Below are 118,523 nucleotides of genomic sequence, written 5' to 3'. Positions count from 1 at the left end.
TACAAGTTATGGGAAAAAAGTACAATATATATTAATTTCCTTTTTAAAAAAAATCAATTTAATATATGGATTATCAATTTCTTATCATTTATTAAGGTTATGTTTGGTTTTCGGAAAGTATCAAGAAAATAAAAAAAAATGTAAAGGAAAACGGTTTTCTCATGTTTGGTTTCACTATAAAATTGTATTTTTTTTTAATTCCTATATGATATTTCCATAAAATCTAATTTTCCAATGTTTTCACCATTGATTGCATATCAAATTAGAGATCACTCTATGGTGCCAATCTGCATTTGTACAAATCAAATTAAGATTATGCTTGGTGATGATTCTAGAAAGTTAGCCTTCTCTAAAACCTCTCATCCCCCACAATCCTATTCTCGTCACAATTTATAAAAGTCACCCAAAGAGAGACGCAAGTATGTAGTGGATGGCTCCCCCACCCCCACAACTTAGCACATAACTTCACCTTCAGGACCCCGGAGGAACCAAATTGCTCTTTTCTAAATGGGTTAATTGGTTAAAGGGGTCAAAATAACCCTCATATTTGCAAATATAACCCACCAGTCAAAAAGCAAAAACCTTGACCTGGTTGAGACAAAACTGCCCTTCTTTTTTTTTTCTTTCCAACACATACAACGTCTCCTCTTCTGCTTCATTTATAGAACAACTCCTCATATTTTCCAAAAAAAATCTCCCATCATCTTCTTCTACTTGTGGACAGCTTTATCTGATCAAGGGTCGGGGCACAAGGGCCCTGGTACCCGGGGGATAGAGTTTTTAGCCAATTTGAATATTAATTCAAGGATGTGGTTCCCTCCCTCAAAACAATGCTCCTCGCCAGATTGGGGCAACAGAGCAATGAGTAGTTTGCTTCAGGACCCCACCCCCTCGAGAGCTGGATGCCGACATTATCTTCCTTTGGTGCACAAAACGGAAAGGTCGTCTCCTATTCCGCTTCATTTACAGAACGATTCCTCATCTTTCATCATCTTCTTCTATTTCATTATCTTCCTTTGATGCACAAAACAAAAATCTCATATTTCCTTTAAAAACCTTAGAAAATTTCTCGTCTATCCTCTCATCCTCTGTTTCATTCCGAATCCTTGGAAAAATTGTTATTCTATTTTTTTCAAGTTATCTCATATTATATCTTCAAGCACAAAGGAAACAATTAGTTCATTGAAGAGTGATAGGACAAAAAGATTTTAAAAAGTAGTGAAAAAGCAAAAATGGCAATTGCGAACAAAAGAAAAAAGTGAAGCAAAGAAAAATGAAGCTACTAAGCAAAAATCCCAATTACCAATAGAAGAGGCAAGTGATTCTGCTAAACTGGTGAGTGTAGTCTTCACATTTGATAAATTATTGAAATTTTTAAAGATGTTATACAATAATATTTGAGTATGGTCAAGTTTATTAGTTAAATGCACGAAGAAAAATTTAGGATTTATTGAATTGTATTCAAAGTATAAAATTGTTATATTTATAATTTTTTTTAGTTCTCCATTATTATCAGTTATGTATTTTGAGTGAATAAATTTAAGTTTGTTAGCTGATGTTTGAAAATATTTGGGAACTATTACAGTGTGTTGAAAAATAATAAATTACGTATTAATATTGTTTTAGTTTTCTGTATTATTATCAATCATGTGTTTAGAGTGAATTAGATATATTCAATGTAATAGCATCTAATTAGTGATAAGTTTGCAGATAATTTATGAAATTTTAGGGATTTTTGAAAATTTTAGGGGTATTATACAATGGTGTTTGAGTAGGTCTATGTTCTTTGCTTGATACTTTTAAAATTTTGGGAACTATTGAATTGATTTCAAAATAACATATGGTATATTTATAATTTTGGTAGTTACATATTGTTGTCAATTATGTACGTAGAGTGAATAAAAAATATACAATGATTTCATGCAATGACATGTGATTAAGGATAAGTTTTTAAAGAATTTATGAAATTTTAGGATTTTTGAACTTTTTAGGGATGTTATGTAATGACATTTGAGTAGTGTTAAATTTGTTAGTTAAAAATGTTTTTAAAATTTTGGGAACTACTAGAGTGTGTTAATCAGTTATTATATAATATTTATAATTTTGTATTAAATCTTTACTAACGTAATTTTATTTAATCTATAGACTACTACTCCCTCGACATGTTTTAAAGTTAAAATACCTTTAGAAGAGCACTTCCCATCAAAGGCTACATGTCTATCACTCCTGAGTGTAATAGAAAATATTAAAAAGAAGCTCAATAAGGAACAATTGGAGAGGTTCAAGGATTCTTACTTTGAACATTTTTTGCTTATGCCAGAACTTAAATTTTCAATTCAAATTGTGCACCACATGTTATTACGTCAATGTCTTATAAAGAAGGATGATGAAATGTGGTTTTTAGTAAATTCAAAGGGATTAAGATTTGGTGAAGATGAGTTTAGATTAATCACTGGTTTAAGTTTTGGTCCTATTCCTCAGCATAATGAAACATCAATGAGAATAAGAGATTTTACTTTAATAGTGAAAACAAAATGCGTAATGATCATTTGGAGAAAGTTTTTCTTTCTTTTGGTGAAGTGAAAACAAAAAAAAAAAAAAAAAGCAAAAGAAAAATGTTGATAATCTTAAAAATAAAGACATGGTGAAATTAGTCTTATACTTTCTTGAGCATGTTCTACTTGGGAAAGAAGGGAAAAATTTAATAGACATGCAATAGGTTGGTCCTGTTGATTGTTTGGAAGTTTTTAATAAGTATCCATGGGGTAGGATTTGTTATGAAAGAACAATTTCTAGGATGCAACGAGCCTTGGAGAACCGGGTGACAAAATACCAAGGTAAAAAGGAACAAATGGGTAATATAGCACATAAGGCATACAGTCTAGTTGGATTTCCATATGTCTTCCAAGTTTGGGTGTATGAGACTATTCCAATTATCGGAATGAAATATGCTAATCATGTTGTTAAGAGTTGCCCACGAATTTTAAATTGGAGAGCTACTTCCACACCGAGGTTCACCGAGCTCCAACAAATCTTTTTGGACTGCAATGTGAGTAATTTTTTTTACCATATATTTTGATAGTGTTGTCACTTACATATTTGTATATGTCTATGTTTGTTAATTAAATTACTTAACTTGAATTCAATAGTTATCTTTGTGTTCGCTGCTTAAACCTACTTTGGAGGAATGTCAACAAGATTATTATAAGTATTTGAATAAGTTAAGGGTCAGTGAATGGTGTTCCTCCATAAATTTTAAGCCAACCAACAACCCCAGAACATGATACTATGGGTTACCTAAAAGATGAAGATCACCCGGTTGAAGCTACATCATATGCTGCTGTTGTTGCTACAATGGAAAATAAGAACAAAAAGGATTATTCTATCCCACCTTCAATTGAGGTAACTCCACTATCATACATTCACCTATAAATGTCATTTTTAATGTTTCATTTGTAATAAAAAGTTCAAACAAAAATTCAAATTGAAAACTTAACCTCGGTTAAGTTAATCATCAATGAAACTTAACCATAGTCAAGTGAAAGTTACTTTGATAAACATAACATAACTATCATAAGTACACATCAATTTTTTTTTTAAATTATGACTATAATTTTGGTGTACAATGATGTATGAAGAATTAATGTTTCATTTGTTTATAACATGTGAAGAATCTATGGATAAAGTTCATGAAGCATATAGAAAAGTCTGAATCAAATTTAAATTATTTGAAGAAAGAATTGAAGAAAGTGAACAGAAGATTGACAACTTAAGACAACTTTTATTGGATGTTAGTGATATATTTATTGAATTTTATATTTTATTCAATCAAATTATGTATTTTATTTCTATATTTTTGCTATCTTATTGTATGGTGCATATCTTATTTTAGGTGAAATGGCAAAATGAGTCATGTGCTACAGATAATACAAAATTTTCAAAATCTGGTACAAAAGGAAAATATATTAGTATGAATTTTAATTCATTGAATGACAAGTTTGAGACTGTGATGGAAGATAAGGAGGATGAGAACCATGGTCATATAGATGTGAAGACCAATACAGAAGAAATAACAGATATTATAGCTGCAGAAAAACACATAATAAGATGGAGAAAGACAGAGATGTGATTTTTTATCAAATTGTTGATATTGCCAAATTATTTGATACCCCTACCGTATTAGGCAACTTTTCGGTTTATGTATTTCCAAAGCAACTGTCTCCCACTATATTTAAGCAAAGACGTGAGTTGAAAAAGTCCTATTTTTTGCAGCCTCCTTTAACAGACCCTACAAAGAAAAGAAAAAATAGAAATGAAGGGGAAACAACATCTGACTTTAATCCTTTGCAATCTATTTCTAAGGAAGCAAGAGAAGTCTTTCATAAGTGGTTGAGTCTTCAACAAGGGTAATTATCTTTACTTTAAACTTGTAATAGTTTCTTTTTGGCAACTTCTTTGCTTGACCATGGTTTTTTGATATATTATTACAATAAAGTTTAAGGTTGATATTGATTACTTGCATGCGGACAAAGAATGGTTTGAGTCACTAGTTTAGCATGGTTCATGGCTCAAAGACACGGTTTGTAAATGTTCTTATTGTGTTTGCTTTTACTTATTAGCATATTGTTATTATAATGAAATAGTATAACTAATGTTTTTCTTTGTATATGTTGTCTAGCATATTGATGTTGTTTTCTACTTTTTCCGTAAGTAGAGAATAGAAAAGCCCCATGCCTTTTCTCAAAATTTTACCACCACGTATACAATGTTTTGGGTATGTATAGTTTCTTTTTACTATTGACCCTCATAATACTAGTTAAATTATGGTAGTTTAACTATTCTTTTTTACCTTTTCTTATATAGAAAAATGTGAAAGCAAAGTGGGAGAAGCATGCTAAAAAGTGGAATCAATTCCAAATGCAAGCAAATGATATTCTTGTTGACTATGTTAATGGGTTTCACCCAATTCCTTCCATGAAATGGTTTGAGGTGGACATCGTCTATGTTCCTATTAATGTCCGAAGTATACACTGGGTGTTGGGAGTAGTTCACCTTGCTTAGAAGAGAATATTTGTGTATGACTCATTGATAGGCATTAATAGTGATAATCGACTAAAAGGTGCCATAATACCTTTAGCTAAAGTGTTACCGCGTATTTTGCATGCCACATCATATTATGGGAAGAGTGGTGATCCTAAAAGTGAAGAATAGTGGGACATTGAACGGTTGCATGATGTTCCTCAACAAGAGTATGAGTAGGTAAACAAATACCCAAACTTCATTTTATCATTTCACCTTTATGACTTATACGGTAAATTTTTTTTTAGCCATCTTAATTTTGATTACTTTTGTTTCATGCAGTGGTGATTGTGGGATGTTCTTGATTAAATATACAGAATGTTTAATGCATGATCATCCATTCAGCTCACTGACTGATGTCCGCATTGATTGGTTTAGAGAGAAAATGGCAATTGAATTGTTCTACTTCAAAAATTTACCCATGTAGTGGGTTTCATTTTGATTATGTAAAAGGTTTATATGTTGTTGAGTGTTGACTGTTATTTTGGATGAATTTGACTTGATGCTCAAAGTTACAATTTTTATAATGTAACTATAACTGTCAACTTAACTATAGTTAAGTTATTTGTTAATACAACTCAACAATTGTTAAGTTCAGGTGAATATTCTGAGTGTGAATTTAACCTCAATTAAGTTATTTATTAATGCAACTCAACCATTGTTAAGTTTAGGTGAAAATTCTGATTGTGAACTTAACTGTGGTTAAGTTTTTTGTTAATGCAACTCAACTACTGTTAAGTTCACATGAAAATTCTAACTGTGAACTTATCCATAGTTAAGTTGTTTGTTAATGCAACTCAACACTGTTAAGTTCAGGTGAAAATTCTGACTATGAACTTAATTGTGGTTAAGTTATTTGTTAATGCAACTCAACTACTGTGAAGTTCAGGTGAAAATTCTGACTGTGAACTTAATTGTGGTTAAGTTATTTGTTAATGCAACTCAACTACTATGAAGTTCAGGTAAAAATTCTGACTGTGAACTTAATTGTGGTTAAGTTATTTGTTAATGCAACTTAACTACTGTTAAGTTCAGGTGAAAAAATGAACAAAGAACTTAACCACAATTAAGTTCTTTATTAATGCAACTCAACCATTATTAAGTTTAGGTGAAATTTATGATTGTGAATTAGCTTACCATCATTTGAACTTGTCACATGGATAAATCTTTTCAACTTCTTTTGAATGAACTTTTCACTTTTTCAGAATTAACAATGGAGTCTCTATTTTTTACCTACAATGTTGAAGTTAGATTTTGAATTTTCAAGAAACAAAAAGAAATAAAATGATAATATAAAAAATAAATTATTGGTTGCTCACATTTTTTTTCATATTTCTATGACCAAGAATGAATAACAGATGAAACAATTGTAAGAAGTTAAACTTGTTCTCTGCAGGAAAAGAGAGAGAAATAGCAACAAATGACTGAATAAAAAAATTAGAACCTAATCTGCTATAAAACAAAGGGAAAGGGAAAGTTGTCTTGGAGAGAAAAATGAGGGGGGAAAGAGAAAGGAGAAGTTGTACGTGTTGGAGAGAAAAAAACAGAAGGACATTTTTGTCTCAACCAGGTCAACTTTTTTGTTTTTTGACTGGTGGGTTATATTTGCAAATATGGGGGTTATTTTAACCCCTTTAACTAATTAACCTTTTCTAAATTCAATTTTAGCCTAGAAACTATCTCAAACCACATGATATTTCAGCTTAAATATGTCAATTACCATGCAAGGCAAATAAAAGAAGTGGAGTTAAAAATACTTTACTCATTTTCAATCCCATCAAGCTTGTTGATAGCCTCTATGAAACACACTCATGGAGCTCAGGGGTCCATATCAATATTGGCTTGAATGTAGCAGCAACCCCAGGAGTTTACTTGATAGAGCATCAATAGAAGGTGCCACAGAGTGATCACTTTAGTTCCTTGTCAGTCCCAATTCCACAGCTAGTGGTGATGAAGCTTGAATTGTTTCATATACTTCCTAAACAAAATGAACACAAGCAAAAAAATCATTTGTACTTTATAAAATACAAAGTAACAGATTAATAAGAAGTTTGCTAAATGCAACATCAATAATCATAAGTCATCTCAAAACCAAGTGAAAACCATAGTCTATATTAATGCCAAAGCCATCTAATATTTAACAAATCAAATGCAACACTCCCAAAGAAAGGAGGGAGAGAGGGACAACAAGATAATCTCCTTGTCCACAAAAAAGACCATTTGTTCTCTCAATAATTAAAGACAACACACCAAGACAACCAAAGTGCTCATTGTAGCTAAAAAAACTACATCTAGATTGACTTCCCATCTTGAGAATCTAAAGCATATGAAAGCAACTATAGAGTGCTTAGTGAGCGCACATCGGATGCTTTTTACTATATTGTTTAGTGCTGCATAATGGTTGCAACATTAAAATCAGTGCTGCATAATGGTTGCAACACTAAAATCAGTGCTGCATAATGGTTGCAACACTAAAATCAGTGCTTATTTCCTACAAGAATCTGCCAATGCATTTTTTAGCTTGCCTTGAGGGTATATCTTCTCCGTCTTTGTCACAACTAGCTCTTTCCGAACCCGTTCTTAAAACTGAAAATGAAAACCATTTTGTTCACTCTTGATACAAGGTTTTTTTTTTTTTTTTTTTTTTTTTGAGCGCTTTCCACCATCTAAACCAACATTCTGAATAGTTCCAACTCTTCTTTGCTTGATATTTTTTTATTTAAGGGAGGAGTTCCTCTTCAAGGAAAGATCAGGCTATTTCAATTTCTCGATTTTCTTTTTGAGACTTCCTCTTTTCAACTAAAGTATCTTTTCATCAGTTGAAGCCATTCTTCTTGTTCAGAATTGGAAGCTGATAATTCCACTTCAACCAATCAGGTCCAAAATGCAGATAATCTCTTACAGTTGAACCAGCCAAGTCTTTTGACTGCACACAATCTACAAATCAACAAGTGTGAACTTTAAACGTTTCTTCAAGAGAAACAAAAAATTTGCTATAAATTCGACTATAGTAATTGAAACAAAATGTGTTGCCTATGAAGTGCTGGATTAATAATTCCAATTCAACCAGAGTCGAAGGCAAGTTAATATGATGACGCCCTACACATTTTACTTAAAATACTCAAAACAAAAATTATACCATATAAAAAACAACTTAAATACATCTGCCATCAAACATAGTACAAAAAAATGCAAAAAAAAAAAAAAAATTATCATAATACAAAATGAAAATGAATGGCCCCTAAGTATAAAAAACATATTTACTCTTATGATGCCTTTTTGCTTGAGTGGTAATCACCATCGCTCTTTGGGAATAACATTTCTAGATGTTTGGATCCAAGCAAAGAGCCAAAACAAAATGCATAAATAATTTGAGTTATGAGTCGAGAAAACAAAATAGGAGGGGAATCCATCGTGAAATGAAGGTTCACAGTTGTAGAAGAATAAAAAGGACACTCATAATTTTTTTGCAATTTGAAAGAAAACGTAACAAAACCGGAACAAAAATAATATTACAATAGAATACGATGAAATCCAAAACATAGGAGATCTACAATAATCTATGCTTAAATCCTCTTAGAAATAAATGTTTATTATGAAGGTTCATCTGAGACTTAATTGCAATACAACTAGTCATGCAGCAAAACATCAAAATTTACCAAGAATTACTTACATTGAATTGGAACATGGAGTAATATGGGGTTCTACTACTAAGGAACTAGATTAAACATAAAAAAATACATGGTAATAAGTAGTTCTATGGTTAAGCAGAGTGCAACAAGTACCTTTTTTTAGATTATCTATCTATACACACCTTAAGTATTAAAGGCCATGCCAGAGCTCAAACCAGCAAAAAGTCCAAATAACACACACATTAACATAGATTGAATGGATAAAACAGGCATCTAAACAAATATTAAAAAATTCAAAAAAAAAAAAGAAGGAAAATTGGGATAAGTCTGCAATAATAAAAAAACATACATGCAAGACCAACAAGCCACAAAACATCACAATGAAAAATACAAAAAAGAAAAAAAAATACCTGAGGAATGAAATTGCAAAGAAGATAAGAGATAAGAGATAAGAGAACAGGTGCAAAGAGTGAATGAGACGAATAAGAAGAAAAAGAAGAAAAGGTGTTAAAAACGAAGCTAGTGGAGTTTTCTCAACAACCCCCTAGTGGTGTTTTCTGTGGGTTTTGTACAAGCATGCTTCAGAGATAAAGGAAAAGAGGGAGAAAGAGGGAGATAGACAGACTAACAGACCAATGTTATGAAATTTGATAACCCAGTTCCAAATTCAAAATCATTTAATGCTCATCCTCATACCTCTCTGTAACGGAAGAGTGGCAAAACAACTTGCTCAGCTAGTGGTTTTTGCTATGTTAATGTACAAAAAGACACAAAAGAACCAAAACCATCATCTTCTGCAACTCATTACCCTTTCTCAAAATGTTTAGTCCACCTTCCGCATCTTTTTGTCCAACTTCTTCAGTGTATTTTAAATCTTCAACTTTGAAACTCACTCCTACATGATCATCTTCTAATCTCTTCTTGCTTAAGAAAAAAATCTTGAATGGTTATTGTGAATCAGCATTTCTATTCAAAATTGCACTTTTCAAGGTGCTACCCAAATCCAATTCAGCAGAGTAAATGCTATTACATTTTTAATAGACTAATTGACAAGACACTAGATAACAATCTTTTTAATTTTATTAAAACATTTAGATTACCCATAACCTACTTATTAACAAAATCCAGAGATTTTTTGCCCATAATCTCTTATAAAATTATTCAACTAAGTAAATTTTACAATCATCATTAATTAATAATAATATTAATAAGTGAAATGGCAATTTATATTAGAGGAATCCACCACCACAAATAAATATAATGCTCTTTAATTCACAATATATATCTAATATCTTATCTATATTGTAAAATAAGTAATTTCAAATTTCATGTTAGTAGAGCATCATTTTAAATACTACTACCTCTCCTTCTCATCAACACAAAAGTTGAAAAGATATACATAATCCTGGCTTTCAGTTTCCATATAAAGTTCCTAATGTTATGGTGAATTTGCAATGCAAGGGTCCTTCATCAAATTGAAGAGAATAAATTTAGGGGTGGAAAATGTTGGAACCATAAATCTTTTAGGCTCCTTCAACAAGAGTTTGGATTATTGGATGATCTCCAACTTCTTTATCAAAAATACTAAATGTATTAAATTAAGGATAAAAAAATACAAAAGAAGAATAAGAAATGTGCCCAAAAATATAACGATATCCAACTTGGGTAGCAAGGATTGGCAAACAAGAACAAACTACACTGAACATGCTCCCTTAGTGTGAGTCTGCAAGCTAAGTGAGGAGAAAAATATGGTGAGCACACTCCTTACTAAGTGAGCATGCTAGATGTAGTTTGTTTTTGAAGGGAACAAATAAATCATCTTTAACCACTCAATACAGAAACTTGTTTTCCCGTGGCACTTGAATGTTTTTACATGCTCCAAGGAATTCTAAAATGCATACATATTCTTGTGCAATTTAGATTTATGACATTGCTACCAAGTGTTTTTCTTTTGAGCATCAGAACTTGATTGCATTAAAATAAATCCAACAATGAAAGCTTATATTTTTAATTGACTGCATTAAAATTATGAAGAACATTGACTAAGTTGGAGTAGCCATTACAAAGATTCAATGGTACTCCCAATGTATTATTAGATATGGAACATAGTTTTAGATGATTTCAACATTCAAACCAAAACACCAGTGGCCACAAGAATAGAAACAGCATTAAGGGTCAGGAAGGCAAGGCAAATAAAAGCTATGGATAAAGGGAGAGAAAGATAGAGATGCTACAAGGAAAATCAAGAGTCTTCTCTAAGATCATGGTCTTTACGTAGTTAGTGGCACATAAGAAGGTAAATACCAATGACATGCTACAATTGAGAAGACCTTTCAAAGCCCTTAGCCCTGATTAGTGCATCCTATGTAGGAGGAGTAGAGATATGATTGACCATCTTTTCTTATATCGTCCGATTAATTTGGGATTGTAGCATAGGATATTCTCACAAGTCGGGATGGAGTGGGTTTAACCAGGTAGTATTCGCAATATGATGGTGATTTCTTTCAAGTGCTTTAGGAACTCCATTAAAGGCAAGACCCTCTGGAGGATCACATGTCTCTCTTTGTTGTAGATTATATGGAGGGGAAGGACCACTAAAATTTTTAGGACACTTGGAAGATGTCAGAGATGATATGGGATTTGCTTCATTTCTATGTTTCTTTTTAGGCTTACTGTACAAACTTTTTAAAACTCTATTCTTTGAGTGTAATTCAACTTAATTGGCTTTTGATATGTACACCCTAGGGTTTAGCCTACAAGGTTAAGAGATGTTATACTTGTATAAGCCTTTTTGGTCCTTTTGTATAACCCTCCTTGTATAGTGGAGGTTTCTTCAGGTCTTTTTTATCAGGTCTATATATCAACCTTACAAATCTCTATGTTGCTACAATTGAGAAGGTCAACACCAATAACATGCTACAATTGGTACTATTGAGAAGACCCTATAAATCTTTTAGTCCTCATTGGTGCATTTTATGCAAAAGAGATAGAGAATCGATTGACCACCTTTTGACCCATCTCATTTTTTTCCAGCTACCCATTTTGGTAAGGACTAGACATATAAGATGAGGATGAGTAGTATCCTCATTTTAAAAAGAGAAATGCTTATATTTTGATTAAAATCTTCTTTTCCATTATCAAATATGAGCATGTATATTTTAGCCCCAAATTGAGTGCAGCTAAGATTGTGAAAGATAGGAAAAATTAATGAAAGTTCATATTTGGATTTCATCATATAAGCTCAAGTTGAACAAGTGCACTCATATATAAAAGTAACAAACCATCGAATACCAAAAATATTTGTAAGCGAGAAGGAACTCAAGCATCAAAGTTAGAGAAAAAACTTTAGGAGTATTTATTGGAAATGAAACGCAATGCCTTTGGCAAGTACACAAGTTTCACACGTAAAGTTACTAACAATGATGATCTTAAACAAGGACAGGAACAATTTTTAAACAAAAGGAAAGACATATGTCATAAATGTCTATGCCACAGCCGAATTTGGACCACTTTAGGAGACAACGCAGAAACCGAGCTTTGAAGCCTCAAGGCATTAGTATTGAAACCGGTATTCAAATGGTACTTTCAATTCAGCATTGCTCAATCATCATCTCCATAACAAAGTCCTGAAAAATACGACCAAAAGAGGTGAATAACATAGAACAATGTAGGTGATTTCCTATAGATTGAAGATTATATGACAGATTGGGGACATGCCAAATAGATTTTGAGACCAAAGTAGGGTTCAATTGAACTATTCCTTGACCTGCTATGGAAGAAAATGGCCCATCAACAACCTTAATTATTCACTTTCCAAAACAAGTTGAATATGTAGAAAACAATGTGGAAAAACTACACAAGCTCTTATGCACTTGAATTAATGATCCCGGTATTTGAACAACAACCTTTAGAAAAAGAGTTTTGGGCCAAAATGGGCTTCTTTTGAAACTCAATATTAAAAGTGGGCTTCTTCCAAAACTAATGTTCAAAATAGCCCCCATCAATCCACATAAGCATAAAACCCATTTTTTAAGACTATTTTTGTTTACTTTCCCAGTTTCCCATCCTATGCTCTGTTCTCTGTGTAATTTTTTTCTTCAAAACCCAAGCTCCATCAGTGGGCTACTATGAGAGAGACATTGTTGGAGCTACAAAGCATCAAGGTTGACGTTGGTCCCAATATTCTTTTTGGCTTGTTTTATGTAAAGTTTTTGGCACTTTCCCTTTTTTTTTCCCATCTCAGAATCTCGGTTTTCAGGAAAAAAAAATCCCATTGTTTTTGGTTTTTTTTTTTTTTTTTTTACATCCTTCACGGCTATTTTAGCATAAATGGTTTGTTATCATCCAAAGATTGAAGTCTTTTAAGATGCAGACGTTTGTTGAAGTTTTTAGGGAAAATGAATTTTTTTTTGGAAAAATGACAGATCCGTGATTCTAATATCTGGCATTTATTCTAGTCTGTTTTTTTGTCCATTTTCTATTGGGACTTTGGGAGAATGAATTTTATATCCTTCCTTAAAGTTGCTTTCCAACGCATCCTAACTCAAGACATACATGTGAGCTTGGTGTCTCACATAGGGCCTACAGTTGTATATTGTGATGATTAATGTTTTGAGGGTTGGTTTCAGCTTCGCCCTTGTTAGCTTAAGCATCATATAGGGTAACCTGCATGGAAAAACAAGGCTCAATTTTGTAGCATCTTGTTCTAGATTTGGATCTACAACGCACTTGAATGGTCCAACCTTGATTTCTCCGATGAATCAGTTCACTTTTTTTTTCCCCTTTTTTGGTTGGTAATAAAATGCTTTCAGGTCTTAATAGGTTTTTAGCTTGAAGATGCTCATTACAGTGTCGGATAGCTTGAAGCCACAGTTGGGTCGTCGAGTAGCAAAAGAAAGGGTTTGTTTGAGGGTTTTAGGTCTTTCAGGTCAATTATTATTAAATTAACACTACTTATAATATAATTTATGTCATCTACATCAAAGACTTATTATTACTTATTAAAAATAAAAAGTAACTATATAATTGTAATATCTTTTACTATCCTAAACTCGCTTTTGGATTTTTCAGGGGCTTAATGTTAAGTTTTTAACTTTTGTGAATTTGATAATATCATTACTAAATTTATAAAATATGTATACATTTGGATATTTAAATGAATATATGAATATAATAATTAAAATTTGAAGGTCTAGTAGAGTCATTTTTATGAATATATCATTTTTAAATATTTCACTTTTAAATAAACTTTATAAATATACTATATTTATTTTTATTTTCATATTTTCAATTGCTAATTTACTTAATATCTTGTTTAAAAAAAAATAATATTATTTAATTTTATGACAAGTCAACACAATACATGAATAATATTTAATAATTAAAATATTAATCATATTTATTTTGACACATTAAAATCTATATATAGACCCAATGTGATTTGATTGGTCGTGTTTTTCAATATGTATCGAATCAGTTTGGCAGTTGGACTGAGATCGCAACAAAAATTTGGAGACATGATGGGCGCTAAACACAGTAAAAAGAGTAAGAAAAAAAATATGTCATTCATCACTTCTTACTCATTGGATCTCTTCATGTATGGGTTTGTGAAAAACTAACCAATAAATGCTTCCCAACATTATCCCTTCTATAAGATAAAAGGGATAGATCCTTTGTAAAAGGATGAGTCCATATCACCCGAGGTTTGCTTTACCACCAACTAACCAGATACAATTCCACACTAACTGGGTCAGCTTGAAGGTTACCTACTTGATATTCTCCACTTATGGGAATAAATTGTATTATTCATTCTATTATGGTAACAAAGTTTTTAATTATATGTTCCATATATAAAACAATATAATAATCTTAGGATATGGTTTTTATTTATGAGATATTGAAAATTATTTTTTTTACAAGGTTCTTTAAAAAATCTCATTTTTTTAAAAATAACATATTTAACATATATTTATTTTAAAAAATATATTTACTTTATCATACTTTGGATTGACGCTAACCAGGAGTCAAAAATTTGTTCCCTCTCTATCATATTTTTCACTTTCTTCCTATCAACTGCTAGTCCCATCTCCAATTCCAACACAAAGCCCTTTAAGACTATTGGAATACTTGGAGAAAGTCTTGTATCCTTTCTTCGTAAAGATGATCTGTCACTTCAGTTCATACTCTTCAAATATGTTTGAGTGACTACCTTCCAAATGTCCTTGGCAGAGGCCAGTAAGATATAGGTCTTACTGATTCATGGGAGCATTGAGTGAATTAACCAGGACATCACCATTGAATTTTATAGCCCCCATACTTAAAACTTAGGATCCTGACATAGTGCCTAACATGTATTTCATTTTTCCATTGGTTTTTGGGAATAGCTTAGGTCATTAAAACCCATCCATGAAGTTTAAGCAATTCAATTTTGTGGTAGTGATTTAGAAGGTAGGGTTTTCGTTAGAAAATTGAACCCAGGTTCTATATAGAATTAGCAACAGTAATAGTTTTAATATTTCTAATATTCTAGGTAATTAGGACAGGAATTGAATCTGAGAAAGAAAAAGACAGAACAAGCCGAGATGATAACAACTAAGGCTGGGATATTAGAGTTCTTAAGGAGAATATCAGTGAAAGATTCTGAAAATAAAGATGGAGGAGGAAGATATCAATGATGATGAAGGCCAGACTCAAAGAAGCTTTTCTCTGAAAACATGTCTGGCATCAATTGGCACTGATACCATGAAGAAAAAGGAGGAAAATGATCTTTTATTTTTCTGAATTATTACAAGGCCTTAAATCATATACAATAATTGACTAAATCACATTCAAATAAGGAAACACAACTATCCTATTCCAATAACAACCATATTTTTAGAACATGGCTATTACACTTGTATGATAGCTATACAAGATAATATTTATAAAAATTATGGAATTAATTCAAAACTTCCCATACATGTAAATAGCAACTCATCTAATAGTTCCATTTCCGATGCGCAGAACTGGACAATCAAAGGGATTATATTTCTCTAACCTGGATGAATATCATTTCTTCTGTCAATGGCTCTCCCCATCCCAAAATCAAAATAATGGTCAAGTTGTGACCATATCTCATTTTGGATCCGCCCATTGGGTACCATAAGCTCAATATAGAAGTTAATTTTGATAGAAAAATTAACTGTTGTATTGAGTGTATCGTACCCAATGGGCGGATCCAAAATGAGATATGGTCAGTAGCATGTTTGTACTTTAACACCCACTACAGAAACAGAAGCGCATGCATTGAGATTCGTTATTTTCAAATTCCACTGCAATATCTTCCTTCACTGCATCCATTGTTTCATATATGTAACACATTTGTCCCTTATCACCCCTAATGATCGAGCATAGCACGCCCACCAGAAGAACAGTTGGCTTTAGAACCGTCTCAGCTCCATTCCAGAAAGAGGGATCCACCACTATATCAGCTACCCCCTTCCCATCTCTCCTGGAAGCCCAGTAAGAGGTCTTCCACTCAGATGAGATAAGCATCTTCTCCAGCCACATTTTTCTGAAACTATATTTTGTAAAGTCAAAAATGGGATTGCTGGCTTGCTCTTCGAGGGTTTCACAAGGTCATGGACAAGTGTATGATTCCTCATAAGGTTAGAACCATTGCATGGCTGTGTATGAACCTTGTAATGGTCTTCGCTTTATCCAATATCTCCCTAGTGGTGCCCATCATCCCAATCTTCTCCAATATCATCTCTATGCAATGAGATGCACAAACTGTCCAAAACAATGTTGGGTACTTGCCCATCAAACTATTGCCCACAGCTGCCATACATTCTGACACAGAATGGGAGACGATTTGCACAACATTTTCAACCCTGACCTCTGCAATAACTTGTTCAAACAACACCACCAAGGCATCCACATCATCAGACAAGGTAGAAATGTCACATAATCTAAAACAAATTGGACCCCGAGGGCAATCAACAAGGAGGTTCATCAAGTTTCTTCCCTTCTCATCCTTCCACCCATCTACTACAATGCTACACCCTGTGGTTGCGCATGTATCTATAATCTCATGCACATGATCTAGCATCTCTTTCACCTCATCCCAAACGATCCAACCTTTCAACTCCTGATGGCTAAGAAACTCATACTCGACCTGATGACAACTGTGGATACCATTAATCTTTCCACAAGGGCTTGTAGGGGTTGCAGCACTAAAATCAGTGCCCATTTCATACAAAAATCTGCCAACGCGTTTCTTAGCTTGGCTTACCAGTATATCTTCTCCCTCCCTGTCACAGCTAGATCTTTTTGAACCCATACTTAAAACTGAAAATGAAACCATTTCATTACAGGGTCTTTGTTTGCATGCTTTCCACCATCTAAACCAGCATTCGGAATACTTCCAACTTTTCTTTGCTTGACATTCTTTGATATAAGGGAAGACTTCCTCTTTGAGGGAAGATCGAGTTGGTTTAATTTCTCGACTTCCTTGCCGAGATTCCCTCTTTTCAGCTCAAGTACCTTTTCTTTCATTAGTTCCTTAACATAGCAGGAACTGATCCACAATGTGATATACCCCCCTGATAAAGCCACTCACCACTTCACCACAATAGTTGCAGCCATTTTCCTTGATTAAAAAATCCTAAACAGGTCAGTCATAACTCCTAATGTAGATTATATGTCTTGTAGGCGAACCAGTCAAGAGTCCTAAATGAACACACTCTGGAATCAATTATTCCACCAAGCTTGGCCTGCAAAACCATTGCAATGAATTTTAGAAGTTTCTTCAAAAGAATAAAAAAGCAAAAGACAAATATTACTAATAAGCTAAATCGACTATAGTTCTTGAAACAGAATAATAAGGAAATACATTATTTTCCCAGGTTTAAACAAAATTATTAACCCAAAGAAGAGCTAAACAAAACCAAAAGTATCAAGTTCGATGATGAAAATCAAAAACATTGAAGAGCGCCAACAATATGTGTTCTAATCCACTTTAAAAAAAAAAAAAAAAAAAAAATTGCTTGTTATAGAGGGTAATCTGAGAATTTAATCCCAATATGCTATTTAATGATTAAGGCTGGCTGATGGAAGTCAGTCGCCTCAGAGAATCCATTTCAAATAAAAAGTCTCACATCATTGTTCATTTCCCCTTTTTTGATTCACAAACAAAATACTTCATGTTGGCACCACCATCCCCACTGCAATACTGGCGAAGAACCACAAATCTAAGGCTCCATTTGGATCAAAGAGAGAAAAGTAGAAAGTAAAACAACAAAAAATTTAAAGAAAATTGAAATTATTCCTTAATCTCTTCTCAACATTGTCTTTTCCTTTCTGCCCATTTTCCCCCAAATCCCTAAAATGACAGGAATCGGAAAAATCAACTATTTGTCCATTTTAAACAATACCAGGAAGAACCCTCTTCCAGATTTTCAATCCATAGAGAGTCCACAGAACACAGACATTAAAACAGATCGAATAGATGAAACAAGAAGCAAAAGGCACTACAAAAAAAATTACTAAAGAAAAAAAAAATCAAATGGGATCAATCTACTATACATACAAATCATACACGGACCAACAAGCCCAAAAAAAAAAAATCACGATGAAAATTATAAAATAAATAAATAACCTGAGGAATGAAAATGCAAACAAGGTAAACAAGAATAGAACAGAACGGCGGCAGAGGCTGAACGAAACAGAGAAGGAGAAGAAGAAAAGGAGAAGGCGTTATAAACTAGGGTGGAGGAGTTTTCTCAACAACCCCTACTGGTGTTTTCTGTGGGCTTTGTACAAGTGTCTGTTTGCATGCTTCAGAGATAGAGAAAAGAGAGAGAAAGAGAGAAAAATAGAGAAAAGGAAAGAAAAAGAGACCTACCCACTTTGTGAAATCTGATAACCCACTTCTAAAACCATTCAATGCTCCTGTAACCGAAGATTTGGTCACACAGAGTGCCAAAACAACCTGCTCAGCCACTGGTTTTGGCTATGCCAATGTACCAAAAAAAAAACCCAAAACCCATCATCTTCCACAACCCATCACTCTTTTTCTGAGATATTCTCTTCACTCGCTGCATTTTTTCCCAACTCCTTCAATGGATTTTATACTTTTTCAACCCTGAATTTCCCTCCTACAGTCCTACTCACCATCCTCTTTTTAAGGGAAAAAAGAATCGGCAATTTTATCCAAGACAGCCTTTTCCAAATTTGTTTACCCAAATCCAATTCAGCAGAGTAAATGCAATCGGTTTTTTAATGGACTGCTTGAGAGTTGAGAGGACAAAATAAATAAAAAGAGAAATAAAAATAATTAATTTTTTATTAACAAATTTTAGAGATTCAGAGATTCTCTCTCCTCAATCTTTCCCATTTTTGTAAAATTAAATTAATTATACTTCATTTTTTTATTGATTAATTAATTAATAATGATAAATGAAATAGAGATTTTTATCTCCTCCATAAATATTTTTTTTTACTTTTAATGCTAATTTACCTATTATGTTATCTTTATTATAAAATAGGTAATTTCAAATTTCCATTGAAACAAAAATATAATTTTTAAATTCAAAAATCCTTCTTTACTGGCTCAAATATTTGTAAGTTTTTTTTAATATTTGACCATTTTTCTCTGTACATACATTATGATTTTGTTTGATTCTAAAAAAAATATAAGGAAAGAAAAAAAAATATTAAATAAAATATTTTTTCTCATATTTTGTTGTCTTATGAAAAAAATCAAAGAAATTAAAATTAATTAAAAACTTATACATTTTTAAATTATTTAATCTTTATTTTAATGAGTTAAAACTTAAAATAAATAAAATAATTTGAAGAAGTAAATAAAAAATAATTTATGGATACTTTGAATTTACTCTGTGTTGATTGTTACAAGAAGTCTTATAGAGTGTGGGTTTGTTCATAAAAGGTTCCTTCCTCATAAAAATAATAATAACAATAATAATTTATGAACTTCAAATTTATTTATTTATTTATTTTTATACTTTTTCTTTATATTTTATTTCCCTTATATTTTTCTTCAAGTTTTTCTGAAACCAAACATTCTATAGGGGTATTGAAATTCCACCAATATTTGTTCATCCTTCTCCATAAATATAATATAGAATTTAAACATAGCAATAAATGGAATACAAAAAAAAATTCTATTAATAAGTAGTAAAATAAAATAAATAATTATATATATAGTAAAAAAAAAACCATATTTCATGATATTAATATTAATGCATATTCTATTAATAAAAAACACAATTTAGTGTATATATTATCAATATTAGATGTATATACATGCACATAAAGACATGAGCATTATGAACAGAAACTTTGATGTGTAACTTCTTCACTGCTATAGAATTTTCCACATATCTGGATGGAAAAAAATTTGAAAATTTTTATTGGGAAAAAAATGAAGAAATCATAGAAACTCATTCCAAATCTAAATAATTCACAAACTCAGCCAAAAATTCAACAATCTGAACAAAATAAGCTTCCATTCAACAAATTCATCCAATAAGAGAGCCACTCTCTTTCACCCAAGTAGCTAATTTCAATCATACAGACCAAGCAAATACTCAGTTCTACTTCTACCTACTAATTTACATGGGGTTTTGGCTTTATTTACAAGAGCTTGGAATACCTACAAATGCTAAGAAAAATAGAGTTTCAGATCACTGGCTGGGATTTTCAACCACAGCCTCATCTGAAACTGGTTCTGGGTTGGATTCAAGACGGGATCTCTTCGAGCATGCTTGCTGCTCAGAGTCGGTAGTTTCAGTAGCAGCTTTGTGCTTTGATGGTGGAGGTGATGAGGAATCAGCTTTGCACTCTGCTGGTTGGGGGAGAGTGGTGGTAGCTGATGGAGAAGAAGGCTGCCTTTCAGAATCTGGGTGAGGGCTAGTCGGTGATGACAAGCTTGGAGGAGAGATCAAGGCACTGCCAGCCTTCTGTTGTTCTTCCAAGATCTTATGCAAGTACCTTGCATGCTCCTCTATGCGTAACTGAAGAGTCCTTTGCACCTGTGCCAAAGGAAGAACGAATTAAATCAATGACAAAGTATGCTGCAGACAGCCAGCTATGAAGAATCAATCAAGTTCGGTTTCTTGTTCTTCTCAGAAGAAAAAGAGTGGTATTAGAATAGGAAAGACACTAAAAAGGGTCGTAAAAATGGAAGTAAAATCAATGAGAGAACATCAATGACCACAGCCAAACTGATTTAACTTGGTCAAGGATGAAGAAGTGATCCATACCAGATAGAGAATGGAGAAAAATAAGAAAAAATTTAAAAATAAAACACGTGACTGGGCAGACGAGAAGGGTATTCAACCAAACACATAATATAAAGAAGGTTAAAATCACTTCTCTTCAAAGAGATATTTTCAGAATCAACTTGTCTGAAATCATGGATAGGAATCTCCTCTCCTCGTACCTTTTTGGGAGAAACAACCACAAGCAGAGAAAAAAGGTTCCAAAACTCTGCAGCTTTTAATTCATGTATTCTCCTAGAACTTTGCAGTTTCATCAGCATCAATAGTAAAACTGCTTGAGTTTCGTTGGAAATCAAGACAACAATGCTGCAAAACTCTTTAGTTCTTTCTCAAAAAGCTTGTTAAGAGGAAAAATATTTGCCCTTTAATTTTTAAGAATTCCTTCTTTGTTTTTCACTTTTGGGGTAAAATTCCTTTGTAGATACAGTCAAAGTTCAGTACATCAACAGTCGAAGTGACCATAGAACATACCTCAAGCTGTTCGTGAAGCTGTTTTTGAACTTCCATTTGCAGGCGCAAAGCCTCAGTGATTTGAATGTTCCTACATCAAGTAAGATAAACAAAAAACAAATAAATGACAATAATAATGTTTCATTTATTTTATGACAAAAAAGATAACAATAGAGAAGAAAGAAAAAGAGTGAAAGATGGTCTCGAACCCTTTTCTCCTTCCATCACTTTCATTGTTACTTGAAGCAGCTTTCTTTTCTTCGGATCCAGAAGCCTTCTTGTCTTAAAACATAAAAGCAAACATTTACAGGGATTCAGAAATATTTTAGTAAATATAATCAATTGAAAGAGACACCAGGCCATTCTAGTTGAAAAATAAAAAATGTCACTTCCAAAATGCCTAAAAGAAACAGTAAAATTGAAAAACATAGAAAAATTTAAGCCAGAGTTTCAAGTATTTTTATAGTATGAGCACAAAATTTTTCTTTTACAATGGAAAATAATAGTTGGACTATGAGATGCAAAGAACACTATGATGGAAACACTGTTACCATTGATTACACATATTCAGACTCTTTTTTCCCCAGGAAGGTAGAAAGCTTTCAATTAGTAACAGTCAAGATCACGCCCTGAGGAGTATCACAGTTCTTGATCTAAACATCTTTGTGCCAAGATCAACTACATGCTGCTAGAGCAAATCCTATAGTGACACAAATGCCCATATCGACAACCATGATGCATGACTAGACCTGACTACATTTCCCAAAAATGGCAGGTCTCATTAAGTTGCCCTCTTTGATAAACATATTCCAAGGATTGTGGACATGTTCAAAGGATTTCTCGTCATTCTTTGTATTTACTACTTCAACACAATGAAATGGTTTTTTTTGTGTCAAAAATAGATAAATATACGCTTCACCAGGACAAACAACAAGAGAGAGAGAGAGAGAGACTCTAACCCCTAAATAATTAAACCACGCAGTCCTATAACTCATATTTCTCAATAGGCAGGCATTTCCACCCAACCAATACTCAAGAAGATTCCACCCTCTGCTTTGTAAGTCTTGCCTCGCAGCACCATGGATAAGGCATAAACCGAGGAGAAAACATAAAAGGGGAACAAAGAAATCACCTTTAACAACTCTATGCACAAACTTGTTTTCCTATGGGCACTTGAACGTATTCTAAGCTCCAAAGAATTCTAAAACCTGTGCCTATTCTTGTTATATGTTAAATGCAATATAAACATTGGGCACAAAGGAAAATGTCCCACTGTAATGTTGTTCAGCCCATGATAATTCAAGAAAGCAGCAATTTTAGGTGTATGATACTGCTACCAAACACTTCTTTTAAACATCAGAATGTGAGTTTATAATGAAACCAGCTACCATAATGTTCATAAAATGGGTAACCATCATGAATATGTAAACACGAATGACTGATGAGGCAAGCAAAGAGAATGCTAATTGACTGAATTATAAGAAATCTAACAGTAGGGCTCATACATTACATGTAAAAGAGCATCATACAGTTCTCAATAAACTTGCGAATTAGAAAATTAAAAAACTATGAAAAACACTCATAAGGTTAGAGCAGCTATTACAAAGATCTAATGGTTTTTCAAGCATGCTAGTAGATAATGGACTGTTTGTTTAGATGACCTCAACATGCAAAATGAAACACCAGTGGCAACAAGAGCATGAAGATAATTAAGGTCTCTCAGGAAGGCAAGGCTAAGAAAAAATGTGTTAGAAAAGCAAAAATGGTCGAATGTTAATATCAATAATAATAGTGAATTTTCCTTTTCTGAAGATTGATGATGGCAATATGACTCCTTCCTAATGCATTAATTACCTTCCTTTCGCTCTGGCATATACTTAGCAAGCCGGTATTTCTGCAAAACAAAAAAAAATGACATATAACACTGTAAACTCAAACTGAGTAAGACTGGATTTGATTTTAATGTAACCCACTAAATAAATTCAGAATGATACCTGTAAGTGGCTTTTCACATGATAAATGGTCAAACCTTCAATATTCATAAGCTTTAATACTCCCTTTGGTGTTGCCTCTACATTCCAAAGCAAAATAGGTAAGCCTCGTAAAACAGGAAAAAAAATGTTATAAACTCATGAATTATTCATATCCAACTTGATTACTGTTATTGCAATTGAAACTACAGAATTAGTCATACACTCATCTTCCCGCAATGAAGTAAACACTAAGCCCCACTTGCCTAACAGAAAAAATATTGGACTCACTTTCAGCCCCCTCAAGCTTATTGACAGCCTCTAAAAAACGCTCATGGAGCTCAGGGGTCCATCTCATTCTTGGCTTGTGTGCAGCAGCAGCCCCTGGAGAGGGTTGACCTGATGAAGCATCAGTAGATGGTGCAACAGATTGATGATTTTGATTGACTGTCAGTCCTAATGCCATGGCTGGTGTTGATGAATCTTGAGGCATTTCATATATTTCCTGAACAAAATGAACATCAACAACAAAAAAAGCAAGGAACTAATCAGCAGAAGATTATGCAACAGTTAGAGTGGCACACAGAATATACGGTACATAAGCAAAATAAACCTTTGTATGTTTATTAGTCCCTCGAAATTTTCTACTTTATTTAATTGTCCCCTCCTTTTTTTGTTTTGACAGGTGATGTTTTCTTTCCCTTTTGGGTTCATGAAATAGAACTTGGAAACTCTCAACTCCCACCACCGTCCCCTTGCCACCTGAGGCAGGTCCCAACAGCATTTAACTGCACCCTCCTTGAGATCTTCTATTTTAAATTTAACCCAAACAAAAAACCTCTAAACATCTCATTCAATCCATCCTTCTAGATTATCACCAAATGGTGATTCCAAAAGAAAAAGGCAATCACATGTCTAAACAATCAGGTTGACTTAGGGTAGTGGTGGCATTATGGTGCCATTCTTATACTTTGCATGTTTAATCAGAGTTGAAAATATATCATTAGAAAACCAAAAAATATTCCCAAATAAAATGCACTTACATCAAGTCTGGGATTTTCTCCGTTGTCAGCTATAGCTATATCAAGTTCATCAGACAAAAACTGCAACTCCAATTGCTCTGAAAATGTTATATTGTCACTTGCACAATTCATAACATGAAAACTCTCATCTGAAGCATCACTGGACAAATTGAGAAAGCCTTTCATCATATCCTCTGAATTCCCCTCATCATATAAACCGCTTGAATCCCCACTCAAAAATGGAGTTTTTGTTGAATGAACAGCAGAAATGGACTGGTAGGACATTGATGGATGAGGAAGAAATGGAAGATTTCCAAGTGGTCGATGGGTTTCAGTGCTTGATGAAGATGACAGGTATAAGCTGGTACAAAACACAGAAGAACGAGAAAATGTGCATTTGGGATATTGAGCATCAGTATCAGAAGACACAGAGCTATATGGTCCAGATTTTGAGCAAAGCTTCTGGGGCTGAACTACAGATGCTTGCATGAAATTGGCGGGACCAGGTAATTCTGTTTGAGTAAAACGTGAATGTGAAGATGAACAATCACTCTTGAATGAATTTTGACCTTCTAACTCGACATTCAGTAAGTTATGAATTGGGGATACTGCAGCACAGTAAGACTGAGTAAAACCTTTAGTAGACTCTGTTTGTTTTGCAGATAGAACACTATGGTGATTCATGGTCTCAGAAGGGAGAAAAACCATTCATCCACCTGCCAAACTGAAGGCTGCAATTTGCTACAGTTCTGCAGAAAACTTTCAATTTGATAACTATAATAAGATATAGGTGGCGGAGTTTCAATTAAGTTACAGGTCAATGACAAAGTATCCAAATGTAATCAAGATTTAAGTTTTGATAAAGTCAAAAATCCAGCAAGAAACACAAAACAATCTCCATATCTATGCAGGAGTCATATTTCAATAACAAAGAATGAGAAAAGAAATGCCATAACACTTCTTCCTACAAAAGAATATTTGTCCCCGCTATATCCACCAATTTCAGAAACAGAAACCCATCAACCGGGAATTCTGTTCAATTCAATGTCAGAGAGAAATTAATCCAGGAATTCGGAGGCAAAAGGCTCCAACCATGAACTGACGAGTATACTAAATGTATAGCAAACAGTCTTCTCTGGTACAGGACCTGTAAAACCGGCCACCAGCTAAGCAATGAGGACCATTTCATCAGGTAACACTAACAAGGAATCATTAAAACACTTAATACCCATGTAGTAATTCAATTAACAAAATATAAGACAAGTCAGTATCCTAGTCCAGCAAAACTGTTTTGACCTCATCTAAGTAATCGTAATGTTTTGAAGGATAGAGCAACAAATAAACCAAGTGTGGACTCTATTACTATTCACCTAAGCTACAAATTTCTAGTAATTAGCATATTCAAAAGAATAAATAACATTAATTCCCACATGGTTCAAGATAGATCCCATGAAGAATATTTGCTGGAGATCTACTTTGGCAAATGAAACTAGATTAAGGGTCAATTCAATTCTGAGTTAGAACTATTTAAAGCCATAAAGGGAGAGGGACAGATATGACGAAAAGTTCTTTACTGAGACAATCATAAGACCAGCTCTGTTTTATGCTTCTGAATGATCGAAATCAACATAATAAGTCCAAAAAACTAGAAAAGCTAAAGTGGTGATGCAAACATCAATCATGGAAGAAAAGGATGAGTGGATCTACGAGAAGCTAGATGCAACATGAATTGTGGAAAACTGGGGAAATTGACTGTGATGGTGCAATCATGTACCACAAAGACCAATAAATGCACCTGCAGAAAGAAGTAATTTGATTTAAGTTGGGAGGAAAACTAAACAGAACACAAGTCAAGGGGGGTGAGAAAAGAATGATAGCTGCACTAAGGTTGTAGAAATTGCATGGCTCCCCAAAGCAAAAGCAATCTGGCTCCACAAATAATACAAGTAGCTCCCTAGTGCTTCCTTGTTGATGCAGAGCAATACTAGTAAACAGAATCCAATCTTATTTGTGTGGATAGGCACTAGTTTCTTCAACCCCATTGCTTCCCAAGCCCCAAAAAAATTTTCCCTTAGCCATATTCAACTCTACAGATCTGTTAACCATCTATCTTTAGTGCAATAGCCTATATAATCCTCATTTGAAAATTCTCAAATCGCCCGAGATATTTTCTGCGGACAAATCACCAAAGAGAAAAACAATAACTAGATAGCTTCTGCTCCAAGCTCTTGGAGAGAGAGAAAGATTAATGCCACAAACGTTCTAAAATCCACACGCAAGGAATTCATAACAAACTCCAACTCTCCTAAAATTTCCAGATGCCACCTTACTGAACAAAACAAACTCGAAAAACCCATTGCCCATCTCCACATTATTCTAAGTTTGCCTTCACTGTTAAGCAGCTCGCTGAGCTTTAATCAACACCCCACCTTTTCCATCATTCTAATCCCACCCCAACACAGAATATTTCCAAAGATTTGTAATAGACTCCAACTCCTAAAATTTCCAGATGCCATCTTACTGAACCAAACAAACCCGAAAAACCCATTGCCCAAAGATTTATAATAGACTCCAAGCCTCCTAAAATTCCAGATGCCGTCTTACAGAACAAAGCAAACCCCAAAAACCCCTTGCCCATCACCACATTTTTTGAGGTTTCCCTTGGCAATTGAGCAGTTCGTAGAGCTCTAATCAACACCCCATCTTTATCACCATTCCTATCCCACCCCAGTACAGAAATTTTGCTAAGACTTGTAATAGACTCCCAACTCTTCTAAAACTTCCTGATGCCACCTTACTGAACAAAACAAACCAAGAAACCCATTGCCCATGACCACATTTTTCAAGGCTTCCCTTGGCAATCAAGCAGCTCAGTGAGCTTTAATCAACACCCCACCTTCTACCACCATCTTAATTCCACCCCAAATACAGAATATTTCCAAAGATTCCTCCATTAAAGCCAAAAAAGAAACATTGTATCACGACCTCAGAACCATCCAGAGCTTCCCAAACTTGGAAAACATTCCAGAAAAATCAAATTCATAAACAACAAAGATGCAAATTTTACAAATAAAAACAAAAACAAAATAATATAACAGTAATTCATGAAAATTGACATACCAAGAAAAAGCGTGAAGAGAATACGAAGATTGGAGGTTGAAGAGGAGAAAGTAAGAACCCAGAAAGGGATAAGCACGGAGTGGATGGAGATAATATCTGGGAAGTGAGAAGAGTTGTTGAATCTCTTCAGATTTCCAAAGGCGGCTCCGGCTCAATCATATGAGTTCATTTATAGAGCCGGCCTTTCTTCTTAGGTAAAGAATTCGTTCGTTAATCATTACCCACCACTTCCGTATATACTTCAACGACTCCTTAATCAAATTTCTTAACTTCCTCCTGATTTGACATGTCTTTCATTCCTGGGTCAATTCACTGAACGAAATCCATTAAACAAGTAACAGTCATCCATTATTTTGGGAAAAATTGTAATGTTACCCAAGAGTTACGTGCTGAATTCCCAATCTCCACAGTGAAAAATACTTTAATGCATAAAACATCCACCTAAATTTACATACCATGTAAGTTGATGGATTGTACCTTTCCATGAATACCTCTTTGATATTAAAGGGAACGGAGGGTCAACTCTTCCAACTTTGTTCTGATTATTCAAAATATTTCCTTTTCATATCTCATTAAAAAAACTTAAACCCCCGGCTCCTATTGTTTAACTTTTTTTTTTAATTAAATTTTTTATTTTTTTAATTATATTAAAATAAATATAATTTATAAATAATTAAAATATTATAATTTTTTATAACTTACTTTTAAAGTATTTTATTATATATATTAAAAATAAGAAAATAAAATTTAAATTAATTAAATTTTATATATAATTGAATCAGGGTGAGACAAGATAATACTCAAATTCGATGAAATTTCATCCCTTTAGGGATGAGACAAAACAGGTAGAAAAAAAATTTACCCCGTTTTCATCCCTAATTTAATTAAACCCATGATTTTATATTTAGAAATTATATATTTTATAGATGATCTCATGAGTTTTACTAGAATATTAAAAAGGTAATTTTTAGATATCTATAAAAAAAAACATTAATTAAATGATTTCCACTCTTATAATTTCATATCCGAACGTCATATTTAAAGTTGTATTCGATACAACTTTCAAATAACTTTATCTTTAAAGGTACAAAATATTTTGAAAAATAAAAAATATTTCCACTTTTAGTGTTCAAACACAAAATTTAAAAGATACCACAAGTGGGTGCTAAATAAATAAATAAATGGTGGAGGGTGATACACTAACATGGCAATAGAGCTCAATTACCCCTTCAAAGAACACAAGGCCAAACTAGTTCCTATGTGCTCCATATCACCTTTTCAACACTCAAATTGTATGGTCTTGGAGTTGGTAGGTGACAAAAGCATGAATGGACCATAAAAATTTTGATGCTTTCTCCATTTTCATGATGCTCCTTATGTCATCCCTTGTCCCTACTTCCCAACTTGTGGTGGTGGGAGGCCCCCCTCTCTTCCAAAACAATCATGGCAACTTTCAATTATTAAAATGAATTTGATTTATAGATAAATTAATTAAATTATCATATATTTTTATAATAAGGGAATTTTCATTTTTATTTTATGTGTTGAATGGAGAAAAAAATTATAAAAATTAAATTAAATTGATTTTTTAAAAATATATATATATACATCATGTTTAAAATATTAAAACCAACATTCAATGATCGAACCTAATTTGTGGTCCGACACTTCCTTTCTAATTTATCCATATTTTAAGAAGCATAAAGATCCATACTTTAATTCTAAATAAAAATTTAACTATACTCAATAGATATAGTTAAGGTAAGATAGGACAATACCTAAATCCGATGTAAATCCACTTCAGATTAAAATTAAAATAAAAAGATTATTAAATATGCTTTGAAGTTATTTATACTTTTTTTAAAAAACTTGTCCTAATAGATGTGGAGTGAATGTTGAATATGCAAGGTACATTGTAACCCCAATCACAACTTGGTATCAATTTCAATTTCTCATTATTGTATTAGTAATCAACTTGATTAGGGTTTCTTATTCTTGCAATACTAAACTTACAATAATTAAGGTGGGGTATAAGGAATGCCCACTAGGCTAGGAAGTGGGTATGGCTCCTAATCTTTTAGTGGTATAGAGGGCATGTGGTGGAGTCTATGCCTCTATGTCTCTATGCCTCCTGCTCACCATTTCTAGCTCCCATCAATCTTTTCCATGGCCCATTTTTGGACTTTAAACAGGGACAAAAGTTTTCATTTTGGGACCAATGGACCCATCTCTGTTACATTTTCATTGATCATGACCAAAGGATGGTGACCCCCCATTGAACTTAAATGGTACAACCATCTCCACTAGGGGAATCATAAGGTGGGAAAATTGATGTGATGTTTGCATTAAACTATCAGCACTAATTGTTTTTTACCTTAAACCTTGGAATTAGTGGGCTCCTTTGCTTTTGTCATTCTTCTTCTTGGTAATTCTTCTCCTAGATAATCATTTTTTTTTTTCATATTTAAACTACAACATATTAATATCATTTTACACTTAACATTAATAACATAGTCACCAATTACGATTTTAAAAATCACTAAAATCATATATTCTGAATATAATTTTAACCTTAAAGTTAAGGCTATAATTATTAAGCGTGATTTTAATACAAAAAAAAAATAACAAAGTGGAAACTGAAGTAGCTAAAAGATCTATTTAATGAATATTTTGAAAAGAATGTTGGATGTAATAGTTTGATACCATTGGTTAATTCATTTTATGCCACATTAATATTAGCTAAGTGGAAAAAAAAAATACAATTAATTAAAATTTTTAAATAATATTTGAAAGAGATAACTTTTTCTTACATCTCATTTTTTTTTTCTATTGTTTTTCAGCATCTTTGGTTAATCAATTTTTATTAGCTAAAAAGTATATCTTAATCGATTGTTATTCTTAATGGTATTTGTTTTTTGGCTAAATATGAAAAGTTAAAATAAGTTAAAAGTAACTTATTGATATTAACCAATATAATTAAATTGAACTTATTGATGACAAGTTCACTTTATCTATGTTGATTGATATCAACGAGCTATTTTTAAATAAATAGAAAAAGTTAAATATTTTGATTTTTTTTTTCTATCCAACTAAAAAACAAACATCACCTTAATCAAATTTATGATTAAAATTTTATTTTTATTCGAGTTTCTTATATCGTATAATATACTTATTATATATTTAGCTTATATCGTTTAATAAAACAAATTAATGAACAAGGAAAGTTATTTCTCCATGGACATGGTTTGTTAAGGGGGGATTTTTAATAGTTTTAAATCATGTAAGTGCTTGTTGAGGGACAGATAGTTAAATTTAACTCAAATATTTAGGTGAAAAAAAAAGAATTATGTTTAGTGGGTGTTTGGTTGAACAATTTAATAGTATAACTTAAAGTAAAAAATAACTTTAAGTAATAAGTAAAAATAATTAACTTATTTTTAAATTTACATCTTTATTTTATTTTATTTATTCTCATTTGCCTTAATCATTTATATAATTTCTTTTACTACTTCACGACCTCCATTGTTATTTTACTTATTTTATCATAGTTATAATTTATGAGGATAAATATATCAATTTGATTATTTAAAATAAAATTTTATAAAACAACCTTAATATTTAAACTAATAATTAAGTAATAATTTTTAAGTCAACAACTTAAGTATCATTTAACTTAAAGGTAACTTAAATTATTAAGTAATAAGTATTGAGTTTTACTAAACACCTTTTAAGTATCAACCAAATCTTTTTGAAAATGTTTTTAATTAAAATGTTACTGACAAAAGCGTTATGGATAAAAATTGTTTTAACCAAAATCAATTTTAAATAGTCTCTAAGGTAAATATTTAGAATAAGAGATATTAACATTTCATAGGCATCTTTGACTTTGTTAAGAATGTGGTATAGGAAGATATTAAAATAGCACGTATGAAAAAAAGTATATACAATACGACCATACATAGTATAAATCTCGGAAACATCCAATGTTATGTTTGTGGAAAAGTATTTTAATTGTTTATACTAAGTTTCAATCAAATAGTATTATATGATTGATTGAACTCTAAGAATGTCTATTTTGCAAATTTCGCACATATAATAATCGGCTACTAAAAGAAAGTTTGCAAAATAAGAGAAACTTTTTCTAATAAAACAAATGAATTATTGTTTTTCATACTTTCTTTCACTTATAATTTTCTTTTTTTATTTTTGTCCATAAACTTTCCGAAAACCAAACATTTCCACGAGGAATCATAATATGATATCCATGAGGCCTCCCAAAAGATTATGACAAATGAATATTCCAACAAACCAACATTTGTAATGAATCGACTATCATTTACTACGTAGCTGTAAAGTTAGTTGTGGACCTTAAACAAGGAACAAACGGAACATCGATGAAATTTTAAGTTTAGTAAAAAATTTAGCATTTTAATATAAATAAATATAATTAAAAAAGCATGATCAAATTAAACAAACTAGGCTTCCTATATGGGCCATATGATGTAAAGGCTCAGCAGGAATGGTCTGGGCTGGGCTGAGAGTAGGCCCAATAAATGGAAGCCCACAAACAAGAGAAACCATAGACTGTCAAAGTCAGAGAAAGAGGCGTGGAGTCAATAACGGGCAAGGAGTTTCGTATAAATAACCAAAACTATAATAATTTTTATAATGAGTAGTTGGTGATAATTTTCAAATTTCAATTGCTTCTTCTTGATGAAAAACCAACCCCTCTACCCTCTCGTTTACTTCAATCCATTTTCTCATTCCCATTTCTCACCTCATCTCCGCGTTCATCCTCCTACCAGGTTCTTCATTTCCTCCTCTTTTTCATATTTTTCTTCATAGTTTGTAATAATTTGATTTGAATTCTAGATTTTTTGGATCTAATTTTAATGTTACTTTTGTGGGTTTTGGTTGTTTAATCGGCATGCAGTCTCAATTGCTTGTTGATTGTGTATTCTATTTGGATTATTTTGAATGTTTGTTTGTTTTTGGGCGATGGATTCTTGATTTTTGTGTGATAGGTTTGGTATGGTGTTTCAATTTCTGTGTGCTTAGATTCCATTCATGTTCAGTTTTTCATTCTTAATTATGCGAATTTTGGGTTCGGGTTTTGTGGTTATAGTAATGAAATGCTCAAAAACTAGGGTTCTTGGGATCTTGCAATTTGAAGTTGCATATGCATGAACTTGTGGAATTTGATAATACAAATGTATATGTATGATTTAGATAAGAAATCAAAGTTTACTGGAGTCAAGTCATCGGTAATGAGGGCCTAAGGCTGCAAAGATACTGCAAAAATCTCATATGCATATTCTGCAACTTCCTTTGTTCAGTTGCTGCTTATTAAATAATTTTTTACCTGATATTTCTGTCATGATGAGCTTGTTTACACTCTCTACTATGGCCACAATGATGATTGCTGCTGGCAGCACATCCAGTTGGTTCCCCAAGAACAAGCCGTGAATAATAATCTCCCACATTTATAACCATTCATACAACATGAATGACAGAACTATAGAATTAGACACGTATTCTATCATGAATAAAGGGCTTAAAACAGCAATGTTTAGCTCCAAAAAGATGTCCAATTTCTAAGGAAAATGAATTGAATTCAACAATCTGAACTCCCTTTATGTTGTCATCGTTCTGAGGTTATAGCATCTTCCTAGAGTATCGATACACACAACCACCCCAACAACATCCATATCACTATTTGCTTAGTTCTTTTAACTTAATGTCCAAAGCTCTGAAACATTAGGTACCAACAAAGCTTTTGAACTCAATGCAATTGAATTTTAGCTATTTGATGAAAAGGAAAAAAGAATAATTTTAAAGCTTATTGCTACAATTGGAGCTCATCTTGTGGTAGGTACACCTTTGTTTGTGCAACTCCAATGTAAAGATAAAACATCAAATCTTGTTTGGTGAATATTCATCCAAAATTTATTGGGAATCACACAGTAGAAGAGAATACTATTTAGTTATCAATTCTTTCCAAGAGCAGGCAATTCCAACTTTCTTGAGAATCACCAAATTGATGCAATACTGCATAGGGATTTAAACTAATATATTTTTTATTCATCTGGTAATGATCTTCCACAACCATTCCTGATATCATGTTTGGTAGTGGTTGCAACCACTTATGATGCAGGCAAAACATTATGACTAAAGAAGAAACATGACTTCGATCTGTAAACATTTTGCCCCTTTTCATGTGAAATGATTGTTTGTGTGATTATGCTATTAAGCTGAATTTTATTTTTACTAATAAATTGGAACAAAATTTTCCTGTTTCTTTAGTTTTGTAGATGGGGGATGAAAGCCCTAATTACACAGTGGATGACGCACTTGTGGCCATGGGATTTGGAAATTTCCAAATTCTTGTGCTTGCTTATGCTGGGATGGGCTGGATTTCAGAAGCAATGGAAATGATGCTTCTCTCTTTCGTAGGACCAGCTGTGCAGTCTGCTTGGGGTCTTTCTTCTCATGAAGAGAGCCTAATAACTAGTGTAGTTTTTGCTGGCATGCTAGTTGGGGCATATTCATGGGGCATTGTTTCTGATAACCATGGTCGAAGGTGAGGCCCCTTTCCATTTCTGTGTTTAGGTTGTAATAGCCTCTCTTCTTTACTTAAACAGCTTCCTTCTCTGATTCGATGCTAGATATTGTTTGCTTAATTAAACAAACTTGAACAGTTCATAGTTGAACTAATTACTTTCTGCTCGCATTAGTTATTTTTTGTGTTCTAATTTTTCTGGACATGCTTTGTGGTGTTTAATCTTTATTACTCTTGTCTTCTGTTATTCTATATATGCCTCATGTGTGACTCATCTGTGATGTTTTTCTTCTCATCTTGTCTTATTTTTTTTTTTCCCAGGAAGCAATTCTAGGTGTACCATAACAAAACATTCCTAGCTCCTGCATATTTCAAAGTTAATTCAATTAAAGTACCTGTTTCTTTTAATGTTTTCAATGGTTTATTTTGTGATTGTTACATAGTGGCTACACATTTATTGTTTCTATCTCTCGCTTGTAGCAATTACATGCAGGGAGCATGAATTGGGGCGGCGGAGGGAGGGAATGGGTGTAAAAATGATATTCTTTAAAAACTTTCAAGGAAGTCCACTTCAAATTGAAACAATTTCTGCTTTTATATTTATTTACAACTTTAGTCAGGAGTGCCAAGATTCATTAACTAAGCACTGCAAGCGTTGCCCACTAGCTAAGAATTTCATAACTTCTAATGATAATCAATACTCTTATGGATTTAGTGTTTACTCTTTTTTCTAATACAGTAGGCCAACCCAATAATTCATTGTTTTTTTCCTTTATGAGAAAGCATGTTTTATTAGCCATTATTGATTATTAATATAAGTAACTGTCATTTTGTTTTTCTAAAATTTATCATTGCATACTCTTTCTTGTATTCATTATATAATCCTTTATAGATATCACTTCTAAATTGTAAGTGCATATATTCTAGCAAGCCATTGAAGCCCAAAAACACCCCGCTTCTTTATTAGATTGTCATATATCAAGAAAAAATGGAGGATTGCATTTGGAGTAACACATATGAATAAATTCATTGCTAAATTTGTTTAAAATATGAAACTTTGTATAATCCAATTTTCAAAATAGTAAGTATCTATCAACTTGTGAAGATACAATTAATGTGCATGTTTGTGCGTGCTAATTGTAATGCTTTGCACCTCTTTCTAACTTGCTTCTTTACCAAGTAGTCTATTCTAGCTTTACTTCTCTACTATTCAAAACTCCCACTTCTACTTGCTCTGATAACTATGATTTTGCTTTGGCTATTCTTTCTAAGAAATTATGTTGATGCAATTTGTTTTCTATAAAACTCAGCTGTTCTGTATAAGTTGTTTTTTTTTTACTTTGTTCCAATTGTTTTGTTTTGTTCTATTGCTCCAGGAAGGGATTCCTCATCACAGCAGTGGTGACTTCTGCAGCCGGTTTTCTAAGTGCTTTTGCCCCAAATTATATTTCATTGATTATTCTTCGTTGTTTGGTTGGTCTTGGTTTGGGAGGTGGTCCTGTACTCTCATCTTGGTTTTTAGAGTTCATTCCTGCTCCAAATAGAGGCACTTGGATGGTTATTTTTTCAGGTTTCTGGACTGTTGGAACGATTCTTGAGGCTTCACTTGCGTGGGTATGCTCATGATTACCTCATCATTTGTGGTTGAGTTGACATGCTTTCTTCATGGATTTTGATCTCTTTATTTGTCTCTAGTTTCTTAATTTCTGATCTTTAATCCTGGAGATAAAGGAGATATAGTGTTGGTTAATGCTTTCGGATTTCATGTAAAAGGACATTGATGAGATTCTTAGGATCCTTAGTGGAGAGAAGTGGTATGCCTTATTTCACCATTCAAAATTCTTTAACCCTTTAGTAGCATATTTTTATTAATTAGATATTTATAAAAAAATTACTTATCGCCTTTTCTCTCTGATGGTTTTCTATGTTCTCCAATAAACTGCATATGACATGTCTGGTTATTATTCCAGTCAAGTGTGGCTCCTTCGGCATGTGGTCTCAGCAAAAGAGGCTTCTATCATCAATAGCATCATTTTCTTGACCATTAGGTTAGGGGCATGCATTAAGATTTCTATATTGAAGAAATTCAAGATCAATTTTCTTAAAATTTTCCTATGATTTAGATTAGACTTTGTTATATTTCTTGAAATAATCAAACAATGGTTCCATTGAATATTATAACCTATTTTGCGTACCAGTGATTTCCATTCTTGATCCAGAGATTCTTTGCTCCATAGTGGAGAATTGGTGTAAATATATATAGGGGTTATGTGCAATAATTTGGCATTAGCAATGGGTGATTAGTGTTGCAATCACCCATGAACCTAGAAAACTGAGGAAGAGCCTACTGTAGTTCTTAGCTCTTGCTCTATCTACTCTGGATACTTTTTTAATATATGCAGAAAGAAGTTCAAGAGAAGACAGATTACATCTCCTATCAAAAAAGTTAAAAAAAAAAAAAAAAAAGATTTTCTCCAATCTGAGTTTGAGTCATTTATCAAGACTTTGAAGTTTAGATAATGTTGATTTTTTACCAGATTAGGATCTTTATGCTAATACCCATAATAAGAAAGATGCTTGGCTGGTAGTCTTCTTTCTCATGTTATGTTTTTACAGTGTGTCATGCCAACATTGGGTTGGAGGTGGTTACTTGCACTGTCTGCTCTTCCTTCATTGCTTCTGCTTATATTCTATAGGGTGACACCCGAGTCACCAAGGTATTTATGCCTGAAAGGTAGGACAACCGAGGCACTTAGTGTTTTGGAGAAAATAGCAAGAATGAACCGAGCAGAACTACCTCCTGGCATTCTTGTTTCTGATCACCAAGTAGGGGTACCTGAGAATAGTAATCCATCAGAAGATATGAAGTTGCTCTCACCAGAAGCAGATTCTGGCTCAAGTCATAAGGATATAGATTCTAATATGGGAGGCATCTCATCACTGTTTATGCTTCTGTCCCCAAAATTACTCAGATCGACACTCCTCTTGTGGATGGTATTCTTTGGGAATGCATTTTCATATTATGGCCTCGTGCTGCTGACCTCTGAGCTGAACAATGAACAGAATAAATGTGGGGTGGCTGAGTTGCAGTCTGAAAAGACCCAGGATATTAATTACAAAGATGTTTTTATCACCAGTTTTGCAGGTACTCTTGTCTACTCATCTCTTTATTGTTTTACTTGATTATAGAAAATGTTTTTCTTACCAATGGAAGAAGATCAAGTAACATTTGCCTTTGGTTCACCTCTAGAATTCCCTGGGCTCCTTTTGTCAGCTGCCACAGTAGATATACTTGGTCGCAAACTGTCAATGTCAGCAATGTTCTTCCTCTGTTGTATTTTCCTGCTCCCATTGGTATTCCATCAGCCTCAAGGTTTGACAACAGCTCTTCTGTTTGGAGCTCGCATATGCATTACAGTAACCTTTACAGTCGTCTACATATATGCTCCAGAGGTAAGTCGAGAAATTAAGCTTCATCTGATAATGTTATCAAACTTTTACTCCTCTTTGGTATCTCACAAACCAGAAATTATGAAAATGTCATGCTCCATGAAGACCCACATTTTTTACAATATTGAAACTCTATCTGCCCATACTTTTTAAATCAGCTAGATTATCTTTATATGTATGTATATATGTATTTTTTTTCAAATTTGTATTTTGTCTTGTCTATACAATTTACATTAGCCAACCCATATCTACATACTTGTTCTCCCCATTCTTTTTTCTGCATAAAAAGTGTGCAAAAGGACAGGCTTTTCCTCCTTAAAAATCTAATCCGACAGGTATGGTAATCCTGTGCTGATTTTGTTACAATTCTCTAATCTCTATGCATAAAAACAACTATAGGATTCATATTCATTTGGGTTTGAGTGGAACAAACCCTTTTGATTGCCTTCTTGTTTGGGTGATCTTATAAGGAATGATGATTGAAATTGAAAAGCAACACAAATTCAAAAAGTAGGTTTATATCTGGATTCACCCGCAATCAATGCATTGGCTCCTGGAGCTCCCATTGCTGGAATTCTATTGTAAATTTAATACTGTTATGTTTTATTCAAGTGTTGAATTTTGATGATTTTAGATAAACTCAAATTCTTCTTAGTTGGCATATCGATTAGGCCTTGGTAGTTCCAGGTTTGATGCAAATGATTTTAATCATGTCTAATAAAAAAAAATAAAAAAAATTTAACCATGGTATCAACAGAAACAAATTCATTTTTTATCACTTGGGAATGGATGACAAAATGTAGAAAAACAATCCATGCTTATTAAAATCGCATAACTTTCAAATCCTTACTCAATTGTTTGTCTACATGATCCATTTGCTAATCTATGAGTTCTTAGGCTATGTTTGATTCCCAACAAGTACTAAGGAAAGAAAAAAAAAATAATAATAAGGAAAATAATTTTCTCATGTTTGGCTTTATCAAGGAAAATCAAATATTATTAAAATTATTTAGAAACTTATACATCTTTGAAGTAACATAATTTATTGTCTTTAAATCTGATATTTATTTTCCTTTATTTTTTTTCTTTTCTTCCACTTTTTCTTTTATTTTCTTTCCTTGACATTTTTTTCAACTTTACCATACATAGCCTTAAAGATTATTTGTGAGGGCATTTTTGTAATTTGAATGTTAAGGTTATCATGGGGTGCAATGTATTAATATTATTTATTATTTTCTAATTAATAAAAAAATGAAAGAAGAGAGAAAACATATTCCCATCTCATATTCTTTCTTCTTTAACATGGTAGTAAAGCTCTAATTAGCTAGAACTCTGGGATTCTAGTCTTCTCTCATCTATTTATCTATCTAATTATGAGTGATCATAAATTTGTGGTTTGTCTGCAGCTATTATTGTTTGTTCCCAATATAACAGAGCTTTTTCCATCAGAACCAAGAAATTAATCTCTCCATGTTTCTCTTCAATTGTAGATATACCCAACATCTGTCAGAACAACAGGCGTTGGAGTTGCAAGCTCAGTTGGAAGGATTGGTGGGATGTTATGCCCTCTTGTTGCAGTTGGTTTGGTGCATGGATGCCATCAAGCTGCTGCAGTCATTCTCTTTGAAATTGTAATCTTTATTTCTGGGATCTGCGTAATACTCTTCCCATTCGAAACCAAGGGCCGGGAATTGAAAGATACTCTATCTAGCTCAGAACAAGTCAATTCTATATTATAAACTCAAACAAAGTACACCAGGAGCTCTCCTCCCCCACGTACTCTTAACACAATAGTTGTTTACAAAAAGTTGAAGATGATCTCTTCTGCCTCCCTACTATAGGTATGTTTTTCTTCTACACTTTGTGTATTCATATGTGAATAGTCATATTTCTGCATTTCTATTCTGAATTGAGAGTTTTCTTTTTTCCTGCTATTCATGCTTCCATGTTACATTTTTTTTTTTATCACTTGATCTATAAAAGACTCGAAATCTGTGTTATGTTCTACTGATATAATTTGAGGAATTATTCCCAGTAGAATGTCAGAAAATAATGGTTGATACTTGCTTGATTCTAAGCATCTTGGTGTGTTTGACAATGTTTTGGAAACATTTCTCAAAAAGCCATTTATACTAACAGTTTTTAAAGATAGCTTTCAATTGCTAAGTAGTGTGCACTAATGTATAATGGAAAAGTTTATAAAGTATTCTCACAAGTTTTAATTATTTTTTTTAGAATACTCTATGTAAAAAAACACTTGAAAACACTTCGTTTATTTTTGAAAAAAAATCCATTTTCAAAATAAATTCTTAAAAAACCATTTTCCATAAAAAAAATTCATCAAAGGTGTTTTCTAGTTACAAAACTGTTCAATAACTGTTCCCAAATAGACCCTAGGATTCCAAAAAATAAAAATAAAAATCCATTCTCACAGGGTCCTCCCCCTTTCTTTTGTTTGTTTTTTCATCTTTACGTATTTTCTTTCCCTATGTTATTATTAATATTTTTATAGAGAGAAAATAGTGGGAGAAGATTTGAAGGGTGTGAAGAGTCATTGATATTTTAACATTTGAAGGATGTAAAGCAAAGGTTGGATCTAATTTTGGAATTAATAAAAAAAAATTATAATAACTTAAGAATAAATTTTTTTTTTGATAGGCAATAGCAGAAAATATATTAGAGAAGGCCAAAAGGCCACACCGCATACAAAAGGTATACTAAGCAGCCCCAAGGCCAAAAAAACAAAAACAAGAACACCTCACCAGCCTTTAGGGGACCGCTACCCACTCCAAGAAGCCTAGAAGTGAAGAAGACTCCTCTCCCCTATACAACTTAGCCCAACTCCACAGATTACATACAAAAGAGTTCTTAAGAGACTGAATAGCCAAAAGACCCCCTCTAAAAGCTAACCTATTTCTTTCCTTCCACATCGTCCAAAAAATACATAATGGAATGGACTTCCATATTTTCTTCCTTTTCTTACCCACAAAAGGGCCCTGCCAACAAAACAACGCCTCTTTGACCCTCTCTAGAAACACCCATTGGACCCCGAATAAGGCAAAGGCGATTTCCCAAAGGGTCCTAACCACTGTACAGTGTAAAAGAATGTGATTTACATTTTCCTCTTCACAACCACACAAAAAGCAACAATTTGGAAGCTACCACCCACGCATTTGCAGCCTATCCAAAGTGAGGATTTTTTCCCAAGTAGCCTCCCACGAAAAGAAAGCCACTTTGGATGGGACCTTATCCACCCAAATATTTTTTCCCGGAAAAACAAGAGGATTAGGGGCTGCCAGCAGATTGTAAGCCCTCCGAATCCGAAAACTATCAGAATCCCCCCATTTCCAAAGCACGGAGTCCTCCTCAGGGGTAACTCTGATGTCCCTTAGCAAAAACAACAGATCCTCTATCAGCCCCAACTCCCAATCATTAGAATCTCTAACCAATCTGAGATTCCACCCTCCTTGGCCAAGCCTTGGGTCCCACACCTCATTCACCAATCTCTAAGAATAAATTTATTTATGTTTCTTTAAAAAAAGTTAAAAATTTTAAAATCTAAGGTAGTTAAAAAATAAATTTGATGCCTCTATGTTTTAAAAATTCATTATCTTTTTTTATGTTTAAAAATGGAGAATAGGAAACAGATCTAAATGACACCGTTTATTATAAAAAAAGAAAAATAAAAAAGTGTTATAAAACAAGAATAAACGCAAAGAAATATATATAATTCTTAATAATATATAATGGGGAGGAGATGATCAAAGAAAAGAATTGAGAAGGAATTTCTTATTGCTCGGGATGGATGTTATACAACGGATGTGAAACCTTTTTATAGGCATTCTAAATCACTTCCATTTAATCTCATAATTATGTTGAGTAAATAGAACTCATAAATAATGTTAATTAGCATAATAATGTGGTGGACATTCACCATTTCATTCACCATAAAAATATATTGTAATAACATTGATGAGACATATGTCTAGTATTTCTGAGATTGCCAAATTAATTAAAAAGTGAAATGTGATTGTGACCATGACAGGAGAGTATATTTCTTTGTAGTCAATACCAGGTCTCTATGAGAAATCTTATGCTACTGATAACGTTTTATATCTTATGATCTCATTATTTTCATTATGATTTCGTATAAATACCCATTTTTACCCAACAGACTTTACATCTTTAGGTGTTTGGGGTATAGGTTTAAAAGTTTCTTGTTTTGTTAACGAGTTTAACTCTACTTGCATAACTTCTTTCCATTTTGGTTGATCATTTTTGTGTCAGCATTCTTCCATATTTCATGGTTTGGGTTCTTCATCATTTTTTATGATGTCATTGGCTACTTGGAAAGCAAAAATATTGTTAATAACAATATTATTTCAATATCATTTTTCTCCCATGTGTATATAACTTACTGAAATCTCATAATTCTTAGGTACTTATGCTTCTTTAGGGGCTACTTGTTCAATTCGTATATCTTCAGGGGTTTCTTGTTCAATATGTGCCTCTTCAGGGGCTTTCGACTTTATTTGTGCCTTTTCGAGGGCTATAAATTTATCAATTTTAGATTGATAAGTCATTTTGATGGTCTCTTCTAGAGTGTCAAGTTTTCCTTATGTTCTCCTCTTCCGAGGAGTTACATGCTTTGAGTCAACAAGTTTATCTCACTTCAGGCATTTCTTAAATCCATTTGTTAATCATCCTACAGGGACATCAATCCATGCTAGGGTATTTGTAGCTGAGTTATGTGACTGTAACTTTCTTTATATCAATGAATGCATCTAGTAATTCATTTACAAGATTTTTCAAATGAATGATCTTTTGAACTTTTAGTTCACATTAATGTGTAAGAGGATCAAGATGAGACATAGTAGATGCATTCGGACTAATTTTTCGTCATTCTTTTGGAATCGACTTTTCTTTCCCTAATAACAGAAAAACACTCTCATTAAAATGAGAATCCGCAAAATGGGTTGTAAAAACATCTCCTATCAAGTAGAGAGAAATATATATTACTTTTGATAATACATAATGGAGAGAAGGAATTCAAAGAAAAGAATTGAGAACTTGGGATGAATGTTGTACAAAGGATGAGAAACCCTTTTCAAGGCCTTCCAAATGACTTCCATTTAATCTCATAATTATGTTCAGTAAATGAAAGTCATAAATAATATTAATTAGTATAATAATGTGGTGGGCATTCACCACTTCATTTATAACAAAAATGAGATAATCATGCCTTTGAAAACTTCATATATTTTGGTTAATGATATGATTGGTATTTGTGGTTGTTGAAAAAAATAATGAAGTCCTTCAAGGCATGAAGAAGAACCTTTTCCTAAAATCACTTGCAAATGGATTGTAAGAGTGTATTTATGAGTGATTCTAGGAAAGTTAAAAGGTGTTTTTTAATGATAAAAACATCCCCTTATAAATGGATAGCAAATTTTTAAAAATTACTTTTAAAATGAATTTTAAACTAATACTTGATAAGTAATTATTTCAAAATTAAACTTTTATCGTACCACATTACTAAAAGCTAATATTAAAAGCACTTCATTGTATTCCATAAAAATGTTTTTAATATAAGTACTTATAAGTTATAATAGAAACGATAAAGATAAAAACGCTTTTATCATAATCATTTCAATCCATTGTAAAAAGATATATTTATGATATACTTTTCCTCATGTGATAAGTGAAATAATTATATATTATGCAAAGTATGTTCTTATTAGGTTGAGTTCATAGAGCATTTTAGAAATTTTATGTCTAATTTTAATATAATAAAATTACCCAAAAGAGGATAGGTTGAATAAGAAGTTCCTCAATTAGTCCCAAATTAATGCTTTATTACCAATTTTTAGTTTGTTCCTTTAAATTAATTATATATCAATCATAATCAATCTCATGCAAGTATAAATAAAATCAATCAATAATACAAGACGAGATGTAATATGGAAAAATGACTTAAGTTATTAGGTGTAAAAAAACAATAGGTGATTTATCAATCACTAAATAATTCACTAATGATGAGAAATTAATACAATTTTTACCTTATCACATGTACCTCCTCTTTAGGATCTTATACCACCCACACCTATAGTTCTTGTCTAATTCATAGAATCTTATACTATCAACACCCATAGTTCTTTTCTTAGTCTTTGATGGAGTGGGTTCCTTAAAACCTCTTTATTGAAGTTTCACAATGAGATATTTAAGGCTTGTTTGGTTGCTGTTTCTAAAAACTATTTTTTGTTCTTTAAAACAAAAAACACTTAAAAACATGTTTGACAATTGTTCTTTGTGTTTTTTGTGTTCTCAATTTGATGGTTTTGGAGAACAATCTCAAGTTGTTTTCCCTATTTTTTACATTGTGAACTGAAGGCATTCCCGGTCAAAGCATTGATTCTGTGTGGGGGGGGGGGGGGTTGCGGCGCTCAAGCCTAATTATACATTCTAGTAGATTGCTCGAATGTACTCCCCAGGTGGGAAAGAAGCAACTTGAGCAGTTGCGGTAATATAGAGGGTGGATTGATGTAGATACAATTATTAGACCAATTTCCAGGGGTCGCGAACCGACCATAAAACCCTGTTCCCGACTTAGGGTTAGCGGTACTCTGTCTAAAGAGTAGGGATGTAGGAACAGAGTTGAATACACACACATACACAGACAAAGAACAAATCACAAACTCTCAAACCCTCAAAAAATGCATCATACAGTAAATTGAACTAAATCCCAAATTCATAAACAAATAACAAACCCTCAAATTTGTGTTTTTATTTTTATTTTTATTTTTCTAATTTCTTTCTCCAAATGAGAAAATTGATGGTGACAATGTCAGTGATGATGACTACTGCAATATGAGCTTCATATGGAAAAATTGATGGTGGCAATGTTGGTAATGGTGACTATTGCAATTTGAGCTTCATATGGAATGACAGAGGTGGATAAATATGTGCGTTTGTGAGAGAGAGATAAGAGAAGGAGTAGGGGAATGAAGGTGATGAGATGAAAGAGGAAGAGAAAAGCGTAAATTATGTAAAAGTAGCAACCATGAGAGCAAGAAGTAGAGATCACACGAGAGATTTCAAAGGACAACGAAGAAGGTGGGGAAATAATTTGGGGGTTAGGGTTGGTATGGAAAAGGTTTAAAAGGTAAAAAATAAAAATAAAAAATTATTAAAAATTGATACAATTTTTTTTTAAATTTTAAAATTATAAAAATTAATTTTAAAATGAATACAATAATTTTTTTTAATATATTTAAAATATTAAGTTGATAATTTAAAAAAAAAGTATTTTACAAAAAAAATAAACATGAAAAAGGCTATAGATTTATAGATTAATTTAATTGTCAAATTATTTTTATGTTTAAATATATCTATTATTTTTATTTTAAAAATTAAATTAATTGGAAAGGATGTTGGAGGGATAAGGTTTGGTAGAAAGTAGAGAAAAAAAAGGACAGATTCTTAAAATAAAATTTCAAATAAATATTTACTTATAAATAATAAATCTTTGAATTAATAATATTTCTCATATTTAAAATAATAAAATATGTCTTATTTTATATAATTATCAATAATTTCTTTAAATATTTGCTGCAATATTTCTACCATTAATTTAGAGTTTTAAATTTGAATTATAACTATTTATTGAAGAGGATTACCTTATTGTCAATCCTCATTTATTATGATATTTAACGGTTTATTATTAAAATATTTCATCTTCTTATTTATTGTAATTAAAATAAAATAAAGGCAAAATCAAAACGTAAAATAAAATAAAAACAAAATCAAAATTTAAAATAAAATAAAAAACTAAAAATGTAATTTGATTTTCCATTCAAATCCATGACCTCTTATTATTATCTTTTGTTAAATTTTATTTATTTATATCTTTTTTCATAAATCGAGAGGAGTTAAGAAAAAAACATTTAATTAAAAAAAAAAACCAACTTTCAAACATGTTTTTTATTTTATTTGTTTTAAAACACTTTTTTTTTTCTTAACTCAACTAAACATGTTTTTTGGGTTTTTGAGAATAAAAACTATTTTTTAGAATTCAGTTTCTAAACCAATTTTGTTTTTGAGAACACTAAAAATTGTTTTCCAAACGGTTTTCAAAAGCACCAACCAAACAGACCTTTAACCTTTATTAAAACATAATATACTTTTAAGATAGATCTTAAAAAATTTGATGATCCTGAATCAACTTGAATCTAAATCTATTGAAGTCCTAAATTATCTTGAAACAAATAAGACCTAAGAAAGTTGATGGTGCTTGTTTTTTAGCTAAATAGAAATTGAAATCAATTCACCCAGAAATTAAAATCAAAGTCAAAATAATAATTTATTGAATTAATCAAAATACAATTTAAATTTTTATTTTTTTATAACTTTTATATTATTATTTTTCAAATAATTAAAGCTTTAAAAAAAAATTGTTTAAACAAGTAATTATTAGAAGCTTCCAACTTTTAAGAAGTCAATAAAAACTTATTTTATAATTTTTTATTTTTCTTATATAGGAAGTTATTTTATATTTAATCAAAACTTTATTTTAAGCCTCATGGGCAAAATCTTCCCAAACACTAAAAATTGTGTTTGAAAATAAAATAAAAATTTAAGAATATTTGGGTAGAAAAGCTTTAGAGTGTTAGTTCATGTGATTTAAAAACAATTTTTTATTTATTTTTAAAAACATATATATATTTTAAATTTCTAACTGTTTTTTGGAAATAATTTTTAAAAATAAAATAAAATAGAAAACAATTTTTAAAAAATAAGCATAAATTGATTTTACCAATGTTAAAAGTAAAAGAAAAATATGAGTTCGTTTGATCATATTTTTTAAGGTTATGTTTGGTTCCCGGAAAATACTAAGGAAAGAAAAAAAATACAGAGGAAAATTATTTTTTTATGTTTGGTTGTCATATGAAAAATATTAAAGAAAATAAAATATAATTAAAAGCTTATATATTTTTAAATTATTTAATCTTTATATTAATGAGTTAAAATAAATAAAATGAGTTTGAAGTAAAAAAAATAATTTATCAACTTTTAATCTATTTTTTTTATTTTCTTTCACTTTTTCTTTCCTTCTATTTTTTCTTTGTATTTTCTTTCCTTCTATTTTTTCTTTGTATTTTCTTTCCTTTGCATTTTTCTTCAAATTTTCTGGGAACCAAACATAGGCTAAAACTTGTTTTTAAAAACCATTTTTAAGTTAAAAGAATAAAAAAAATAGTTTCTAAAAACTTTTAGAAAATATGGTCAAATGATTCTTATTTATATATTTTTAAATAAGTAAATTTTCATTTAATTAAAATATTTAAAAACACCATAATTACCAATATCTTTAATAAAAAATGTTTTAAATTAAACTTTAAAAAAATGAAATTTAGTGGCATTGTAATGATTTAGATTCTTTATCAATTTTACATTTGTAGATTTGCTTGAAATATATTCAAATAATTGATAAATAATCATATAATCAAATATAAAATCTAAAACCTAATATAAATTCTTTAAATATTAAAAAATCTAATATTAAGATCACCCTTTCAGGAAAGGAACTAGAAAGGAATGGCATTCATGTAATTTACATGAAGAGCAAAGGTCGTCAACATCTTATATACCACTGTCCAACACCGAAACCCCCTTTTCCTTCTTCCACCTCTCTCTCTCCCGGAGTTTGTGACCGAACAATGGATGAAAGGCCTGTCACTCTAGACCCAATCCTCACCGGCGACGGCGACGATGGAACCACCGATGCTCACAGCACCCACCGCAACAACCACGGTTGGTTCAACTTTACTCCATACTCCCGAATTCCCCTCTGATCACTCCAGTATCAGCACCTCCGCGCCGCTCCGTAGGCTGGCGTGAGTGCTTCCGGAGCTGATCATATGCCCGAACTCGCCTTTCCGGAGTCTGGACGGCAGCACAGCCGAGATCTGGAAATTTCAAGATCTCGTTCGGAGGGGCGAGATCTCGCAATTTCTCAGTCGAGAATTGCCGGTTTTGGCGAATTCTGCAGTGTGTTTTTGCGTCGGTTTGATAGTTCTAGGAGGTTACTGATCGTTTTGGGATATCGGTGATTGAATTTTTAGGTTTTAGTCTGTGTGTTGCGTAGAAATATTATAAATAATTTCATGTTAGTTTTATTGATTATGTGTGCATAGGTATGCAAGTGTGGATTTATTTAGCTTTGGTTGGTCAATAATTAATAAGTCATACTGATCATGGATGCAGAAGAGAAAGCTGTTGAATCTGATAACATGAAGGAACAGGTGTGAACCTATTTCAATGTTGTTTCCATTTGTTTGTGTTGGTAAAATGTGTTTTTGATAATGAATCGGCTTCTGTTATGGTGTCAGCAGCCCCCTACTGCGAGAAAAGAGAGGTCGGATTCTTCTAATTCTCCTCAGGATGCTGCTTCTATTCCTCATCCAAGGGATGCCGTTGCTGGTGGAGACCGCACTGTCTACTCACCTAGTGTTTATGCTCCTCAGGCGCAGGCCTTCTATTATGGAGGTTAGTTTTTCCGCTGCTTGAATTTGAGTCCAATATGCCATCACATATGTGCAGTGGTTCAATTACGTTAAAAAAACTAGCCACCTTATTGCATGGAAAGCAAACTAAATAAATTTGCAAGGGAACAAAAATCGAGCTATTCCTAGGCTCAATTCAATTCTAAGTATGTCTAATGATATCATTCGAAGTGGAAGCCTAATGCCAGAAAGATAATGAAAACAATTAGCCCAGTAATTTTATTTCTTTGATAGAATTTCTACCAAGTTAACAGGATAAAGTGTTCAATTTATTAGGAAATGTCATTGTCCTATTTCAACTTGCTATATTGAGGCATCGAGCCACACATGCTATCATGAGATGTAAGTACTATGGGCATTTTAACTTACCACTGAGCTCCATGTGTTCCAAAGCACCATGCATATGGGGGCATTAGATGTCCCCTATCAGGTGGAATCTTGAGCTTTGTGAATGCCCACAAGACATGGATGGCTCATCCAGGGCATATGCGAAAGGGGGGATAGATGCACTTTGACTTAGTTGCTTTTGAGGGACCTTTTTACTTAGTTGCCATCTTCTATTAAGGCAATGAATGGGGCTAGTTTCTATTTACTCAGTCTCCAGAATAACAAGATTTAGCTTTATTTGCATGGATCATCCTCAGAGGTGCTCTCTAGGTATGACATACTAATACTAATGTGCTGGCTCAAGTGAGGTATTTTGACTCAATGCACCTCAGTGTTGGACTAGGACCTTTTATTGTTGAGCATTTGGGATTGATGTGAGGGAACTCTAATTGTTGACTAGTGATGGAGGCTTACTAAGGTGGAATTAAGTTGTATATATGCAAAACAGTCTTAGTGAATTTGAGAAGAAAGAGGGAACTGTTAGTGGGTTGGGGACACTTGCATGCAAAAAAGACTAGGGAGAAAACAAAGCTCCCAACAGAAACCACCCAAGCTTCCAACCATAAGTAGAGGTGAAAGATTGGTTCACTGGATTCAGGGTTATGAAATCCACAATAAAGCTAACAAGCAAGATGACTTTTCTCTTGGCTGGTGTATTAGCTTCCTAACTTGCCAATCTTGTTTTGTGAGAGAGTGGACAATACAAAACTCTAGCAAGATTCAAAACCTCTTCCTTAAATGGTCATATCTCCATGGCCCTTTTCTCCTGTTTTTCACCCAAGAAAGAAATGTCACCAAATCTCCCTCCTTTACTGTATTGGAGCCACCCAACTGTCTTTTCATTGCCTATAAAAGAAAAGCCAGTATCTCTCTTCTGGTGGCTAGCCCGAAAGCAGCTGCCATGGAGAAAGCTTAGATGATTTCATTTTTATGATCTTGATGAGCTGTCAATTCCCAGTTCTCATTTAACCTGGATTATCTATGGAATAATGGTCAAAGTTGAGGTTCAGGATACCCACAGGTGGAGTCCACACAACCTGAAACTCCATCACCCTTCTATGTGAGAAGGAGACTGGTGTTTGATCCAGTAAAATAATGCTAAAGGGGATTCCAATAAACCCCTCAATGACTTATATTCAACAAGATGCAAGCAAAAGAATATTCTCCTACAATTTAACCATCTCTTTCTGTCCTCAGGATTCCTGATGTACTTCTCCAACTAAGTAACCCACTACATAGTAAAAATATCTTCCTTAGCAGAATCCTCCCTCTAGGACTGATACCAAATCCTCGGCAAGAGAGAAACATCATATCTAGAACACCTCTAGGAAAATCCATGGAAACCTTGCTATTGAAATCCGTCTATGTCTTATCTTTTTTTATATTTTTAATTAATGAAAAAGACTTGTCTATTTCTGATATTGAAAAAAATAAAACAAAATTTGTCTCATAACTTCATTGCAAAGGAGCAATGGAGGAACGTATGGTCTGTAAATTCCCTACTTCCCAAGCATAGCACAATGATGAGGACTGAAACAATGATGAAGCACAACACCTGGGTACATGACAAGAGGTGAGGAGTGAAATGAGAGAAAGAGAAATCTAGTCTTCACAATTTAACTCATCTAGAAAATGTAGAAGGAACTCTTCCCCTCCAAATGAGATCCCCTGGACCAAGGAATTAAATGGGAATTATAGATGCAGTTCTTCAAAAGTCCTCTGACTTTTCAAAGCATTGATGTCAAGCTAAGAGGAGTTGCCCTGCTTGTAAGACACCTCAGTTTGTCTTCATGACCCTCCTATGAGACCCTCTGATGTCCTTAAGTGTCTTCAGCATGACTCAGCTATTGGATAAGACCAGTTACCCAATGAATGCAATCACATTATGCTTCTATTTTTGCATTTTCTTCTTTTAGTTTATAGGATCAACTTATGTGATTATTTCTCATCTGTGATTTAGCAACAGGCTATGACAATGCCGCTGGTGAATGGGATGAATATCCCCCATATATTAATGCTGAAGGACTTGAAATTGGATCTCCTGTAAGTAAGATCTACTGCTCCATCATCTTTATGCATTTGTACCTCAGATATAACTTATTGTATTTTTCTTTAATATTTGATCTTGTTTAGGGTATCTACAACGAAAACCCTTCTCTTGTATTTCATGCTGGTTATGGTTACAGTCCACAAATGCCGTATGGACCATATTCCCCGGTCACAACTCCTCTACCGTCTGTTGGTGGAGACGCCCAGTTATACTCTCCTCAGCAATTTCCATTCTCAGGGCCACCTTATTACCAGCAGCTAGTTCCTCCTAGCATGCCTTATATCACTTCACCAACTCCAGTTTCACAACCTGAATTGACCAGCTTAGTGACTGTTGATCAACAAGGTGAAGGAATGCTTTTTGGGCCCAGACCTGGTTATCCCCCTCCATTGGGATCTTTTGGTAGAGGCAACTTTCCTGGAAATCCTGGTACTCTTGGTTTTCATGATTTGCAGCAAGGATTTGATGGATTCAGATCTGGCGGACTTTGGTCAGATTGGCCAAAATCTTCAGACAGGCAGAGATCTTTGACGCCATTGTCACCTGCAGTTTCTCCACAACCAATTGGCACACTAGGCTCATTTGGGCAAAATATTGGAATGGTTTGTTCTCTTACCACTAACCACTGCATGCCTGTTAGTTTAGCTGTTACATTTTTTATGTTTCTTTTTAAGCATATTCTTAGTGGTTCCCTTATTTTTGAACTTCTATCCACCACCAGTCCTTTTTCATCTGTCTGGCTCTATTTCTGCTTCTTTGATTCTCGTTTTACAGACTGGAAGTCATGATTCAAACTATTTTGTGAGCTTAAGTTCAACTTCTTAAGCAAATACATCTCATCTTCAATTGTATAGGTTGACCATAATATCTTATTTCATTCCCCTTATCAATTTGATCATGTTTTGATGCAGCCCCAATGATGACAGTTTTGTTCTATTACCAGAACACTAAGGATCACACACAAACAGCAAAACAGCCAAATAGCAAAAGAATAGGTTTTGGACAAATATTTCGGTGAAGAAACTTAATGTCCATGATAAGAAACTGGATTGAAAAGTGGTTTATGACTTGAAAGAACTATTTTTCTGATCAGAAACAAAGATGGATTTTTATTAAGAAAAGAAAGAGAGAAGGATAAGGGGTCCTTCTCTCAAACTACAAAATGATCAAAGTAAGAGTATACTCCTCCACTATGAATTACAAACCGAGAGCCAACTTAGCTGAATAACATTAAGTGGAACTTCCGTAAAAGCGTTGAAACAAGAGGCCTAAAGGGAGGAGTAGAAATAAGTAGATCCCACAACGTCTCTTCTGTTCTCCATCTATCCAAAAAAATCCTAACATTTTTCTTTTGCCACACAATCCAAATAATAGTGAGGCAAACAATTTGCCAAAGGGTCCTACCTCTCAATGAATTCCTCAATCCTTTAAAAGAGATAAGCATCATATCTCCAATACTCCTCGACGCCACCCAAGCCAAATTGGCTAAAGTGAAGAGCTTATGCCAAAGACCCAAAGATAATGGGCAATGTAGAAAAAGATGGTCAGTTGATTCTCCACTTCCTTTGCATAAAATGCATCAATGTGGACTAAGGGATTTGTAGGGTCTTCTCACATGTAGCAAGTTATTGGTATTTGCCTTCTTATGCGCCACCAACCAAGCAAAGGGTTTGTCCTTTGAAGGAGCTTTTGAAAGAACTATTAGTTATACAAGTACAGGTTCTCAGGTACCTTTTCCTTTATACCGATTAATTACTTTATTAGTTTTAGGTAAACAAACTTTCCCAGATCTAGATACATTGCAGAAAACATTTTAGGTGCTATGTGGAAGTCCAATAACTATCTGTTCTGCTTCTATTGCCATTTTTAAGTGTATGGATTACCAAGTGTTTTAATTGCTTGCTCTGAATTCCCTTTTAGATATTATTTATGTCCATATGTATGTCTCCACATGTTAGTCTTGTAAGTTCCTTCGTCTTTGAGATGTTTATGTGTACAGTATTGCAATATTATGCTTACTTTGCGCGTGTGCATATGAATATACTATTTATTGTATCAAGTGAAACAATAATTGCCCAAGTGATTGATTCTCATCTTTGGCTATGATGGCAAAATGATTTATCCTGTTGTATCAATACTTATGGGAATGGTGTCAGTTGAAAGTCAATAAGAACTGACCAAGTTACAGTGTCATCAATTCAGCCTTGGAAAAGCAAGGTGCCTCTTTGTTAACATTTCCTATTTAATGCTTTTCAGGCTTCTCAGCAGCAAAGATCATTTTATGGGTTTGGATCCAGTTCAAATTCCTATAACAGAGGTTACCTGCAAGCTGGTTTTAATCAGGGCTCTAGCTTTGGAAGTGCACCTATTTCCAGTTTGGGAATGAATGGTCGGGCCTGGCTTTCTCTTGACAGCAGCAGGCGGCGTGGCAGAGGCAGTGGCTCTCTTTGCAGTTGTAATGGCACACTTGATATCCTCAGTGAGCAGAACCGAGGACCGCGGGCCTCAAAGCCAAAGAGTCAGATCACTGCTGAACATGGTTCTTCCATTGATAATAACAAACATAGCACATCAACCGCCAAAACCAATGACGGGTTGTACAACCAGCTGAGCTTTGTCACAGAGTACAAAGATGCAAAGTTCTTTATCATAAAATCTTACAGTGAAGATAATGTTCATAAGAGTATTAAATATGGTGTCTGGGCCAGCACGCCAAACGGGAACCGAAAGTTAGATGCTGCTTATCGTGAAGCAAAGGAGAAGCAAGCCGCCTGCCCAGTCTTCCTCTTGTTTTCGGTAAATTCTCCAATTCTATCTTATAGGAACAAGAGTAACTAGGAATTGGTTTTCATTTTTCATTATTTCTATCTGATAAGTATAGCAAACTAGGTACTATTAGGAAACTTTGGAATGATATTACCATAATATTTTGATGGGCAAACAAAAATATTGAATTATTAAAAAAATAATAATAACACAAATGATAATAAAAATATGCAGTAGGAATAAGGCAAGAATTTATGATAATACAAATGAATTGATGGTAGCCATGAACAGTGAGTAATTTAGATTCCAAAGCCATGACTTAACTAGGTTAATGTTAGGAATACTATAGTGAAAATTCAGGAATAAATTTTTGAGTGGGGTGAGGTGATGCATATGTTGCATACAAGGTTTATTGACAATATTTGATGATGCCATAGATGGTTGAAGAGTTATCTAATTTATTATGTGAACTTGATGAAAGAGTTCAGTCATAATTGGCTCTATACTATGTGCAAAAACTAATCAATTTTGTGATGAGGGCATAAGATGAAGGTATTCTACTTTCTTTCTCGTAAGCCTTGATTCTTTGAATGAAAGCTACCCTCTAGAAAAAAATTCATGCTTCCATTGGATATGTTTTTGCAAAATCTACCTTGCCTTTTGTAATGACTACTAGAACTTGCTTATAGGAAATCATTTCCAGAAGCGTCATGTTCTTTACTGTTCCTGAGGAAAAATTTTCTTCAAAGATTTGTGGAATTAGTTGGCAGCCATGTTGCATGGTTCAGGTGTGGGTGTCAGGTATGAATATGTGTGTAGGTGTCTAATACTTCACACTTACACATTTTAGGGTATGAGGATTCAGCTAAGAGGTATTGATACTTTGATATGAGCTAATAAAATGAAAAAAAGAAAGAAAAATGATTCAAGCATCAATAAAAAACAAAGTTACAGCCAACTCTCTTTTCTCGGTGTAATTATCTACTAAAGAAGTTGAAGATAAAAAAAAAAAAAAGGTAAATAAGGTGTTGCTTGGATCCACTTCTTGATTTTAGTTTTTAAAAATAGAAAATAATAGTAACTCTTATATAAAATGTAAGAACTCTTCAAGACTTACCATAAAAAGTCGTGGGAGGTTCTAGGTACAAGTCCCAATAGGGAAAAAAATTTACCTTTCAAAATAAATAAATAATTATGACTTTTAAAAACTATTTTTCTTAAAAAAAAAAATACAGAAATTGTATCCAAACAAGCACTGAATAAATCAAAATCAAATAGTTAGATCCAAAGCAAAGTAGGAGTATCTGGTAAGGATCCCATACCTACACTCATGTTGAGTTAGGTTGACACTTTGTGAAGTTGGAGGATCCAAGTACAATAGTTTGGCACCACTTTGTTACTGTGTGCAAGGAAAGTTTATGTTGCAAAGGATGAATCTGTACATATCTTGCCTTGCTTGACATTGAACTTGTCACTGGACCTAGTGCTACAAGAGTGTGTGAGAATATCATTTTCCATTCTACTCATGTTAACCAGTCACTGTACATTGCCCTTGAGGCCTAGCTCAAGTGGTAAAGGGATGGGAAGGGTTTGTGGGAGGTTCCAGGTTTTCAAGTCCAACGGTGACAAAAATTTACCTATATAAAAATAAAAATCAGTCACTGTACATTGGACAGACCTCTTCTTTAGTCTTCTGAGGCAGACTTTGTAAAGATACAGTGAAGATTGGAGTACTTGGAAATGAATATCATCATTTACCATTCGAAGAAAATTATTCTAATCTTGGAGCTATGAATTGTTTTTTGTATATACTCATATGGTATTTTACTATAGTATAGGCTGACTTAGTACCTTGGAGGCTTCAGACATACTTTCTAATTAGTTCGTTGTTTTTCTCAGAGGATTCCTCATACTTCTTTATCCTTAATTTAATACTGTTGTTTCCGATTATATGTATATATCGTCATTTACCAATCAATAATATGTTTGTTTCTGATGAAAAAAAAAGAAGAAAGATTGAAGTACTCGCATCAGCAGGACTTTGAATAATGCTTTAAGCATATTTCTAGCCCCTTTTATAAATTATGGTTACCAGCTATTTTTTATCCTCATCACAGTGTCTGTAATCCAATTTCTTCCTTGATTATCGCTTTTCTATTGCTTTCATTTCCAACCCTCCCCCTTTTTTTTTATCATAATTTTTTTTTTTTACTCTATGTAGGTGAATGCAAGTGCACAGTTCTGTGGGGTAGCTGAAATGGTTGGTCCAGTAGATTTTGACAAGAGTGTGGATTACTGGCAGCAAGATAAGTGGAGTGGGCAGTTCCCTGTCAAGTGGCATATAATCAAAGATGTCCCAAATAGTCAGTTTCGTCACATTGTACTTGAAAATAATGACAATAAGCCTGTAACCAACAGTCGCGACACACAAGAGGTAAGAATTCTTTTGAGATTTCTCTAAGTGATTTGTATATTTTTCATTGCTTGACTGCTTTAGGAACAGAGCAGCTCTAAAATATTGGTACTCTTCCTGTTCCACAATAATTCAAACGCAACTAAAGCCAGAAATTTAGATGTGCTATCTGGAACTAGCTGTAGTGGTTTATCTTGGTGTCATTGTTCTTGAATATTCCCTGTTAAAAGATTTTTAGTAAGTGGTTTTCTTTTTCAGGAAGCTTCTTAGGTCTGAAACTATCACAGCAGTGAAATAAAAAACCTGATGTTGATATCTTCTTTTAAATCACAGTGTGCTTTTGCTGATGAGTTGTGTTGCCTGTTGCTCCAAAACCTGTTCCATCTTTCCATAAACCCGGGGTTCTGGATTGTTACCTGTTGGTCATGAATTCAATATTTCTTGAAAAAAAAATAAAAATTTGAAACTAGATTGTCATTGACTTCTCTGTTATAGCATTCTTTGAGGTGATTAGTGATATTCACTTCGAACTGGATTTCAGCTTTTGTGATTTTATGGTATACCTTTATACTCGGTGTCTGTGTTCTAATTATATCCAACTTCTTTTTCTTGTGCCCGCATTGCAGGTGAAACTGGAGCAGGGTATTGAGATTTTGAACATTTTCAAGAACTATGAAACTGATACATCCATTCTAGATGATTTTGACTTCTATGAAGACCGGCAAAAAGCCATGCAAGAGCGGAAGGCCAGGCAGCAGGCCAGCCTGATGGTGGTTGGAGGAAATGAGCACAGAAACGCTGTTACATTGTCCACCGATTTCATCAAGCAGATGTCCAAGAGCTACGCTCAGGTTGTTCGCCTGGATGATTGTGGCAAGGATGGCACCATGCCCGACAGAGCTGGCCCTGCCTCCGACCCCTCCATGGGTGCTAGGGTTAAACTTGATGACGCCATGACCACCGCTGCTGTGTCTTCTGCTCAGTCCAGTTAGAAAGATCGAGTCTGCCCCAGGCGTCTTCTGCAGACTTTGCTGTAATGTATATGACACAAACCTCTGATTCTCTACACATCAAGCTCTAAATTATGTTTCGCTGAGAAGAGCGAAGATCGGTGTCCGTCTGCCCTCAGAATTGATCGGGAGTTTGACGGGGCTGATCTATCAGGCTTCATGTATCATATTGTGCCAGCCGGGTGCCGCCTGTCGATTGTAATCCCTAGTTTTTCCCCCCTCTATTTGTCCTTTGCTTTATGTTTCTTGTCTTTTTTTTTTGAATCAGAGTAGTCATGTGAAGATGCTGGGTGGAAGTTTCTGAGTTTGTAAAATTCACCATCTTTGCAGGCAGTTTTAATAAAAAGGAATGCAGCAACAGACCTTGATGTATGAATTCAGCAAAAAGGAAAAATCCGTCTTCTCTCAACTCCCTCTTGTATGGACCGTCCACACTTTGGTATTCTGTATAATTCTCTCAAAAGACTACAAGCTTGTTTGGGACTGTTTTTGAAAAAGTTATTTTGAAATATTTATTTTGTTCTGTGTAGAGTTTTTAAAATAATAAATTAATAATTAAAAAAATAGAGGATATTTTGGAAACTTCGTATCTCATATGAGTGAAACAAAATTGTGAGGATTGTTTTGTGTCGTTTTACTTGTACATGTAAAAATGTGGTAAATAATTGAACAGGTGAGAGATGAATATGTGATTAGATATTAGGGTATAAAACCTGACCAAATCGAGGGACCACAGAATGCTCAACTCTACTTATCTAATGATAACGCTAATGTGAGAAAATCTCAGAAATCTATGCGCCTTTGTTCAATTTTACTCAGACAACTTGACTAACAATTGGACAAGAGACCATTAAATTTCATTTCAATACCATATAGTAAGAATATAGGTTCGTTTGACAATTGTTTTTAATAATAGCTTTTTGTCTTCTAAAAAAAAAACACATTAGATAATAAAAAATTTGTTTTATATTTTTCACTATTTCACTTATTTTCTAAAGGTTGTTTTTAAAAATAATTATAAAATATGTAGAAGGATTTAAAAAACTTAGATATAAAAATAATTTTAAAAATATATTTAAAAATGTTAAAAATATTTTAAGTTTTTAAATAAAATTTTGCTTTACAGAACAATTTTCGAAAACAGTATGTAAACGTATTTCTATGTTTTATTTATTTATTATGTAGTTGGATTTTCGTGGCTATTGAATGGTGTCTCAAGTCTAAGAGCATAGTAATCCATCAATATGACTAGGGATTGGTGAATTTCACCTTTGGTTAATGTCTTAATTGAATTTGGTCCACATTAACTTATAAAAAGACCTTTTTATTATTTGAGGGGACAAAAGAAAAGAAGAGCCAACTGCCATCCATACCTCTTTATCCACAAATAAATATGAATAGGACTGCTTCAAACCCACCCCCCATCCATTTTAACACATCCCTGTCAAGGCCAGACATTATTTCTCCTCCTCCACCATCCACCAAGTGAAATCATTTATTTATTTATTTATTTATTTATTTTTTAATGTTCTAATTTATTATTTATTTATATTTTTATAAATTATGATAATTATATTTTAATAAGAAAAGAAAAAATTACTACAAAAAATAAATAAATATAAAAATAATTATTAGAAATTGGTAAAAAATGGTATCAAAATTAAGGAAGAAAAAAAGGAGATAGAATTATAGAAACATGAAAAGAAATAAAAAATGAGATTAAGAGGGGTATCTAAAATAAGGATTTTTTTTTTTTAAAAAGGAAAAATTCCATTTACTTTAAAATTTTTTTGGACAATTTAATTTTTAAAGTAATTATTTAAAAATTTAATATGATTGTGGAAATCAATAAGTAAATAGGGGTGGGACCGTGCGAGACGACAATATTCAGAAGCCAAGAGAAGTATATGGATGTATGATGTATATATATTGCTTTGAAGTAAGAGACGAAGCGTGGAAAAAGTGAGGTTGTGGGTTTGGAGGTTCCTCCAAGAAATCTGTGGAAAGATGAATATATTGGAGTACGGATCGTCGTTTTCTTCATCATCAACATGGGAGATTCATGGGGCTGGTGGGTGGGCAACCATGGTTGCCGTACTTGTGATCATTTTGTGGCACCTGGGGAGGTTAATCTTCTCCGCTCGCTTCAGATCCTCCTCCAATTCCACACCCACCTCCCTTTCTGCATCTGCAGTGAATCCCCAATTCCGGTATTTAATTTTTCTTGCTTCAAATTCCCTTCTCTCTTATATTGTGTTAATGGGTTTGGAATTCTATTCAACTCTATAGACCAAGTTGCTGAATAAGCAGTTTAGTTCAACGAATTTGAGTTCTCGCTCGATTTTTATTTTTAGGAAATACGGTTTTCCTCCTAAATTCACATTTCTACTGAATTCTATAAACAGCAATTCCAGAATAAGCAGTTTTATTCAGGGGAATAGAATTCTGGGCTCAATTTTGATTTTTTTTTGGAATTAGGGGATTTGGGGAAGTGGGTTTCCCTCCTAAATTCATAATTCTTCTGAATTCTATAAACCACAATTCCAGAATAAGCTGTTTTATTCAGCGGAATGGAGTTCTGGGCTCAAATTTGATTTCGTGGAAATGGGGTTTTTGGGGAAATGGGTTTCCCTCCTAAATTCATAATTCTACTGAATTCTATAAACATCAATTCCAGAATAAGATGTTTTATTCAGCGGAATGGAGTTCTGGGCTTAAATTTGATTTTGTGGAAATAGGGTGTTTGGGGAAGTGGGTTTCCCCCCTGAATTCATAATTCTACTGAATTCTATAAACCACAATTCCAGAATAAACAGTTTTATTCAGCGGAAAGGAGTTCTGGGTTCAATTTTGATTTTGTGGAACAAGGGTTTTTGGGGAAAGTGGATTTCCCTCCTAAGTTCATAATTCTTTCAGTTTTGCTTCAAATCTGAACGTGTGTGTGTTTGTTTGGGTTTGGGCTGGGTTTGTTATAGTCTAAAGAAGAGTTGAGATAATGGGATAGTTTGTTTCCATGTGGTTGTGTTTCTGATGTGCGGGTTATGATGTGTTTATATCTGTAGAATTTCGGAGATCGTCGGAGATGCGGATTTAAAAACTTTGATTGACAATTTGGATGAGAAGCTCAATCTGAATGAGAGATGGGACAATGTGGTTGATAAAAGAAACAATTTCGTTTCCTACAATGCAAAGTGCTGCAAACCAAAGGTTGCTTCTGCTATGCTTAATCCACATGTTATGAATATGAAAATGTTAAAGGCGTGTATATAACTGATTGGAAGCTGGTTCCCTTAGCCTCTAGTTTTATGGGTCTATTGAGTTTGACCTCTTTGGCAATGCAGTTATGAGTATGGTTCGAATTAAATGCCCAAAATTTCTATAATGTTCTTAATTTTTATTTTTTAATAAGGTAGTAAACTATAAATGGAAAAGATTTGGACAAGGCTATCAAGAGAGCTAGCTACTATGAGCCTCATGAGCTCTCCTTGGATGCATACTTGGTGTGAATCTAAAACAAGCTGATGTCGTCATATTCTCCACATCATATGGATTGCACTGCCAAAATTTTGAATCATACTCATTGTGGCACAAATTATTTCAGTTAGTCAAGATGGATTGGGTTTCCCCGAGAAGCATTTCCGACAAGATGTTCATCAATTATAAAGGTTTTGGAATTTCCAAGAGAGGGATAGTTTTGTGGCAAACTGCGTGCATTGCTTTAATTTGGGTTGTGTGGCGGGAAAGAAATGCTAGGATTTTTGAGGATAAAGATAGGAATTCAGAGAATTTATGGGATTCCATTCACTTTCTTGCTTCTCTTTGGGCTTTTTGTTCCATGGTTTTTAAGGGCATTCCCCTTAATGTGTTACAACTAGATTGGCTAGCAGTGTGTAGCTCCAACGGGATGGTCTAGCCAAGAGAGATTGATTCGTTGTTTTTACATTTTAGCTTCTTGTTTTTGTTTTCTTGTTGTTTAGTTTTTCTTTGGTGGGAGGATTCTCCATCCTTCTTTTGTACTTCTTATTTCTTTCAATATATTTCTTTGTTCTTTCCTATAAAAAAAAAAGACTCACACCTGTATTTATGAATGACATGGTGTGCATCTTGAAATTTATCCCAAGAGGTGCTAAGTAGAGGGATTGGGTTTGAGTAAGATATGACTTCTTCCTCTTGATATGCTTAAGCTAAGAATTTTGTATAATTAGCGACTCAATTTTTAAATATCTGTTTATAGTGGTATGTGTAGTGAGGCTTTAATTGACAGTATTTACTGTAAACTTCAAGTGATTACTTCAAGTTGGTGCTTCTGTCTTGTTGCTCCAGGATGGTCCACTAAAATACGTGAGTGTGACAGTGTTTGAGAATTGCTCCACCGAGATGCTGAGAGACTTTTACATGGACAGCGATTATAGGAAGCAGTGGGACAAGATGGTGCTTGAGCATGAGCAGTTGCAGGTGGATGAATCTAATGGAACTGAAATTGGTCGAACAATAAAGAAGCTTCCTCTCTTGACGCCTAGAGAATATGTATTAGCTTGGAGACTGTGGGAGGGAAAAGATAAAACCTTCTACTGTTTTATCAAGGTAACTGTCAGCCTGTCACCAAAATTCAGTCTAATACGCTCCTAATTTCTTTTGTCCAGATTGATAGAGTTTATTGATGCTTAGCGGGACCTATTCATCTCTTATCTTTTCTTCCATTCCAAACTCAGCAAGGACTGTGGATCTTGTCCATTTTAATTTTTTTTTCCAGGTCAAAAGAAGTACCTGGCATGTCAGCTCCCTCTCAGGTTAGGGTTCAATGAAAATTGGAGGTATTGGATAAGAAGACCTGCTAGTTCATATCAGATTGAACGAGTATTCAACAATTGACTGATAATAACTTGTGGGAGAACTAAAATTATGTAGTTCTGTTTGCAAGAGTCCCTAACGGGTTTTAATTTGAATTTGCTTAGCAATGCTGATCATAAAGAGGATTTGATGATTTTGAACTTGCTGAGGGAATTTTTTATTTTTTATTTTCAAGTATAAACTTTTCTTTCCAGCTGTTATTTTTTGTGACCCTTCTGGAAGTTTTATCTCTCTTAGACTTACGATTTTGTTTGTCAATGACCACAATTAGGAATGTGAACATCCTTTGGCATCACGACAGAAGAGATATGTACGTGTTAGTTTCTTTAGATCAGGTTGGCGAATCAGGAAAGGTGAGTGCCTGGTTTACCTTCATTTGTTTTTTTCCTTCAAAGGGGCTGATTTAGTTGTCCTATTATATCAAGCAGCTTTTGCCCTTTTTGAAGCATTGTACTAGACTAAATGGAACTGTTAACTATGAACACCTCTTTCTGTATCTAGTTGGTATGAATTCTGATTTCACGAAAACCCTTTCTAAGGTTTGTGGTATATTCGTTCCACCTGTTTCTAGTGGAAAAACTGACAACAATATGGTAGACAAGGTTTAGAAATATCTAAGCTGCTTGTTATATCCTCCCCAAATGGAAATAGAGACTGGTTTAGTCTGACAGTTTTGTGGACACGAACTATTTAATTACAGTACCCGGAAGAAATGCATGCGAGATCAAAATGGTGCACCAAGAAGATGCCGGTTTGAATGTGGAGATGGCAAAGCTGGCTTTTGCAAAGGGCATCTGGAGCTATGTGTGTAAGATGGATAATGCACTGCGCAAATATTCTGCTATCCACAATTCTCAACAAGGTTCAGCTGTGAGTGCGATTACTCTCATTCAGAAGGTCAGGACTATTTTATTTTATTTTATTTTTTCATTTTTAACTGTTGCTTATAACCACTGGCCAGTTGGTTCTCATGAATAACATTTCTGGTTCAGAAGCTGGCAAGTTCATTATATTGGGTCTCCAGCCAGATATGCTAAATCTATTAGAAATCTGGTCAGCACTGACAGATTGTTTTTTTAGATGGTTAAACTGTTTGAACATGATTGTCAGAATTAAGTTTCCTTCCAATTTTGTGATAAGAATGTGTTATTATCTTATAACCTATATCATTGTCAGCATTGTGGAGTTGAGACATCATAGGTGCCGAAAGAGTCTTGTGCATTTCACACTCAGTTTGACACAGATTGGTTTTAATGGTTCCTAAAAAACCATGTGGTTATAGAAATACGTGAAATGATGCAGGGGTTTCTTAACAAACATAAGTGGTAGAAACCCATGAAATTATGCAGCCTATATGTCCTGATAGCTTCAAATGTTGGGCCAACTATGTATCTCTTGGGACACTTTTATGCAGTGTTTCAATAGTAGTCATTACCAATGGCTAACACAATGTCTTTACTGGTGCCAACCAATTTATTTTCCTCGCCAAGGTAAGTAGGTAGTTGGGTTTCCACACCAGTCATACCCAAATACTGTACCTATGCCTTCATAGAAAATACTGGGTGTCCGAAGTGCTCCATTAATTTTCAGGTGCTAGGCACTTGTATGTTCCATTTTCATTGCTCTTCTCAGCTTGCTCTTTGTATTAATGCAAGATGCTTTCCTTCCATACAGGTCCCGCCTGGGTTAGAAACTATAAACAGCAGGGAGTCCTCATCTCACCTCGAAACCTCTGCTGCAAGTGGCCAAGGCAATAAGAGGAAATTCTCAAGAAGGCCATCAAAGAAATTGGTAGCCAATGGCTTGCTCCTTCTTGGGGTGTTTTGCCTGTCTCGTGGTCACCCCCCTCTGGGTGCTAATGTTGCCATGGCTTACATTTTAAAAAAGCTGACAAAGCGGGGTGCTACACCAAGCCAAAGCGGGCAAAGTTGAGACAAGCCTATTTGTTGCTCCACAGCAACTCATCGCAGACGATCTAGTTAAGCTCACAATATACCATAACTCATACCATATATGCATTAACCTGCATACGCTTTGTCTTAAGTTCCCTTCCCGCATTTTGTTTGCCAGAATAATCAAAGTTACGCATAGCCAGACTCGATTAGAAGGTTTTGTGGGAGTGCAAATGTGTGTCTGTACAGAGAAGTAGAAGGATGGATTGTGGGTTAAAATCCATAGTCAATTGTAATGAATTGTGTTTTGTGGTTGAAGTATGAAACCTGGACTAATCATCAGATTACATATTTTATTCATCTGCAGTTTTCTCATTTTCTCATGATGTGATTCAATCTTGAATCCAGAAATCATAGCTCAACTGCCTATCGATTTTGGTAGCCTACCAACCATATTTACTAATTGTAAAAGAAACAGAGGATTTGATTGAATACTTGTCCAGCCATTTCATTTTCAGAGACCTGTAACAAACCTGAAGGCCAGTTGACCTCAAGACTATCCTCCTAATCGTCCTCCTGGAGGATCTTCCAATTTTTATGTGGATGATCGACTTTTTTTGAATTGATTTGCTGACACATGATGAACAATTAAAATGAAATTAATAATGGACCAATATATGGTATTAAAAAGACTTTTTATCACCACACATAATGCTTACCGAATCAATATTGAAGATGCAATTAGGGTCGTTCAAAGTAGTGTATGATGAAATTTAAGCTAAAAGTATAAATATATGCCATTAATGTACAAAACTATATATATATATATATATATATGAAGGCATGGGAATGTCAAGTGAAGTTAGTTGGAAGACAGAGAATCTCCCCAAGTTTGGCGCCAGCTTATGGGCGATCCTCGTTCTCCTCCAATTTTAGCTCCACTGTTCCTCAATTTCAGGCACCATTTTCTAAATATGAAAAGCACAAAGAAAATGAAAAAGAAAAATTCAGCCTCCTCCTTCCCAGGGGTGGACTTCAATGGTGGAAAGAAGAGAGGAAGAAGAAGAAGAAGAGGAGGAAGAAGAAGAAGTAGCATAGGGGAGCATCACTGAATTTTATATCTGCCTCTCTCTAGGGTTCAAAAATGTGCCCTAGCCTCCTAGTGTTAATGGGTGTGGCCTTTTTTGGGATCCTCACTCCAATTGCCCACTCCACCACAGTTGCTCCTGATGGTAATCTACTTTCCATTTTCTCTGCAATTCCTTCTTTGTTATTGAATTGTTAATTAGTATTTCGCTTTTTTGAATTTTGTGTATGGTTGCTGTAATGTGTCAACTCGTGAAATGAATTTGTACCCCAGTGATCAATGGTAGAAGAAAGAATGGGAAAACTGAAAAATATTAGCTTTTTGATGGTGGAAACTGTTTGGAAGCTTGAGAAAAAGAAAATAATGAGGATAAAGAAAATGAAAGAGAAACTGAAGGGGAAAAGGGCGCGTGATCAATATATTCTAATTCATCCAAATGAGCTTCATCATATTTTGTTTTCCTTGGTATTTTCTGTGGTAAACCAATGAGGAGAATATGCAATTTGTTCAGGTGTTTTGATTTTTCCTTTCCCTATTTGTTTCCATTGATCCCATTTGTTTTTATTTGTGTTTTAATTAGAGAATGAGCTGTTTGAAAATGTCCAGGTTTTTAAATAATTGCAACAAAAAAAGAGATTGAAATTTCACTGAATTTACTCTTATTTTTAGATTTCTGTAGTTTTTTCCAAGATTCGAATGGGAAATTTATCATTTGATGCGTGAAAAAATTCCTTGACCTTGTTGTTAGCATTAGTTGGAGCCCATATCTATGATGGGCTAAAACACTTCACAAATTTTTAAATTTCATCCAGAAATACTCCTGATAGCCATCATAGCTAGTGTGGTTGAGGGATGAAGTGGCGAGAAAAATTACCTTTAAAAGCAATGTTCACTCATTAACAATAGGGATGTCAGTGATGAACCAAAATGATCTTATCCAGATGCATTTCGTAGAACAGAAAAAAGGGAACAACTATTTTTACATGGAACAGAAAAAAGCAATGTTTCTCAATCAACTTCTAACTTATGAGACTAGCATCCCTTTCTGTAATGTTATCTTTTATATCAGTGATGGGAATTATTGTTAGTACCAGATCATATTTTCTTTTGACATGAGTTTTTTTTGTCAATTGAAGGCTTTTAGATTAAAATCTAATTGTATTGGTTAAATTGACATGGTAGATTAGTGAAACATTGACAATCTTGCTGCATTTCCATCATTTTTTGATTTGTTTTCAAACCGATATAAATTTATGGTTATTTTTTTTTTACTTAAAATTTCTTATTGTAAAGAACAATTGCTTAAAGAGATTGTAATTTCCAACAGGTATTGTTAAAATAGTGCCACATGTACAATTTGTAAAATTTCATACATGATATATAAATCACATGACCTTATGGGTGCTAGACTCACACCTACACGATTTGTTAGACTATGCTTGAAGCTTGGCAATGCATTTTGCCAGTAAGCTTTACAAATTCTTGAAAAAGGTGTAAATGGTCATGAGGGTACCAAATCTCTTGGTGCGTGATATTTAATTTTCATGAATGCAGTTGTTTTTCTATATTTAATTTTCATGAATGTGGTTGTTTGTTTATATTTTCCTCATTCTATTCTTTAGATTTGATATGCCTAAGTAACAATTATAATCTAGAAAGTTGCATATTGAATTTTTTTTTTTCATCAATTAATTTCCTTTAACAAGAAAAGAGATTTTGAGTTTGAGTTGCCTATACTTGGAAACAGAAAACACGTTTTTGGTAACCATGTAAAGGTCTGTAATTATATTTTGTTGCATTTGAAGATACTGATATTTGCTAGTTGTTTTTGCAGTCTCTGCCCTCAATGTTATGTATAACAGCTTGAACTCTCCTTCACAGCTGACTGGTTGGAAGTCGAGTGGAGGTGATCCTTGTGGGGAATCCTGGAAAGGAATCAAATGCTCGGGCTCATCTATAACTGAAATGTAGTGAACTTTTCTTGTACACATTGAACTTTTGATACTTTCACATTTACACTTCCACTGAGTGAATTATACAAGCATCTTGAAGCCTTGCTCTTCACATTTTAAGGTGAATATATTCGATTTGTCTGACTTGGCATTCTTTCTGTTAAAACTTCTTCAGAAAATTATCTGGCCTTGGACTCACTGGATCGATGGGCTACCAGCTGTCAAGCTTGACATCCGTCACCAACTTGTGAGGCCCAGCTTTTCAACCTAGGCACTTTTCTTTTGTATAAATACAGTTTCTTGTCATAACCCAGCTTTCCAAACTAGACAGTAATCATGTTCTCACCCGCACGTACACACACATTCATATGCAGACACAGATTATAGGACTTTTCATGTTATTTGAAACAATATTTAAATATATATTGCCGAAAGAACTCACCTGAAGGAAATGATTTGTTTGTCATAGTACAGTGACATGAGCAAGAACAACCTCAAGGGTGATATACCATATCAACTACCTCCTAATGTACTTCACTTGTAAGTAAGCAGAAAATCTTTCCATATCTAGAATGAATAAATAGTTCAATGCAAAAAATTATAATATATGGTAATCTTACGAGCTCAATATGCAGAGATCTTTCTCGAAATGGTTTCACCGGTGGGGTTCCTTATTCGATTTCTCAGATGACTGACCTTAAATATCTGTAAGCAGTGTTTATTTGTCTGTTGGCATAGTTTTCTTGTCCTAGACATCCTATTCATTTTATTTGTGGGTGATGCAGAAATCTTGGTCATAATAAACTCAATGGACAGTTAAGTGATATGTTTGGACAACTCCCTAAACTCACTTTGATGTAAGTATTATCAGTAAAGTCCTCTTTTTGCATTCTTGGGCCTGTAGCTGGAAATATTATGGATTGAAAAGGAATTATCTTGCATTTGGGTTCTGGGGAGGTGCATCGCAACTATGGTTGGCTAATTATTTGGACAACTAGCTTGTGCTAATTGTCTTTGCATTGTGTTTCCCCTTTAATGTCATTTTATATAAATGTAGAATAAGAAGAGAGTTTCTGAAATTCCCTCCTTGCACTTCCAAACTTTATTTTTAAGCTCTGCACAGTTTCAGAAAGTTTTGAATTAAAACCATATGAGATCTTTGAGAAAAAAAATAACCAGTCCCAAATTTGGTTTAAAGTTTTTAAATGTATTATAATTGTACCATTATATGTCCTATCCTTGGAAGTGTTGAATAATATAAGATTCAATTTTGTGACACTGCATATCTACCACAGTAATACTTAATCTACATATCTTTTTACAAATTTTTTCACAAGGTCTTAAAAGGCATTCCTAGTGAGGTGAGCCTGAAAAGCTTGGAGGCATACACAGAAGAGTGTGAGTGCTGAAAGCTTTACAGCCTTTGTGACTTTTCTGCCTTCTTATGTTACACTGAGGCATATGCCATTTAACACCTTTTTGTGTTTCTTTGATGCTTCAATTTTTGAAGCTTACACCTAACTGGTTCACAACTATAAGCTTTCCTTTATTCATTTTTTTTTGGAGTTCTAACCAACCATAGTTGAAAAACTGATCATACTAACTACCAATGTAAAGAGAAACTAGAGAAGAAAAAGGTTCCTTGAATTCATTTGTTTTTTTTTTTTTTTTTAAAAATTTTTCTATGTTTTTTTATTTAGTAATTCATATATATATATATATATATATATATATATATATATATTAAATACTTCAAAAAATGAAAATATGAACATAAAAATTTGAAAGGCTTATGGCTCATGCCTATGTTCACCTACAGTAAATCACCTTGCTTTGATCTTTCACCTTTAAAAGCTATGGATTTGTGTTATACATGTGTAACAGCTTGAAACATTTTATTGTCTTATTAATTTTTGAGGTTGAGGTGAGAAAGGTGCTATAGAAAAGAAGTATAAAATGAGAAGACAAAAGGGCAATAAGGAACTTAGGGTTTACCCTCCTGCAAAGTCTCCCTAACAAAAAAAAAAAAAACAAAAAAAAATAAAATTGTGACAATAAAACACTTCAAAAATAGAAATAAAGGTAAACTTCTCCGGATTGCAAGCCAGAATACCACCCAATAGATATAGTACTTCTTTGATTTCATAAGCTCAACTTGCTCAAAATTGTTTAGAAACAGAAGTACTGCTCCTCGATTTTCTTTTCTTTTTTTCAACATAAAATTAGAATTTCATTGAAGGGAGAGGAGCAGAAATCATACTCTTGTCAGGATAATTTCTACTGCTTATTTATTTATTTATATTTATGTTTTCATGCTAGAGGCATTGTTCCTTTGATGTACACAAGTAGCATGGCTTTCATTTTGGATTTTCTACAATCCATGGTGCCAAGATAAAAGAAACATATGTTGAATTTATTGACTGACTCATGAGATGATGTACAGGGATCTCTCCTTCAATACACTATCAGACAATTTGCCTCAGAGTTTTGGATCACTCTCAAGCCTCACCACATTGTAAGAAGCAAAAACATTGATTTGTGGGTACTTTTCAGTTTCTTGTTAATAAATACTTTTTTCATCTTCGTGCAGGCGTTTGCAGAACAATCAATTTACTGGTTCAATAAATGTCCTTGCTGACCTTCCCCTCAATGATTTGTGAGTACCACTAGATCAATCTTTCTTGACTTAAAATGATTGTTTTTCCTCCGAACTGTAAATCGGATATCCATCATGAATCATTCTTTGAGTCCTGCACTGTTTGGCCTGGTTTATCCATTTTGTTTGGGAAAGACTACAAAATTGTGTAGTGAGTTACAAAAATTCACTGTGTTAGGACAATTCCAGTTTGAAAAGGATTTATGAATTATCACCGAGGATGAAAATATTCATAATTACGGATATATCGGTACTTTGATTTTACAGATATATTAGATATATCAGAGATATATTGGCAAATATTTGACACAATATCGGTGGATCTAAATTTGATTAGAACTTATAGAAATATAAGAAAAAACTCTTAAAAATAAAAATAGAAGTATAATAGATATTTTAAAGTTGTTTTGTTCAAGAAATTAATATATGTGTAATATAATTTATTATATTTCATAATAATATTGCATACATCGATAAAAAGTATAAATTTTAGAAGTGTACATTTATTATTAAATTATATCAAATATTATTCAATAATAATATTGTGATATTTGATTATAATATGTTTAATTTAAAAATATATTTAATATTAAAATTATAATCCATTTAATTCAATTGCATTAAATGATATAAAATAAATGCTGATATATGTATAATTTTTAATATTTAATTAATATATTAATAAAATGAAAAACACTATGAAGAAAATTATCATGATAATTTTTATAATTTTGGTAATCAATTAAACTAAATGAAATTTTTTTATTTAATTATAAAATAATTATAATTAATTTGTTCATTAAAATATTATTTTAATATTATGTTTATATAATGAGTTGTAGTTTATATATATTTGGTGCGGTACATATTTTAAGTGGCAAGCTTGGCCCAGTGTTTCACCCAGCTGTGCGTTGAATCTTTTGGTTAGGGTTCGAGTCCCTTTAGTGGTAGAAAACCTAGCACAGTTTTTAAGTTTGACTGCCACAGCCCGTGTTGACCGTGTCGACCGCCCCAAAATATCGCCGATAAAATGCTGATAAATTCCGAAAAATTGGCGAAATTCCTGATAAATTACCAACATATCGGTAGCTCATTGATATATCACGATATTTTAATCCCTGATTATCACTTGGTATAGATGTGAAAATATACATATTTTGACTTTACAATTTAGTTTGTCAATGTGTTTGGTAAAGTAAGATTACATCTTCTGTGCACTTGAGTAAAAATCCATGAATGGTTTGTTGGTGCCTTGGTTGTTTGAGGGAGGCTATTAAAAAAGATCGTAATGGTGGTAGCATGGTTTGAGGAGGCACTGGGGATAGGATAATGGTGTCTGCCAATTGAAGGTAGTACATTGGTAATGGTGTAAATCAGTTTTGGAAGTGCATGCGACAGCAGTGTTATAATATAATAGAGGGAGATGGTGTGAGGTGGAGGCAGTATGTTGGTAGTACTGGTGGTGGGTGTTGACAATGGCATTTTATAGTATAATAGAAGGGGATTGTGGCAATGGTGAAAGCAACAAAATCTGAGTAGTACAACAGAAGGGATGTGATCATGGGGGTGGTAGCTGAACTAATAATATTGTTGGTGGCAGAAGCTATGGTGGTGTGTCTGGTTGTGGTTCTAGAGGTGGGTGTAGAGGCAATGTCAGTTGTAGCCATACTGAGGTAGTGGTGGCAGTTATGGTAGCTCATTCATGGTAATGGTGGTGATGGCTGTGAGTCTTGTGACAACAATGCAACTGGCAAGAGTGGTAGTGGCCGCAGTGGGACCATTGGCGGCTGCTGTAATGCCTTGGAAGATAGGTAGGCATGGGTGGTGATTGAGCTGCTTAATGTTGATGTCTCCTTCATGAATCAAATACTTAAGTCCAAGATTTCTTCAAGGCTATGTTTGGTTCTTGGAAAGCACTAAGGAAAGAAAAAAAATTAATAAGGAAAATGATTTTCTCGCGTTTGGTTGCACTAATACCAAAGAACATAAAATATAATTAAAATTAATTAAAACTTATGTATTTTTAAATTAGTTAATCTTTATATAAAGATAATTAAAATAAGTGAAATAAGTTTGAAGTGGTATATAAAAATAATTTATTTACTTTAAATCCATATTTAATTTTTCTTTACTTTTTCTTTCCTTCTACTTTGCCTCTTTATTTTCTTTCCTTTGCATTTCCCCCAAATTTTTAGGAACCAAACATAGCCTAAGGGTTCTCACAAAGAGAGATTCTCATAAAATTTTTCATGACACTATGGAATAATGTGAATTTGAGTATGCATTCTTGGCTTCATGTACCAGACACAAATCTCATCAAGAATGCATATAAATCATAACGCACTTTCATAGTTCAAAAAAAAAAAAAACATAAGGGAGGGACAATGGATTCCTTGGAAAACTTTGCAATGCATAGCTGAATGGTGTGCATCGCTATATGTTTTTTTTTTTATTTTTTTTATTTTTTTATTTTTTATTTTTTTATCAGTGTGCATCAATATTTCTTAGCTGTAAACATAGCACTTCATATGCATCTTCCTGTGGATTGAGTGGTCAGCCATCTTTATCTAGTCTAACAACAGAGTGTAGTTGCCGGTTTTTAATGCTGTTGGAATTCACCTTCCCAAATTAGTGGTGGAATCTATCCTCTCCTTAAAAATTTCTTAAGTGCAACATCAAACAATAAGGCTGAGAAAAATTTCAACGCACAAATGGGGAAAAAAATTGTAATTGAAGTCCTGGAATGGGAAAGAAGATTTCTGAGGAAAAGGTTGTCTGAAAGCTTGAAATCTTCACTTCTTTAGAGTGTAAAATTATTAAACATTTAACTCTTTTACTGCTTATTTAATACATTTTTCAGTTGCAAGGCTTAGATGAGTTAAGGTTACTGTTCTTCTATTTATTATGTTCAATGAATTTTCCTGTTCCCCAAACTCCACAATATATTTAAAAATTGTAGAGTGCTGCTTGGACCGGCTGAAGTAGTTGATAGCTAATATAGAAATCCTTGCATAATGAATTTATCTTTATGCTGGCAGGAATATTGAAAACAACCAATTTACTGGCTGGATCCCAAATGCATTGAATAATATAGATAATATAGAGTGAGTATCCTGTTCAAACTGCATTTTTTCGGGCATGCCTTGCCTTTCAGGTTATTTCCTGACCATGTAGTTTGCTTTGTCAAGGGCTGGGGGAAATTCCTGGTCATCTGAGCAAGCTCCTCCACCTCCCCCTGGTGCAAGTTCAAAAAATACTCATGCTAGTAGGAGCTCATCCAACAGTGGAAAAGGTGGTGGGAAGTCTGGCATGAGTGGATTAGCCATTGCTGGAGTAGTTTTGGGAAGTTTGCTGGTACTAGTTATTCTACTTGCTCTATTTTCAAGACGATCTTCTCCTCCTCCTTCACATTTTCTTGATGAAGAGAGGCTTAGCAATCATAGACCATTTACCCCGATTGTATCCCAGGAGTTATCCAATGACATGCATCCCACAAACTACAATGGTAATTTTCATTTACACCTGTGTCTTTTTCTGGGGTGCTTCATCAGAATTATCACAATGATGTAGTGGATTGTTAGCTTTGAGAAGTCCTGTAGCATCTGTTGTGAGAGTACTCAACTTTTGTTGCTAACTGCCAAAAAGTTTCTGATTTAGGAGGTTTTTGTTATTTTTCAAGGAATATGACTAATTATAGAGATATCAGTGACTGACTATTAAAGAAATTGTCTTTGTTTGTAGCATGTAGTGTCTGGGTGTGATCTGTGAGATTCTGGTTTTAATGTAGTTAATTGCCAATATTTTTCTAAAAAGATATCTGATGTATCTTGGTTCAGCATCTTTAATAAACTTTCCATTGGATGCTGTTTTACATGACCTAGTCCAGGATCCTGCATTGATTAGTTTCTGATTGAGACCTGTGTCTCTACCGAGAGATGGGTGATTGTTTATGTGGTTGACATTAGTGTAATGAATGGAAAATTGACTTCTGTTTCCACATTCCTGCCACTGTTTATTGCTTTATTAATCTTTTAACGTAACAAGTCCATTATGCGCTATGTGGTGGTTGTTGCCTCTGTTTGGCCATTTGTATTTTTTGCTTCTTTTCTTTGGTTTGCGGTTCACTTCATATGCCTCCTGTGTGCTTGGGTGCACCTGCATTTTTGTTATATGCCTTTTGAGAATACAATTCTTAATTTTCCTATCAAAATAAGGAAAAAAAGGAAAGAAAATTATGGTTAAATGGACTTTACGTTGTAATTCAACTGACCAAATGCTGTGCTGTTTACAGACTTTAAGTCGTCGAACTCATCTAATTCAATGGATGTAAAGGCTTTGCAAAAATCTCCTTCTATTGGTCTTAAGCGTCCACCTTCTCTTAATGATTTGGCAAATCGCTTGAGTGTCAAAAGAAGTACTTCTATTCGTGCTACAGCTTATTCCTTGGCGGATTTACAGAGTGCCACTAGAAACTTTGCAACAGCCAGCCTTCTTGGTGAGGGATCTGTTGGGCGTGTTTATAAGGCAAAGTATGCTGACGGAAAGGTATGCTTGGTTCAGTTATATATTGGTTTATGCCTAGTTGACACATTGCTTGTTTATTTGATATGCCTTCAGCACAGAGGTCTTAAACTTGTGAACATTTTGTAATTGGTGAGGCGAGGAACGCTTAATCAAATTTTTGGGAGATTTGGTCAAGAGTCTTGCTTGTATGATGAGCATTTGATCCTTTCTGAATGACCTTTTTCTTTTATGTTTTTATCATTCACATGAAGGATAGATTCCATTATTTGGTTAAAATTGAGCCAGTTGTAGGCATAGGAGGGGCCCACCTCATGGGAGTTAAAATGGTGGGCTCATGTTTCTTTCATCTTCTTTGCAGGATTTTCACTTTGAAATATTGGATTCAACACTAGCACACAACTTCATTTGAAATAATTGAGTGAGTTGGAACTCTCTAGATTTATATACGACATACTTGAGACATCTAAGGCCATTTTTGATAAACGTTGAAAAGTATGAAAGACTTCAATATTTGTTATAAGTGATAAAGTTTTAAATACTGAATTGTATAGAAGTAAAAAGAATCTAGTGGTCTCCCTTGAAATTCAGTGAATTAGTTCAATTAAAATGGTTGATAATAGAAAAATCTAAACAAAAATTGTTTGTTATACACGTTTGTCTATTAAAAATGATCAAAACTACATGTTTTATTTTGTAATATTTGGAACATCCACCTTTCTGAGTTATCAAAAAATATCTTAAGCAAGTACAAGTAGATTAAAAAATATGTTGATGACTCAAAACTAAATAAGTTAATTACATTTATATCATCATTTTTACCAAAAAGTGATTTTTTTGTGATTTAATTGTATTTATTCAAAATATTAATGTATTATTTTTTTTATCACGGATAAATTCCAAAAGGTTCATGATTACAAAAAAAATTTGTGGTTAGGATTTTTTTCCCACCTATTGAAATAGAAAGTTATTTGACCTTTTTTTATACTCTATAATGAAAAAAGAAAATTAGTTTTCACGATGGGTAAATTTATTTTCACAATTATGATGAAGAATGAGAGAGAGCGTGGAGTTAAGAAAGAATTCGAATAAAATCTTGTAAATAAATGACTGAAAACTAAAAAGAAGTCGATGGAATCTAAAAGTTATATAATTTAAAGAATCACTTAGCATGCTTTTTTTTTTTTTTTTTTAGTTTTTAGGCAGGGCTCTATTGCTTAACATGTTAAGTAGTTTTTGGTCAGATTTTAATTGGTTGTGATTTGGGTATGGAACAAGCTGAATTAGAGGGACTCACTTATTATAATTTACTTCAGCACTTAATTTGACTGTCAAGCAATGCATAAGTGATGGATCAATCTTCTATTAAACTTTTTTTTTAGTTTGTTTTGATTGGTTGAGGCATTTCCGTGCTATGTACCACTAGGCCTTTTATTAGCCTTTTATTAAGTGGAGAAAAAGAAGAAAATGCCAAGATTTCTGCCATATAAATGGAGAAGTCTAATGGAGAAGCCTAAATGGAGAATGCCAAGTCCCTGCTCTCAAATGTTTTCTTCTTCCTTTATGAGCAACTGCTTTAGTGCAAAGGGGATATTTTCCAGTGTATGGCCTTTTACACCTCAACTTCTGCAAGGTCATCCTTACACTAGATGTTGCACTGAGCTCAACTGAGCTAAGGCAGTTTGGAACTACCCAATAAAGAGGCCCAAATTATAGTGGTGAAATTCAAAGTGAATGAATTAATGATTCATTGTTTGATCTCTGCCTTGTAAAAACAGCTGTGTAACAAAAAGCCCATCTTTAGAGACTTCAGGTAAGCTACTCCAGGAGTGCATCACCTTTATGGTTGGTTGACACTAGATAAGGATCTTATATAAATTATCCTGCATTCTCACATCCCTTTACAGGGATCCCAAAAATGAGGTTCTAAGGTCTCTCTAGCTTTCTACATATGTCCATTCCTAAGTTTCTAGGTTCCTTGAGAAGTTAGGAGTCCAAACGGGGTCTCTTTCTGGATAAGTAGCACTGAACCCAAGCTCTCTTGTCAGTAACAATCTTATAGAGATAGGATATATCAAACTGAAGGGTGTTTCTCCAGAGTAAACATCTTCCCAAAATTTTGCCTTTTTAACCACACTTTGATAGCTTTTCTAAATTACAGATAAACTGTTGTAGTAGCTTTCCATAATGGAAATTGCAAATGGATCTGGGAACACATGGATAATACTTCTTTAGAGATTCTTACTGTTATTGTCTCTTCTTTTTTCTTGTTTTATTAGTGCTTTGATTTATATTTGTTTTAATTCTCCAAGCATTTGCGTATATTATCACTTTACAGGCTACACAAATGTCACTCAAAAGTGTTCACTTCTGAACTATAGTACTATGGATATTAGTAGTTGATAAAATTCTGACCCATAAATGCTTGGTGCTGGAATTTTTCCAAGTTTCCAATATAAGAATTGCACATAAGGGAGGTGGCCATAAAGAAATTATTAATTAGATTTGTCCCATTTTCTTTGATCAGGTGTTGGCTGTAAAAAAGATAAGCTCCTCCTTTTTCCAAAGTGGCCAGAAGCAAGGTTTTCCTGAAGTTGTTTCAAGTGTCTCCAAGCTTCGCCATCCAAATATTGCTGAAATTGTTGGTTATTGTTCAGAACAAGGGCATAACATGTTAATGTATGAGTATTTCAGAAATGGCTCACTACATCAGTTCTTACACCTGTCAGATGATTTCAGCAGACCACTTACTTGGAACACCAGAGTCAAAATTGCTCTTGGCACAGCCCGGGCTATTGAGTAAGTTCAGAACTACACTACTTTATTTTAAAGTGGTGTGTAATATTTGATAGTGCATAATAATGGGCATAGCAATATATTAGTCATGCTTGGGATTTCTGGGATGGATTCTTCAAAATTTGAATTTTTTTGGACATTTAATTCTTGCTTAGCAGAACAAAGGGCTAAAAGTTTTGACTGTGAAGTGGCTAATTCAAATCAAGCCAAGGTGACAACAAGAGTTTTATTTTGAGCAATAAATTGGCTCAACTGATTTTTATTTTTTATTACTTAGTTTTAGATTGACTGTGGTTGCACAAATTTTGTGGTAGATTTATTCATATTTTTGGTAATCTATCAGAAAAAGCGTCTTGAGTTTGTTGGTTATTTGGTTGGATTAGTATCCTTGAAGGCTTAATCCTACCAATCCAAGCTCATTTCTGTTTCCAATTTGACAGCTTGTAACCGATCCTCTTGTTGAAAACCTGGCCAGCCGGCCCAAGCTTGGATTGGGAAGCTCTTGTATTGTCTTGGATTTCCCCAGGTTTAATTCTTATTTTGTGTGCATGGGTATTTAGAGTTAGGTGCCTATGGCTTCATATTGAGTCCATGTGCACATGTATTTTCATAAGCTTAGAATTGTATTACTTGGTAGTTCTGAATATAACTGCAGGAATTGCAAGTTAATCCATATGGTTGTGTAAATTCATCACAATAGTTGGTCTCAACTTTTTCTATTCTAGCTTTTGAATGCAAGTTTTGGCCACCATTAGTGACTGTTTCTATTATCTATTAAATCATTGGATGACATTTTCATTCAGGTACCTCCATGAGGTTTGCTCTCCACCCATGGTTCACAAGAACATCAAGTCTTCTAATATCTTGCTTGATGCTGAACTCAATCCCCATCTCTCTGACTATGGGTTTGCTGCTTGTCATCAGGTTATTACTTATTCTCTACAATATCTCTTTATTGTAAACAAAGTTTCTAGAGGGCTTGCTATGGCTTGGAATGATATTGGAATTACTTGAGATACCTGATATCAAATGCGTATAATGTTTACAAGAAGATGGCTAAGCTCATTCTTGTGGTTATCTATTTGCTGGGCTGTCCTAAACCAAAGGCTGTTAGCTAAGCAACAACAAAACCATGAAAAACCGGGCAGTTGGATAAGAAAAATAAAAGGAGAGGGAGATAAATATAAAATTAAGAGATTGAATAAAAAAAGGTGGAAAGAATTGCATCAAAAAGAGCCCAAACCCCCTGTGTTACATGAGCTCTCTAACTGGTTCTGGAAAGACCTAGTTCAATTGAAAAATTTTCAGCAGCATATCCCAGTACCATGTGATCCTATTATAATTTATTAAAACGCATTTGTTGATTCTTCACTAGCTTTACGAAAGACTGCACTTGTTCAACAGTGTCCACCCCTTCCTCATGAGAAGATCTACATGTCTTCCACACAAAAAAATAGGTCCTCATAGGAGCAATAGTTCTCTAGACTTCCTTGGAAGTGAGAACAACTCCATATCCTCCAACATATAAGGAATATTAAAAGGATTTCACTTGAAATCTCTCTGTTTTTTCCTCCCTCCACAATAAGCCATCCTATGATGTTGCTTGTAAACTCAAACCATTCATAGGCTCCAAAAACTGTCCCACCTCCTTGTCTTCCAATCCAGAAAGTGCCTGTAAAAATACAAGTACTAGTGTCCTCCATCCTCCTCCTCCTACAAATCTGCCACTTAACTTTTCTGGAAGAGGCTAGGCTGATCAGCATAGGGGAGGTGTCTCTTGAAGATCATTCCCCCACCCATTTATTCAATTAGAAGTTGATCCTTCTTCAATTCCTGACCAAAATGGATGTTCTATGACTGAACTCTTACCATCCCCTTCTAAAGTCTTTCCATAACTCTACACAGAAAGCCTCTCTTACTTCTTAAGTGCACCCATCCCCCTCCAACTTTCCAAACTTTCCACAGGCGATCCTCCTAAGTAGACTATCACGCTCACGTGCTTCTCTCCATAAACATTTTCCAAGTAGTAACTTACTTAGAGAATCCAGATTTGTAATTCCCAAACTTCAATACTTTTTATACTTGCATATTGTCACCCATTTCATGACATGTATTTTTCTTCCCTCTAAATGATTCCCCATAAAAACTTTCTTTAATTCCTTTTCAGTCTAATCTTCACTTTTCTGTGGATTATGAATAATGATAAATACTCTTTGATAAGGGTCAATCTGATGGGACAAATCCTACTCCTTACTATATGTTAGTTTTCTTTTGAATCTCTCCTCAATTGAATTCCATACTGTAGAAGACTATGAAAAGCTGCCAAATGCAATCTTAGGTATGTAGAAGGAAGGCATACAATCCTACAACAAAACAAGTAGGCCAATCTTTCCCATCACCTCGCCAATAGGAATTATTTCAGTCTATTCTGAATTGATTTTCAATTCTGACATGAGCTCAAAACAAATTAGCACCCTTTTCCAGTATCTCAAATGCTCCACATTAGCCTCACATAAGAGCAATGCATCATATGAAAATAATAGGTAAGAGGCCTCCATTCCATCTCCTCTTCTTCCTACCTTAAAACCACTAATGAACATACCCCCCCGCCTTGCTCTTAAAGTGAGACTTCTTGGAGCTTCCATTGTTAATACAAAAAGGTAAGGGGAGAGTGGGTGGCCTTGCTGCAAGCCTCTTGTAACTCTGGAAAAACTCTAGGGGTATGTCATTTACCAAAGCTGTAATATTACTGTAGATATACAAAAATGCATCCATTTCAACTATCTTTCCTTTAAAGACTCATTAGAAACCACAGCTAACATGTATACTATTGAATTGCCAATATTCCTAAAAGTTCAAGCTTTTAGGATTTGGGCTTATGATGTATATCATGCTCTTTACCACCCTCCCTCACGTGTAGCCTCCATTTTTAGGCTTTTGTGAGAGCTTAATAAATTTGGAAAATAAGCATGCAGTTGTGATGTTGAACACTTGACCTCTTGCCAAATGAGACTATGATACTATATGACATACAACTTTCTACATCAAGACACTTGAAGTTGGAGATGTCTGAGTAGGTCTTACCGAATCTCTTTTTTTCTTAATGAAACCTTGTTGGTGGTTATTTAAAACATATTTCATTTGTCTAAATTTTCCTTGTAGTGGTGTTACAATAAATTTGGAGTTTAACAAAGGTCCAACATGGTTGAAATATAGAATGGAGAAAAATTGGAACGTTCTATTCTATTTTGTGGTGATGCATACTGATACTGGATCATTAAATTTCCAGCAATATAGAAGTTTCTTTAGTTGTGTAATAAGATGAATTAAGGAACCCTAGGAAAAAGAAAGAAATCCTTGATATCGCACCTCTCAAAAGAGCTTGGCAGCTATTAAAAACTTTTAATAAAGTCTACTAATAGAAAGATTTATAGACTTGTAGGACCTTTTTGTTTTCCTAATAACAATAGGAATATATTTCTTATTAGAAAATGATTCCTTTTCCTAATCAAATTAGAAGCTAAAAGAAATAGAAATTTAACAAAAAATAAATTGCTAAAACCAATCCTCATAGGTAAAAAAGACTCTAGATAAAACCATGGTTTACTAGCTAGCTCATCGTGCAGCACATAATACTAAACTATACCCTAGTTTAGTACATTTATTTTGATAATAATGCGATGAAAGTCACTTCTCGATTAACAATGCATGTTCTACTTCTAACTTCTACTGCTTGTTTATTTAGTGTCTGTTTTGGATATACTTTCTATTTTCTATTTTTAAAAATAGAAAATAGTAGTACATTAAAAAGATAATGATTTTTAAAAATTATTTAAAAAAGATTAAGGTATTTAAAAAAAATTTAATTCCTCAAATTTTAAAAAAATTTAAATTAATTTTAAAGGATATGAGATAAACTTATACTTTTTATACAAAATTTTTTATTTTTTATATAGAATTTGTTACTACTTTTTAATTTTAAAAACAAAAAATAGGAGGCGTATCCAAATAAGCACTTATTTATTCATTTATTTGTTTATTTTATTTTAATCTTTGGACATTGTGTGTGTGTGTTTTTTTTTTAAATTTATTTTCATATTTGATATCAGCATACGAGCCAAAACCTAGGGGTTGGATATAATGCTCCAGAATGCACAAAGCCTTTGGCTTATACGTTGAAGAGTGATGTTTATAGTTTTGGAGTAGTCATGTTGGAGGTAATGACAGGTCGGATGCCTTTTGACAGGTGTGCTGCGCTGAGTCTGTATTTTTTCATAACTAAGCTGGCCTATGTGAACCTTCTATTTGAATTAGTGATATTGTTCCCCTTTTTTTTCTTTTTTTTTTTTTAGTTCAAGACCAAGATCGGAACAATGCCTTGTCCGATGGGCCACCCCACAGCTCCATGAAATTGATTCACTAGAACAAATGGTGGACCCTGCTTTGCGTGGTTTGTACCCTCCTAAGTCACTCTCTCGATTTGCAGATATCATTGCTCTCTGTGTACAGGTGAGAAATGCTTCCATTACCCTGCCCCTCCTAAAGCCCATTGTCTGGTTTTACGTTATTCTCACTCAGAACTCTTCGCTCTCGCCATTTATTCCCTAAGCATGCCCTTCCAGTGAATTATCAACCATATATGATGTCAATATTATCTCAATTTACCCATTTATCGCTTGAACCTTCTTGTTGCCTATGCTGGGACTTCCCTTTTAATTCATACGTCTTTTATCGTTTGCATTTTATTTTTTCAGATGGAGCCTGACTTCCGGCCAGCCATGTCAGAGGTGGTGCAGAGTTTAGCTCGATTGATTCAAGGGGCTTCTCGTCGGATGGAAGACTTCAACTATTGATGAATTCTTCTCTCAATACTCTAGGCATGCTGAAACAAGTATCATGGAAGTTGCTGCATGTGTGGCTTTTAAGAAATGGACTTATTTTCACTGTTCCTCACTGGTATTTAGAGGTTTGTTTAGAGAAGTGATTCCAAAATCATTATCCACACAATCAACAGAATCACAAAGGTTTCTGCTGGTATTACCGCTTTGATGTATGAATATGTGACTGCTTAGATACTTTGAACTACACTACACACATGTAGGCATATTTTTAGAGAAACCAATAGGTTAGCTGATTATAATACACAAATCTTGTTTAGAATTATGTGCGAGGATGATAGAGATGTTGTATTCTGCAGGTATTATGACGCTAATTTCTATTAATATTATATATTGTATTTCATAGTTTTTGCAGCAGTAGAGCTGTAGAGGATGGTTATGTTGATGACAAATTTTTCATTGTTATCATCCTAACATATTTTATAATGCTCATTCTGAAAAAGAAAAATTAAGGTAAACTCGGGAATCATTAAGTCCTTTGTCCTCCTTCCATGGGGGGAGCTAAGCAATAAGAGTGCCCAACAAAGAATTTTCTTGTTAAGGTCGCTCTTAAGCTGATCGTAGATGTCACACCCTGGTTTTTTATTTTTTATTTTTATTTTTTCAAACTTAACAATTGATAATCAAATACAGTATCAATTTAAATGCTGAGTTCTTGCTTGATTTTGAGCAAAAAGAGAATATGCAAAACCTGTTATAAAGAGTACATCTTGTATTAAACTTCGTAACTATTAGTTAACAAAATATGTTTCGTTTCACTAAAGAAACTTGTACTGCATTAATTTACATATACCAAAACCCCATGGTTCACTACAGGTAGCCCATACTACAAGTGTACTTTGTAAATATATATATTTTATCATTCCTACAAAAAAATTCAGTCTTTAATACAAAGGCAAAAAATTCAGTCTTTAATACAAAGGCAAAACCTAAAACACTTTCAATGCGGACAAACAACATCCAATCACAGTAAAGCAATGCTCAAACATTATTTTTTGCATAGGTCTTTTGGCCTGCATCAAAAGATGGAAGGGATAAGGTGAGTTCACAACTCAATAGGAAAGTTTATAACCATCCTAAGCATACCCTTAAAAAAACCTTGAATTAAACATGTAATTGCATGCATGATAAACATTTTATAATCATTAACAAATATGCAATCATGTCAAACATGTATGCATTGTGGGATCCTCCCCAAAAATTGCCACGTGGCTCCATCTCCCTTGGCCCCGCAGACCGCCCCCTTTGCGATGCGTGGCATAGCTCATTCCACTCGGGTAGGAATTCTGTCCAGCTGGCACCACTTTCTCCGGATATCTCACATTCGGAATTCTGTCTGGCCGATGTTCCACTTTCTCCGGATATCTCACATCAGGAATTATGTCCGGACGACATCCCACTTTCTCCGGATATCTCACAGCCGCAATTATGTTTGGCCGACGTTCCACCTTCTCCGGATGGAAGAGAAGGACGTTTCAACTTCCCCGGGCTGACATGTCTGGATTCTTCGATAACGCTTATCCGGAGAACATTCGTGGCTAACGATTTAGATTCCCCGGATAGCTTGGCTCGTCAGACACTCGCGATTCACCGGATCCCTTTCCGCCCACAATCAAAAAGCAAACTCCGACAATGCTGACGACCAAATCTCCTGAACTGTCAATCATCTTTAATGCAAGATACACTTGACAAGACATTCCCAAGTCTTCTCAGGTTACCTGACGCATCCCCGATATTTAAAGTCATAAATTGAGGCGACGTCCACCGCCTGAATACCTTCCTGATAGCCGTCACCTCGCACCAGAAACATCATGATTACTTCGCCACCTTATGTGTCGCAATCATGATGATGGGACCCGCTAGCACAACGAGGCCATACTTTCTGACTCATATATAAACTCTAAGGAGACTCTCAGGAAGGTAAGCGGTAATCGATAAGCAACAAAGGGATAAACATTCTGCAAAGGGATAAACATCCTTGACAAAAAATCACGGAGCAACACTCCCAAAGGAAAACTCTATTTTCTAACAACTTCCAAAAGACTAACTTAGTCATCGGAGGGTGTGTCCGGACAACCCATCCGGACATCTTTTTTGCAGGAGGAAGGAGGAATTACTACAACACGTTGATCGAGATTCTGTTGCTGGTGATTACTATTGCAGCAGGGGAATTTTGCCATCAACATGCATGTCTTTGCTGGTTTCGTTTTTGCTTTTCCTCGTCCATCATTTCACAACTAATAAACTGCTCACCCCCACTAATCTATACATCAGATGTCAATGCTCCGCAAGATACTCGGTCAACATAATAATGACTATTCTGGGATATCACCCAAGGACAAGTCATACCCCGTGTCTTTTGGGACTCATACCTAAGGGCAGGACCAGCCCCATTCACCCACATCGGAGTGTCTTCCTCGAGGGCTTTAGGGACTTTCACCCAAGGACCCATGGTCTCACATAAACAATATATCAAAGGATAATGCCTGTAGCATCACATAAACACTTTCCACCAATCAATTCTCTGAATATCATATGTGATTATTCCATATCCTTCTTGCCATGTAACCACACCATGAATCTTCATACCAATATATGTTCCAATCTCAATGTAACATTTCAACACAATAAACCGAGATGCAATGACATATTAAAACATTTTATGAAATTATAGAAATGACATGAAATTTTCAATAAATGTTTCAAGGAAAGAAATCAGATACACCATGGAACAATATAAAATTCCTTACCTTACACGGACTTTCCCTCTGTGATTTTTCTATGTAAGCGATCTTTACTTATTACAAGGAATTGAAATGAAACACATAATTTAGACTTCCTAACAATGAAAATTTATACAATTTACTGTTGCTAATTTTTAATTATAATATTCTTTAATCTACATGCCTATAGGTTTTCAAATCAAATTTGAATTGAATTAAACAATATTTACAATGCATATTTAATATTCCCTAATTAATTACCAAACACTAAATGTTTTGATTTTCTTAAAGCTTAACCTATTAACAAATCCCAAGTGTTCAAATAACCTAATTAATCACATGTTTACTAATCTATTTTTCAATTAAACCAAATTAAACAAAGATTTATACTGATCTTACCATTAATAAAATACTTAAGCTAAAATACTTTAATCCTTAATTAATTGTGATTTTTAACTAAAACATGTTTATAGCTATTTATACTCAACTTTTACACAAATTTTATTGTTAATTTGTTTCAACATACCATTAGAAACCAAAATAAACCTAAATTACTAAAATAAACAACTTGCTTACCTCAAATCTTCACTTTCTCTCTCTAGATCCTCTCTTTAACCCAAGCTGCTGCAGGTAAAATGGTGGAAAACGAGCTGTAGGCCCTTATATAGGGCTCTCTATGCAGCCAAGTAGGAGGTGGTAGGCCACATGGTTGCCACCAACCCACCCAAGTAGGAGGTGGCAGGCCACTTGGTTGCCATTAACTCCAATTTTCCAATTTTGCACTTCAGTCCTTCAAGTTATCAAAAATTAAACCCATAATTGCCCATTAGTCCTTTAGGTTTTCATAACTATAATCAGCCCCTAAGAACCTAATAAGCATGATTAAGTCATTAACTAATCTCACTTAATCTTAATCAAAGTTTAATTCATAATTAAATAGGATTAACACTAAACTAGTTTTAACATCTAATTAAGCAGGTTTAAAGTTAAGTACTAAGATAATCATTATTGCCTATTTAATTCATTGGTGCTAGGTATTACAGTAGATCAGGTTGCTTGTAGATTAACTGAGGGTGGTTCCTTGTGTAGCAACTCCCTCCAAATGCATCACATTCCTGTCTAAGTTGGTTTACATGAATATTTTCTTTTCCTGTCTATCTTTGCAATCAGTTTTAGCTAAAAGTTGAAATTGAAGCAGAACTCAGGAGAGATAATCTTAGTATTATAGAAGTTTTATTAAATGTGAAACTAATAATTTTTTGTATGAATCCCAAAGAAAAGAGCTAAGAGTCTTTATAAGAAGTTAAGTGAGGAAATTAACAAACGAGAAATTGGGAAAGAGGTTATCAACAAAGCAGTCTCTGATTCATGCCCAATTGGTGTCTCAGCTGATTCATAACCAGCTGGTGCTCCTTAGATGAGGGAGTAATCAACAAAATTTATAACCTATTACACCATATACTAGGGTAGCAAAGAAAAAGCTACTATAGCATAGTGGCTCTAGGATCGTTCACTGGGAAGGATTAGCAAGTTATCAATGACACCAATTCAAAGTAAATTGATCTTGTTTCATTTCAAGGTTAGCTTAAGAAATAAAACACAAACTTTGATTTGTAAAGATTTAGATTCAAACTAACTATAAAACAAGTAATGGGAATAACTTAGGAAGAAAAACATTCCTTGGAGAGTCAGGTTCACTGGGGTGGTTCCTCGTGCAAAAGACATATCTCCGGTCAGATGGTTCATTTCCTCGTGTTAGAGATTCAACATATAGTCAATTCTCTAACCGGTGTTGTACAGATACATCCTTTAATTAGATTTCAGCTTTGATTCCCTCTCACTGATGCAACTTGCAATGGTTTAAGCTTCTCACTAAGCCTTAACCATTCAAGGTGATCTTTAACCTTGGACTTCCCTTCTCAAGCTCGCAAGAGATAACTAATGGATGTCTCCTTGGAGTCCAAAAGCTTACCAAGTGTTGGCAATTCCAGAAAATCCTACCTTAAAGTCACCTCCCAGAGGCTCGCAAGGGGTAAACTAGTGCATCTCCATGGTTGGAAATCACTTGCCTTACCAAGTGTTGGCCCAGGTGACTCTAAGGTGTTTTAAGTTAACTAAAAACATAGAAATCACTAAAGGATTTCACTTCCTCTTCATTAATGGCTGAAACCACAAAGCTTTGCATTCTTGCACTTGGAACCTTCCCCGGCAGCCTTAGCTCCAAGGAACTAAAGGTTTAGTTACTCATTCTATGGGGAAAATTCCTCAAAGAGTGCATAACTTAGAAAAAAAATAAAGAATACAAAGTGAGAAGGTAAGGCAAAACAAAGGACCTGAACTTTACTTGCTTTCCCCAAGACTTTTCAAAAGGTCTCCTTGTGAGAACAGGCTCTCGAGAGGTATTTATATGAACATAATATAAAACTAATTATTACATAGATATTTTCTCTTTTTACTAACTTAAAAGCTAAGGAATCTTGTAATTGGTGGCTTACAAGGTGTATTTTGGGATTTAGACAACAAAAATCTGATGGAAAATATCTCCCAATGTCGGTAGCAAACATCGGGAAGCACTACGGACCATTTCGCAAGAGAAAATGATGTCTGCGAGATTTCGCAGACACTAAAAAAGGGCTGCGAAATCACTTCGCAGCAAAAGGCTATTCTCGCAGGGCTGCGAAGTTGGCTTCCATCCTGAGGTTCTCAGCTTCCAACTTGTCGCATATATCGGGCAACTTCAGGAGGAAATCCACCACACTGTACAAAAAGGCTGCGAAATCACTTCGCAACAAAAGGGTGATTTCGCAACACTTTGCAAAATGCTTCCTTCAGCTTAGAGTGATTGACTTGCAATGGCTGTAACTTCTTCGTTTCAACTCTGAATTGTGCACCGTTTGAAGCATTGGATTGTTGACTTCCTGAGCTTTGAAATGGTATATAGCATGCATCAATTGGATTTCAGAAAGTGCTCCAAAAGTGGCTGCCACGACTGTCATCAAGAATATGCTTCATGGCAGATTCTCTTTACTTTTTCTCCTTGCCTTTCGGATCAACTCTTGGAAAAGGGCTTCAAAGCTTTAGTTCTTCATGTTTCTGAGCTTCCAATTGCTTTGCCTAAGATTCCAAAGAACTCTCCTCAATCTTGGATTGCTTTGGTGATCAAATTACTAACAAAAAACACCAAAACTTAACACAATTTAATTAGAAACGATTGCAAGGGTCCTTATCATGCCAATTGAGTTAAAAGGCCAAAACTACTACTCAAAAGTGTTTAAAAGGATTAATTACAAGCTATCAAATAACACTTTTTGAGTAGTAATCAGTCTCCTCTAGGTGATGCATTAATGCCTATGTACCAACACTTACCCTCTTACCATTATCCACACCTAATTGCTTGAGTTTCATCAAGTGATCAAATGTGATTCAAACTTTTCGTCTCAAGAACTTGAGGGAGGTTTTGATCAAATGTCATTTATTGATGTTTAATTATTGCAAGGAAAACACTTTTAATAAGCATTTGGAAATAGTACTTTTAATGCTTAAATCACTTCTACGTGGATTACAAAAGCTTTCATTGACTTTTTCTAAATAGAAAAAGTAATATGTTGGCTTTTCTTTACCTTTTAGTACTTAATAGAAACAAAATATTACAAAAAAAAAATAAAAAAATCTAATACTTAATACTATTAAACATTATTTAGTTTTAGATTCTATTTAAAATTAAGGAAAAAAAAAAAACTCACCTTATTCTTAAGTCCATATCTTTATTTCACCTTTTTACCTCAATTTGCTCTAATTACTTCCAAATTTCCCTTTCCATAACCTTCATTTGTACTCAACTTCCTTTGCCCTAATTATAATTTATAAGGGTAAATATGTCAATTTAATGATTTAAAATATATTTTAAGTTAATTTTATTAAACAACTTTAATATTTAAAGTAAAAATTAAGTAACAGGTTTTAAGTTAACAATTTAATTTAAAATTAACTTAAACCGTTAAGTAATAAACATTAAGTTTTGCCAAACACTCCCTAAAACTTTTCTTAACAAAATGCTAACAAAAGTGGGATTCTTTTGGGTTCCCTTCCTACCATGAAAAGATTCTCAATAGTTGAAATATTTTCAATAAAAGCACAATTGAATTGAACCAAAGGCCTCAAACTTGTTGTAAAATACTTAAAAGTTCCTACCACCCATTTGCTTGCAAAATTGTAGCATTAAGGGTTTAATAATGGGCATTTCGAGTCAAAAGGGACCACAAAGACAGTTTCCATTAAAACCATAATCACTATAAAAGAGATCATACATGAGAAGTTGTTGCTGGATAGGTTCAAATCAGTAACCCAAAAATGGCTACAAAGACCAGAGAGTCTTGTCTTGATCCAGTAGTATATAAGTTAATATGACTCCAGCTACTATCTTGATTAAGACTTGAATTAATGAGTTGAGCATCAAAAAATCTTCTTCTTAAGATGAAAGAAACCAGTCAGCATAATTGAGAACCAGTCCCTTGGAGTCTTCTAATTACCAAAAAAAAGGCTACAATTTGGCAGCCTAAAAGGTTAACCCATGCCAAACCCGCATACTAATATATTCAACCCGTATCAAACCGGCCTAATCCCAAGCCGGGTTGGGAATTCCTAACCCACATCAAGCCCTTGGACAATTTGGGTTCCCATGAGTTCCAACAGGTTTCTATGGGTTATCAAACAATATCATTATTTTAAACCCTATAAAATATAATTTGTGTTATGAAATAAGAGATTCAAAGTTAAATATCTTAAATTATGCCTTACTAATTAATCATAAACTCAAACTTCAAATACTTTAGCAATTACAGAAAAATAATAAAACCATTACTCTTATATATATGAAATAATTGGATAGGTTTGGTATAAACATAAATGGGTTCAAGATGGATTCGAGAAGTATTTTGGTTTGACTTTATCTCGTTCCATTTTGATTATATATAATATGAAATAAAAATATTTTGATTGAATTTCTTTTTCATTTTTTAACTTTTTAAAAATATATAAAATATTATTTTTCTCAAAAATCCATTAAATATTTATAATATCAATAAATTTTATTTTTAATATAATTTAAAATTTGAAAGTAAAGAAAAAAAAAAGAAGGAAAAGGTTAAATAAGAGGAAGTGGGGGTGGGCATGGGGATTTCCTACATTAGAGGTGTCCAATGGGCCATGTCGGTTTATCGGACCATTACAGGCCAACGTGTTGGGCCGACACGACCCATGCAAGCCAAATAGGTGGCCCAACACAACCCGTAAGCCCATGGGCTAATCATGTTGTTTTGTGCCGTGCCGTGCTGTGTCGGGGGTTGTAACCCATGGACCACTCACTTTATGAAAAATTTTAATATAATTTTTTTAAGTCATTTTGTCTAAATTTTTTTTTCATTATTAAATAAAATTTCTTTTTGTTACTTTAAACACCTCTAATAATTATACTTTTTATATTTTATATACCTCAAATAATTATACTTATTATTTTTTATATTCATATTTATCGAGTTTGTAATTGTAAAATTTATAGAAATGTTAGTTTTTTTTTGTTTTTAAAAAAGTAAAAAAAATTATATTTGAATTTGATTTTTTAATCAAAATAACAATAAACTTAAAATAATGGAATATAAAAGAAAATGAAATATTAAAAAATAATTTTTTCATTCAATATTTCAACAAATTACATGAAAAAATAAGGAAAAACAAAAAGTGAGCAAGGGTGGGTTGACACAATGGCACGATAGACTATTTCCTTAGGCCCAGCACGACGTGCTTCTTTAGGTGTAACACAATCCACTCCTTTGGGCCGTGCTAGTCCGGGCCACTACTATAATTGGGTCGTGCTAGCCTAGCCAAGTCTTTTAGCATGCCAGGCCACAGGTCAAAATGGGCGGCTCACCCCATTGGACACTTCTACCTACACCTACCTCACCTCTTATGACAACGGTTTTTAAACTCAAGTTCAACAATTTTAGGAAAGAAGGTTACCTTATGATTCATGAATTATCTAAATACATTCTAGATTGAATCTTGTAACAATTTTTTCATAATAGTTTTCTCCCTATAATGTCCATAAAGACACCACAACCAAGCGTAACCAGACTTATCAAGGAGGCCAGGACTAATCAAATTTAAATACGTGGGGTCCAAGAAAGAGTAAAATTAAATAAACAAGACCCTTTTCTCCCACATGTCTTTGCTTGACGCATATCATATTAAATTTTGCATGGTGAAGGATTTGATATGTTGGTAGCTATGAAAGAATTGTCTTCTTCTAGCTGTACGGAAAAACTAATATCAGTACAAATGTGAATAAAAGATAAATTTCCAATTTCTCACGTACTAATGAGACCAACTACCTTACTATCATTTACTAAATAAACAATTATGCACCCAAAAAAAAAGTTAGAAAAATTATGGACATCTGAATATTTTTCAAACTATCATCTACTCACAATTCACAAAGGGGTTTTGTTTGTAACCGTACATCAATATTCCCTACACTTTTATAATCAACCCATATAAAATTAAAGAAAGTTTAAAAACTCCTACACATATTTTTTATTTATACCCACCCTAAATGACATTATTTCAAAGTAGTTTATTAAGGTTATGTTTGGTTCCCGAAAAATATTAAGGAAAGAAAAAAAAAATGTAAAGGAAAATGATTTTTTTTATATTTGGTTGTCCTATAAAAAATGTAATTAAAAAGTTTATTTTTAAATTATTTAATTTTTATATTAATGAGTTAAAATAAATAAAATGAGTTTGAAGTAACAAAAAAAAAAAAAAATTTATCGACTTTTAATCTATTTTTTATTTTTCTTCATTTTCTTTTTTTTTTTTTTTTATATTTTTTTTTCATGTATTTTCCCTCAAATTTTCTAGAATCAAATATAGTTTAAATGTTATTTATTTATTTATTTTATTGGTACATCCGACCTTTTAGGAAGTACTACTCCCTACATGTATGAGGCAGTCGGTGTTAAACTAATCTTTTAGAAAGTAGTCTCACATGTGGTGTCAATTTATACTAAGAGTTCTCCTGTTTGGTTCACTGTCAACTGGCATGTGAATTAGTATTAACGAGTTAGTAGTTGATTTATTTAAGAGTTGGTTGGAATTTGGTTGTCTATTTGAATGCAAATTAATGAATAAAAAGTCTTGTTTTGTTCGACTTCTTGCTTTTTATTCATCTTCTTCAACTACCATTTGGATTATCAATAATGTGTTAAAAAATATTTCTATAATAGGGCCTTTATCTTTGGATTAATAAGTTTAAATAGAAAATAGATTTGTCTCCCACCTTTTTGTATAAATCAAACTAATTGAGTTAATTAATTTATACTCAAATCGATGTTTTTTTTTTTTTTTATATTAATTGAAAATTTGAGACACTTTTCCTAGTGTCATATTATGTCTTCTTATCCATCATTACCCTTTTTGTAATAGACAATACTAACCTATATTTTCTAAGGTTGATTCTAAAATGAACTTGAGTTTTTAGGAGTGAAAATAATAGGAAAGTATATAAAATCCTAAATGAAACAAAAATAATAACTTAATCTAGATAAACCAATGCAATAACAAATGATAGACAAAAATATTTTAAGAAAAGTAAAACAAAATTCTCTTTCGACTTTACCTAGCTCTTTATTTAATCTTCGAATGGTTGGGTTTGTCTTCAATCTTAATTTAAAAAGTACATGTAATCTTTTCTGCAAATTTGTGGCAACAACTCTTCAATCCTTGATCAACCTGTTCAATTCTATAACAACGATTTCATTACACTAACACTCTTATTCATTTTCATTTTACCCTTGTTTGGTAACCGAGAAAAAGGGAAAAAAAAGAAGAACAAGAATTTAAAACAAAATTTGCCTTCATGAATTCTAAGGGTTTATTTGATTTTTGAGTTTTTTTTTTTTTTTTTTTTGTTTAGTTGATAAGAAAACATAGGAAAGTGAGAAGGGGAAATTGGAGTAGTTTTAGAGTATGCACCTAATGCTCTTTCTAGTGCCCTGTGGATTTAGAGACCATTGGAGTTTCAAATTCATGAAAATCAAATTACGTTTACAATACATGCCATCATGCTTTGAGGACAAATTTCTAATTGATGCGATAGTATGAAAAGTGCTTGACATCATTCCGTCAAGAAAGATTCAAAATCTTTTATATTATTGTGACCACTTCTCTTTTCTTCACATGTAGTCCCAACATTATTTATCAATCACATTAAAAGCCCTATACTATCTACCCACCCACCCCACCAATCTCATTAAAAATCCTATAACATTCCACAAATTAAATAATTTGATCATTTATTAAAAAAAAAAAAAAAAAAAAACTCCACACCAACAAATTAAGCATATTAAAAGCCTCATTACATCCTCAACAAAAAAATTTAAATTATTATAAACCATATATAAAATCCAACTTCCAATCACTTCAAAAGCCTTGTAATATCCTCAAATATACCTATATCATCACATTTCCCACTTTCTTACCATTTAAAATAAAGGGAAACTAAAGAACAAATGTTTTCTCTCACTGTTTAAAATAAAAGGAAAATAAAGAACAAATGTTTTGAGAAAGTTGAAATCCTTTTATAGTTTAATTAGTTTTATCAAATCACTTATGTTTGCTTCCCAAAATATTTGAGGGAAAGAAAATTAAGAGGAAAAATAGAAATAACAAAAAGTGAAAGAATTTTTATTTATTTATTTTAAATTTAAGCTTAATGAATTATTTTTATATGCTTTTTTTATACCTATTTCACTTATTTTCTCTTTTATATAAAAATTAAATAATTTGAAAATACATAATTTTCTAATTAATTTTAGTTATATTTACTTTTCTTCAATATTTTTCATAGTAAAACAAAATATGAGAAAAATATTTTTCTTAATTTTTTTTCCTTAATATTTTTTTGGAACCAAACATTAAAAACTGTTTTGTGATGTTTTATAAAACAAAAGTTTACTAAGGAACCTAATGTGTTTTTAACTTATTTTTTTATATTTTTAAATATGTTTTAAAAATAATATATTATATGTAGTTGTAGACCCCTCTTGGAGCAAGATATTTTCATATCAACCCGGGAGAGCATTTCATTTCATGGAGTGGAAGATGACTTCCTAAGGTTAAGGGCTGCATGGGACATGTGGAAAAAGAGACATCACCAACTTGCCATGGTGGTGGTTGAAGGTGGTGACATCTTTGCTGAACTAGGAGCAATGGAACGGGTAGAAGCTTGGAGAAGAAGAAAAGAGGGGAAGTTGAATAAGGGGGTGCTGGCGAGAAAGAAAAACAGAGGTTTGGAGGAGAAATTTTCAAAGGTAGCTATGGAGTAGTCCGGGGGGTGGTACCAGCTATGAGGAGGAAAACAGAGAAAATAAAACAGAGGTTTGGAGGAGAAGTTTTCAAGGGTAGCTATGGAGTAGTCCAGGGGTGGTAGAAAGAAAAACAGAGCTGAAAGAGAAAAAGCTTAACAAAGCTTCACTTGAGGAGCTTAGGTGTGGCCACTACGGGTACCCTTACTTTGGGTTTTCTTTGTTTTCCTTTTTTGCTATTGCTATTCTGAGTATCATCTACTATTAGCTTGGGTATGGATATCATGTCATGCATTTGGTTTTATTTATTGATCTTCGAATTGTTTGGTTTGGGCCATAATGTGTTCATGTTTCATTTTTAATTGGTTTTGTTGAAATTAGTTCAATTCTGTTTTAGTTCTTTAAGAAATGCTCGTAACTGTGTTTTGATCCATATTTAGAATACGTTTTGGCTCACTCACCAACCCAAGCCTGTTGACAAACAATGAAATGTGGCTTGTTTGATTACTCATCCATTATCTGCCTTTCCTATGTTCTCTTTGGGTTTCATTCTCTATGTTTCTGCATCCGTGTTTTCTTCCCCTTCCATTCTTTGGTGCCTTGGCTATGGAGATCATGATATCAAAAATATTTTCGAGAGAGATGGAAACTTAGTGAAGATTGGGTACAATGGGGTTGCTTATGGTTAGTCAGATGTAGAGGTGGTCTTCGTTTCTGGGAGTTCTCAGTTTGTGGCATTTTGGGCTGGATGTTTATGGGTTCACACTATGAAGATGCTTCTCTGGTATTTGCGTTGCTTTCCATAATTGATAAATGAATCTGCAATCTTCGAGCTTTGTACCATGGAAAGAGCATGGGGGTATCTCTATACTATAATTTTCTCACCAAATGTTTGCAGGAAAGAATTAGTTCATGGTTCTTACCTCCGATAAAATCCAAGAATGGGATGGCAGGGTCAAAGTCAAGTTGCGGTTGCATAGGAAGCTACTTTACCTACAGAAAATGTAGGGAATTAAATCGAATTCCCAACCTGTGAGAAACAAAAATAGAGAAAAAACATACGCCAAAGAAAAACAATCACATGCACAAGACAGTATTTACGTGGTTTGGCAATATGCCTACGTCCACGGAGTTGCAGGGATATCACTATTATCAGGGAAGAATACAGAGTACCACCACAGCGGCTACGATATTTTCTCTCTATATATAACACGACAACCACAACACACTAAAAAACCCTAATTAAGAAGGTGGTTCCACAATGGGCTAAACGGGCCCAACAGGCCTCAGTAAATCTCCCATTAAAAAGCCATACAATATTATTCGGGTCGTGTCATCAAACAGGATCAAACAAAACTAGGCTCCACAAAGCCCAACAAATCTCCCACTTGGAGACTAGTTCAATCACCAACATCAAACCGCTATCCTCCAAGAAACAATCCCTCATCCCTGCAACTCATCCTCCTGTCCTCAAGTTAGAAGACCAATTGAAGCTGCGCACAACTTCAACTTCTCAATAGTGACACCCTTAGTCAACATGTCTGCCGGGTTTTTAGATCCACAAATCTTCTCAAGTATTACCAGTTTATCTTCAACAAGATAATGGATAAAGTGGTATTTTGTTTGTATATGCTTCGACTTTGAATGAAAAACTGAATTTTTGGCAAGAAAAATTGCACTCTGACTGTCACTATGTAGAATGCCCATCTCCTGCTTCTTACCCAATTCATCTAAGAAACCATGTAGCCAAATCATCTCATTTCCAACTTCAGTTGCTGCAACATACTCAGCTTCTATAGTAGACAAAGTAACAATCTTCTGTAGATTTGAAGCCCATGATATAGCTGTACCACCTAGAGTAAAAACAAACCCAGTAGTACTCTTTCTACTATCAATATCACCAGCAAAATCAGCATCTACATAACCCTGCAATTTCAAACTTGCACATGTGAAGCAAAGACATGTATCTAATGAACCCTTCAGATATCTTAGAATCCACTTGACTGCCTCCCAATGCTGCTTTCCAAGCCTACTCATGAATCTGCTCACAACTCCCACTGCATGTGCAATGTCTGGCCTTGTACACACCATAGCATACATCAAGTTGCCAATAGCTGAGGCATAGGGCACCTTGCTCATATGGTCTCTTTCTTATTTTGTCTTCAGTGACTGTTCTTTGCTTAGTTTGAAATGACTACCCAAGGGTGTGCTCACTGGTTTAGCTTCATTTATGTTGAACTTGCTGAGAACTTTCTTCACATACTCTGACTGTGAAAGCTTCAATGTACCATTAGCCTTTTCTCTAATGATTCTCATACCAAGGATTTGCTTTGCAGCTCCCAAATCCTTCATTGCAAATTGTTTGGACAACCGCTTCTTCAGATTATTAATCTTCTCAATGTTAGACCTTGTAATAAGCATATCATCCACATACAATAGTAATATGATGTAAGAATTGTCAAAGGACTTAACATAGTAACAGTGATCAACTTCACATCTCTTGAACCCAATTCTATGCATAAAATTGTCAAACTTTTTATACCACTGTCTAGGAGCTTGTTTAAGGCCATACAAGCTCTTTCTCAGTTTGCAGACTAGATTCTCTTGTCCCTGAACAATGAACCCTTCTGGATGAATCATGTAAAGGTCTTCCTCCAAGTCACCATGAAGGAATGTTGTCTTCACATCTAACTGCTCAAGATGTAAGTTTTTTGCAGCCACCATTCCAAGTACAAGTCTAATTGTTGACATCTTCACAACTGGAGAAAATATCTTTGTGTAGTCAATGCTTTCCTTCTACTGGAACCCTTTAACAACTAATCTGGTCTTGTAACGCTTGCTACCATCATGCTCATTCTTTATTCTGTATACCCACTTGTTGTGCAAAGCCTTCTTTCCTACTGGCAATTCAGTCAGTTCCCATGTCTGATTCCTCAACAAGGAATCCATCTCATCTTTCATTTCTAATTCCTACTTGCTTGAATTCTCATCTTGTAAGGCTTCATCATAACACTCTGGCTCACCACCATCAGTCAACAGGAGATAATTTAAAACAGGTGAATAACGCTGCGGAGGTCTAATGTTCCTGGAAGTTCTGCGAACTTCAACTACAGGTGTACTCAGATCTACCTGTGAATTTACATTCTTCTTATCTTCTTCACCCCCTTTTTGGACATTACTTTCAGTCAATTCATCTAAGTTGACAAACTCAGATTTCTTTTGATCTATCTCTGTAACATCTGACACTACAGTTGACCTGTCCTTGTACATAACCTGTTCATTAAATATCACATTTCTACTTCTGATGATTTTCTTGTTTTGTTCATCCCAAAACCTATAGCCAAATTTCTCATCACCATAGCCAATGAAAAAACATATTTTTGACTTTGCATCAAGTTTACTACGAGCATCAGAATCAATATGAACATAAGAAACACAACTAAAAACTTTTAAATGTGAAAACTTCACCTCTTTATCGCTCCAAACCTCCTCAGGAAGTTTGAACTCCATGGGAACTAATGGTCCTCGGTTTATCAGGTAAGCTGCAGTGCTAACAGCATCAGCCCAAAAAGTTTTTGGTAGTCCAGCATGCAGCCTCATACTTCTAGCATGCTTATTGAGAGTTCTGTTCATGCGCTTAGCCACACCATTCTGCTGTGGTGTCCCATGAATGGTCTTCTCCATCCTAATTTCCTGTGCAGCACAATACTCACTGAACCCTCCATCTATGTACTCTCCTCCATTATCTGACCTCAAACATTTTACTTTCAAACCTGTTTCTGTCTCAACCATGGCCTTCCACTTCTTAAAAGTTTCAAATACATCAGATTTATTTTTCAGAAAATAAACCCATACCTTTCTACTTGAGTCATCAATAAAAGTGATGTAGTACCTGGAACCTCCTAGGGATGCAACCGGAGAAGGCCCCCACAAATCAGTGTGTACTAGTTCCAATTTTTCAGCCTTCGGTGTCCTGCTAGTTTTCAAGAAGCTCACCTTTCTTTGCTTTCCTAAGATGCAACTTTCACACATGTCAAAATCAATGGACTTCAATTCTGGTAGTTTTCCTTTTGATAGCAACATCTTCATCCCTTTCTCACTCATGTGACCAAGTCTACGGTGCCATAGGCTTGTATCAGTACTTGCATCAGCAACTGCAATTGTGTCTCTTGGACATGAGGTCATATACAGAGTACTAGTCTTCTTTCCAAGAGCCAATACCCTAGCTCCCTTTGTAACCTTCCAAGTACCACCAACAAATAGTATTGCATGTCCTTCATCATCAAGTTGTCCAACAGAAATCAGATTCCTCCTTAGGTCAGGAATATGTCAAACCTTCTCTAGTAACCAAACAGACCCATTGGGAAACGATATCCAGACGTCTCCCAGACCCACAACATCCAAGGTTGAACAATCAGCCAAATACACCTTACCAAAATCACCTGCAATATAATTCTGTATGATTTCTCGGTGTGGAGTGGTATGAAACGAAGCTCTTGAATCCAAAACCCAATCATCAAGTGGACTGTCTACTGCAAGAAGTAATGCATCTTGTACCTCTTCTGTTACAGCATTAGCAGAATCATCTTCATTCTTCTTCTTAGGATTTTTGCATTGCCTTCTAAAGTGACCTGTTTTCCCACAATTCCAGCATTGTACTTGTTAGCCTGATCTAGATTTGCTTCTGTTCCGATTAGAATTTCTGGAATTTGATCTACCCTGATTTGAATTTCCATCATTACCTTTGCCTCTTGTCTCAAGGTTTAGGGCAGAACCAGATCCTGAGGTTTCATTTGCATCTCTTCGGCGAATCTCCTCAGCCATAATTAAATCTAGTATATCATTGTACTTGAGCTTTTCCTTTCCCGTAGAATTGCTTATTGCCATCCTCATTGCTTCACAACTGTTTGGCAAAGAAGCCAAGACGATCAGAGCACGAATCTCATCATCAAAATCAATTTCTACAGACGACAATTGATTTGTGATTGTATTAAATGTTGTGCTACTGATGCATTCTCTGCCATCTTCAAATTGAACAATTTCTTCATCAGATGCACCTTATTGTTTACGGACAACTTTTCATACATACCGGACAAAGCTTTCATCAAATCTGTTGTGGTCTTCTCCTTTACAACATTATGTGCAACAGACCTAGACAGAGTTAACCTAATAACTCCTAGAACCTGTCTGTCAAGAAGCGCCCATTCCTCAGCCTTCATACTCTCAGGTTTTGTCCCCAAAAGAGGCAGATGCAATTTCCTCTCATAGAGATAATCTTCAATCTGCATTCTCCATTATGCAAAGTCTGTGCCATCAAACTTTTCTATTCCAGACGCCTTTCCTACTTCCTCTGCCATTGCTCCCACTCAAACCTAACCCTAGGCTCTGATACCAGTTGTAGGGAATTAAATCGAATTCCCAACCTGTGAGAAACAAAAATAGAGAAAAAACACATGCCAAAGAAAAACAATCACACGCACAAAACAATATTTATGTGGTTCGGCAATATGCCTACGTCCATGGAGTTGCAGGGATATCACTATTATCAGGGAAGAATACAGAGTACCACCACAGTGGCTACAATATTTTCTCTCTATATATAACATGGCAACCACACCATACTAAAAAACCCTAATTACAAAAGGTGGTTCTACAATGGGCTAAACAGGCCCAATAGGCCTCAGTAAATCTCCCATTAAAAAGCCATGCAATATTATTCAGGTCGGGTCGTCAAACCGGATCAAACAAAACTAGGCTCTACAAAGCCCAACAGAAAAGATATCTCTAAAACCCCCTGCACTAAGGATTAGATCACAAAGGGCGTTTCTCCATGCTTCAGTAAAGTTTTGATGGACACCATAATTATGGAGAATTTCTCTAAGATAATGGTGGATAGTAAGACGGAGACTGTTGCTGTTGGATAGGGAGCAATTTTGAAGCTTGTCCAGTACATTGGTACTCATGCAATTGCTGGAAGGCACATGCTAGATTTTCAAGGAAAGGGACTATTGGCATTGTTAAGCCTATGCATCAGATAGTGGGCCATTGTCAGTGAGAGTTCTTCTACAAGCAGCATCTAGAATCTGATTGTGAAAAGATGATGATCATATAAAGGTTCCAGAGTCACCAGATCTCTGTTTCTCATAATGCACCCGATGAAGTGGATTGATGAGGCTTAGATGAGATTCCCTGGAGGATGTTGGTCCAAGATTTTTCTTGAATCCTATTAAGATATTTGGTGGCAGCTTTGGAAGCACTAGCACTATAGATGCATCGGCAAGGTTCACTTTTCTGGGACTCTTGCAAACTAGAGATGGATTGATCAGGATTCCCTATCTCTATTAATTGCGATGAAGAGGTTCACCAAATTCTAGTCAATCTGCATCCTGATTTCTGAATAGCAGCTATTGTCATTCAAGTCCTATTCGAAAAGAGAGAAAGTTGGAAATACAAAGAGAGGGTGCGCTTACCACTTTATTGGGAAATGGTTAATTGTTGAGCCATCAATGGCAGTTGCAATATAAGATCAAGATGAGCAATGAAGAAACTTGAGAAATAATTTAACCTAGCTTGGATAGAAGTCTTTCCAGGTGCTGAAGTGGACATGGAGTACAAAGCAGTCAGTTTGCGAGTTCCTACCCTTGGTATGGTATTAGAGCCTCAATTAGGCGCTTTGAATGTAATGGGAACTCTTCTTTATGAAGAAAGAGATGAAAGGTTTGGAGATGAATGATAGTGATGAGTTCACCATCTCAAGGTCGTCGTGGACACCTGAGAGGAAAGATCTTGTACAAAACTTGATTCCGGCTGAGAAACCGCTTGTTTCTATGAGGTTCAGTCGTCGGAGAGCCATCAAATCCAGTCCTGAAGCTAGGCAGGTACTGGGAGTATCCAAGCCAAAGCAGAGGCAACACAACACGTTAGAGAGCATGTGGGGAACTCAACTTAGAAACATAGTGCAATTTGGTTTTTGAAAATCTGCCTAGGATTTCAGATGGGATGCTTGATGAAGTATCATGCTCGCTAATCAAAGAAGGTTGTCCGTGGAAAAATCTGCAGCTCATTTTATCATTACAGAGCAAAGAACTTCTTTGGAAGGAGAAGGTACAGCTCGCATAAGATTTTTGATGCTTAGATACCCAAAAAGAATGGCTGGCCTAGACTTCGAAGTTGGAAGAGTCGACAATTGGGGGTGAAATCCTAACAGATGAAATGGGAATGGTGAATACAATTCAGGCTGCTGCGCTTATGCTTTCCAAACAGGTAATCTCCCAGAAAACTCGTCTAGCCATTCAAACCAGTAAGATAAATGAAGATGAAACGAATGCTCTAGGGTTGAATTATGATCATGGTATGACTGGGTATGCCTAAATGAACTGCATATGGACAACAGACACATAAGCAAGAGCCATGCTAATAGTGTCCTTGGCTTTGGGAATGAGAATATAGGCACCTTGAATGAATGGAACAGAGGGCTGCTTTGCTGATTATTTCTGATTCCACAAGTCAACGTCCCACTGTCCGTATCTTCCTACCACCGATTCCCCCTCACGCCTACCTAACCTGCTACCTCCATCACTCATTCCACCATTCACTCCCCATGCACTCTTTCTCATTCTTTCCCATTGGCATGCAGCTCGCATGCATGGCCATTTCGGTGCGCGCATGGCCAGTTTCTACTTGTTCTCAATCTTGGCATCTTCAATACTTGGCAGTCCCCCTCACACTAGGATGAAAGTTCAAGTTCTGTAATTCTCACATAGTTTGCCACTCAACCACTCCATCCCGGGCTCACACACACGTGGGTTCAACTTGCATGGCCACTTTGCAACATTTGGAGTCACCGCGCGTCTCATTCAGAGCTGGCAGAATGATGTAGCTCCTTTGCTGATTCGTATTAGCAGAAACTCATGCATCAGTCCACCCTCAAGCGTGAAGAGTTCATGCATTAGTGGAGAATGGTGAATATTCAGCTATGGAGAGTTGTGTTACACAGCCACAAGAAGACGGTGCTTGCTGTGAGAGTCAAGTTTATATCCAACACTGCATCCAACACCATCAGCTTTTCAAGTATTTGGCATGGGTAGTTCAAGATTCATGACGATGAGAAATGGGTACTTGACTTGGAAGAAAGCTTCAAAAGGTAGGAGCACATCCAGATGTGCTAGGAAACCAGTTGCAAGGTGTTTAAAGGTTGGTGAGAAGCTTGACAGTAAGGATCCCAAAAAGAGTGGCCATGCCAATTTCTGAATTGGAGAAACTTGGAGTGAGTTTTCTTGGGTGTCGTTCAGTGAAAAGTTAGAACACATACCAATAAAAAAATGGAGATTTTTGTTCAGGTCTCTCTCACCACTGTCTAAAAATTCTTCTCCACGGTATGAGGAGACGACAAGGCCTATAAGGAGTCAACATGCTTCGGGACTGGGTTGCCCTTCAGATTTGACAGTAGCTAGCATGGCCACCTTTGGCATGCAACCCCCTCACATGTACACGGCTATGGCCACTCTATAGTGCACTAAATGCCACGTGTCATCCTTTTAGGTTTTTTTTCATCTTTTGGTGTAAAAATTTAATTTTCAAAACCCCAATTTCCAAATTTAATTTTCAAAACTCCAATTTCTAAATAATTTTTAAAACTCCAATTTTCAAAAATTCAAATTTCAAATAATTTTTCAAAATTCCAATTTTCAAAATTTTTATTTTCAAATAATTTTCCAAAATTCCAATTTTCAAATTTAATATTTTTTTTAATTCCATTCTCAAATAATTTTTCAAAATTCCAATTCTCAAATTTATTTTTTTTTAAAAATTCCATTCTCAAATAATTTTTCAAAATTCTAATTTTCAAAACTCCAATTTTCAAATAATTTTTCAAAATTCCAATTTTTAAATTTAATTTTCAAAATTTCAATTTTCAAATAATTTTCAAAACTCTAGTTTTCTTTCAAATAATTTTAATTCCACTCCAATTTTCAAATATTTTTAATTCTACAACTTATCATTCTCCTTAAGGATTAGGGTCACCAAAAATCCCATTTTTTTAATAAACTTGTTGTCGTTTTCTTTCAAGCAAACACTTTCACAAATTTTCTTTAATCTTCAAATAATTTTCATTTTTATTTTTATTTTTAATAAACATGAATGCAATTTTCATAATTCCAAAATAATGAAATTTGTGGGATTAATTCATGCAAAATTGATTGGGCTTTGGTGGGGGCCTGACATTCATAACATTTCTTTCAAAAATAATTCAAGTGAATTGCATGATTGATATTGTTTGATTTTTGATTGGTTTTGTGTGAGATATTTTACACTTATCATTGTGTACTAACTTTATTTCATGATAACGCTTTATTATTTGCTACCAAGGTATGCTCTCACTCTCACTTTGTTTATTTATTCGTTATCATGACTTGCTTTTGATCTATGATCATTTTGGTATCTATTGAACTCCTAGTTAATTACTATGCTTGCTTCACTTTATTTAGTAGAAACCCATTTTTAGGGGCTTAGAGGGGTGTTATATACGGTATTTATCGTACCTTCCCAATAAGTAACCTGATCTCCAAACTCGACTTTGGTTTTCCATAGACTGTCTTTTCCAAATAAGGAGTCACACTTAGGATTTTCTTTCTTATTTTGTTTTCTCTTTAAAAATAAAACAAAAATAAGTGGCAACTTCAAGTCTTTTCTAAAAATCATATTTTTCACCAAATAAATAAAAAGCGAGTCACGTCATCGAGTGGGAATGCATCGAGCGAAATTCGGGGTCCACAGTAGTGCTTAATTTTTAATTATTTTTCATAGTTATATAATTATTTTTTGAAACAATCTTTATAGAACGAGAGAAAATAACTGAAAACAACTAAAATATGGTTTAAAAACACTTTATTTTTTGTTCTTAAAAATAAAAAACTATTTTATATTTTTTGGTAGTCAAATGTGTTTTTCTCTTTTTCTGTTTTTTTGTTCTAAAAAATAGAAAATTGTTTTTAAAAACATTTATCATGACCTAAGATTAATTTCCTTAAAACTATATATACACACAAAGGCATACATCCATTGGCGGAGCCAGCATATGCTTAGAGGGGCAAGTACCCCCTGTAAAGCTAAATTCCCACTAAGTTAAGTTGGAAAACATTTTTTTTTTCTATTTTACCCCCTGCCCCACATTTCTGGCTTCGCTAGTGCATGCATCACTCCTATATATACATATATAGCATCACTCCCGTATATATATATATTGTTTTTAGAATCCAATTCAAGTTTTCAACATACGGTGAATTTTGTTTTTAGAGGGGATGATTGAAAATCAATTTTGGTATCATATCCCAATTTTTTTTTGCTATTGTTATTACCATGTCAAAAAGTCATGTCAAATTTTAACCAAGCAGAAAAGGACTTGCCGCGGGGGGTGGGGGGTGTGGGGGGAGGTCAATAATATTTCCTCACAAGAGCCATCTATTATCTTCTTCAGACTTCTAATGTCACTTTCCTCTTGCAATAATGGTTAAGAAAAGGCAATAAATCTTAGTAGTTTTAATTTTGTGAAATTACTTACAAAATTGTTGGATTTCATTCGTTTAAGTTGTGTTTACCAACTACATGCATGAGCCAGAGTGATCAAATTTATAATATTCTTATAAATATCTATTATTACTTGTGATATAATTTAAATTTATATTATTAAAATTGTTAAAACTTTGGATATATGGCTAAATTACCAAAGTGAAATATTTATTGAATGAACATGGTTAAAAAAGTTAAGTAAATACATCATCAATTTTATTCAAGCCTCCATTATGTTAAAAAATATTAAAAATAAATCCAAATGGAAGAGAAGGCATATACATAAAGGAAAAGAAAATGATAGTCTTTTCCTAAAATTTCCCCAATTGGGACTCACATCTCATTTTTTTTTATAAAATCAAACATTTAATAAAAGATAAGAAAGCTTTGGATATTATATCACAAACACCAAATTTTTAATATTTATTTATTCTTTGATTAAGATATATTTTGTTAGTATATTATGTTATTTAGAATAAGTTGACAATTTTGTTCCATCCATTCTGGTTGAGAGCTTTATGTACTTTCTTGTGATTTATACTTTTTTTTGAAGATTCAAGATTCTTACATAACCAACTAGGGTTTAAATAGATAAATATAAGATGTTATATGAAAATAGAAAACAATTTTTTTTTTCTATATTTTTTGTCATGGAAAATAGAAAATTGTTCCAAAAAGCAATTCCCAAACAGACCTTAAAACCCATCAAGTGACAAGCTTTAACAATTAAAATTTAGAAGCTAAGTTAACAATGATTTGCTCAATTCATTCTGATAAAAGAATTTTAACTTAAGTCATTTTTACATTGTGACTAAGAGAGTTTTAAGCATTAATATTATGCTAATTTAGATATAAAAAATCAAGCCAATTGATATCAAAATTTTTCCGATCAAAACTAGTCGAAAATGATTATGCTAATTTCTCCTCTACACACAATTATATATAGTTCTTTATATATATATATATATATATATATTTCATTAACTGAATAGATTTCAAATGAAATGAGAATTGATGAATTGAATTCTTTAATATTCTAACATTTCTCAAAAAATTTATATACCGATTCTTATTAGGTGAATTTGTTTCTTTAGCACTTAAAAGTCCAAAAATGAATGTCTATTTTTACTTTAGGCTAACTTCCACAAACTGAAGTGAGTGACCAAGAAATAAAATAACGCGATGGTGACTTGGTGTTGTGCTTCTATATGAATGAGTGATTCCCAGCCAATACGTATCTCTCATAGTTCTTTGGTGGAAATTCCGATCTTCTTTGTGCCACTACTCTCTGTAGGTAAACAAGGCCAAGTCTGTATCTCTCTTTTGCAGCCTACTTCAATCTTTGGTTTCCATTCATTTTAACTTAATTTTGTTGCAAAGATAGCAATGAGAGTTCAAGGGTCGTGTTGTGGTATTCCTTTCAGAATAAGGAAAAGCTTATCTTACATTTATGGGGCCTCTGATATAAGGATAGGGATTGCATGGTCAGCAGGTGTTTTTGGAAGAGAGATACAAACATTTCTACACTTGGATGTAGAGATATATCTCGTCAGGTTGGTGAGTTAGAAAATGTGGAGGCTCAAGGTTGCAGATGGGGGCAATGATCCCTACATTTACAGCACCAACAACTTCGTGGGAAGACAGATATGGGAGTTTGATCCTGATTATGGAACCCCAGAAGAGCGAGCTGAGGTCGAAGCAGTTGGAAAAACCGGTATCAGGTTAAGCCCAGCAGCGACCTCCTTTGGCAAATGCAGGTGATTTGATCCCAGCTATCTCAAGTCTTGATATCACAACAGATATTTATCTGTCATCAGCATTCTAGATTCCCATTTTTAACTGAACATACATGTCTACATGTCTTCCATACGTACTTCTTGTTTTACGTGTCCTAGCTACATAGCTTTTCTTATTTTGTTTCCTTTGGTTTAATTTGACAATGGAACACGATTTTTTAAAAGTTTAAATTTATAGGATCATACACCCTAACACCCACCCTCATGTGTAGCCTCCAATTTAGTTTGGGCTTACACGTGGATTTAATAATTTTGGAAAAGAAACCAAAAATAAATAATAATAAAATTTGGGAGACCATTGGTGGGTGATTTTGTACCTTCTCTCCCCAAAACTAGCTTGAAGGGTAAGACTTTCCCTCACTTATAAAGAGTTACTTCGTTTCTTCTACAAGTGATGTGATAAAATCTAGGGTTGTAAATAAGGTCGATTCAATCAATTTTTAAGTAAAAAAATGAATCGAACAAACATCGATTTATATGTGATAAAAATTGAACGATCAGATTTGGAGTGAAAAGCCAAACCATGCTTTTTAAGGTTGGTTTGACTTGGTTTTTGTGGAAAAAAAAAAGAAAAAAAAGAACCATACCTGCCAAAGGAAGAGAACCAAAGGGATGAAACTATGGAAGAAAATGTGCGAGAATGAAGAGTTAAGAGCAAAACAAAATAAGATAAATAGAAAAGCGAAATCAAAATCATTGAAAACAAAAGTAGGAATTAAACAAAAAGAATATTTTCAAAAATCAATGGTGTGCTCAGTTTCAGTGACCAACTCCCCTATCTTCTTTGTTTCTTCCTCTCTATTATGAAAAACCTCAATCTCGTCACTTGAAACCCAAACCCTTCCCCACCATGTCTCTTTGTTGTTGTCGCCTTCTTCGCCGATAAGACTTAAACTTCCCAAGCCTTTGACTGAGTTGAGGCCTTGCAAGGATGAGAGGGTTATATTCCCCCAAAAATGGTTTGGTTCAGTTTAGTTTCAATTAGGTTCTTTCTTCCAGAACTGATAACAGAACCGATTCAATCGGTTTGCCTATTTGAACCAACCTTTACTATGGATGAAAACTGAATCGTTTATGTTGGTTTTGATTGGCTTAGGTCGGTTTGGTCGATTCTTCGGTTCTCACTTACAGGCCTAGGAAAATCCAACAACCTTCCTCTCATACATTGACCCTAGGTTGGGAGACCATAAACCCAACAGTTCGGTAATGAGATGTGAAACCTATTGTAAAATTGGCCTTTAATACCACATTGAACAACCAATTTTCTTAAAAGATTAAGCTTGTAGAATTTACACTTATAATGTATAACATGCATTCTAACAATTGTTACACTTATCTTGATTATAAGAGCCACTTTTAGCTTAGAATAATTGTAGAAAGTAGATGTTTACTATTGAGGTGAATTTTCCTTTCCTTTTCTTTTGAACTTGTTCTTCGCTAACTCCCACTTCATTTTGCCGAAAAACCTGCAGTCTTTGAGAGAGAAGAATTTCAAACAAACAATACCACAAGTGAAGGTTGGGGATGGTGAAGAAATTACGTATGAGACAGCCACAACAACAGTGAGAAGGGGTGCACATTTCTTTTCAGCCTTGCAGGCTAGTGATGGCCATTGGCCTGTTGAAAATGCTGGCGGAATGAATTTCCTTCCTCCCCTTGTGAGTCTACTTAACACTTTCTCACCCTCCTTAAAATCATATGTATAGACCATTTTAACGAAGATTACCTAACCTCAAAATTTCTTAATGTCAATAAACTTCTTTTCCAATGACTTTTCAACAAAGCATAAAATCCACAAGCAAGTACGATGCACTAACACTCTTAACAATTTATAAATGCAATTCACATACAAATGCTTTAACACTCCTCAAAATTAATTCAAAAGAACAATTATCTCCTTAACTAATTTCAATTTACTACAAGATATCATTAACCAAAATGAACAGAAAAATTATTGAAGATATTCCATGGATAATCACACTTATTTCATCTCATATATTTTCCATTCAACATATATGCCCAAGTAACCAATAATATCAAAAACTGAAAATAAATCAAAGAGTAGAGTGAGAGAAAGAGACAATTCATACTGTATTTTAATGTGGAAAACATTTGAAGAGATAAAAAACCATGGGCCTACAACTGATAAAAAACATCCACTATGAATAATAAAAACTGAATACAAGGTTTTACCTAACTTAAGTTAACCAATCCTTCTTGGACCACTTGACTAGTACCTTCACTTTTAGCTTCTCACCTTCTTTTTCTGGAGTACATTTGGAGTTCGCACCAAGCTCGATCTCGACCTCTTCTTGAATCCACACAAGAAGAAAATGGGTTTTTACCTAACCCAAATAGAATGGGAGATGAATGTTTAAGGAATTAACCCATTTTTCTTTTCAAAAAATCCATTTAAAAATTTTCTTGGAAAACTTGGATGAGATTTTCTTAGTATGCAAACAACCTCAAATTGGTAAGGAATGAGGAGTTCTCTCTCACGGCTGCTGTAGTCTCTCTATGTCCAGAAGTGAGAGAAGTTTGTATTTAAAAGGGAAAAGAAACCCTTAATCTTATGGCTGGAAATTGATCTTAGAAAGGGGTTATTTGGATCGATCTACCCTTGCTCTTGGATCGATCCAAAAACAGGGGAACTTACTACTTTTACCAAAAATTATTTCTCATAGCTTCCCTAACACTTTTAAAGATGAAAAACAGGGCTGATTCACATTCATTCAACACACACTCAACTACAAACCTTGCCCTCTTAACAAATCCAAAGTCTTAATCTTTGAAGGTCAAGTAGTCTGAAGAAGAATTGGAAAACCGAGTTAGAGGACACTTAGAAATTTTATCCAAAATTGCCAACCTAACTAAACACTCACAAGTTCCACTAACAATAAGTTTAACTTGGTTTTCCACATTACTTTCATAGTACGACTTCTACCCAAAAATCTGAGTCTAACCTTTCCTTTCTAACAGGGGGAGAGAAACCCAACACCTTTGCATAGGGTTGCAAAGCTGTTGATTAATTCCCAATTGGAAGATGGCGATTTCCCCCAACAGGTAGCTCACTTGAACATGCATAAAAAACAAAATGGGTAACATTTGAACATGGTTTTAGGTAATGGAAAATGATATTCCTTTGTAACTGACTATATTTATACATTGGATGGTAGTCTAACCATTTGATCACTAATTATCTACGGGGGGAAATCACTGGAGTCTTCTTAAGGAATTGCATGTTACACTATACAGCTTTTAGGAATATTTTTCCATTGTGGGCTCTTGCAGAGTATGTAAGTGGGTGCCATTGCCATGTCGTCCAAGCATCTGTAGGAGAAAAGCTCAGATAGTGTTGAGTGTTGAGCAATGTCAAGCCCTTTGAACAATGTAAAGTTTATCTATGCCATAGTGAAGTAGTTCAATCAATAGCATGCCCTTATTAAATTAAGTTTAGCAAATCATTTGATAAGTTGTGCTGATACAAATGGAAAGAATATTTTTTTTCCTACTCTATAAGCCAAACAACGGCTAAATGATTTTGTCAAAATAAACTAGCTATTGACACGTTGAGTGAATAATCTGGTAGAGGGAAGACCAATTGGAATAGACTTGTAGATTGTTGGCATATTTGCCTCCAATGTCCCATAACAACTTTGTCATGAACAAAATGATAATCTGATTCTATGTGCTTTGTTCGTACATGAAACCTTAGATTTTTGGCCATGTGTAATGCACTTATTTTATCACAAAGGAGAAGTGGAGATTATGAAAGTGGTAGGCCAATGTCACATGGAGAAAGGTGAGCTAAGTCAATTTTGTAGCAGTTGCAACCATGGAAAAGTACTCTACCTCCATTGAAGAGTGTGCTATTAGCCTTTGTTTCTTAGAAGACTAGGGACTATAATTGTTGCCAAGACAAACACAAAAACCAATGGTGCTCCTCATTGTTATTGGGCACTTTGCCAAGTGATAATCAACAAAAACATATGGTGATATTGAGTTTTTAGCCAATAAGCAAATTTCATATCTAGGTCGCCTTTTAAATAATGTAGGATTCATTTCACGGCTTTAAGATTTGCCTTAATTAGTTGGTGGAGGTGTTGGCACACTTTGTTGACAACCAAGGTGTAATACTTGGTTGGCTTGATAGGTTGAAAATAATTTATAGTTGGTAAATCTTTGACTGATATAGGTGTGGCTATGGAAGAATAATCAAGCATGTGTGCTTTCTAAAAAAGGTCAATAAAAAACATACTTAAAGATTATATATGGACATAATTGGAACATGTCCACGTCTACACTTCATACGGTCTCTATTGTAGAGGTGGCATTTTTATTTTGTGTCGGCTACATTATATTAAACTTAGAAGCTGCATAATTAAATTTAAAAGCATTTAATTATGAATTGTAGTGTGGACTTGTATTTTTCTTGTGCGTTCCCATTTGATGGTGAGACTCGTTTTCTTAGTGAAAAACTGATTTTTATAAAATTGGAGTTGTCACTTTATTTATTTATTTATTTTTGAAAGGGAAAATAAAATAAGAAATTAAAAAAAATGACTCCTTATTTTTGGAAAAGTGTGTATTTGAAAACTCGAATCTAAGTTAGAGGGTTATGTTACCTATTGGGAAGGTACCATAAGGTAGCACCTCTTTAAGCCTTAAATAAAAGGTTTCTTCTAATGGGTTGAGATGATTATGGTAATTGATAAATTAATCATGGATACCAAGAAATTAAGTGTAGCAAACATAGTAAAAGACTACTCAAATAAGGTATACTTATCAAATGGAATCTAACAAATGAGAAAAGAAAGGAGTGTACCTTGAAGCATGCTAAGCACTTTCATAAAACAATAAGGGTTAACTCAACAATTCTTGATAATGAATATAAACAATCATGGTAAAATCTGACATCATCCATAGCATGAATCAATTCAAAACAGAAAATCAAGTGAAGTGTGAAGACAATGCATAAGTAAAAGTGGATAAATTGTTAATACATAGGTAAAACACACTCAAATCAAATACTAAAAAAAAGAAATTGAGATTAATTGAAATGTGCCTAATGTGTGCAACATGTCTATGACATAAATTAAGGTCAAAAGAAACTAACAAATATGCATAAAAAAGTTGAATTGTAAAAAATAGATAAAACATTTAGCTACAAAGCATAACAGGAATGTGCATAAAATAAATCAAAATAAAATACCTAGAAATGATAAAACATCAAAATAAAAAATAAACATTGACTTCAACATGTCTTGAACACAATAAAATTTCCAAATTAATTTAATCATATGTCATGCAATGACAAATTAAATCACATTCAAATCACGCTACTCAAATTTTAGCTATAGATCAAAATAGAGGTATGTGTAAAATAATTCCAAACAAAATAGTTAGACGAGGTATTTCAACAAAATAAAACTTGGAAATCTTTCTATGTGAGTGTAGAACAAAATCGGATTGGTCAATTACCCAAACCATACCCCAATTAATACTAGATTAATTCACAAGTACATTGGTAAGAAATATGGCAGCTTTTAATAGCACACAAAAAAAATTTTTATTAGCCTATTTAAAAACATGATAAAATTCTACTAAAATTGAAATAATTCAATCAAGATGTCTATTATACAAAAAAAGAAAAAAGAAAAAAGAGAAAAGTAGAAATATTAAATTGCATAAGGAAAAAAATTTAAATTGAACCGAACCAATGCAATAGGTGCAGAAAAGAAAATTTTTTTTCTCCTAATTGGGGAATCAAATTTTAATGAAGCAGGTGTCTAAAATTAATTTCAAGAAATTTAGATTAAGAGAAAACAATTAAAAGAAATTAAGAAGGATAGGATATAATTTATTTCTACAAATTTAGTTTGAGTGTCCAAAACAAAGTTGGAATGGGACTGCTCTAAAAACCAACTTGGTTCTCCCATTTGAAAGATGATTTTAGGTCAAACCAAAATTCAATTGACAAGTTTAAGAATTTAAGAACACGTTTTAAGCATAAAATAAATAAATAAATAAATAAATAAATAAATTCAGAAAAACCCTAAGCTATTGGTTTTTAATTTTTTAAATCAGTGTTCAGAAATTGTTAAACAACAACATTAAGTTTTTTGAGAATTGAAAAGACATAGGGCTCTCACCAAGTCCCTATTTACTGTACATGAATCTAATCCATGCATCCTTGACCTCTTGACCTCATATGAACATTTATGAACTCATCAAAGCTAATAATTATCCCATATTTATTTGGAATTGTGAATTTGGATTCGTGTGTCAAGAAAATGAAATTCATTTATTAAAAATGACGAAAAGATGCTTATCGATTGAAATTGGTTGCATTTCCTTTTCTTTTCAAGAAAGAGATTTTTGAATCTTAATTACTTAAGATCATTTTTCTTCAAGAATAGTTTTAGAATTGAATTTCTTTTCAAAAAAAGAAAGTGATTTTTTTTCTAGGCAATAAAACACACAAGATATCAACCAACAATAACTCCAAGAACATATAGTATGACATATAATTTAACATCTATAATTATTACCAACAAACATTCACAAAGCAAACCAAAAGTAAGGAAAAAGCAAGTTAAATAATCCTAAGCCAGTTATCATGTATAATGAAGGGGCCCAACTTGAGTGAGAAAATGCCCACAAAGAATAAGCCCAACTCTAATTCTAAAAGACATCGGTCAATAAATAAAAACATATCAATTTCATGCAATCACCATGATTCATGATTAATAGCAAATGTGTTATTTATAAAAAATAAAATAAAAATTAAACTAACAATTAAGATCATCAAAATTATCATCTAAATATTTTTTTTAAACAAAAAATCTACCTTGAGATCATTAATGCTAAGAACAAGATTCAAAGAAATTATCTTAAGATTAAAAAAATATTTGCAACTAACATCTACAAGTTCTAACTTGAGATTAACAATATCAAGAACAAGAGATTCTCAAAGAAATATCTAAGATAAAAAAATTATTCATAACTAATATCTAAAAATTATAATTTGAGATCAACACTGCTAAGAACAAGATTCAAAGAAAATAACTAAGATCCAAAATTATTCACAACTAATATCTAAACAAAAAATTCTAACTAGAGATTATTAATATCTTGAACATGAAATTCATAAAAAAACAACTATGATAAAAAAAATATTCAAAACTAATATTTAAAAAAAGAAATTAACAAGAGATTAACAATATCAAGAATAAGATTAAAAAAATTGAACTATTATCAAGAATTATTCAAAACTAACATCTAAAAATTCTAACTAGAGATCAACCGTGCTAAGAACAAAATTCAAAAAATTATACTATTAAAACAAATTGTTCAAAAACTAACATCTAAAATTTTTTTGAAAAAAAAATCTAACTGAAGGTCATTAATATCTAGAACAAGAGAATTGTGGAAAATAAAGCAACAACTAGTCATTCAAAAAAACTAATCTCAATATATTTTTTTTTTCAAAAAAAATCTAACTTTAGATCATTAATGTTAAAAACAAGAGAATCGTGGAAAATAAATTAACATAATCATTCAAAAACTAGCCTCTAAATATTTTTTTTTTTTTTAATTTTAACTTTAGATCATTAATATTAAGAATAAGTGAATCAAGGAAAACAAACTAACAACTAATCATTCAAAAAACTAGCCTATATTTTAAAAAAATTTCACCTTTATATCATTAATATTAAGAACAAAAGAATCATAGAAAATAAACCAATAGCCATTCATTCAGAAAAAACAACAACTAATAATTCAAAAATATTAGTATCAAGAACAACTAATAATGAAAAATAAACCAACAACTAATAATTCAAAAAAACTAACCTCTAAATATTTTAAAAAAAAAAATTCCAACTTTAAATCATTAGTATCAATAACAAGAGGATCATGGAAAATAAACCAACAACTCATCATTAAAAAAAAAACTAATCTCTAAATATTAAAAAAATTTCAACTTTACATCATTAATATCTTAACAAGAGAATCATAGAAAATAAACCAACAACTAATCATTCAGAAAAACTAACTTCTAATTTTTGTTTTAAAATTCAAACTTTAAATAATTAATATTAAGAACAAGAGAATCATAAAAAATAAACCAACAACTAATCATTAAAAAAAAACTAACTTCTAAATATTTTAAAAAATTTCCAACTTTACATCATTAATATTAAGAACAAGAGTGTAAGTGTATTTTGTGTATTGGAAATTCTGGGTCAAAATTCCCATTGTGTCTCATAGCTCATATTCTTAAAATCCTCTCTTGGATACTTGCCTTTTCCAAATTGTTCGTGTTTGAAGATGGCTAGAGGAATTGGTAAGTGCATTTGAGGTGATGATGGCAAACAATGATCAATCATATTTTAAATTTTTATCCTTGTATTGGAAAATGAAATTGAAGCTTAAAAGTGTAAAACATTATATTTAAAACGTTTGGATTGATTGAACTAAATGGCAACAATTTATCTTGAACCCAGAATTTTCAGTCTTGTCTGATCGACTAGATTTCAATCATACTTGCAAATTTTTATGATTTTCCAAAAAAATCTCAACCATTAGATGAGTTTCAAAAACCTAATACTTAAGCCCTCTTTTCCAAATGTGGAAAGAGAGCTATGAGAGTAAAAACTCTATGTTTTTGAGCTTCAAGTTTCTCTTACTAAATTGGGGAGTATTTGCCTTGTGAGAAAATTTGTGGGTTTGAATTGAAAATCAGTTTTTGAGTAAAAAATCTTTGTTCCAAATGGGTTGATTCACTGTGCTCTTCATCCTAGCTCTCATATTGCTCTCATATCCAACTTATTGGGATAAAACCCAAGATTCTTCTTGTGTGGACTCAAGAAGAGGTCGAGATCAAAGCTTAGAGTGGATTCCAAGTGTTTTCCTGAAGAAGAATGATGGTAGCTGAAGCTTGAAGGTTCTAGGAAAGTGGTTCGGGAGAGGATGAAAGACTTGAGCTAGGTAAAACCTGCTTGTACTCTACCATTTTTTCTTCATAGTGGATTATTTTATTGCTTGAGGCCTATGGTTTTTTATCTCTTCGGAGATTTTCCATGTTAAAAAAATTGGTATCATTGTCTCTCCTTTCTATCTTGTCTTTTGATTAGGATTTCATGAGCTTATGGTATTTTTCATTATGTCTTGGTGATTGAATTAATTGGAGCATGAGTTGAAGTGTGCCTATTGAATCTTTGAAAGAATAAGATATATTTTAATTGTTGATTGCTGATAAGGGGCATGTGAAAAAGCGTTTTTATATTGATACAATGTTTGATATATCATGTTTGGGGAGTGTTGTCTTATTTGCATGTGACTTGCATTGAATAACTTGTTTGGGAAAGTGTTGGTGCATCCATTGTTGCTTGCGATTTGCTTGTTTGTTCATAAGGTTGAAAAGGAAGATTATTGTATAAGGGAAAAACAGGAGAATTGTGAGCATTTGTGAGATGCCATCTCTAATTGTTTAAAAAAATACCTATTCACCCCCTCACTAGGTGTTATCCATAAGTGAGATTCATCTTCAAAGAGAATCACAGAAAATAAACCAATAACTAATTATTTAAAAAAAAAATAAACCTCAGTTCCAACTTTACATCATTAATATCAAGAACAAGTGGATCATGGAAAATAAACCTTCAACTAATCATTCAAAAAAAAGTAACCTTACAATATTTTTTTTCCAATAGTTGTGCTCTCCCTTTCAATCCTCTCAATGGCATGTCGTCAAACTTGAAACTTTGACGTATGAGTCCCCCTGAAAGATGCAGTCATGATTCCTCTCAAAATCTCTCAAACCAAGAAGTCGCAACCCTTTTTGTTGTGTCCTCCAAAAAAGTACCACTTGTGTCTTTCAAAAAGTCTCCTTTTTCTCCAAGGAAATTTGCAGTAGGTTCTTTAGAAAATCCCCCGGAAAATCTCTCCAATATCCTATGTTTCTATATGTGTGCAACCCTTATATCCCTATAAAATAATCTTCTATGGTCGGCTTTCTCGAAAGAGAACTTTCTCCAAAAAAAAAAAAAAAAAAAAAAAAAATCCCAAAATCATGTGTAATCTCCTTCAAAAATCTGGCAGTTGTGTCCCCAAAGGGATCCTCTCCAACATTGTGTCTTCCTAGCCTCCCTCATACATGAATATCCTTCCTTAAAAAGAGTCTTATGTGTCGTGGACTCCCCTTCCTTAAGGATTCCTCCAAAAAATAAACTCCCTAGTTGTGTACATACTTTCCATGAGAATCCCCTCTCAAAATAAATCTCCTTATGCATGTGACTCCCCTATGGCAGCCCACCTCTCCAAAAATATCTCCTTGTGGTCTTCCAAAATCTCTAAAGAATCCCATATGGCATGGACTCTCAAAGGTAATCTCCAATGCATCCAAAAATTCCCAAAAACAACTTATATAGCCGTGGACATCCTAAAAAATCTCTCCATTGCATCTCCCGATTCAAAAGAATCCCTTATAATATGGACTCTCAAAGGCTAATCCTATAACTGAACTTTGTCACCCAATTTTCTCCTTGATAATGATATCTATGTAGGAAAATTGGTCAACGTACCAATTGTATCCTTTTCTCTTATCTTTTCATATCTTCAAGAATCACATCATTTTGATATCTGTAGCCAAAGTTATGCTCAAAATACCAAAGCCTGTTTAGCATGTGATGGGAAAACTTAGCCGAACTTTGTCATGAAATTTACTCCTTGATAAAGATTGATAAAGGAAAAGTTTTCAATATACCAATTGTATTCCTTTCTCTTAGCTTTCCACAACTTCAAGAATCACCTCATTCCAATAGCTATAGCAAAAGTTATGCCCAAAATACCAAAGCCTCTTCATTATGTGACGGGAAAGCTCTCCTACTCTCTCTCAACCTCTCCAAAGAAAGTCTCAATCTGATATGCAGCCCTATATGTCTCTCTCCATCTCTCCAATGACGTGATGAGTCTCTTAAGACCCCTACTCAATCTAAAAAAAAATCCAAACTCAATCTCTAAGCATAAGCCATGTAAGATGATGTGAAATGTTATCCTAAAATGCACTGAGATGAACTAAATTAAAGTGTACTTAAATGTAGTAAACTAAGAATGCAATCTAGGACAAATATCTCACAGTGCACTAAATGGAATGAACTAAAGTGCAACTAAGATGAACTACCATCTAGAGCACCTAAACCAAAGTGAACTAAGTATGCATCTAAATGGACTATCCTAAAGTGCACCTAAACAAAAGTGAACTAAATATACATTTAAATTAACTATCTTAAAGGGCACTTAAACTAAAATGAATTAGAAAAACCTAAAATGCAACTAAGAGAATTAAATTATGTGAACTAAGCCAGAGCACAACTTAGTGAGTTGAAATGAGCTAAGGGCCACTAAGTGAACTGAACCTAAGCTAAGGTGTGACTATGTGAGCTAATGTGAGCTGAACTTGAGTTAAAGTGTGACTAGGTGAGCTGAAGTGTAACTAAGTGAGCTGAAATTGAGCTAGAGTGTGACTAAGTGAGTTGAATCTGAGCTAAAATGTGACTAAGTGAGCTAATACAAAGTTGTAACTAAGTGAACTAGACCTAAGGTGTCACTAAGTAAGTTGAACCTAAAAATGCATCTAAGTGATCCAAACCTAAAATGCATCTAAGTGACCTAAACCTAAGAATGCATCTAAGTGATCTAACTCTAAAAATGCATCTAAAATATCAAGAATCAAACATGTACTTAAAAATCAAAATCAATCATGCAATAAAATCACAATTGATCACATGCAATAAAATCAAAATCAGTCACATGCAGCAAAGTAAAAATAAAATAAAATTATATGTTAGAAATAAAAATTACCAAATCAAAGTTCATCTAACCTAAGAACATACAATAAAAATAGAAAATCAAACCTAAATCTAATGCACTAAAAACAAAAACTAAATAAAAGGACTCACTAGAAAATAGACTCCTAAACTAAAACTAGAACCACTAAAAAAAACATCATACTAAGGATCCATATAATCTCTCCAAGATATATCTCCAAAAGAAGTAAAAAAACAATGATAAGGTGAATAACAGTAGACCACCAATGAAGACATAATAAAAGCTCAAAAATGGATCCTAAGCGTACAATGAGGGATTGAAAGGTGAAGGGAGACAAACACAAGATAACATATGCTAAAAGGACAAAATGGAGGGTCTATATGTAGATATCGACTTTATTCCTTTCACATCCTAACCCTATATTACACAAAGCTTTCTCCACTTTGAAGCTCCAAAGGCATTTGCTCACTATGTCAGAGCTTTACTTTGGTTGATATCTCATTCTAACTAGTGTCTACTTCTTTGCTTACTATAGTTTCAACAAAACCCTAACCTCTTGCGAAATAAAGTATTCTAGTACATTTCTCTCTCACACATTCTCCATCTCTAAAATTAGGTTTTTCCTTTTTGTTTACTTTCATTTTCTCTCAATAGAAAATCTCCTTCATTTTCTTCATAGTTTCCACAATTACAATTTTCTGATATGTTTGGGTTTCGTTGGGGATTTGGATTGATTTTCTATTTGGTTGTTGAGAAAATGTTGGAAATTGAGGGAATTAAGTCTTAGAAGGTTCAGTTTTGATGCTAGGGGGCTGAGAAGCAAATTAAGTAAACAAC

The 118,523-nt window shown here is 33.6% G+C and overlaps 6 protein-coding genes across 20 annotated transcripts; 4 read left to right on the top strand and 2 right to left on the bottom strand.

Moving 5' to 3' along the window:
- Positions 1–15,453: 15,453 nt before the first annotated feature.
- LOC104880410 (uncharacterized) lies at positions 15,454–18,968 on the bottom strand. 2 transcript variants are annotated; one of them, XM_019222396.2, is made up of 2 exons: positions 18,595–18,968; positions 15,454–17,464 (listed from the first exon to the last, which is right to left on the bottom strand). In XM_019222396.2, the coding sequence occupies exon 2, from the start codon at positions 17,053–17,055 to the stop codon at positions 16,351–16,353; it is 705 nt and encodes a 234-aa protein (XP_019077941.1). In that variant the 5' UTR covers positions 17,056–17,464; positions 18,595–18,968; the 3' UTR covers positions 15,454–16,350. The 2 variants fall into 2 exon arrangements, with proteins under 2 accessions (XP_019077941.1, XP_019077942.1); XM_019222397.2 differs by lacking the exon at positions 18,595–18,968 and adding an exon at positions 18,349–18,537.
- Positions 18,969–20,204: 1,236 nt separating this feature from the next.
- LOC100244458 (myb family transcription factor PHL6) lies at positions 20,205–27,958 on the bottom strand. 2 transcript variants are annotated; one of them, XM_010656928.3, is made up of 8 exons: positions 27,558–27,958; positions 24,459–25,584; positions 23,707–23,920; positions 23,440–23,516; positions 23,300–23,339; positions 21,655–21,727; positions 21,467–21,536; positions 20,205–20,746 (listed from the first exon to the last, which is right to left on the bottom strand). In XM_010656928.3, exons 2-8 carry the CDS (start codon positions 25,143–25,145, stop codon positions 20,399–20,401), a joined length of 1,509 nt encoding a protein of 502 aa, XP_010655230.1. In that variant the 5' UTR covers positions 25,146–25,584; positions 27,558–27,958; the 3' UTR covers positions 20,205–20,398. The 2 variants fall into 2 exon arrangements, with proteins under 2 accessions (XP_010655230.1, XP_002269813.2); XM_002269777.5 differs by having other exon boundaries at positions 24,459–25,196; positions 27,558–27,771.
- A 4,225-nt stretch (positions 27,959–32,183) lies between these two features.
- LOC100266791 (organic cation/carnitine transporter 7) lies at positions 32,184–42,379 on the top strand. Of its 3 annotated transcripts, none has more exons than XR_002030844.2 (7): positions 32,184–32,362; positions 33,861–34,137; positions 35,493–35,730; positions 36,733–37,261; positions 37,367–37,569; positions 39,057–39,407; positions 42,278–42,379. XR_002030844.2 is itself a non-coding variant. In XM_002273600.4 (6 exons), the coding sequence occupies exons 2-6, from the start codon at positions 33,869–33,871 to the stop codon at positions 39,303–39,305; spliced, it is 1,488 nt and encodes a 495-aa protein (XP_002273636.1). In that variant the 5' UTR covers positions 32,184–32,362; positions 33,861–33,868; the 3' UTR covers positions 39,306–39,500. The 3 variants fall into 3 exon arrangements, 1 of the variants encoding a protein (XP_002273636.1); XR_002030843.2 differs by having other exon boundaries at positions 42,005–42,379; XM_002273600.4 differs by lacking the exon at positions 42,278–42,379 and having other exon boundaries at positions 39,057–39,500.
- A 4,758-nt stretch (positions 42,380–47,137) lies between these two features.
- Positions 47,138–57,163, top strand: LOC100249606 (YTH domain-containing protein ECT4). Of its 7 annotated transcripts, none has more exons than XM_002273543.4 (8): positions 47,138–47,376; positions 47,830–47,867; positions 47,958–48,111; positions 50,476–50,558; positions 50,649–51,167; positions 52,822–53,361; positions 55,553–55,765; positions 56,371–57,163. In XM_002273543.4, the coding sequence occupies exons 1-8, from the start codon at positions 47,181–47,183 to the stop codon at positions 56,734–56,736; spliced, it is 2,109 nt and encodes a 702-aa protein (XP_002273579.2). In that variant the 5' UTR covers positions 47,138–47,180; the 3' UTR covers positions 56,737–57,163. The 7 variants fall into 7 exon arrangements, with proteins under 7 accessions (XP_002273579.2, XP_059595771.1, XP_010655232.1 ...); XM_059739788.1 differs by having other exon boundaries at positions 47,207–47,376; positions 50,482–50,558; XM_010656930.3 differs by having other exon boundaries at positions 47,208–47,376; positions 47,955–48,111.
- A 1,450-nt stretch (positions 57,164–58,613) lies between these two features.
- LOC104880411 (uncharacterized) lies at positions 58,614–63,857 on the top strand. Of its 2 annotated transcripts, XM_010656935.3 has the most exons (6): positions 58,614–58,964; positions 59,817–59,961; positions 61,078–61,338; positions 61,877–61,958; positions 62,306–62,502; positions 63,280–63,857. In XM_010656935.3, exons 1-6 carry the CDS (start codon positions 58,762–58,764, stop codon positions 63,535–63,537), a joined length of 1,146 nt encoding a protein of 381 aa, XP_010655237.1. In that variant the 5' UTR covers positions 58,614–58,761; the 3' UTR covers positions 63,538–63,857. The 2 variants fall into 2 exon arrangements, with proteins under 2 accessions (XP_010655237.1, XP_010655238.1); XM_010656936.3 differs by lacking the exon at positions 59,817–59,961 and having other exon boundaries at positions 58,642–58,964.
- A 497-nt stretch (positions 63,858–64,354) lies between these two features.
- Positions 64,355–81,752, top strand: LOC100254729 (protein STRUBBELIG-RECEPTOR FAMILY 5). 4 transcript variants are annotated; one of them, XM_010656937.3, is made up of 16 exons: positions 64,355–64,729; positions 66,419–66,551; positions 66,712–66,783; positions 67,011–67,076; positions 67,172–67,243; positions 67,322–67,393; positions 68,980–69,051; positions 69,127–69,192; positions 72,231–72,296; positions 72,381–72,697; positions 73,484–73,737; positions 76,241–76,512; positions 77,313–77,433; positions 80,619–80,755; positions 80,862–81,018; positions 81,264–81,752. In XM_010656937.3, the coding sequence occupies exons 1-16, from the start codon at positions 64,642–64,644 to the stop codon at positions 81,360–81,362; spliced, it is 2,064 nt and encodes a 687-aa protein (XP_010655239.1). In that variant the 5' UTR covers positions 64,355–64,641; the 3' UTR covers positions 81,363–81,752. The 4 variants fall into 4 exon arrangements, with proteins under 4 accessions (XP_010655239.1, XP_059595769.1, XP_059595770.1 ...); XM_059739786.1 differs by lacking the exon at positions 81,264–81,752 and having other exon boundaries at positions 80,619–80,726; positions 80,862–81,015; XM_010656939.3 differs by lacking the exon at positions 64,355–64,729 and having other exon boundaries at positions 66,508–66,551; positions 67,006–67,076.
- Positions 81,753–118,523: the final 36,771 nt, after the last annotated feature.

Source organism: Vitis vinifera, chromosome 9, assembly GCF_030704535.1.
Source record: "Vitis vinifera cultivar Pinot Noir 40024 chromosome 9, ASM3070453v1".
Lineage (NCBI taxonomy): Eukaryota > Viridiplantae > Streptophyta > Magnoliopsida > Vitales > Vitaceae > Vitis > Vitis vinifera.
This window is presented reverse-complemented; position numbering and strand designations above follow the sequence as displayed.

What these genes read in the sequence shown, in the direction of transcription:
- LOC104880410 (XM_019222396.2), bottom strand. Translation starts at nt 17,055, where the DNA reads ATGGTTTCATTTTCAGTTTTAAGTATGGGTTCAAAAAGATCTAGCTGT.
- LOC100266791 (XM_002273600.4), top strand. Translation starts at nt 33,869, where the DNA reads ATGGGGGATGAAAGCCCTAATTACACAGTGGATGACGCACTTGTGGCC. An exon ending in TTTTATCACCAGTTTTGCAG is followed by an intron (nt 37,262 to 37,366) that starts GTACTCTTGTCT and finishes GTTCACCTCTAG; the next exon opens with AATTCCCTGGGCTCCTTTTG. An exon ending in TCTACATATATGCTCCAGAG is followed by an intron (nt 37,570 to 39,056) that starts GTAAGTCGAGAA and finishes CTTCAATTGTAG; the next exon opens with ATATACCCAACATCTGTCAG.
- LOC100254729 (XM_010656937.3), top strand. Translation starts at nt 64,642, where the DNA reads ATGTGCCCTAGCCTCCTAGTGTTAATGGGTGTGGCCTTTTTTGGGATC. An exon ending in CAAAGTATGCTGACGGAAAG is followed by an intron (nt 73,738 to 76,240) that starts GTATGCTTGGTT and finishes TTCTTTGATCAG; the next exon opens with GTGTTGGCTGTAAAAAAGAT. An exon ending in GGTCGGATGCCTTTTGACAG is followed by an intron (nt 80,756 to 80,861) that starts GTGTGCTGCGCT and finishes TTTTTTTTTTAG; the next exon opens with TTCAAGACCAAGATCGGAAC.
- LOC104880411 (XM_010656935.3), top strand. Translation starts at nt 58,762, where the DNA reads ATGAATATATTGGAGTACGGATCGTCGTTTTCTTCATCATCAACATGG. An exon ending in GCAGTGAATCCCCAATTCCG is followed by an intron (nt 58,965 to 59,816) that starts GTATTTAATTTT and finishes TTATATCTGTAG; the next exon opens with AATTTCGGAGATCGTCGGAG. An exon ending in AGGTTGGCGAATCAGGAAAG is followed by an intron (nt 61,959 to 62,305) that starts GTGAGTGCCTGG and finishes ATTTAATTACAG; the next exon opens with TACCCGGAAGAAATGCATGC.
- LOC100244458 (XM_010656928.3), bottom strand. Translation starts at nt 25,145, where the DNA reads ATGGTTTTTCTCCCTTCTGAGACCATGAATCACCATAGTGTTCTATCT. An exon ending in TAAGCTTGAGGGGGCTGAAA is followed by an intron (nt 23,517 to 23,706) that starts GTGAGTCCAATA and finishes TTTGGAATGTAG; the next exon opens with AGGCAACACCAAAGGGAGTA. An exon ending in AGTGATGGAAGGAGAAAAGG is followed by an intron (nt 21,537 to 21,654) that starts GTTCGAGACCAT and finishes TACTTGATGTAG; the next exon opens with GAACATTCAAATCACTGAGG.
- LOC100249606 (XM_002273543.4), top strand. Translation starts at nt 47,181, where the DNA reads ATGAAGAGCAAAGGTCGTCAACATCTTATATACCACTGTCCAACACCG. An exon ending in CAGTCTTCCTCTTGTTTTCG is followed by an intron (nt 53,362 to 55,552) that starts GTAAATTCTCCA and finishes TACTCTATGTAG; the next exon opens with GTGAATGCAAGTGCACAGTT. An exon ending in ACAGTCGCGACACACAAGAG is followed by an intron (nt 55,766 to 56,370) that starts GTAAGAATTCTT and finishes CCCGCATTGCAG; the next exon opens with GTGAAACTGGAGCAGGGTAT.